General features: G+C 43.4%; 1 protein-coding gene across 2 annotated transcripts; it reads left to right on the top strand.

The window, feature by feature from the left end:
* Positions 1–29,892: 29,892 nt before the first annotated feature.
* LRATD2 (LRAT domain containing 2) lies at positions 29,893–33,436 on the top strand. 2 transcript variants are annotated; one of them, XM_045581528.1, is made up of 2 exons: positions 29,893–30,400; positions 31,052–33,436. In XM_045581528.1, exon 2 carries the CDS (start codon positions 31,056–31,058, stop codon positions 32,001–32,003), a length of 948 nt encoding a protein of 315 aa, XP_045437484.1. In that variant the 5' UTR covers positions 29,893–30,400; positions 31,052–31,055; the 3' UTR covers positions 32,004–33,436. The 2 variants fall into 2 exon arrangements, with proteins under 2 accessions (XP_045437484.1, XP_045437483.1); XM_045581527.1 differs by having other exon boundaries at positions 29,894–30,400; positions 30,952–33,436.
* The last annotated feature ends 110,743 nt before the right edge of the window (positions 33,437–144,179 follow it).

The following is a 144,179-nucleotide window of genomic DNA, read 5'->3' as shown; positions in this document are numbered from 1 at the left end:
AGCTGCCGGGTTCCGATCTGGGGTGGCCTGCTCTTTCCGCCTCTCTCAGGGTTCCGGCCCGCACACCCATCGCAGCCTGGGAACAGGCGTCCAGCCTCCCATCCGCACTGCTTTGCTGGGAGCCTGCAGGTGCTGAGGGGCCGCTGAGCCAGTCTGCACCCAGGACCCCCAGAGCCACCCACAGATGCCCAGACCAAGTCTCTGTCCCTCCAAACGCTGGACTCAGTGACAGCCCAGCTGAGGAGCTCCTGCAGATCCTGCTCATCTGTTCATATTACAAAAGTTCCTCATTTTTTACCCCTCCACCAGGTTCCCACCCCACCCTCTGTCCTTTCCCCACCCCCCATTGTCCTCATCCACAGGCGCACAGTTTATGTTCAGTCTCTTCCCACATCCACCACAACCCTTTTCCCGAGAATTGTCAGTCCACTCCCCTCCCATATCTCTGATTCTATTATAATCAACAGTTAATATTGTTCATCAGGTTTTTTAATTTCCTTGTTGTTTTTAATTAATAAACTTTTATATTTTTAAGAATAAATTTTAAAATCTAATAATTTTAAACCTTATTTTTTCTGCCCTGGGAATTGAAAAGCAAACTTGTTTACATGTTAACTTGCCCCTAGGCTATCAAAAGACATAGCCATTCAAATGTAAATGGACACATTGTTTAAAGATAGCTGCTGGCTGGAATTGGATTACCTGTTCTGGGTGGGAAGGGCATGTCCTCCCCTTTCTCCATTAAAATTAAGGTGTTAGCTTTAAAACCTCTTTTTGGCAAGAGACCTTAACTTTCAGAACTTTAAATTTTTCAGGTAGCAAATCAATTGCTTAGCATTTTCTCAAATCAATAATACCTCCACATTCCCAAGGATACACTTCAAACAAAAGACACATCCAAATAGATCAACCAACCTCTTTCAGACCCCACACAAGGCACTCACAGATCAACACCCCAGCGCTACAACAACTCAACACATCCAGATCTAAGCCTTCATCACTTGATTCAGCAGACCCTCAAGTTCCCCCAAAAGTTTCCAGCCATATCTGAGAAGCAGCCCTGGGGCATGGGCAGGCGGAGCGAGCTGTTCCAGGAGTGAGCTGTTCCAGGCCGGCTGCTTCTGGCCTGGCCTCTGTTGCTCTGGGCCACTCCACACCCAGCTGCTCCACACCCAGCTGCTCCTTTTCCGGGCCGGCTGCTGCTGCTCCAGGCCTGGATGCTGCTGCTCCAGGCCTGGTTGGTCCCGACCCGGCTGTTCCGGCCCCAGCTGCTCCGGGCCCAGCCACTCCGGGCCTGGCCGCTCCCAGCCTGGCTGCTTCAGGCCTGGCTGCTAGATCCTGCACATCTGCACGCAGCTCCGACCCTCGGCTCCTCCAAGGGGCTGCATCACCCTCACCACAGAGCTCATGTCGAGGCATGGAGCTTTGCGGCCTGGATCTGGGGAAGGGGCTTACCTACCTGGGACATGGGCTTCTGAGACTAGTGGCATGGCAACATGGTGTTGGTGCAGACCGTGTCACTACATGCTGTTGGAAGCCACCTTCTATAGCTCCTGGCTGCCCTCCCCTCTGTTTCATGCTGGCTGTCAAGATCAAGGTCCCTGAAAGGACCAGCAAGCCCAGTTCCCCTCCGTGGTCAGTACAGTTTATGGGACAAAGGCTGGTCAAGGCCCCCAGAAAAGGCTGTTCCAATGGCTTTCCTGGCCCCCACGGCCTGCTCTGTATGTGTATCTCGGACCCACCTAACACTGCTAACAGCACCATGGCTTCCAGGGCTGAGGCCTCATGGAATTTCTCCCAGATGCAGCCCTCAACCTCACTGGCTGATGCCCGGATACCCACAGTGCCCTGATGCTCGGCGGAGGTGGGCAGGGCCCTGGGCTGCTGCTGGGGGAGGAGAGGATGAGAGAGAGCACAGGATCCACACCCTGTTCTGGCTCCACTCTGCTGGGGCAGCCCTGGGAGGGCTCTGCAGGTCATGAGCACCCGAGGGACAGCTCCCTCTGTGTCCCTTCCCGCAAGGCCTGGGTCTCCCAGGAGATCCAGGAATGTCTAGTGCGGACAGTGACAGAGGCAGAGATGGGTAGAGCTGAGCCTGAGAACCAGCTCCCGGAACAGGACGTGCCCAGTACCCGCACACAGTGGCATGGCCACCTTGCTGGAACCTCTGCCACCCCATGCTGGGGCAGGAAGGCAGGACAAGGAGGGGCAGGTGGCACGAGATCATTAGCTTGTATAAACAAAAACATTTTTAATTAAAAAATTATATAACCAGAATTAAACTAGAAGATGACATTTAGTAGGAGCCTGTCCTAGGTTTAAAATAGGGAAGTTTATTGACAGCCTTCTATTCAAATAGTGGAGTCTGTCTCTTCATCTTGATCATCAGATGGACTTTAGTGACTCCTTTCAACCAACAAAGAGAGTAGGTAAAAAAATTGATAAACCCTTGTCCCTCCCCCCATCAACCACCTCCCTCTCTGTTTCCTTCTCTCTCTCCCCCATTGCTCTGACTAGGGGGAAACAGCCGCCATGCCCTGAGGCTATTCAAGCAGCCCTGCAGAGAGGCCCACAGGAGCAGAGCTGTAAACTCCCTGCAACAGCCAGCACCACAGGAGAGAGTCATGGAAGGGGGCCTCCCGTAAAGTGCATTCTCCAGCCACAGGCCAGCCTTCAGACAGCTGGAGGTGCAGTCAACACCTCACAGCAACTCCCTGAGAAACCCCACGCCAGAACAGCCCAGGCACACTGCCTCTGCATTCCTGAGCCTCAGAAACAGGGAGGGTGTAGCTGATCATTTTGCTCTAAGCCGTGACCTGCGATGGCAAATAGATGACTCATACAAAGCCTATAGGCATCAGGCTTCACATGCGTGATCTTATTTCATCCTCATCCAGTAGAACATCTTATTTGCAGATGAGCAACCTACTGCGTGGGATTGTTGAAGAATGTATTGCATGGATGTGGCGTTACCTCACAGCTGAGCTGGAATTCACACTCAGGACTCGCCACCTGGATCTCAGACTGGGTGTCAGGCACTGGGGCGCAGCCATGGAAACTGGTGAGAGGAGTGTTGATCGGAGGAGGGAGAGGCTATTAAACAGAAGCACAATCAAGTTCAGCTGGAAGGAAGGAGCGAGCTACATTAGCAATTTAGTGGAAACTCTACAGGTCAGGTCGAACTTGAGGGTAAAGACTGAAGTCGGAAATAGGCCAAAGTCGAAATGACCCAAAATGAAGAGCCCGAGTTGATTCACACTTAATATAGGGTGTGCCCCCAAGCCCCCCAAAAAAGTCAAACACAATTTGAATAATTATAAAGGCAGTGTTTATTAAAAAATATTTCATTTTCAAAATTGAACTATTAGCTATTAAAGTGTGTACACATTTTGGGGGGATACCCTGTCTGCACTCCTGTGACTGTGCTTCCTTTAGGTCCTTATGTTCTCTGCAGTAAGCACAATATCACCAGTAATCTGGATCTACCAGTAAGAGGTAAGGTGCCAGCCTATGAGTATGAAGACCTGGCTTGGTGGGATGCTGAAGCTGACTGACTTTTCCAAGTTGTCCAGGTGAGGACCTGACCTGGGGCCTTCAAATGAGTGTCCCCCAAACAGCTCCTGGGTCCCTTGAGTCAGGAGTTGATCAGCCCAGGGGACACCTACATCCTAGTTGTCTGGGCCCAGGGTGTATCTTCTGGCTCCCATCATCACATCTGCAACTCAACCTCCGGAAAGAGAATAGGCAGAAGGAGCACTTGTCCACAAACACGTAGGGGACAGTCTGGAAATGGTATGTGTCACTCCTGGTCACATCCCCTTGTCCAGAACTCAGCTACATGGCCACACTCAAAAGCCAGGGAGGCTGAGAAATGAGGTTTCTAGCTGTGTGTCCATCTGTCCAGTTAAAAATCAAGAATTATAATATAAAGGTAAAAGGGGAAAATGGATATTAGTGGGGAATAGCCTACAGGCACTAGATATGCCATGGTGACAGTATCTTTGAGTTGGAAAGGACTTTAGTTATCTTCTTGACTGCACATAAATTCTTGGAATAATATGGTTAAACATTGCTTCTTAGTCCATTGCACAGAGCAGTAGAATGAGAAACACACCCTCATCAGAGCTCGTTTTATTGTTGCATTGTTTCCAGGCTTAAAACATTCTCCAGTTGAACCCCAATCTACCTCCAGTAACCCCCACCTGTGGTTCAAGACTGCAGTCAGAAGCCTCAAAGGTAAAATTCAATCTCTTTCCCACACAGGCCGCTTAGCCCATTATGTAGCAGTTGTCCTCTGAACATGTTCTCTCAGCCCTCCTGAGCCCAGTGGCCCTCCTCAGGACATGCCCCACATCTCTCTGTTTCCCCTGGAAAAAGGGCCTTCAGAGCTAGACAGGATATTCCTCTGGGATAGAGAGATGCTGCTCTTGGTAAGCCAGTGTCAAAACCATGATGGCCGTGGGGAGGTTTAGAAGTGCTGGGAACTCAGCCACCAATCAACACATTGGGGTGACATTTCTCAAAAGTGCACGAATCTCTACACAGGCACTGGCATAAGAAAAGCCTGAGTCTTTTTTCTTTTTTCTTTTTTACCTGTTTTTGTCATTCATATCCAGGTCAAGAGCCCAGAAAGTTCTACTTTTCCAGATTACAAATATTTTTGGTAAAAATGTGGCAAGAGATATGAAGGTGGGCTTCATTGGGAGTAGATTGTAAGCTTTGGAGTAAAACAAGCATGGGGCAGACAACTAGGTCCCAAATGCATTAGGGTTGTGTGTGTGTGTGTGTGTGTGTGTGTGTGTGTGTGTGTTAGGGAAGATGTTAACCTCCCAGGATACACATGTCCTCGTCGTCCTTCCTGGCTGTTAGGGTCATGTGTGTAATTGTAGTTAACACTGATTTAGAACTTGCCATGTGTCAAGCTGAGCATGTGCACATACTTTAGCATTTCAATGCCTACTCACCTCTGTGAAGACGGTTCTATAACTACGCACATTTCCTAGAAGAGGAAATGGAGGCTCAGAGTGTTAGAGGTATTTCCCAAATGTCACAGAGCTGATAAGTGGCAGTACTGGATCATTAACCCAAGTCTTTGTAGCTCCAGACTATGAGCACCCAGAGAACATTCTAGCAATCTTGGTTCCTGAAATCTCACATTGAAAGCCAGAGGAACGGGCGATTCCTGTCACTATATGGTGACTAATGGGAGCCTCCCTGGCTCAAATAAACGCAGAGTTCACACAGTCCCTGTGCTCGGCTCTCAATGGTTAAGGCCAAGGTAAAGATCTCGGCTCAATACAATACTCCATTAATCTCTTGGGGTTTGGCAGTGGTGACCAATTTTGCTGCTGTATTGGCACACTTTCCTAGAGATATATTAGAAAGCACATTTTTTTTTTTTTGAAGAAACAAAAAGGGAAAAGAACACCTACCCCTGAAGTGTTATTTTGCTAACAGCCCTAACTTTGTCATAAATAAAGACTGCAAATGGGAAGAAAATGCATAAAATGAAAATAAGCCCAGGGAATCATGGCATGCGGCATGTACAGTATATAAATATTCATGTTAAATTACCTTTCAGCGCCAGCTCCACGGTTCTCCCGTGTGCACTTAGGGCTGAGTGGCTTCGTAGGCCTTAGTTACCCCCACAAACGAGTGTGACTTTTGGGGAGGCATGAGGAGTAACTGAGGACTGTTCACACAGCCTGCACAGTGTGGAAGCCCCCTGGAAGCCCCAGAGGCTCAAGCACCCTCTCTCCACTTGGCAGGGGAACAGTCATCCATCCTTTGGCCTTTGCTAGTCCATGGAAACTGAGCTGAGGGAGGAAAGAGGGGAGAAAATCCTTAATCTTAGCAACAGCAGGATCTGGAATGTTAGCCACAGAGCTTAAAGAAAGAAAAAGGCTTGTTGAAAAGTTCAAATCTAGGTAAGTAGTTTCTGAAAGAGTCCTTTGTGTGTGGGGGCAGGGAGGAAGGAGGGCCGTGCAGGGAGGTGCCCGTGCTTTCCTGCCTGCCAGGGAGCGGGCGCCCTCCCTGTGAAGAGAAGCACGCGGGTTGCTCCGTGAGGGCTGGTACAGGCTGTCACAGCCCGAGGTGGGAAGACCCATAGAGGGCGGTGAGTTGGCCCAGAGGCTCAGCAGGCTCGGGAGCCAACATTCCTTCTCTGCTTCTGCTCTGACCTCCCAGGAACCTTGGGGTTAAACTACAGTCACGTCCAAAGGCCACAATAACATTGACCTCACTCCTCTGTGCAGCCACGAGGCTGCCTCCACCAAAGGCAGCATTTTAAGTGTGCGTGGTTGGAAGTTCCCTACGAGGACACAGGGAGGTGTTGGAATTGGACTCCCCAAACTGCCCCTGCTCGTCCCTATGTAGGAAAGGGAAGTGCATGGCGTGCGTAGTTTGAGTGTGATTGTGTGTGTTCATACCATGTTAGGACATTGTCTGCGTGCAAAAAAAGATGCATTGTTTTATGTGTAACAAGCAGCATAATTTTAAAGTGTTAATTAAGCTTGGCTTTCTCCTATGTCTCAGGGATGCAAGTTCATTACATCAGCATATCCTTCAAATAAAAATACATTGCCCATGAACTTAAAACTTCCTAAGTATGGCTTTGAGTATTTATGCCAGTTCATTCAATAAGTACTTCCTGAAGACAAACTATCTGGGAGGTATTCTGTTTAGTGCTAGTAATGCCAACACAGCTGGTAGAGAGGGGAAGAATGTAGACTTCTGAGTCATATTGGATTCAAATTCTGGCTCTGCCACTTGGACCTTTGAGACCTTAGGTAAAAATGCTGAGGAAAAAATTTTAAATATTTTTTTATTGATTTCAGATATGAAGGGAGAGGGAGAGAGAGATAGAAACATCAATGATGAAAGAGAATGATTGGTTGGCTGCCTCCTGCATGCTCCCTGCTGGGGATTGATCCACAACTTGGGCATGTGCCCTTGACCAGAATCAAACCTGGTACCCTTCAGTCTGCAGGTCAATGCTCTATCTACTGAGCCAAAGTGGCTAGGGCAAAAATGTTGAAACTTTTGGTGCCTCATTGTCTTCATCCATAAAGTGGGGTAGCTATGCCTCATAGGGCAGGTATGAGGATTTCGTTGGTCAGCATGTAGGGAGCAGAGTAACACAGTGTCTGGGACCAAAGAGCTCTATAAAATGGCTGCTGGTATTCAACCTCAGAGGCTGCCTATGGAGAGAGCACAGCCTAACAGGGATCCCGTGGGCCAGTCAGAGCACCTCGATGTGTGAGGTCTTTGATGGTGGTGTGAACACAGTCCCAGGAAGGACAGTCACAGTGAAAGCAGATGAAGGTGGCGATAGCAACTGGGGTGGGGAGAAGGACAGTCATCCGGGTGGAAGGTCAGCAGGAGCCAGTGGAGGAGATGGGAGCCTGCGAGGTATTTTCAGAGAAGTTGTGTCACTCACTCCATGTAGGAGAGTTGGGAAATATTTCTATTTTCTGTTGGTGTTGGTTCAGTAAATTAGAGACTCTTTGGGAACTATTCCTGGTTCCCTATTATTGGTGCATTTATGGGTATTTAAAAGATAGTAGCCCTAGCCCATTTTGCTCAGTGGATAGAGCTCAGATTGCAGACTGAAGAGTCCTGGATTTGATTCTGGTCAAGGGCACATGCCCAGGTTGTGGCTCAATCCCCCAGTAGGGGGCATGCAGGAGGCAGCTGATCAATGATTCTCTTTCATCATTAATGTTTCTATTTCTCTCTCCCTCTCCTGCCCTCTCTGAAATCAATAAAAAATATTTTAAAAAATAGCATATATTTCAAGAAAGAGAATCATTTATTGAGCACCCATAAGTCTTTTGCATGATTTCATTTATTTAAAATAACCCAAGAAAAATATCATTATCCCACTTGAACAAGTGAGGAAACTGAGGCTCAGACAGGTGGCGTAGTTCATCTAAGTTTACACCATCAGTAACAGGTAGAACTGAGGTACAAACCCCACCTTGACTACTGAGTTCCAAGGCTGTGCTTGTCTCCCTGTTTTCACTGGAGTCTTTCACCTCTGTGGGCCACCTGCCTTCTTCCCTCCAGCCAACTTCCTCCATGTCCTTGACCTTGAGGATCATGGTTTATCTACCAGAAGGATCTCTCATTCTCCCATCCTGATCTTCCAAGCTCTTTCTCATTTCAAGCCAGAGAGCCACCCCACCCATAAAATACAGGCCATGAGCAGGACAAGCTACCTTCTTCATGCAAAAAGACTCACACATCTCCTATATTTTTGTTCATCAACAGCCTACTCCTTAGAGATAAGACAGAGAACTTACAGAAATGTAAGTAATTGACTTGTTTTTATTCTCACACAGAAAGTTAAGGGTGAAAGAATGACCATGTGGAAGGTCCGTTAACACCAAGACTAAGGACTGACCTATTTCTGAAAGGGCCTCTAATGGTGGGAGCTCATATCATTGTCATACACTCTACATCCCATATGTACTGCATCTTGGCAAGTTGAGTCCCCATTTTCTGTCCCTCCAACAACCCAAAGAACCCGCATTCTTTCTAGAAGCATTCCTTTAGTGATTAGTCACTTTAATCACATTTTCTTCATAATACCATGGGAACATGCTGCCAGAAATGGCAAACAGAAGATGGCAGGGTTGCAGGAAGCAGGATGGGTTGGAAGAAGGACCTGAGCAATCTTTGGGAGAGGAGAAACAAAATTTAATTTTCTTTTTATACTACAGGAAGCATAAGTTCCTTATTACCTGGGATGTAGGGTGGGAACCACATGTATCAACCACCCTCAGCTATTCCAGTTAGGCCCTACTTCATGCACTTAGCCCTAAAACACTAGCAACACTTTTGATATTGGTTCTAGAAAAGATGAATACTAACAGTCATAGCTAACGTCCATTAAATGCTTGGTGCCAGGAACTGTGCTGTGCCCTTACTGGAATTTCATCAGTTAATCAGCTCAGCCTCACTGTGAATTGGTTTGTGCTGGATACATTTTGTTCACCCTCACAGCCATCCCCAACCTCTTCTGCTTTGCTCTCTCCATCCTGGGAGACTGGTCTGTACAGGTTCTATCACCTGCTCTTACACCTTCAGCTTCTTGTTGGGTTTGGCCAATCAGTAGCCCTGGGAGAACAGGATATGGGATAAAAGGAGAAACATAAGGTCAGATTCTCTCCCTGTGATGTCATTTCTGGTAGAACAGGTCATGGCTTTTCTCAAAAGCCTTTTCTCAGCACCTCTTCCCCTTCTTGGTTCCTATCTCCTGCCTCTCCCCTCTTTCCTGCTGTTTTAGAAATAAGTCACAGCTCTGTGCTACTAACCTGGGTTACCTCATGATCTTGAGTGGTTTCCTAAACCTCTTCCACACATTTGTAATTTCTCCCTTTTTAAACAGCTTTGTTTGAATGATCCTAACCGGAGTGTAACACCTATGTCTTATGGGGATCCTGATACATAGGCACTATTATTATTATACCCATTTTACAGACAAGTCTTAGAGAAGAAAGGCCACTTGTTTAAGACCTCACAGCTAGGTAGTCACAAAACTGGGTTTCAAAACCAGATGTGGCTAAACCCAGAGCCCATGTTCTGAACTGCTCTGTTGTAACAGCATTCCGGACAGTGCAGGCAAGCTGGGAGTCCTGGGCAGTGCAGCGGTGAGCAACTCCTCGTGGCAGCATGCAGAGACAAGAAATGCACAGGGAGGGGATATGTACACCTGTCAATCTCCTTATCAGCCAGAGAACTTATGCAAATGAAAGCGGGGTGAAAGATGGACATCCTCGTTGAGCGTGCTGTCCCCTCATCCTGGAATCACCCTATGATATGGAGGCAGGTACATCTGATAGGGCAGGCAGGCTGTGAGAGGCTGTCAGGTCTCACCCACATTCAAACCCTGCTTGGGAATCACATCCCCAAGCCCCTTCAGCCTTTTTCTAATCTCCTGGCTTAACAGAGAGAGGCTCCCAATGGGACAAAGACTTATTTAAAACAGCTGAAGAGATCAGGGGAGACAATGATTGATTTTATTACTCCAAAAGGAAAATCAGGGCTATTTTTATCCCCAAACACCTAATTGATTCGCGAGAGCCCAGGAGAATTAATAGTGGGAACTAACTGAGACACTGCTTGCATCTGAGGAAGGCTGATCTCTGTGTGCTGGTGTCTGTCTGCACTTCCCCCAGAAGCCGAGTGATCTTTATTTAATGCCTCAGCACTGAGGTTCTCTCTGCAGAGTGAGGAATTTATTATCTCAGGCCTCAGATTAATTGAAGATAATTCTTTAACTCAAATATATTCCATAAATGATTTTCTATAAATTAGAAAGAAGTCTGCTTTCTCGGCCTAAAGCAAAAAGGATTTGAAGCAAGGCCTGTCCAGGGTGCCTTCTTCCAAGCAGTTCTGTTACCTCTTGTCTCCACTACACGGAACTGTGTTTTCCGGTCATGCCCTAGACTAGAAAGTGAGGTCCTTGCAGGCTGACCATGCCTCTTTGATCTCTGGGTCCCTGGCCCAGCACAGTGCCTGGCACACAGCAGGCACTCAGTACACATTACAGGATGAACAGACACACGGATGTCCCCAGAACACCCTGCAAGGGCTGCCATTGAAATGTAATACGCGATTAGGTTTGACTCATCAGACTCATTTATGAAGGCAGACGCCATGTTTCATTTAATTTATACCTCCCATGTTTGGAACACCATGACTACTAAAAATAAACATGCTTTCTTAGAAAATGGGGCAGGAGGGTATAGCAAGCAGGAAATAAAGCCTCGTTCGTTACCCATTGCCCTCCTGCGTGTCTGGGAGGTATGTGGCCAGCTCCTCAGGATGGAGTCACAGGATCACACCCACCATGTGGCCAATCATTCCAAAAAGAGCTGTGCTTCACCGGGCGGTGTGGCTCAGTGGTTGAGCACCAACCTATGAATCAGGAGGTCATGATTCAATTCTGGTCTGGGCACATGCCCAGGTTGTGGACTGAATCCCCAGTGTGGGGTGTGCAGGAGACAGCAATCGATTATTCTTTCTCATCACTGATGTTTCTGTCTGTCTCTCTCCCTCTCTCTTCCTCTCTGAAATTAATGAAAATATATTAACAAAAAAGAAAGAAAGAAAGAAAGAAAGAAAAAGAAAGAAAGAAAGAAAGAAAAAGAAAACTGTGCTTCCATCTTGGGTATGCCTTATAGAGGATGAGAGAACAGAAGAGTTTGCTAGTTGAGCTGATCACATCCAAGTTAATTTTAGTCATCCCAGGAGCTCAGGTCAAGTGCTCCCATCTTCATCCCCAGCACCACAAGTGCAGACTAAATAGTTCAAACTGGTTCCTGGCTCTGTAGCCCAATCTTGAAATGGCTTTTGGGACACATATAGTCTCTTTGTGGCTTCTCATGGACCTAAGCACAAGTTGCTCTATTCTTCTCATTTTGGCTTTTCTGTTACATTGACTGAGAAATCCCAGCTTGGGCCTCACCATCTCCTATAAATTCTCATCCGGGACCCTTGGGTATGGGAATCCACCGACGAGTGTGGGGAGGAAGGAGCATGAATTTGAACTGGATATACAGGGAGCCAGACTGTTTTCATATTCCAAAGTTACAGTCAAGCCTCCTCAGCAATCCTGCTGATTAACACACCCTACTTAGCAACAAAGAATCCAAGAAATCACTAAACAATCCCTGGAAGACAAACCAGAAGCTGTTAGCTAAAAGTGTTGACACCAGAATTGCTGGCTCTGGGCGGGCAGGAGGGGTGCCGTGAACTGCCTCAGGGCAGCAAGACAGTCAGGAGCTGGTTGCACCAATTAATGGAGTGCTTCTGAGTAGTCGCTGTATGCAGGAGACTCTCTGAAATATGCTGCAGCTGCACCTGCTAAGGCTCCTGGGAAGTGGAAGCGAAGGCACTCTCTCCAGCAGCAGGGAGGCAGGACGCATGGCATCGCCATGGCTACCCAGCAGAGTCAGCCTCAAAGCCTTTCAGGAATCTCTGCTATTTGTGCAAATGGGAGAGCACTCCTCAAAGGCCTGCATTCCTACACTCTCAGGCCGCCTCTCTTTACTTCCCTCAATCGATGAAAAAGGCAAGAGAGGACCTTTCCACTCTACCCGTGCTGGGGACCTTCAAGGACTCAGCTGGAAAGCCTCCATCTGGGGCCCCCACACAGTGAGGGATCCCAACAATTTCCATTCGCCATAAGCCCCAGGTATTCACAGATCACCATGTGGAACGGCATTAGCATGCTCTTAAATTCTTAACAGGATTGGAGGAAAAACCAGACCCTCGGTGATGTGACCGATATGCCAATTAGCATTCAGGTCTCCTTTTTCATTTTTCTGTCTCCCCAGCGTGATCTCTGGGGGAAGTGAGTGACAAGATAATTTAATCACTATGGTATGTTCTCAAGTGGTGTACCCTGACCAGAAGCTACAGCACCCCCTGAGAACTTGTTAGAAATGCAAATTCCCAGGCTCCAGCACAAACCTACCGAGTCAGAAACTCTGGGTGTGTGACTAGCAATAGGTGTTTCCAAAAGCCCTGCAGCTGGTTCCGAAGTAGCCAGTGTTTGAGAGCCTCTGTTTTAGGTTAACTTCTTGCCAGTTTCTGGTGATCAATTCAGCCCTAGCTCCTTGGCTGCCAGGCGGCGTTGGTAGGGCCTAGGGGTTGGAATTGAAGAGAACGTGGTATTATATTGTGAATCTCCATATCAGCTATGACATCTTGGGCCAGTTGACTAACCCCTAACTCCCTGGGGTCTAATTTCTTCACAGGTGAATCGGGACATTACCTGTTAGGATTGCGTAAGGGTTCAATGAAACAAGATCCACAAAATAAGATCCACAATGAAACAAGATCCAGTACAGATACCAAGTCAAGTCAGCGAGCTTTCCTGTCAAATCTGCATCTCAGCTCCGTGGCCACATGTCAGACCAGCAACGAATGTTTGGCACATGCCACCATCTTATTTTCAAAAATAAAAAAGCAGGCTCCCTGGGTCCCATTCAAATCTCCCAAAACCCTTACATGCTCCCTCTTCAGCCAGGTGTCAGGATGAAGAGTCCGGCTTATGTCCTACCTGACGCACTGGAATTACTGACGGCCATCACTCCCCAGGGTTGGATCCTGTTTTCCTGTCTGAGTGGGAAGGATGCCCCCTCCTAGGAATTTTCCATCTTCTTTACCTCCAGCATCTTCCTTAGTCAACTTCTTTCTACAGAATCATAAACAACCTCTAACCATATCATAACTCCTCTAAGAGCTCATCACCATGAGAAATGACCTTTCACTCAGAGGAACCAATTCAGAAACCAGGTACAACACAGATACTTGACCATAGTTGTTGTTTTTTTCTCTTTAGTTTACTATTTCAAATAAGGAACCCATATCCGTGATTAAAAGAGGCAAACAATATAAAAGTGGATGTTATGCAAAGTTCTGCTCTTCTCTTTCCTACCCCCAGCACTTAGATCTCTATTCAGAGGCAACCATGCTTACCAGCTTTTGGGTAAACTTCCAAAAATAGTCTATACATGGAAAAATTGAGAAGAAAGCAAGGATGGATGGATAGATAATAGATAGATAGATATAGACATGTATTATACAGGTATATGTAATATATATATATATATATATATATATATATATATATATTTATATATATATATAAATATATATATATATGATCTTTGTTTTCCACAAAATGTAATATATTATACGTATTGTTGGCACCAGAAGTATGAAGCACAGGACAGAAGAATATGAACTAATAAAAGACCTTAATAACCTGTAATGTTGTAGGTAGAGCAAAGTGAAGGGTTCTGAGGGTATTAGCTGCAATATAAAAGAATCTAATCTCTGGCTATACAAAGACACTCTCTTGACTGTATCCATGTGTGCACATATGTCTGCAATAAACACGACCATGCTCATCTTTTTTTTTTTTTTTTTAATATATTTTATTGATTTTTTTTACAGAGAGCAAGGGAGAGAAATAGAGTTAGAAACACCGATGAGATAGAGTCATTCCACGCCCCCCACTGGGGATGTGCCTGCAAGCAAGGTACATGCCCTTGACTGGAATCGAAACACAGGACCCCTCAGTCTGCAGGCCGACACTCTATCCACTGAGCCAAACTGGTTTCGGCACGACCATACTCATCTTTAGAGATCAAAGTTCTTTATCATATGAGCCCTGCTCCTCAGTCCTAGGTTGGACTTCCATGCCCTGTATTGAACTGCCTCTGGAAGGCCTGGTGCTAGAGACTGGCTTCCTGTTCACTCTTCTCATGCCCTCGTCTGTGTAGCAACATCCCAATATTTTGGAGACTCACACTTGACGTTGTCAAGCCTAAAAAGTCTAGTTCCTAGCTGCACTCCTCCTCCTCCTGCACTTCTGACTCCCACTGACAGACAGCCTGTGAGATCTTAGTTGTACAGATGGGAAAAATGGAGACCAGGCTCAGACTCAGGAAGTTCCCAGAAAAACATGGAAACAATATAGCCTGTATCCTGATCCCTAGCATTCACTAGTCTAATACAGTCATCAGTGTGAACCCTGGCTTCTGTCCATGAAAGTTATGTTTTTTAAAGCCTTAGTTTCAACAACTGGAAAGTGGGATGATAATAACTACATATAGAATAACTATAATTATAAACAATACTAGAGGTTTGGTGCATGAAATTTGTGCACGAATAGGGTCCCTAGGCCTGGCCAGTGATCAGGGCCCATCAGGTTCCCCACCTCCCACATCCCTGCCACCTCCTTTCCTCACTTCCTCAGCACTCCCTCGCCCCGCGCCCCCCCCCCCCCCCCCCCCCGCAACCATTGGTCACTCGCCCTGTTCTCACTGCCCCCTGGTGGTCAGCACACGTCATAGTGAGCAATCGAACTCCCTCTGTGGAATGATGACAACAATCTCTGGGAACACAGAATACTTACTCACCTGCTGTTGACAAAATAATGGCTGAACCAGGTCCAGGGTAGGTGAGACTTCTGGATCTGGACCAAGGCCAATCACAGGCTGAAATGCAAGCACGCATTTCCTGGCATATTTCCTCCATTGTGCCCAGGGGTCACAGTTACTCAACCCCATCCCAGATTCTTTCCAGAATTTTCCAAATACTAGAGCCAGTGCCATGGCCACTTTTAATTTCAAGCTTCCAGACCCACAAGGACACCCTAGTTCCCTCCTCTGCACCTAGGCGTGTCCTTATACCCTCCATCTTTAACACTAAGTGGCCACGTGACCTCTAGATAAAGTCTCAGAGAAATAAGCCTCAGAGGCTAATTTGTCAAGCATGCAATTCGGCAACAGGACAGGGAATCTTTCTTGACTTGTGCAGATAGGGGCTTACATCACAGCATGAAATTTGTTTACCCTTATCTTAGCACACAAGAACAAATTATCCCACCCTTGTTATAAATCCAGCAGTCAGCGGCTATGGGTGAATTTCCACATACTTGACTTGGCTGGCTGTTCACTTTCGTTTGCAGCCTTTGCCTGGAATCAAGCTCACGGAATCATCAGTTTCAATAAAGGATTCACTGGCTTTCATCTGTGGATGTAATAGAAGAAAAAAAGAGAAGCCAGAGTCATTGCTACCACAGAAACTTCATCATCCAGGGTATGTGTCCTGCGTGTCCTCTCTCCCAGCTGAATCACAGTGACTCCATCGGCCAGAAAGAGCCACCAGGCCCTGTCCTGGGCAGCCTGGGAAACCAGCACTCAGAGTTCAGGGCCTCTCTTAGACTCACCAACTTCAGGATGATTAGTGCAAACAGATAATCCCGAGTGGGGTGAGGAACAACTCCAAATGGGATTTAAACGGCCTCAGTAACCATTTAAGTAACTGAGATCAGGTAGAGGAAGGGCAAACCCTGCATACAACTAACACAATTTAACCATCAAAGTAAACATTCTTGTCCTCAATGCCTAGGCCTCAAAGAAAAGGATGAGCTAGGGAATTAAACAAACAAATAAGCAGACAAATCATTAACAGTAACAACAATAGCTATGGAGCCCTCACCTTGTAATGCTAGACTCCCTTGCAGCTATACTCCATTGACTGCTCACATGCGACCTCACCCACCATCCATATTTTCTCCTTGAAGTGCTCACAATATCCCAGAAAGGGGTGTATTATTCAGACTAGGGAATTGAAGCACTGAGAAGTTAAGTGATTTGCCCAGTGTGGTGCAGATATGAGACAGTGTGTAATTAAAAGAGGTGGCAATCACCATCAAATCAGTATGACATAAAATGTTGAAGGGTATTCTAGAAGGAGAAGGAAGAGAAGGTGGAGAAGGAGAAGAAGGCGGAGGAGGAGGAGGCGGAGGAGGAGGAGGAGAAGAAAACAATAAAATGGCAATAAATATACATCTATCAACAATTGAATCTAAAAATCAAAATAAATGAACAAGGAATCTAATGAACAAAATAAACTGATGAATAAAATAGTCATGGATCCCTTTCTCTCTGTAAAAAATCAATAAAATATATTAAAAAAAAAAAAAAAAAGCCGAAACCGGTGTGCCTCAGTGGGTAGAGTGTCGGCCTGCGGACTGAAGGGTCCTGGGTTCGATTCCGGTCAAGGGCATGTACCTTGGTTGCGGGCACATCCCCCGTAGGGGGCGTGCAAGAGGCAGCTGATCGATGACTCTCCCATCGACGTTTCTAACTCTATCTCCCTTTCTCTCTGTAAAAAATCAATAAAATATATTTTTTTAAAAATAGTCATGGAAACATGGAACAGACTGATGAATCTTAGGGGGAAGGGGGCAAGAAGAGATTAACCAAAGAATTTATGCATAACCCATGGATACAAACTATAGGGTGGTAAAGGCCTGGGATGGGGCAGGACCCGATGGAGGTGAGAAATTGGGGGGTGGGGGAGGAGGAAAGCAGGACATCTGTAATATTCTCAACAATAAGGATTAAAAAAAAAGAAGAAAAGCAAAAAAATCCTATATAATAAAAGGCTAATATGCAAATCTATTGAATGGTGGAATGACAGGTCACTATGACGTGCACTGACCACCAGTGGGCAGAGGCTCAATGCAGCAGCTGTCCCCTGGTTGTCAATGAGCTCCCACAGGGGGAGCACCAGCACCATTCAGCCAGAAGCTGGGCCCATGGCTGGCGAGCACAGTAGTGGTGGCGGGAGCCTTTCCCACCATCAGCTGGACATCCCCCAAGGGCTTCCGGACTGCAGGAAGATGCAAGCTGGACCGAGGGAAACTCCCTCCTCTCCCAATTTCATACATCGGGCTCTAGTAAGTAAATAAAAGTGGTGGTCAGACTTCAGGACCTATGTTCTAAATCAGTGCTTACTAAGCACTAACACACAGGAATCCCTGGTGACCTGGTGAGAATGCAGATTTCAATTCCACTGGTGGGAGGTGGACCTGAGGTGTCCTGAGGTGAGCCCAGCTCCCAGGGAGGCCCACTCTGCCAGTTCCAAGGCCACGCTTGGAGAAGCAAGGGTCAGTCTGACATAGCACCACAAAAAGCAAGGCGAGCACTTCTGAGGGCTTGTTCCCCAGCCACAGGGAAAGGAGAACAAACTGGGAGGGAGCCTCTAGAAAGTGCATAACTATTTGACAATGTTTGTGTCTGACAAATCCAGTAACAATAGTACAAACTGGGGCTAGTCCATCATCTTATTAATTTTTTAAAAATGTATTTTATTGATTTTTTTACAGAGAGGAAGGGAGAGAAATAGAGAGCTAGAAACGTCGATGAGAGAGAAACATTGACCAGCTGCCTCTTGCACACCCCCTACTGGGGATGTACCCGCAACCAAAGTACATGCACTTGACCAGAATCGAACCTGGGACCTTTCAGTCCACAGACCAACATTCTACCGCTGAGCCAAACCGGTTTCGGCCATTTTATTAATTTGTGGATGAAAGGGGTCACATGGTAACCTGGCAAATTCAGGGAAGACCTGCATGGCAGTCTTGCAAACTCTAAGACCTAAAAGAAACCACAAGGATGGTCTGAAATTAAAATTTCAACTAAAAGCAGTTATGGTGGGTAGTCATGTCTTAGGCTGATATCTTCCCTGACAAGGTCAACCTGTACCTTACTGAGCCTATTGTTTTTTTGTTTGTTTGTTTGTTTTGTTTTTGCATCTATGATAGCATACCCTTGAAATGTTAGGGTAACTTGTAACTTTCCTTTTTTTCCAGATCCTTCAGGGCACAACCAAATGCCCTGGGTGCCAGGACAGATACCACAAATTCTTTCATTGTTGTTGTTATCATGTTAATTGTTGACTGTTAACTATCCTATACTCACCTAAGTAAATGAGGTATCTATCATTTTACTTTTTATCCAAGCCCAGAGGTTCCTTCCCCTCAAGCCCCAACTTTGCTTTCTCCTGCCTTTCCAATCTATCACCAAATGATTTCATGTAACCCATCCACATCTCCTCCTTTGATTGTAATGTTTAGAAATAAGTGAATCACGGCCATTCTTTGGAGCATTATCCCAATCTATTGAGATTCTTCTTCTCGGCAATTCTCGACAGTTTGGCTCAAATGAACTCACAAAAATTCTTTACAGGTTTGGATGTTTTTATGTTAACAATTTTTATTTCATTCTTCCAGTGATTTATACCTATGCTACTTACAAAGCTTGCAGTCCACCAAAAATTGGAAATTATAAACAAAGCAAACAAAACAAACTGCCTGGTCCTTCCCCACAGATCATTTGAAAACCACTTCTCCAAACTTCTACACTGTACTGGCTCCCTAATAGATAGAGAGTCTAGACCCTGATGTGTGTGTGTGTGTGTGTGTGTGTGTGTGTGTGTGTGTGTCCATCCATCTCAACTCAAATCCCATTTTGTGTAGGTTCCATTTCCTTATGGTTTTCGGGTGTTCCTGCATACCTAGCCCCACATGCCGATGGGGACTGTCATCCCTAAACCTCCTCAAGTAATGTTCATTCTCATCTGTCCTTCCTATTTTTAGAACCTCTTCCTCATCACTCAACCTCCCTGAGGCTCCCTTTCCTCATTTTTGTTGTTGTGAATCCTCACCCATGGATATTTTTTTCCATTGATTTAGAGAGAATGGACAGGAGGGAGGAATGGGTGGGGTTAAGGAGAGAGAGAGAGAGAGAGAGAGAGAGAGAGAGAGAGAGAGAGAGAGATTGAGATTGGTTGCCTCCTGCACATGCTGTGCCCCCAATCAGGTCCAGGGATCTAACTTGCAAACCAGGTGTGTGCCCTTGCCAGGGAATCGAACCTGACACCCTTTGGTGCAAAGTGCTGATGCACTCAACACCTGCCAGGGCTCCCATTCCTCTTTAGAATGAACACCACCCACTGTATGGCAAAGAGGGGTGAGATGATTTATGTAAACCATGCAAAAGACACAAAGCCTGGAACAATCACTGATTGATCAATAAAGAGCAGATACAATTATTATTAGGAAAAATAACTGTAAAACTAAATTCCTGTCAGGCATTCATAGACTCTGTCTGTCAGCCATGGGGAGAACATTTTCAAGAAAAATGTTTCTGACACTCTGCTAGGCACGGGGAAGGCAAAAATCCTGTGCATCTCTCAACAAAAGCAAATTAAATTATTTTCTTCTTCAACGTCGAGCCGTTGGAGCCCAATTTCCTACCAAAGTCTACATCCACAGTGAAATTTTAATTTAAGCCGCTAAGCAGAACAGTGCCCTGAGGCACTGAGAGGTGTCTGATCATCCAGCAAAAATGTAATTATTTTCATTCTGCTCCAGAAACTCAAGCAGGTGAGTGAACTAACAGTTGAGAGAGATTTCCAGGGACAAAACAAGGCAGGTTTTACCCAACCTTCAGTTAAACAGGAATCCAGTTAACTACCAGGGACCTCCAAGGCAAGCATTCCTGGTGCACGGCTGTGAGCTTCTGCCCAGCAGCCATTTAGATAATGACTCAGGAGGCAGGAGCCCTGGGGCTATGGACAATGAAAGGGGAAGGGCCGAGGACAGTGTGAGTAAAAGTTTATCTAGTCTCTGACAATTTGGGCTGGAATTTGTAGTCTGTGGGGGACATTTGCCTGGTGGGAATGGAAATCTTGACCTTGCCAAAAGGGCAGAGGGCTTAGTGCACAGGTTGGCCTTGTAGCGATTCTGTGCAACTCACTGAAATCCAATGTATTTATCTTAGCTGGCGTGTCTCCAGAGATCCACTGACTCAGTCCCCCCCATGGTATATGCATTCATTCCTCAAATTAGTTAGGTCCCTGGCTGTTTGCTTTCTCTCTCCCTGGGTTATCCTTGTAGAGAGAGTTTAGGTTCATTTTCCCAGTGGGCCTATCTTCCTATCTGTCTGTTTCTGGAATCAGGATGGGTGTGCTAAATTCTAAGAAACATGCCGGAAAGCTTTGGGCTAGCTGCTCTAGGTAAAGTGTGTCCCCTTAGAGGAGGAAGAGGAAAAAGAAACAATTATGGCTGCTGTTTTGCCTACCAAGAAGCTCCTTCCTGTTGTTTGTGACATCAATGTGACAAACAGTGGAGCGCTAAGGTGCCATGTCCAGTTGAGTTTAGATTCAGGTCTGCTCAAGTCCATGATCAGCTGGTTGTTGACTTGCCTGTTGGGGACAAGTCACTCTTGACGTTTCACTTTCTCCAGGTATAAAAACAGGTATTGGGATAATAATAGAACCTGCCCTGAGAGGTTATGAAGAGGTCAACCAGGTAATAATTACAACTAGCTAGCACAGTACCTAGCACAGAATAAATCCTTCTACTATCTCAGAGACAAGACCTCACTTTTTACTGGTTTGCAGTGAAGAGTAGCATAATCTGCTAACCCAAAATATGCCCTTTGGCACCAGGATTGTTTAGAGCTGAAGGCAATTAAGAAGCAGAGATAAGAAGCTCTCCTCCCTCTCCTATCTACCTGAAAACAGAACATAAACTTCCTTTGTTATGATTCTCCCTTCCCCAATTCCTAAATTAGGAAGGGGAGAACAACCTTATCATCAGAGGCAAGATGGTCCTGAGCAAACCTTACTAACTAGCCCTTATCTGCCCTTCTTTCCCCTCATACCTGTGGTCTCATAATTTGCTACCACTAGAAGCTCATAGTCCTTTTCTTTTGTCTTGCCACTTCTCTACAAAATTATTGTACTTCACTAAAGTGCCATATAAACCCAAGATGCCATATAAGCCCAAATTTTAACCACTCCTTTGATCTACTCAGCCGAATGCTCCTGGGTCTATATGCAATGAACAATGAACATGGTAATCAACTTCCATTCCGCTTCCCCCCTCCCCCCTTGTTAAACTGTCCGTTCTCAGTCTAATCTGAGGCCCTCAGCCAATGCAATTCAGATAGGTAAAGCAAACACATTTTCCCCCTCTCTCCTATAATAGTGCCTCCGGTTTGCAAAAGCTTGGTAAACACAGTTTACATACTTACACTTTTGGCTCAGCCTTCAAATATTCCTTGTGTGCATCCTCAACTGATTTTAGGACTCTTAAGACAAAGGCCTAATTCTAGACGCTCATTAATCCACTACTTCAAAAATGCTTACTGTCCGTTTACTTTGTCGTTCCATAGATGCTAGATGGTGTGATGGGCTGTGAGCTTCCACAGGCTAAGAGTGGGCTTTAGTCGCTTTATATAGCAATTGAGAAAGATGCTCAATGTGCCTGGCAGTCCAGCTCGAGGAGGCCTAATTACAGTCTGGGCAAGGAAGGTGCCCACTACCAGGCTTTATCTTACATCTGAGTTTTGGCTCTGCAAATCACCAGCTGTGTGGCCATGGGTGAGACACTTACATTTACTATTCCTCTGCTTCCTCATCTGTAAAGTGAGAAAAATGATAATGCCTACTTTACTGGTGAGGATTAGATGAGTGAATATACATAAAATTCTTAGAATGATGTTGGATACACTAAGCACTCAACAAATGTTAGCTGCCAGTCTCATTTATTTGAGTTTATTACCAACTTTATGAATTCTCTGTCCTTTGAGGTGTGGTCCTTAAACTTTAAGTTTCAAAAATCCAACAATTTGAGAGTGGACAGACCAGTCCCCAGAGTCAGATGAGTAACACCAGCTCTCCAGTTTACTGACTGGCAAGAAGAAGTGTAACTCTGGGGTCTCTTTGTATTCTTTATTAGCATGTCTACATGGGCAACAAAACACCTCTCAGGAGGCTGCTCAGTTGGCGGGGAGTAGAAGGAAGAACATGCTTGATAATATTAATGGTAGGTGTCCTGGCTGTGTGAAAGTCAGCCTCATCTGCCTCCATTGTACTGGAAATTCCTTTTTCACAGTCACCACTCTCAGGCTGTGTAAGGGACTATCTTATTTACTAGAAGGTTCTAAAGAGGCATTACCCTGAAGGTCACTTCAACCTTCCATTTGCTTTTCCTGGAGAGTGACATTCAGTCTTTAGGTATTATCTTGGTCAGCTCAGGCTGCCATAACAAAATACCACAGATGGGATGGCTGGAGGGAAGAGGGAGGGAGGAAGAGGGGGAGTGTTAAACAACATAAATCTATTATCTCACAGCTCTGGAAGCTACAAGTCCAGGATCAGGGTGCCAGCACGGTCGGGTTCTGGTGAGAACCTTCCTCCTGGCTTTAGATGGCCACTTCCTCACTGTGTCCTCACAAGGCAGAGAAAGGAAACTCTGGTGTCTCTTCTTCTTTAGAAGGGCACTAATCCCATCAAGGAGATTGCACCCTCAGGACCTCATCTAAACACATGTCCCGAAGGCCCTGCCTCCAATCCTATCATATTTGGGGTTAGAGCTTCAACATATAAATTTTGAGGGAAGACACAAACATTCAGTCATTCAGTAGGTAACAAGCATGTTACTACCTTTGAGATTTGCTGATATATTCTGTATATCTTTGCTCTTATCCTTAGGAAAGATACAGTCACCGCACTCATGTTTTAATGTGTTTGTTGTTGTTGTTGTATTTTGTTTTTTTGTTTATCCTCACCTGAGGATATTTTTGGACTCATTTTTAGGGACAGTAGAAGAGAAAAAAAGACAGAGAGAAACATTGTTGAGACAAACATCAATGGTTTGTCTCCTGCATGAGCCCAAACCAGAGCCTGGATTAGGGAGAAGCCTGCAACCAAGGTACATGCTCTTGACGAGATTCAAACCCGGGACCCTTTGGTCCACAGACCAACTCTCTACCCACTGAGCCAAACCGGCTAGGGGTGTCACTGCACTCTTTACCTCAAGAGTCCAAGAGGTAATATACTTGAAATAGAGATGCAAGGTATAATGAAAACATAGCTAGAAGAGTTCAGTGCAAATCATATGCGTAATTTATGTTTTTATAATAGTCACATTTAAAAAAGTAAAAAGAAAAAGGAACTATTAAATTTAATAACATATTTTGTTTAACCCAATAGATCTAAAACATTATAATTTCAACATGCAATCAATATGAAAAAAATGAGTAAGATATTTTCCTTTTTTTGTGTTAAGTCTTGGAAGTTGGTGTACATTTTATTAATATATTTATGACACATTTCAGTTAAGATGAGCTACATTTCGGTGCTCAATAGCCAAGGGTCTATGTGGGACAGGGGCAGAGCTACAGTTGCTAGATGAACTTAGCTATGTCCCCAAGCCCACCTTCTTAACCCTTCTGAAATTAATTCAACTGCCTATACTGTGCCTGGCATACCACATGTATTCAGTACATTTTATGATTAATTTTTCCTTCTGTAAATCGAGAACAACCCTATACATACCATGAGAGCTGGTGTAAAGGATGAATAGAGATGACCCATAGAAAGCATTCCATTTTTTCATTTAACTACAGTTTATGGAGCCTACTGATTGTCAAAGCACCATTCCCGGAGGTGGGGAGAGCTCAGTGAACAAAACAAGGATCACAGAGTTTATCATCTAAACTCTGATTTCATGGAGCTTATATTTGGGAGATATGATAAACCAAAGTAAAGTAATAAATGATATCAGATATTAAAAGTGATACATGAGTCCAGTGAGTGATAGAAAAACAGAGCAGAAAGGGGATGTGTGGGAGGACACTTGGAATTTTAAGTAGGGTTGTTAGCCCACCAAGGAGCTAACCATCTGAGTCAAGATTTAAAGAGCATCCCATGGCCGAAACCAGTTTGGATCATTGGATAGAGCGTCTGCCTGCGGACTGAAGGGTCCCGGGTTCGATTCCGGTCAAGGGCATGTACCTTGGTTGCAGGCACATTCCTAGTAGGGGGGGTGCAAGAGGCAGCTGATTGATGATTCTCTCTTGTCAATGTTTCTAACTCTCTCTCTCTCTCTCTTCTTCTCTGTAAAAAATCAATAAAATATATTTAAAAATAAAAAATAAAAATAAAGAGCACCCCATGAAGATACCTGAGGGAACAGCAAATGTTAAGGCCTTGAGGGAGAGAAGCATGCCCACCGTGGGGGAGGAACAGCAAGGGCCAGTGTGTCTTGAGGTGTGAGTGAGAAGGTGTCAGGGAGGTAATGGGGGAGGCAGGCCTGCGCCTTGAAGGTTATTTTAGGGACCTCGGCCTTCTCCAAGGAAGACAGGGAGCCAGGGAGGGTATGAGCAGAGAAATGCCTTGGTGTGGCTCAGTCTCATGGGATTGCTAGGAGTGCTGTGCTGTGAATAGACTACAGTGGGGAAGTGCTCCAAGGGGAATGCCTTGGCCTCAGGCCTTAGTGGTTTGGGGAAAGCAGGCAGAAACTGACCCACCAGCCTTGAACCTTCTGCCCAGGGTTCTGAATGGGTGGTCCCACTGATCTGCCCTGTGGAAAGCAAGCTGTGCTGAACCAAGCTGTCCTCCTCCCTCACGTGGGAGCACCAGGAGTGCCCAAGGAAAGAGAGGGAGGCTGAGTTTGCTCTGCTGAAGCTTCTCTCATCATTGGCAGCCTTTGTCTCCTCTGTCTCTCTCTCCCCCTTTTTGCCCAAAACACACAAAAAAAGATTCATAGAATCTAGATTCCCCCCCCCCCCCCCTTGAAATCCCTACATTTGGATTTGCAGATGTGCCAATATTTGGATTTGCTGAGCTGTAAATCAAACTGGTCTCTGCCCTGGAACTGCCTGGTGAAATGCATCTTTCATGAGATGCTCAGATTCCCCAGCACAAATCACACTCCGGTTCAACATCAGCCATAGGAGGCAGGGGCCTCCTAAAGCAGCCAGCCTCCAGGAGGGACTGGCCTGGTGCTTACCCTCCGGTGAGCCCTCTTCCGGGACCAGTCTGAAAGCTGCCTCACAATTCAGCCACAGGATAATGAATGGGGGAGAGGGGGAATGGGACAAGGGGAGGGTCCCTTTTCCTTTCATCTCCTGGTCTTCCCTACCCACGGGGCAGACTAGCCCAGCCTTCTTGAGACAGCCTGCTGATTTGAGGGAAAAAGCCAGTAAGATACAGATGCCAAGGAAAAGGATGCCACTCGGCAGCCTCTGAGCTCTGCTCCTTAATCTGAAGTCCTAGGAGTAATCAGCCCAGGTACCTCACCTCCTGTAAAGAGAACACAAAGAAGAGGGAAGATTCCAAGGCAGCTTCCAACAGTTGAGGCCTCTTTTATGGGCTGGCCCAGGTTATGCAGCAGCTGCTCTGCATATAACTTCGCCTGGAAATCTCCTCCCCACCCCCCGCCCCCAATGTCCCCAGCTCCACGTCCATGAAGCTCTTGGTTTAGGGAAGGCAATGACCTCGATAGGGAGGCACCAGGTGGGCAGCCAGCTGTCCCAATTGGCCCAGGATATGGGTCTTTTAGTGGTAAAACCAGGATAGTCCCAAGCAAACCAGGACAAGTTGATCGCAGTGCATCTGGAAGACACGCTGGCCCAGCCAGTCCGCAGAAGGGCTGGTGTCTGGCTGAACCCGCAGGCCGGTGCCCCGGGGCAGCGTGACACAGCACAGAAAGGAGCCTTGAAATCAGGCAGATTGGAAACCAGCAAGATTCCTATCTCTGCCCTTTTGTACTCTTATCTGAGAACACAAACACCAGGATAGGTAGGATTTAGTAAGAGGATAGCCCCATCCCAAGGTGTTGCTCTCGTATTAAAACGATCATCTGGCTCTTACACGGTATGTGAATCATTTGAGGCATCTCTACACTGCCTTTAGGATTTACCAGGTGCTTCCACATACACGGTCTCATTTGAGAATTCACAGAGAGCAGAGAAGTAGCTTCAGTCCCACGTTAGAGATGGGAAAGGAGGCCGGAGTGGAGAAGAGACAGCTCCAAGGCCATGAACTTGGCAAACGGGACTTCAATCTGGGCCATCAGACTCCATCCTGCTACCTCTCAGCTCCTAAAGTCTGGGCAAAACCTCAGCAGCGGGTAACAGATGCAAGTAAGTCTGGGAGTTTCCTGGTGTAAGGGAGGTATAGAGAAACCTGATTCCCAGCAAACCCACTCAGCAACCTGCTGCTGCCATGAACCTGGGGCAAAGCTTGGGGACGGGGGCGGAGGGGTGGTGATGGCACAGGTAGAGTTCTAGATTGCATAATTACACATTTCTGCTGTTGATGCACCTATTGTGTACATTCTTTTTTAAAAACATTTTTATTGATTTCAGAGAGAAAGGGAGAGAGAGAAACATCAATGATGAGAATCATTGATTGCCTGCCTCCTGCACGCCCTTTACTGGGGATGGAGCCCACAACCTGAGCATGTGCCCTTGACCAGAATCAAACCCAGAACCCTTCAGTCCCCAGGCTGAGGCTCTATCCACTGAGCCAAACTGGCTAGGGTTGTACATTCTTAAACTACCCATTTAAAATGAGATCTCTAGCCGGGACCGGTTTGGCTCAGTGGATAGAGCGTCGGCCTGCGGACTGAAAGGTTCCGGGTTCGATTCCGGTCAAAGGCATGTACCTTGGTTGCGGGCACATCTCCAGTGGGGGGTGTGCAAGAAGCAGCTGATCGATGATTCTCTCTCATCGATGTTTCTGGCTCTCTATCCCTCTCTCTTCCTCTCTGTGAAAAATCAATAAAATATATTAAAAAAAAAATGAGATCTCTAGCACATCTGCAGGGTCCACGCCCTTGCCTCTAGGGCAGAAACTTCAATTCTTGACCATTCCCCACTGCCCTGGACAGAAATAGTGTGAGTCACCAACTGCCATTCAACACTACTTGTTTTATTGGGTGCATTCTCCGAGGAGGTGTGTGGGGTGTGACTCTGGGCTGGGTCATGGAGGAAGTGTGGGGGGATAAAGCCACAGCACAGCTGAGAATTCAAATTCAACTAACACTTCTTTCCCGAGTGGCTGCTCTTGGGAAAAGTACCTTCCGGGGCTTTGTCCTTTGTTTGCTAGGCTCCATCTGTGTGACCTTTCTCCTGCTCTCAATGGGAATTTCCTCCTCTCATTCATTCTCCACAGAGCAGCCTGCATGCCACCTCAAAACCCCAAAGCTCCCCACCTCTCATCTGCAGTTCCATGAATACAAGGAAGGAATTATTATAGGGGCAGGTAAGTTCTAAGAATGCCTTTAGCCTTCAGCCCTATAGTCATTTGCTGTGACAGGGATGAACTTTGAAAAACTGTTCCTTCAGAGAAACCAGTCACAAAAGACCACATATTGTATGATTCCATTTATATGACATGTCTTATTGTATGATTCCATTTATATAAATAGTCAAGACTATGGAGACAAAGTAGAGTAGTGGGTGTCTGGGGCAGGTGGGAGAAATGAGGAGTGACTGCTAATGGGTATGGGGTTTCTTTGGGTGATAATGAAAATATTCTAAAATTCTACTGTGATATTTGCACAATTTTGTGAATATACTAAAATTAATTGGATATCATTTAATGTATGTGAGTTGTATTTCAATAAAGTTTAAAAAGGAAAAATATAAAAACAGAAGATTTTAACTAAGTCATAAAGAAAAAGAACAACAAAAGTTATTTGGAACACAGTGTTGCTTTTAGGCCAAGTCCAAGGTTACTTTACCCAGTTTTAACCTTCCACAGATTTGAGGGATAAGACAGCAAGGCAGTTCCTCTGGGATGACAGCTCCCGCGGACTATTTTGAAGTGGTTTTGTTTATGTTATTTTTCACAGTGTTTGTCCTTATTAGATCTTTACCCCAGAGTGCTGGCTACACACTGTCATACTCCTGTGTCCTAGGGATTCTCTCACCGCCAGTCAGCCTACCCAGTGGCCAAACATAGCTGACAGTAGCAAAGGCTTCCCAGTCTAACAGACCTGGGGTCCCTGGCCATTGCCTTCCCAAGCTTCACTCCTCCCTACATGAGCTCACAGGATAGTGACAAATACCGTTCAGATAACCGCAGCCCCCAGAGCACTGTTATCTCAACAGGCGGTGGGGGGAGGGGGTCTCATCTAGTCAAGGTTTGTGGGATCTTACATAAATTTAACCTGCACAGAAGTTTCTTTTTCTTTTTTTGGAAAAAAATATTTTTATTGATTTCAGAGAGGGAGAGATAGAAACATCACTGATGAGAGAGAATCATTGATCAGCTGCCTCCTGCATGCCCCCCACTGGGAATCAAGCATGCAACCTGGGCAGGTACCCTAGACCAGAATTGAACTAGGGATCCTTCAGTCCTCTGCTCTATCCACGGAGTCAAACCAGGTAGGGCCGGTTTTCCGTGGGTCTGTTTATGCTGTGATCTTAGACTTGCTGACGGCCTCACTTCCATTCTAGCCCCGCTAATATTGATTATTCGGGCCCAACAGTACATAAGTAGATTGATCCCTGCCCCCAAACGGAAAAGGATCCCAGCAGTGTTAGTATATTGCTGTTTCCACTGGTTGGTACACACACTGAATAAATAATGGTGCTACCTGGAAAAACTTAGTCAAAAGAAGCAGTGATGGAAAACTGGGTAGAGGAGGTCGTGAGTTGCATTCTTAATTACACCAACAATTAGTTAGGGTGGTCCAGTGAATGAATACCTAAGCTTGTCTATTGTGAACCCTGCACCCCACTCAGATCCATTATTATTATTATTTTTTTTTTTCAAAAACAAAGAAAGAATCTTTTAGTGGCCTACATTTTAGGTACAAAACACCAAGGGGCAGGAAAGGGGGAGGGTGGAAGTGTCGTCTTGCTCCGGAGGTAATAGGCAATACTCCTCTCATTCTTCAAATCTCTCCCGTCACTTCCTTCTGTAAACCAGCTGGAAGGAAATATATCCACCAGGGGCCTCTGCTCATTTGTTCTTAATTTAAGAACCACTAAGGTAATCCCTACATCTTTTCTCCCCTCACCAAAGAGCTGAATACTTTCTCTCACCACCAGACCAACTAGCGGCTGGACACAAAGGAGGCTGTGAAAGGAACTTTTTGCCAACTTCTAGGGACATCTAATAAACACAGCGCTGGTCCTGGAGGCAAGCCAGGAATGAAGTCTCCCTTTCGCTTTACACTGATTCCTTTCTATGAAATGTTTTCCTCCCCGAAAGTTTCACAGCACTCACTCTGGAAATACCTCTAAACTGGCACACTTCTTGAGCTGTTCCACTAAAAAAAAAAAAAAAAGAAAAATCTTCGCTGTGATCATTGGCAGAAATATGTCCTAGGAAAGAAAATACCTCTGTTTGCTCCCTAAGGCCGGTCCCTCCCTGTCCAGGTACTCTGGCAAAGAGAAGGCCAAGGGTGAAAGCAAACAAGCAGTCAACTCTTATTCTCTCTCTCTCCTCGCTGCACTGGCAGGGGGCGTCAGCCTTCCCACCGGTTTCCAAAGCCTGCAGCTCAGAAGAATACGAAATGCGAACCAAGCCCGCAGCGCGGTGCCCACCGCAGGCCCCGCTCCAGGAGGGCACGCGGGGCTCCCCAGCGGCTGGCCAGGCACCTGCTCCCAGGGCGCCAGCCACGCGGACGGGCGCGCCGGGAGCTCCCCGGCGGGATTTAAAGCGGCCCCGCGCGGGGGCGTGGCCTGGGCGGGGCCCGCGGCCTCGGTGGGCCGGCCGGGGCGGGGGATCCCGGAGGCTCCGCGCCGTGCGGCTGGAAGCACCGGGTTCCGGGAGCGGGCGCCTGTCTCTTTAAGCGCCAGGGGCTGCGCTCCCGCCCGCCCGGGGAGCCCGGAGCCGGATCTGCAATCCCGTCCCTCCCGCTCCGGCGGCGCTTGTTGCTTGCGGGAGCTGCCACCGCCGCCCGGCCGGGTGGCCGAGCGCCTTCTTTCTCCTTCTCCTCCTCCTCCTCGCGCCACACCTCCCCCGGGAGCCGGAGGAGGGGGCACAGCCACCCCAGCAGGAGGTTCGGGGTGAACAGGCATTGCCCCCTCCCCCCCTCCACCTCCAAGTCCCGGGGCGCTAAGAAGCCGAGGGGGCAAGACATGCGGCGCTCCCCGCCGTCCAGCTCCGCCGCCGCCCGCGCCGGGAGAGGAGGGACCGGGGAGCACGCACCTGCAAACTCGCCCTAGAAGTCTCGGGGTGCAGCCACCCCACGGACTCCACCTCTTGGCGGGTGAGTGTGCGCAGGGAACCCGAGCTGGAGGGCACGCGGGGGGTGGGAGGGAGGGAGGGAGGCGGAGGAGGGAGCTCCCCAGGTGAGTCCGATCGGTCCCCGGGCTCACCTGCCTGGACTGTGCTGCGCCCTCCTCGCTCGCTTCCCCGGGGAAGGAGGCGTGAGGAGCGAGGGCGGTCTCTGGGGTTCAGTTAGAGCCCTGGGGTGCCAGCGGGGCTGTGCCAGGGGGCGCTGGGGTAAAGTTTCCCTTCCTGACCCCCGCTGCCCGGGCCTCGCAGGTTAGGGCGCAGGCGGAAGCGGGAGGAGCCGCCGAGGCCGTGGACTTTTGCCCGGGCGCGGTGCAGGGCTGGGGGCGGGGCGGCGCTGGAGGTGCCCGGCTTCCTGAAACCAGGACCCGAAACGAGGAGGAAGGAGGGGAGGAGGCTCGCTGACACCGTAGAATGGCTTCTCCAGTGCTGGATCCGAACCTTCCTCCCGCTCCCGCCCCTTAACAAACGGTCCTTTCCCCGGAGGGGCTCTCTGGGGCTTCCCTGCCTTCCTCTCCCAACAGGTGGTGCCAGCCCCTGCGCGGGCACCGGTGCCCATGAGCCCGGTGGTGGTTTCGCTTTCTCCCCCCATCCCGGCGGCGTGAACCCGTGGTGTCCGCAGCAGCGTGATGGGCAACCAGGTGGAGAAGCTGACCCACCTAAGTTACAAGGAAGTTCCCACGGCCGACCCGACCGGCGTGGACCGGGACGACGGGCCTCGCATCGGGGTCTCCTACATCTTCTCCAACGACGACGAGGAAGCCGCCGAGTCGCAGCCGCCGCCGCCCCAGGGTCCCCCGGAGGGCGGGGGCTCGCCCCAAGGCGATGTGGACGGGCCCCCGCCGCAGCCCTACGACCCCCGGCTGCACGAGGTGGAGTGCTCCGTGTTCTACCGCGACGAGTGCATCTACCAGAAGAGCTTCGCGCCGGGCTCCGCCGCGCTGAGCACCTACACGCCCGAGAACCTGCTCAACAAGTGCAAGCCCGGCGACCTGGTGGAGTTCGTGGCCCAGGCGCAGTACCCGCACTGGGCCGTGTACGTGGGCAACTTCCAGGTGGTGCACCTGCACCGGCTGGAGGTGAGCCACAGCTTCCTGACCGACGCGAGCCAGGGCCGGCGCGGCCGCGTGGTGAACGAGCTGTACCGCTACAAGCCGCTCAGCCCCGCCGCCGTGGTGCGCAACGCGCTGGCGCACGTGGGCGCCAAGGAGCGCGAGCTGAGCTGGCGCAACTCGGAGAGCTTCGCCGCCTGGTGCCGCTACGGCAAGCGCGAGTTCAAGATCGGCGGCGAGCTGCGCATCGGCAAGCAGCCCTACCGCCTGCAGATCCAGCTCGCGGCCCAGCGCAGCCACACGCTCGAGTTCCAGAGCCTGGAGGACCTGATCATGGAGAAGCGGCGCAACGACCAGATCGGGCGCGCCGCGGTGCTGCAGGAGCTCGCCATGCACCTGCACCCGGCCGAGCCGGAAGAGGGCGACGGCGACGAGGACGCTGCGCGGACTAAGCCGCCTCTCGAGCGCCCCCCTGAGCCCTGCTGGGAGGAGGAGGAGGAGGACCGAGTGGCGGTGGTGCACTGATGGGCCGGCTGGATGCAGATCTGTGAGAGGAAGCTGCTGCCAGCAGCCCGCTGCCCCTTCTCTCCATTCCTCTACCTTCACCTTCTGGGCCCCATCTGGGCTCCTGGGCCGTTTGGAAAATAGAGAGTTGGCGAAAGGCGTAGCCAGCTGTGGCTTGAGCTTGTTATTCTTGACAGAGGAGGAGGAAGAGGGTGCAGGTAGGAAGAAAACTTTGGTTGGGGGCATGGCTTGCCCACTCTTGCAATCTGTCTTCTTTCTGAGGTGGGGCACATTGTGGACATGCCTGACGCTAAGTCCCTGCTGGACCTGGCTCCAAAATCCACCCTTTTTATGCACACCGGGGTGGAGAGAAGTTCCGAGTACCAAGGCCTGCCATTGCCCCCTACCCTGGGCTTGGAGGATGCCCTGTCCTAAGGCCAGAGTGGGGTTGTGGCCAGCAGAGAGCCCCATATCCTCTGTCCCTGTGGAGCTGTGTGTGGGATCCAGGAGGCTGAGCGGTTTGTTTTACGGGACTCCTGGGATGCAAGCCTGGAGAAACCAGGACCAGCTTCTGGGAGCAACAGACCAAAAACCCAGCTGCTGCCTGTGAAGCGGAACAAAATGTCCAGTAAACTTGGGCTACAAGACAAAGAGTTTGCTACCTCCCTCCTCCCCGGCCCCACGTAATTCATCTCTGGAGCTGGCCGAGCCTCCTACCCCCGCCTGCTCCACCAGCCACTGCCCGGGTTATAAGTAAATCATTGTCATGGGCCGGCCAGGGGAAGCATTCAATTATGGCTCTGTTTGGCCGCCTTTGTTTCTAGCCTGGGATTGTAGGCATTTACAGCTGTGTTCCTCATTTACAGCTGTGTTCCTCGTTATCCACGGAGGGAATAGCCTTTTGTGTCTCTGATCTAATTAAACCTGCTCAGGCTGTGTTCACCCGCAGGCCGCACCTGGGATTGGCTGGTGCTGGCCACCCCATAAAGTGTCCACTACAGAAGCAGCCAAACAGGTTTGTCCTGGCAGGAATTAGCCAATCACTCCCACTGAACCCCGTTCCTGAACAAGGAAGGTGACCTTTTTAAAATGTAAGGCTTTCTCATTTTTGTTCTTCTGCTGTTAAAATCTTAGGCCCGAGGCAAACTTCAGCGATAAGATATTTATTTTGGCAGCGACACCTGATACACACCTAGTTCAAAAGTCTTTTAATGTGGAAGCAGTCTCCTGGGTGCTGGGAGAGGACACCCCTTCAGAATGCCTTCCCCAGAGAGCTGACGGCAGTCACAAATGCCACGTGGTGTAAGTCAGTGCCAACTCTGGCGACACTCCTAAAGCATTGGTTCCTGATTGTGGGCTCTGTTGGCAGCAGGCTGGCTAATAATACTCGTTGGATCTCCTGCTGAGCACTGGTTTGCTTTATGATGAGGCTTTAAACATTTTTTAAAAACCTGTTCCTTGTGTTCCTGTGAGCTCTTTCATGATGTGTGTCCTGGGCTTCAGAACGCGTCTCTGCCGCAAAATGACATGGCTAACGCTGTCTCAGAAGTTGAGCTGAGTTTTTCTTTCCGTTGGGAGTCATTAGAGATGACACTGAACATACACTGAACATGTCATTTTGCGACCTAATTCTCACACGGTTGGAGTAGAATCCTGTTTGAGTCTACCGTGTGGTCATCCTTGGGCCTCCTGCCTGGACATCTCTAAATCAAGGCAACAAGATTTGAAGGATGTCCTTGTATATTTTTTTCAGGCTTGGCATTTGAGGCCATAATTTTTTAAGACTTCATAGCACCTCCACATGACGTCATTTCATTGCAAGGGCATTATCTATGTTCCCTGCTTTTGCAGGCATCTCCAGACAGGTGCAATCACTCTGTTAAAGATGAACCACACTTGGCCTCAATCTGCATCTTTAGAGACCCACGCATCCCCTGTTGGGAATGTGAGTCTAGTTTCCGTGTTTAGTACCACTTAGTGTTTATGTCGTCTTGCTCATGGAGAGAAACATGGATACAGGCATTGAGGAGAGCTGCTCTACGTAAGAGATTTGGGCTTTCTTTCATGTTGAGCACAGGAGTGAAAGTTGGAAGGAATGACTAATGTGCAGGCAGCAGGAAGGAAGAACAGGCAATACTATACTGCCCAGCAGCTCTGGGCTAGCCAGCCAGCTCTCTTTCCCACTCCCCCATCGCTGTCTCCCTCCTTTGCTCTCAGCTGGAAAGTGAATGTCATTGGTCACATTGAGGTATAGCGGTGACTATCTGTTGTTGCTAACAAACTGCTTTCTGTGAGAAGGGTCAACGTGATGAAGAACGGTAAGATCTACACCAAGGTCACATTCTGCCTCTAGCAAACAGGTTTTTGGTGACAGAAGAGGAAATAGATCTACTCCATGTGCTGCTTCCCCATGTCAAGCATTTCGTACAGGGTACCAGAGGTGTGACATATGTAAGACGTAGGAATTGTGATGCCATCGGAAGTTTTTGTAGGCTCATAAAGCTTTAGTAGAGCAACAACCAACCAGCAGAGGTGCCAGGAAAGGAGAAAGGAATCTGCTCTCAGCTCTTTCTTCATCATGGCAGTGTTGTCGATGAGTTTTTGATCCTAGGCAGTGGCTATATCTGGCCCTTAAAATATACATATATATTTAACAATTTTTGTTTCTCCTTAGGATTAAGACTTTAGAACTGTTTTGTACTTTGAATTACACATGCTCTTTGAAGGAAAGGAATATCGATTCTAAGGTTCTTCAGAGGCTCTGGCAGGGATAGAGGACGCCCGAGTGGAGCGTATGCTAAGTGTAATCAAACAAATTCTATTTTCTTACCTGAGCAGCTATTTTATGGGACTGCTTATGTATGTCCGAGGAGCCCACCACTTCAGCCACACAACTTTTTGTACTGCAAGAACTCAACTTTTTGTAGCTTTTATTTCACATTTAATTTAAAATAACTAGAGCACTAAAATGCCTAGCGGAAGATTTTCCTCCAGACCTGTAAGGAAATTTTATGAAAAATGACCCGTCAGTGGTTAAACTTCTCATGTTGTTGGTGCTTCTGACCCTAATAGCACCACCAGACAACACAACAAACCACATGGAAACATATTTTTGGAAGCAAAACTTTAATTTTATACGACATATGCTATGGAGAGTGAAGAAAATTTAAGGATTACTTGTTTTCTATTTTTTTCTTAACAAAATGGAATCCACTGTGTCGAAGACTCTTGATATTATGTGATTGTCTAACCATTTTTTATATCAGTAAATTGAAATAAAATCTAGTATGATCATGGTCATTGAATGGATTAGTCTGAAAAGTTATATTTCATTTATGATTTTTGAAAATCAGGGTAACTGTAAACTTTTCGTTGTGTTTTGTTCTTCAATATACTTGTAACCATGGAGAGTTCCATTGATGAACATGATAATTTCCACATGTGTTTTATTTCTCAGTGAACTGTGTAAACTTTAATTTTGTTGAAGGTTATATGTTAACTCTGTTAATGTTCTCATACCACTTCTTGAGAAGGAAGTTCTGATTTGAAATTGTATCATTTCCTTCAAAATGAAGGGCAGTACTTAGTTAAATAAAAGATTGATAACATCTTTTAAACCATTTCCTCTTTACTATGTCTTATTAAAATAAAACCTGTCAGGTTCTTTTGAAAAATGCTTCGAGAGTTCCCAATAAACCATCTATTAGAGTTAACTGAATATATATATATATTTATATGAATATATAAATATATATACATATACTTGTATATGTATGTATACAAGTGAAATATATGTATTCCACTTGTATATATATATATATATATTCCACTTGTATACATTTTTTCCTCATATTTTTGGTCCATATCCAAGTTCATCAGCTTAACTGCAGTTTTTCTGAGAATATTGGTGTGTGTCATCTTTTCAACTGCTCCATAGACAACTGGATGAATTAATTTAGTGGCTGAAAACCCTCACTGCATTTATAGTGTGAGAATTAATGACCCTTTGTTTCTAGGCTATTAAATGTTTATGAAAAATGTCTCATGAACATAAATTTCCAATACACATTGATTTTCAGAATTAATGCAAATGTTACTGGAAACCACACACGTTTTGGAATCCACACTGGGGAGTTGAGGGATTAAGGTCAGTAACCCATGCGGCCTCATAGGTATTGTAGTTTCAGAGTCCCAAAGAGCACGGGCTCAGCGAGTAATTTCATCATGGAAGATGGGCAGGTGTGATCATGTGGCACTGTTGGCATGATAAGGAAGGGATGCATTTGCCAGGAGTTGGTAAAGGAGCAGATGTGGCATCTGGGACTGGTATGGGGAGCCCACCTGCACTTGAAAATGCTACCACAATCCTATGAAGTCCTAAAGTCTGAGTTTTATCAAAAGATCCCTGTGAGACTTTTGAATAGGGAGAAAGTTGATTGCTGAAGGTTGTAAGGAGTGAGGCCCTTTTTCCCTAGAGTGGGAGTCCTTGGTTTGAAAGGTACGCATTGCACAAGGAAGTAGGGGGAGGGAAGCCGACTGGAATGCATATTTATTCTTGGGTGATTTTGGTGGAGGCTGCTGTTCCCATTTCTCCTGAGTGGACTGAGCTTGGTTAATGTAGGAAAATGACATGTTTGAAAGCATTTAAAAAGCTCAAAATGAACAGTCTCAAAATATGTGCAGAAGGGCTTTTATTTCCTTTTACTGAATTTACTAGCAAAACTGCTGATTGAACAAATACAGCAATTTTATCTGCAGAGTAGGTGCAAGAGTGATTAGTGTCCATTTGCAATCACAGCGGGGTCCTAAGTATTGATGAAGGGTTAAAGGATGTTGAGTCATAGCCTGGGTATTAGAACATGTAGAAGTTAGACAAATGGAAACCTCCAGAGATAGTCAGTACTGCTGAGCTTGTTCGAAGGGGAAATCGATTTCACTCCTACAGAGAGGACAGAGTATGATAAAAGGTGGCTCTGTAAGTGCTCATGGTTGGTAGGATTCAAATACAGTAGATGTGTATAGATTTAGTTGGAGTATTCCTGTTGGAGAAATTAGATTAAAAAAATCCTTGAATTTGCAAATGGTGGAGAATGGGGCAATACTAATATTAATGAGGCACTTAACTGGGAGGCTCCCAAATTCTTATTGTCTAACATACAAAGATAACCTGACCTGTAGTTTCTTCTTTTTAAAAATTATTTTAATCTTTATTGAAATTATTACATATAGCCCTCTTGTGTCCATGGGTTATGCATATATATATATATATATATATATATATATATATATATATATATGATTTTTGGTTGATTATCTCCCACCATCCATACTCCCCCACCTTCCCTCTGAGACTCCACACTCTGTTCTATGTTTCTATGTCTTTGGCTCCTATATGTTCATCAGTTATTTTGTTAATTAGATTCTATTTGAGTGAGATCATGTGATACTTATCATTCTCTGTCTGACTTATTTCCCTTAGTATGATACTCTCCAGGTCCCTCCATGATGTCTCAAAGGGTAAGAGATCCTTCTTTTTTACTGTTGGATAGTATTCATGGTATAAATGTACCACAGCTTTCTTATCCACTTAGGCTGTTTCCAGATGAACATTGGGATGCATACATTCTTACTGATTGGTGCTCTGGATTTCTTAGGATATATTCCTAGAAGTGGGATCACTGGATCAAATGGCAGTTCCATATTTAATTGTTTTAGGAAACTCCATACTGTTTTCCATAGTGGCTGTACCAGTCTGCAGTGTACTAGGGTCCCCTTTTACATCCTCGAAAGCACTTGTCACTTGTTGATTTGTTGTTGGTAGCCATTCTGACAGGTGTGAAGTGACACCTCATTGTTGTTTTAATTTGCATCTCTCAGATGATCAATGACTTTGAGCATTCTTTCACATGTCTGTCAGCTGTCTATATGTCCACTCTCGAGAAGTGTCTATTTAGGTCCTTTGCCCACTTTTTAATTGGATTGTTTGTCTTTTGTTAAGTTGTATGAGTTCCCTATAAATTTTGGAGATTAGCCCCTATTGGATATATCATTGGCAAATATGTCCTCCCATGTAGTGGGCTCTCTTGTTATTTTGTTGATGGATTCTTTTGTTGTGCAGAAGCTTTTTATTTTGTGGTGTCCCATTTGTTTATTTTCCCTTCATTGTTTAAGGAGATGTATTGGTAAACATATTGCTATAAGAGATGTCTAATATTTTGCTGCCCATGGATTCTTCTAATATTTTTATGGTTTCCCACCTTACATTTAAGTCTTTTATCCATTTTGAGTTTATTTTGTGTTAGGTATAAGTTGGTGGTTTTCATTTTTTTGCATGTATCTGTCCAATTTTCCCAACACCATTTCTTGAAGAATCTGTCTTGACTCCATTGTATGCTCTTGCCTCCGTTGTCAAATATTAATTGAACATAGTGGCTTGATTTGATTTCTGGTGACCCATAGTTTCTATCCTCATGTAACTTATATCCTAATAGGTAAGGCAGGATTAGAGGATTCTAATTGTTGAGCCAAACTGAATGTAAAGTGTCTGACCTAAGCACACAAAATCGAATAGTGGTTAAGGCTTTGTAGTCAAACTCCCCTCTAATCTAGGCTCTGCCTACAATTAACCTTGGGAGAACTTTTGCATTTGCTTGAAAAAAAGTATTTTGTCTTCTGTACTGTGTGGCTTGTGTCACTGGATTCATTAAACTCTCCCCATCTAAGTTGTATTTGAAAAATAATATAATAAACTAATATGAATATATTATAATTGGACTATAATAATGGTGTCTACTTCAAATAGATGTTGTGAGCACAAAAGGAAACAATGGCCATAAAGTCCAAATCAATACCTATTATGATTAGAGAAAATCTGGGCTATTGTGTGTGTTCAGAAGCCTTATTCAAATTATATAAAGTTACTGTCTGGGAGAGAGAGGTGTTCTTCCCTTTAGACTTGGAGAGTTTCTTAGCTAGATATAAGAAATTGGTAAGACAAGAGATAGTCTAGTCAACACTTTAGTTGTTTAGCCACTGCTGTCATGTTTCGAATGTGTCTTGAGCTTTGATCTTTGGTAGATGACCCGTTTAACTATTTTTTATTATGTTTACTCATTAATTCAAATATTTTCTGAGAACTTTAAAGGTACTAGGTGGTGGAGAGCCGGGGGTGGGGGTGTGGATAGGGAGGAATATTGCAGTAAGAATATTAACAATGATGAGGTCACCTTGCCTGCACTGTCTTATTTTAATCATCACACAGCCTTCTGGACAGATGTTAATATTTTCATTTCATAGTCGAGGAGACAGGTTTAGAGAAATGAGGTGATTTGTCCATGGTCATATAGCCAATAAATGGCAGCTTCTGGCCTGGAACAGGATTGCTGGTCTCCAAAGCCCCATGCTGTGAGGGCCACCTAGAGATCATCTGATACTCCCGCTGTTTTGACCAACTCTCCCTTCTCACCAGCAAGTGGAGTGCAGCATTATCTGAATAGCACAGATATTTGCTTCAATTCTTTTAAAAAATATATATATTTTATTGATTTTTTACAAAGAGGAAGGGAGAGGGATAGAGTTAGAAACATCGATGAGAGAGAATCATGGATCAGCTGCCTCTTGCACACCCCCTACTGGGGATGTGCCAGCAACCAAGGTACATGCCCTTGACTGGAATTGAACATGGGACCTCTCAGTCCACAGGCTGATGCTCTATCCACTGAGCCGAACCGGTTTCAGCTTGCTTCAATTCTTGAGGCAGTGACTCTGGGAGGCAGGTAGAGGAAGAGAGGCAACTTTGGGCCAAGGGAAATTTTACTTCAGTATCAAGAGTAACAATGACAAGCCTGGGGCGAATGTTCACTACCCTTTAATTGTTCTTACCCTCCCAGTGGGTACTGTGCTGTTCTCTGTTCAGATTTACTTCTGTCTGCCCTTTTGTGGCTCCATTTTCCCCTTTAGGTCAAGGTCTGGTCACACAGGCCTGCTTGGAACCATGGCTCTAACTCCTGACCTGCTGTGTGACTTTGGGCACGTCAGTAACTTCTTTAAGACACTTTGATTTATTTTAAAAGTGGGGCTATGCTGGCCACTATGGCTCAGCGGTTGAGTGTTGACCTATGAACCAGGAGGTTGTGGTTCTATTCCCGGTCAGGGCACATGCCCAGGTTATGGGCTTGATCCCAGTGTGTGCAAAAGGCAGCCAATCAATGATTCTCATCATTGATGTTTCTTTCTTTTTTTAAAAAAATATATATTTTATTGATTTTTTACAGAGAGGAAGAGAGAAGGATAGAGAATTAGAAACATCAATAAGAGAGAATCATCGATCAGCTGCCTCTTGTACACCCCCTACTAGGGATATGCCTGCAACCAAGGTACATGTCCTTGACCAGAATTGAACTTGGCACCTTTCAGTCCTCAGGCTGATGCTCTATCCACTGAGCCAAACCGGTTTCAGCATCATTGATGTTTCTGTCTCTCTCTTTCTATCTCCCTTCATTTCTGAAATCAATAAAACTATATTAAAAATAAGTAAATAAATAAGTACATAATAAAAAGTGGGGTTAGTAGGAGTGTGTACTCCATAGGGCTGTTCATTGCTTCCCATGAGACAATGTAAATCCAGTGCATCGTGGGGCACTGCAGTGTAGCGTGGCAGCCATGTCGGCTCTGCCATAAATGACTCTGCTATGAATATGATAGAGGACCTTGAGCAAGTCCCTGGCCGCTCTAGGACCCTGGATCTCCCATTCTGTGAGTGGATTACCAACTCCAGCAGGAGGGGTCTATGATAAGATTCCAAGCACAACTTTCGCCTTGGAATGGTTATAGAAGTTGCTAGGTGATCTACTAAATTATAATTCATTAACACTAATAAGTATTGATTCCTTGGCTATCGTAAATGTAAGCGAGTTAATAAGGATAATAACAACAAAGACTGAATTTTAGCAAGTGTTTTTATGGTGAAAAGTAGGGACACAAGTATGTTTTTGTACTAACAAATTTTGTTATGATCTTATGTTAGGACCAAATTTGGGCCATTGATGGGAAAGAAAGGTGATGATAAGGCTAAATTAAATATTTTTTTGTTTCCTTTCTTTTAGAGAAAGTATTTAGAATTCTTTTGTTTGTTTTTAGTTTAAATTTTTGAACACTGATTCCCCCCCCCCCCCCCCCATACTAGAGTACATTTCTCTTTGTTACCTGGTTCTACTCTTGGCCAATTCATGGAGTTCTCCTGTATTTCAATGGATATGCATGACTTATTCTACTTTATTTTAATAAGAGCAAGGTTGTTCATAAACTCATCAAGCATCGAATGGTGGCAGTTCTTTGGGCCAGTAATTTCACTAATTTCTTCTCCGTTTCTCACATGGGGGTGAGGAGGGGTCCAGAGTAGATTTCCTGTGGCAAGTTGAACAGTTAGGGGAGGTCTTATCTGAGCAAGATTCTGAAAGAATCCTGCTCCCATCTCATCAACGCTTTAGGAGTACATCACACACCTCTTTGTGTGACAGGGAAAGGGTGTCTGTGAGAACAAATATTATACAATGCTTAGTAAATCCTTTTTTCTTTTCACAGTGCTGGTAGAGATTTCAGCTAACTGGGGGGCATTAGTGAAAACTCTGAAGAATATTGATTTTACCGCAGTCACGGGGTTCTCTTATCTTGAGCACCACCGTCACCCAGCCGACTTGAGGCAGTTCCAAACAGCGGCAGTCTGGTGAGGATTGGGGCTGCTCTGTGCTTTCAGGAAGCTTAGAGGCAGTGTGGAAAGCACTGGCCAGTGTTGGAGTCAGTCCCAGGACAGTCACCAGTACCTCCCCTTTCTAGGCCACCTGGGCAGATGACCTCCCCTGGCTCAGGAGGCTGTGTGATTCAGTTGTAAAGGGGGGGGGGGGGGGGGGGGCGGGAGGTAATACATCATCTACCTTGTGGGGATCTAGAGTAGGTGGAGCTATCCATACATAGGTCAGAAGTAGTCCTGGCACAAAGTTGCATGCTCAGGGATTGCTTGGTGTCATTATCCATTTCTCCCTTTTCCAGTTTCGCCTGGTGTTGATGACTCAACACCAAAATCTCACAGGTGAACTTCAGATTGGAGCAGGTGAAGCCAAACTTGACCAGAGTTTGGTCACAGATGGCAAAACATTTGGTTTTGTAATGGTTAATGCTATCTGGCCCCAGGTGTTTGGGGAAGAACCATAAGTATGTGTATAACACACCAGCAAGCCAAGGGCATCATTTCATCTGACTCTTTGGTTTGATAACCTACTAGTAAAAGGTGGACCTCAGGCACTCATATCATTATGAAGCTATAATTGATTACCTTCCTGGGTAATGCCTTTAAACCCAGGAATATCTTTTATTGTAATAATATCATTTATTACCTTTTCTTACATTTTAAACATAATATGTGCTTAATATAAAATAAGTTCAAATACCAAAGTGCATGACATAAAAGTGAAGGGCATCCTCCAGCACGCCCAGTCTCCCTGCTCCGCCTCTAACAGACTTATCAGTAGTGGGTGTGTCGTGTGTTCCTTCTAGACATTTTTTCTATGAATATTCAGATATGCTATCTGCATATATTTTCCCCAGTTTTTAAAAATTAGATTAGGCTACCCATATTATTCTGCCACTTTTTTTACTCATCAATAAATTAAGACTTTCTTTTATATTAGTACATAACATGTCTAAAACATCTCTTTTTAAACAGCTGTTTAAGTATTTCACAGTTAATAAGCTTTTATTTCTTATTTATGAGGCTCAGTGCAAGAAATGGGTGCACTGGTGTGGTCCCTAGGCCTGGCCAGTGATAGAAGCTTGAGTGTGTGGCATGGAAGGGCAGGTCCCAGCTGACCTCTGGGCCCTGGGGAACACCTGGGCCCCGGGCCCCTATGTGCTCCCCTCCACCTGAGTCATGGCGCCCAAGTCCCCATGCGGAGATGCCATGAGCATGGCCGGATTCCGTGGGCCCGGGCACAGCATGGGCCTCTGGGCCACCCAGCAGCACCGCACAGAAGCCCGGAGGGCAGCGTGCTCTATCCCAGCTGGCCTCACAGACCAGCTTCTGTGCGAAGGCCTGGCTCACCCAGAAGAGGCTGCATGGGGTAGGCTCCCCTTGGGTGCCAGTACCTGAGCATGGGGCTTACCTGGCACGCGCAAGCCTTGGCATCTCAGGGGAGGGTAGCAGGGGGAGTGGCAGCGAGCTCAACAGATACCCCATATTCTCACTGCACCTCCGTTCCTGTCACCCCCACCCCGAAGTACAATAGTTGGTGAGAGGTCCAGCCTCTGCCCAGGCTCCACATCACCTACACCTGCCATGTTTTGCTCCACCCCCTGGTGGTCAGCGCAAGTCATAGCAAGCAGCCGAACTCTCAGTTGAACATCTGCATAGCAGACTTTTATTATATAAGATTCTCTCTTCGATGTCCATTCAGTTTGAATGGACATTATTTGAAGAAACTATTCAATGTTTCCTAATTGTACTACAAATGATACCACAAACATCTTGCTATACATGTCCTTGGCATACGTGCGAGTATTTCTGAAGGATATAATTGTTGGAGTGAAATTTCTGGATTTAAGGCTATGCAAAATTTATATTTTAATAGGAACAACCATATGGCTCTCTATAAAAGATTGTGCCAATTTACAGTAATGCTAATAACATTCTCAAGTGTTTGAAAATGTTTGTTTACTCATCGGTAAAAAAAAAAAAAAGTATATTATTGGTTGATTACGTATCTATGAGAGTTTTATTTTTTACCACTTGAGCTGTTCCCATTGGTATCACCAAGAATTCTAATCAGTGGTTTACCGGTTCTATTCTATTAAAGACATTCTAATCTCTCAGCATTTGGCTATTGGATCAGCTTGGCAAATTATAGAGTCCAATCTATGAACTTAAATGAACAGTAGAAAGTAGTGGTGGAAGGTATCCAAAATCATCCTTCTTTTAAAAATGTAAATCAGAGTGTTTTCCACCCTTTAGTGGTTTCCAATAGTGCTTAGAATGAAATCAAAGTTTCTTCCTGTGGCCTGTTGGCTTGCACAATCTGGCCTCTGCTTATGTTGCCCACTTACCACTCCCCCTTACAGGGTATACTCCTCCTTCACAGGCTTAAATTTATTTTTCTAAACTCCTTACTTTAGAGCTGTATTTGTGTTTGTGTGTATGCGCACACACGCATACACATAAAAACATTATCAAACAACTCCTAAGTGTGCTATGATGACATGTAGTAAGATTATGTGGTAGGCAAACTAATGGTCCCCACCCCCAAAGGTGTCTATATCCTTATCCCCAGAACTGTGAATATGTTTTCTGACCAGTCCAAATCCAAAAATTAAGAATTCACTAGGAAGGAGAGCAAATACTCAGAGCCTCATATTTTCACCAATGTACCCCACATCACTTTGGACAAAACTTTCCTTTGAATGCCTTTCACGTCCTCAATCATTGCTTTGGAAATGCAATGTTTGCCATGTGCTTGGTGCATCCACAGCCCTGGATTAGGTGCTCTGGGGAGATTGGAATTGTGTTCAGAGGTATAACTAGTGATTCAATAGTTGTGTTCTTGTTGAGGAAATCAAAGAATCAGAAGGAACTTGGAAATAGTAGAGACAGAATGAGACATTCAGCTGTGATGCGTAGTTAGGGGTAAGATGACATTTGGATCACCTTGGTTATCTGCAGCAATGACAACTCATTTTTAACCTGATGCATTTCTAAAGCACGTTTCACAGAGTATCACATTTGACCTTTGCACCCTTTCCTTAAGTATCTGACTATTTTCCTTGAAGAGGTGTGGGAATTGAGCCTCAGAGAAGGGGAAATACAGTGTTAGTTGAGCACATGCTATATGCCAGCCACCGAGTTGGAACCCTGACATGATATTTCATTTACTCTCCAGCATAACCTGGGAGGTTGTCACTGTAAGTCTCATTTTACAGATACAGTTATGACTCGTCCAAGATCACTGAGCTGTGAAATGGACCAAGCAAGGTTCCGCTCCACAGTTACCTGACTCCTGGGCCAGTGGTCTTTCTGCTGCATTGCCATTACTCATAGCAGTTACACTGTTCTGTAAGCATTTCCCAAATCTCACAATTTTGAGGGCTTCCCTCCAGATTGCCGCAGTGCTGCTCAAAGTTGAAGCCTTAGCTCTTCTTCAGTGGTCCCTGTTCCTCTGAAAAACAAATTGATGAAGGCAAGAAACTGAACACTGAGAGATGAGAGAGCTAAGGGGAGCCGGGGGTCCCATGTACAAGGAGCTTTGGTTTTTACTGTAACGTTTTGTTCGGGCATCATTTCCAAGTCACTTGAATAAGCACCGTGTAAAAGAACCTCTGTCTTCCTGTGAATGTCCTGTGCCCCGCATGTTTCAGGGTTTGAGCTTTGGAAGAGGGGCCACGCACAAATGAAAGAATCAGACAAGAAATAATAATTTGGAAACTGGGGGGGGGGGGGCGAGGCGGGAGCCCAATGCAAGAGGAAGGACTCTGCTTGTGCTCAGGCTTTGCCATCCTTTTATTCAGTTTGGGATCCACCTATAGCCCTTAAGCAGGCAATTGCCAGAATCAGACAGACTGTCTTATCAGTAAGGATTTACATGACTGTCTGGTCGGGAAGTTGCTTCAGCTGCCATTGTCTGGACTAAACAGTCTGTGCTTAGCTCTGACCTTTGCCAGGGCTCAAGGGTCACCAGCATTCTGGGCTCCTTATCCACTCCTCTCTGCTAGTGAAGATAATAGGCAGCTTACCACATCTCCCCTTTATGCAGATTCATCTTCTGTTAACATTTTATCCCATTTGAACAGTGCAAGTAGGATTACTGTTCCTATGACCATGCTTACCCAAAGACACTGTGTGGCTAGCAGCTTCTTTGTTCCTCATTTGAATTGTCCTGCACCCAGCTCTTGTATTTATCCTTCCTGACCCATATTCTCAACTTGAATTTTGTGTTATTGCTCAGAAGTCCCTTCTCTCTCAGCGTGTGGGCATGAATCTGGCTCAACAACTGATCAGCTTGAATTTGGATCGCTGTCCCACCACTTAGTAGCCATTGTAACATTTATTTATTTATTTATTTATTTATTTTTTTTTTGAGAGCCAATTTATTTTATTTTATTTTTTAAAAATATATTTTATTGATTTTTTTGCCCCCCTCCCTCCCTCCCACACATCCCCTCCCTCCCCAGAGTTTTGTGTCCATTGGTTGTACTTATATGCATGTATAAAAGTCCCATTGTAACATTTAGAGAGGCAGTTTTCTCGTCTGAGAAAATGGCCCAAAGTAGTACCTTCTGGAACATTTGTGAAGATTCCATGGAATCAGGTAAAAAGCAGTTTCATCCCAGCACCAAGCACAAGATAAATTCCCCTAGAAATGCAAACTCACATTGTTGAAGGCCCATATTCAAAAATATTGAAACATGTTCATATCAGTAGTTAAATAGCTGCATTTCCCTGAAACCCACCCCTCACCTCCATAGCATCCCCGTCTTCCTGGCACTGTCTTGGGACCCCCACCTTATAGGTAGTAGCCTACAGAGCTGGAGCCTCCAGCACTCTGCTGCAGCTCTCCGTGGAGCATTTTGATTGGTTGATGACTATAATCAATATCAATATCACCGCAGTCTATTAGTTTAGTGCCTATAATTACTATCACATCCACTTACAAAATATGAAGGAAGCAGGGGAGGGAATGAGGAACTTTGCCCTAAGTCACACAGAAAATGATGACTTAATCTTGAGACTATTTCATTTCCAAACCATGTCCATTCTCTGTGGAGCAGAAGCCCTGCCTCCAAGCCTGGTTCAACCCTGTGACCTTGGGCAGGGGGCTGCATCTCTCAGAGGGGGAACAGTGAGAATGATTCTTCCAGCTTCTCTGCCTCTCCAGGCTTTGAAAAATGCCAAGACAGGGAAACTTTCCTTGTCTTTGTGTTCAGGGCAAATGATTAAGTTCAGCGGTCCATTTTAGGCCAGAGATCAAACTCAACTCATTCATTATTCACAAAGTTGGAAACTTTGCTCTTCTCTTGAAACTGCTTAAACCCGTTGAGATAAGCCAGAACTATGAAGCTGATAAAAACAAACTTGTTGAAAATAACTAGTCAAAGCAGAGCATACAAATGTTTTCAGAGGGGGAATGTGAGCCAAAGAAAGCAAAGGCACAATGAAAGGAGGATGGCCTTGGGAGCCAGGTAGACTCCACTTAATGAGTTGTGTTCTATTGGGCAAGTCACGTAATAAGTACCCTGCATTTCATTCTTTATAAATGAGAATAAGCACCTTGAAGAGTTATTTAGAGCCAGACACAATGGGGGCACAGCCTAGGGCTGAGTGCCTGGCATCAGGAGTGAGAGTCCAAATATTTGCTAACCTGGACTCCAGGATGCTAAAGAAACCAGAGTCACTGTGAATCAGCATTCCACAAGTTCCCAGAGGCCCCCTGCAGGCCAGGAGTTAACCCTTTCCTTGTTAGATCACTGAGGACAGGGGAAATGGCTATTTCCCAACAGAATGGAAATCTTTAGTTTTTTTCTATTCTGATGCCTTGATTGCCCAGCATCCTTGGCCGGTAGTAGAAGAAAGAAGATACCCTCAGGTGATCCTTCATTATATGAGAACTAGTGGCCCACTGCACAAATTTGTGCACATTGAAAGGACATAAATTAGAATAAATATTTTAATATTGCTATTCACCCTTTCTTTATAATAGTGTCAACCAAATTCACAATCAACAATGACAGATTGAAACACACATGTGCAATTGGTGCTAGTGAGAGCTTTATATCTATAGATAAATTTGCTTAATTAGACCTGCTTTCTGATTTAGCTAAACTTTTTCCAGCCCAGTGAAGTACCCCAACTTCTCTTTCAGGTAATTGTCAGCAACACAACAGTAAATACCAACATGAAGCAGATTGTTATTGTAGATCACTCAGGGAGAAGAAAGGGTAAAATATCTAACTGCAGCAATGTTTGACTATATTTTGTGCAGTGAGAAAACCTAAAGTAATTTCTTTTTTAACATATTTTAAATAGTATTTTATTGATTTTTTACAGAGAGGAAGAGTGAGGGAGAGTTAGAAACATCGATTAGCTGCCTCCTGCACACCCTCTATTGGAGATGTGCCCGCAACCAAGGTACATGCCCTTGACTGGAATCGAACCCGGGACCCTTCAGTCCCAAGGCTGATGCTCTATCTGCTGAGCCAAACTGGTTTTGGCTTTTTAACATATTTTTATTGATTTAAGAGAGGAAGGGAAAGGAGAAAGAGAAAAACATCAATGATGAGAGAGGGTCATTGATTGGCTACCTCCTGCATGCCCCCTACTGGGGATCAAGCCTACAACCTGGGCTTGTGCCCTTGACTGGAATCAAACTTGGGACCCTTCAGTCCGTAGGCCTACATCATATACACTGAGCCAAACCAGTTAGGGCTGAAGTCATTTTCAAGGTCCACCATTTTTTCTTTTCAGTCAGATCAAGTTTCTAAGCTTTTTCAATCTCCATTTTCTGGCTAATGAAAAGAAAACAGGATTCTAACAAGTCTTCTAATTATCTACTCCAGGACTTCTGTGAGGATCAAATAAGATTAGGCACAGGAAAATGCTTCACAGACATTTGGTTACAGTGTGAAATGTTTCCACCTGGCTATAAAGCAAGTCCTGTTCCTGGGCTGAAGAAACTTCAAGGAGGCTAGTTAATAGGGAGAGTGAGCTAGGCATTACTACATGATGTTATTACCTGGCATCCACTGCCACTGTTTCTGGGTGGGGCTAGGTTGTGGGCTGCATTTTATGCTATGGAGTCTTGGCAGCATCGGCTATGATTTGGTGGGCTGTCGCTCTGAGATGGTGGCAGGGTCTGTGTCCCACTCAGGGGAAGCCAAAGGTTGCTTTGTTGGCTCCAGGTGCTTGATGCCATTTCTCTGTAAATGGCCAGTGTTTGTCATGGCAGCTCCTGGGTTGAGTGTCTGCCCCCTGGTGGTCAGTGTGCATCATAGCGACCGATCAGAAGGTCAGACCCTTAGTATATTAGCCATATATATATATATATATATATGAGAAAATGACAAGAGTCAGCTCATAATTTAGGGGTTGGTTGTTTCTAATGGTACAGAAGGGGTAAAGGAAAGTTGAAACCCTTTTCCTTCCTACTTCTTGTCCTTGCTCCCCAGATAATAACAATTAGTAGCAGATTTTTGTATCTCCTTCTAGAAATAGTCAATGAGCCTTTCTTCCTTTGATGCAGATGGAATCATAACATAATGATAGCTAATATTTATCATGTGTTTGCCATATGCATGGGAATAGATTAAACATCTTGTATGGACTGTATGTTATGATTGCCCTCATGATAATGCTGTGAAATAGGTATTACTTTTATCTTCATTTTTTCAGATGGGGAAACTGGGGCTAAATCACTTGCCTAAAAGTCACACAGTAGGTAAAGATAGGAAAAGAACACAGAAAGTCAATATATTTATTTATCTAATTATTCTGTTTTATATATTTACACCAGAGGCCTGGTGCCCAGATTCATGCACCAGTGGGGTCCGTCAGCCTGATCTGCACCTTCTTGCAATCTGGGACCCCTCGGGGGATGTCAGAGGCCCAGTGCATGGATTCAGCCTGATCCCCACAGGCCAGGCTGAGGGACCCCACGAGTACATGAATTTATGCACCAGGCCTCTAGTATGCATATAAGATCTTTGGTTAATATCTTCCTGCCCTCCAACCTCCCCTCTTCTCTCTAAGATTCATCAGTCTTTTCCATGTTTTCATGCCTGTGCATTGAGCATCTGACCCCTGGTGGTCAGTGCACGTCATAGCTACCATAGGTTGAACAATCAAATGGTGGAATGGTCAAAGGGCAACTGAGGCTTTTATATGTATAGATGTAATATTTATCTGTAATTTTCTCTTATTATAATATCTTTTTTTTTTTTTTTACTATTAGGATAAAGTAAACATCATAGAATGGTGCCACACATGTCTCTGAGGTTCTGTTTATTTTCTTTTATTATTTTTAGTTCTTTATACTTAGTAATCTCAATTTACCTGCCTTTTAGTTTATTAATTCTTCTGCTTGCTCAAAAATTCAGTTGAGTCCCTGTAGTTAAATTTTCATTTCTCTTGTGCTTTGCAACTCCAGAGTTTACTGATTTAAAAAAATAATTTCTATCTTTTTTATTTATATTTTTGATTTGGTAACACATTTTTCTCATACTTCAATTCTTTAGACAGTTTATTTTAGTTCTTTGAATATATTTATGATAATTAAGTCTTTGCCTATTTATTCCAATGTCTGGCCTTTTTCAGGAAAAGTTTCTGTAAATTATTGTTTCCTTTGTATGGACCATATTTTTCTATTTCTTTGAATGTCTTCCCTCCCTCCCCCCTCCCTCCCCTGCCCCCACTGCTATTGGGAACTGTCCATCTACAATAATACAGTGTTTCAACTATGGCAACCTGTTCTTTCTTCTCCAGGCTTTGTTGTTGTTGCTGCTGTTTTTAATAACTTAGTGGAATAATCCAGGAAAACCTGCATTTTTGTCATGTGTCACCACTATAGTCTCTATTCAGTTAGCTTAGTTAATTAATGACTAGACAGATAATTAAAAGATAATTCTTGAAGTAATAATCTCTCAGCATTTTCAGGGCTTTGAATGTGGTGGTAGTGGTAGTGGTGGTGGTGGTGTGTGTGTTGTGTTTCCAGTGATCTGCAGGCAGTCTCCAACTCCGTCTTATCCTTACCTTTCTGCCCATGAAAATGCTGAGGATACTCACAGGAGAGAGTGGGTTTTTCCTGGGCATATGTACAGTCTTGAAATTGCGGATGGGCTCCTAACCCCACAGGAATAGGTATTAGCTTTCCAAAGGTTCCCATTACCTAGTTTTTCTTTTTAGAAATCTTTGGTTAGCTTCATGTGAGCTCCAACTGCTAACACCTCCTCAGGCAGCTGTGATTTTAAACAATTGCCACTGATTTTATTTGACAAATACTCTGTGAGCAGGGCTCTTTACAAAGTGTAAGCTGTAATTAGGTCAAATAGAGAAAACCCTTGAAAGTGGAGCTTCTTGAAAACTGCCAGATGGGTCAAATAGTGCAAATTCTCTGGGAATGGGACTTCTGGGGAGCTCCAAGCCATCTTGTTTCTTTCAGTAGCTACTAAGTTGATGGTCTCACAGCTACTATGGTTGAGACACTGTTGGCTCTCAGTACTACTGAATTGCTAGGGAGAATGTGATGGGCATAAGGCAGGTTAAAATGCCACAAGACTCACTGTCCCTGCTGAGACTTAACCATTGCTCATGAGTAAATACTGCTTGGATTGTTGCAAGCCATTGGTGATTTTCCATAGTTCTGAAAAAGTTAATAGGATTTTGATAGTTTTCAAAAGTGTTCTCATGAGTTTTTATGAAGAAGTGAGTTTCAGAGCTCCTCAATTGATCATTCCAGAATAGTCAATTGCATTCACTTTCTATAGTTATGCAACAAAATTACCAAAAATTTAGCAGCTAAAATAACACCCATGTATCATGGCATAGTTGTTGTAGGTTGAAAGTCTTGGCATAGAGGAATAGTGTTTTCTTTTTTTTTCTTCTTTCTTTTTTTAAAATATATTTTATTGATTTTTCACAGAGAGGAAGAGAGTGGGGTAAAGAGTTAGAAATATCGATGAGAGAGAATCATCGATCAGCTGCCTCCTGCACACCCCATATTGGGGATGTGCCAGCAACCGAGGTACATGCCCTTGACCGGAATCGAACCTGGGACCTTTCAGTCCGCAGGCCGATGCTCTATCCACTGAGCCAAACCGGTTCCGGCAGGAATAGTGTTTTCTGCTCAGGATCTTGAAAGATTGAAATTAGTGTGTTGGTGGGGCTGTGTTCTCTTCTGGGGCCTGAAGTCTTCTCATTCAGGCTGTTGGCAGACTGTAGGCTGTGGTTGTAGGAGTGAGTCTCTGGTTTTATTTTCTGTGTGCTTTTTGCTGGCTGGTGGCCATCTCAGCTCCTAGAGGCCTCCTTTAGGTCCTGACTGACAACCTGGAAGGGAATTGTTCAAAGCCAGCAAGAAAAATCTCTCTGTAGTCTGTGACAAGGGTGTCTTATGGGACCTAACATAATTGTGGGAGTGATAGGACTTGCTCACACTCAAGCAGTAGGGATTATATAGGGTGGCTATACTTGGGGATAAGGTTCTTGGGACCCTTCATAGAACTCTGCCTACCATAGGCTTAATTGTGGGTCTTCAAGCATTTGGCTACAAGGGGAACCATTGCCATCTGTATTTCACTTGTGTGGCTCTATTTCATAGAGCACTTTAATATAAATTAATCAAATGTAATCCTAAGCCCATTTTAGAGATTTGAACCAAAGGCTCAAAGACATTATATAACTTACTCATGAGAACACCGCTAGTGAAAGGCAAATTTATTCCTGAGTCTAAGTAGGGAGCTCTCAGCTCTACCACACACCTGCGTAGTATATGTTAAGGGTCAGGCCTTTGCGAATTTGGTTTCTATATGGAAATGAGGCCTCTTTTAGGGACTTCGTCTGTGGAACAGATTTCCTGGGCTCCTGCATCTCCTACATGCCTATTTGGGGAAAATACCTGAGCGTGGAAAATAGTATTAACCAGGAGTTTTGATAAAATGGAGTCTGCAGGGGCAAATTGCAATTTAAATAGCTCAAAAATTCCATTTGCTTCCAGCAATATATTCCGAATGTTCCCTCTGGCCCAGCTCAAAGGGAGCAGGCAGTCATCTCCTGCAGAAAGTAAATGGAATTTTTATTTTTGTCTCCGCAGTGCCTTGAAATCAGCAATCTCAAGGCTGGCAAATGGGCCTCGGTGAAGACACCATTGAAAGAACAGCAGAGGTTTAGAAGGTAGTCATACATATAGCCATCGGCCAAACTTATTCTCACTTCAGTGTGATGGCTTTGTGGGTGGTAGAAGTATTGGCCATTGCAGACCAGCCTTCTTACCTCCCTATACTTACCCTCTTGGTTCAATGTGTCCAATCATCTGAAAGGTAGTGGCTTTTCTTTAGCTCCAATTCCAACCTTTTAATTCGTCTGGGTCTTTCTATGGTGGTGCAAATGGCTGCTTATGGTCCTTATTGATCAATCCCTCAAAGGGCTGAGGACAGTGGAGCTGGGATCTTGGCTCCCTTTCCAGGTTCCTTTTGCCTAGACCCTGCACAACTCCCCCAGCTGCCTTGAGAAGGCATTTCTCACCTTCTACCAAGGCCATGCCCTTGCCTTACCATGGAAATAACTCAGTGGGTGACTTTCATGCTCCCCAGCTCCCTGTGCATCAGGCTGAGGCTGGATCCTGCCAAGACCACACCTTGCTTTGCCTCCTCCCTGCCCATCCTGCTTCCTGTGTTTTCTCTCTCCTGAGAGCCCTCCCCATCAGTGAATCACATTCACCCCATCACTGTCTCAGCGGCTGCTTCCATGCACTGACCTAAGACAGAGTGAAGAAGCTCTGTGTGCCTTTCCTCTGCCTCTGTTAAAACTGCCGATGTTAAAAGCATTGCATCCAGGAATTGAAGGCCTTGCTATGAAGAAGCATCCATTCAAATAAGGCAGTCCTACTTGTTCTCACTAATGTAGAAGTCATTTACCTCAGTCTCATTATGTGGGACATAGTCATACATACAGAAGGGCCTGCGAGTAACTGATCTGGATATTATAAAATAACAGGCAATCTGTACCTTCATTGTTAAAAACAAACCCATGACCAGTGTGGTTCAGTGGTTGAGCATCGACCTAAGAACCTGGAGGTCACAGTTCAATTCCCAGTCAGGGCCCATGCCTGGGTTGCAGCCTCAATCCCCAATAAGGGCGTAATAGGAGACAGCCAATTGATGATTCTCTCTCACCATTGATGTTTCTATCTCTCTTTCCCTGAAATCAATAAAAACATATATATATTTTTAAAAAATCATGCAGATTTCATCACAGGACAGATACAAATATATACAATATACCTGGGTAAAATGATGTCTCTTTATCATCTTACCCAGATGTTTACTATCTGGGCTGTTTACTGTCTGGATTACAGAGCTCACTGCATGCACCTCGCAGTGTTGCTGGGAAGACAAATGCTACAATACATCAACTGGGTTAGTACACATCAGGGCTTCCGACACTGGAGCTATTATTATGAAGGTCTTCCTGTGACAGGGAGCATGCTCTTTCAGTCTGGTTATAGAGCAATTCTGTCTCAAAGCTGAGCCTGAGCACAGATCCTTTTCCCTGCCCCCCAAACCCAAAACTCATGAACCTCAAATGCTGCAAAAATGAGTGTTGATGTTGTCTCTCACTACACTGAGTCCCATTTGGAGAGAAAGGGGATTGACTGCTGAACTGGTTGAGGGGGAGTGAGGAGGAAAGGGGAAAAGAGGGGAGGGCATGGTTTTCCAGGCATGGGGAGACGTTGGACAAAAAGATGGGAGAAGCATTTTCCTGAGCTCCTGGAGGTCTGTGGAGCACAAGGAGCCAGTCAGCCTCATCCCCATGGAGGAGGGGTGGCCATTACTGGTTGAATCTGGGGAGTACTGTTCATACATGTCTGTCCTCTTTTATGAAAATTTTATGAAAGTTTGAAATATTTAAAAATAAGAGTAAGGGTAGAAAAAAGTTAAATGAGAATGATTCCACATTGTGTAATGGAGTAGACATGATGTAATTTATACTACGCTTACCTCACTCAAATTAATGTGTAAATACTGTGTCTATGTGTGTATGAATTCATATATGTAAGTATATGTGTATGGATCTAAGATACATATGTTCACATAACATGTAATCCTTCTTATGTGTGGTTCTGTTGATTATGGAATGAGAGATCTGTGTATTCATCAATTCCTACCTTTGCTGAGAAGTCATTCACATCTACACACACTTGACACACATGCACTAACACACCATATTCATGTATATATTCTGCATATGTGTGTAGACATACACTCAACACTTTTGCATCTAGCAAGGTAACCAGGATGGTATGATGACAGGACCCGGATAATCTTTTTGCCACCTCCATTATTTGAGAAAGTTTATCACCAGATAGCTCCTTCTAAGCAGCACACAGGTCTTGAGCTTTCCACTTAAGAAAAGACTAGATGAGCCAAAATCAGTTTGGCTCAGTGGATAGAGCATTGGCCTGAGGACTGAAAGGTCCCGGGTTCAGTTCCAGTCAAGAGCATGTACCTTGGTTGCCAGCCAAGTGGGGGGTGTGCAGGAGGCAGCTGATGGATGTTTCTCTCTCATCGATGTTTCTAACTCTATACCTCTCTCTTCCTCTCTGTAAAAAATCAATAAAATATATTTTTTAAAAAGAAAAGAAAAGAACAGACTAGCTGAGAAAGCTGCACAGATAGCAAGGTGACCTCTGCTCGGCAAACCAGGCAGCCTCACAGGCCCGTAACAGCTGTTACAAAGGAAGGTGTAAAAGCCACCCCCTGTCCTCTCAGGGGAAGCTGTCCCTGCAGGGGCTGGCTGAGCCTTCCTAAGCCAGGTTGACCCTGGGCCCTGAGCTAGGTGCGCCAATAGTTTATCTCTAGGTTAGCTGTGATTTTTTTCTTCTACTTATTTTTCCTTGTTCTGTCAACGTTTCCGTCTGTAAAAGTTGGAATCTTTTTGTCTTTATTCTTACCATCAGAGGTCCATACTTTTTGCCCTCATCTCCATACCTCCCACCCGTCATTCCATCAAAATCTGTCTGTTCAGGGGGACAACCAGGTAAGATGACACTTAACAGAAAGTGGCACCTATGATCTGACAAGGAGGCTGCAGGCAGGGACTATAACTTGTGCTTACTGTGTCCCCAATGTGTGTTCATCCTCCTCCCACGCAACTTGGATGGTGGAGAAGGAGAGAGGAGTTTGGAACCAGGGGCCGTGAAATAGAAGGCATATCGCAGCTTTCCTTCAAGGAGTGAGCTGAACAGTTACAAATTGTTTTTATGAAATGTATGAACAGACAAGGTAGTAGACATTGCCACCTCCATTATTTGAGTGAGTTTATCACCAGACAGCTCCTTCTAAACAGCCCCCAAGTCTTGAGCTTCCCACTTAAGAAAAGACTAGATGAGAAAGCCACAGTGACCTCTGTTCAGCCCACCAGACATTCTGATGATCCATAGTGATGTGAAGCTCAGTCAAGAATCTAAGTTGGACTTCAAGCAAACTTACCCGAAATGCTCAGCCCTGGGATTTCTCAGGAAGTTGGGGGTTTCCCAGACAGAGTGTCAGCAGCATTCACACAGCTGGCCCCATCCCCTCTCCTCCTGCACTCTGGGGAAGAGAAACCCCTTTGGTTTCCTTGATCCTCTGGTTCTTACGGATGTTCTGAGAGTGCCCATAAAAGAGGTACTCTTTCACTTCCATGAGTGCAGGAATCCCAGCCTGGAGTTCCTGTGTCTCTGCAAAGTTCTGTGGAGCGTGTCCACGCATCTTCTGATATTTCTGCCAAGTTTGTATGTAGCTGTCCTGTGGGCTCTGTCTAAGAAAAGTTTTCCTACCTTTCAGGAGATTCCTGTGGTTGTACACATCCTTCGAAATGTTAAGAGGCAGTAGCCTGAGGGGTTTGTTGAAGCATTTTGTAAACCATACAGTGTATTTAGGCAAAAATCGGGGGGAAAATAAAACACTCATTTTCTCCTCTTACAGGACTCTCACTCTTTATGCAGAAATCAATGAGAGAGCTGTGTGTGGAGGCGGATGGCACAATCAAGGAGTAATGGTAAGTGAGGCTGATTGTAGCTAAGGTTCTGACACAAGTTGGCTTCCCGAATCTGTGTAGTCTCCACAGTGCTGGCCATGAGATGTTTAAAGAAGAATCCTCCACTGTCACAGACACAGCTAGAAAAGGACAGGTTGATTACAAAAAGTTTGATGGCTTTCATGTGCTCCCACAGACATACTCTCCCAAATACACCCACAAAACCAGAGAGTGAGTCTTCCTAGAGAATGATGCATTAGTAAGGTTCTCTCTGTCTTGCATGTAAATTTTGACAAGTCCCTTAATGCGCTAGCCTGTGTTTCCTTGCCTGTTATATCCAGGTGAGCTGCCTCATCTAACACTCCTTTAAAGGATGTAATAGTTAAATGGTAGAGCTGCTGGATCACTAAGGAAAAAAAAAAAAGCCTAAAAGAAAGTGGGAGGGGTTTGTGGTAAGAGATCAACTAAAGACTTGTATGCATGCATATAAACATAACCAATGGACACAGTAGATGAGTGAGGGCATGTGCGAGGGTGGGAGCGGCTGGGGAGAGGTCAATGGGGAAAAGGAGACATACATAATACTTTCAACAATAAAGAATTTAAATAAAAAAAGAATATAGAAACCTAGGCAGTCTAGTCTTAATGAAAAGACTCTGATTGTTCTGAACTGGCAACTATGACCAAAACAGCAGGTAGGCTGCTTCCAGGAAGAAGACAGTAACAGGCGAGGTGAGACCTGTTGAAGGTGGGTCTGGAAACCTGTCAGAATATTTTGTGTGCTGCTTTCAGCAAACTCCTGTGGTTGTATACATCCTTCGAAATGTTAAGAGGCACTAACCTGAAGGGTTTGTATGAGTTTGAAGTTTATTAAGTGGGTCTGACATGCAAGGGGCCAACGAGTGGTATGGATTTGGACCGGAAATCAGTTCATCAATCATTGGGAAAAACCCTGTGGACCTTTTCTATTTTGCTCATAGCTTTCTGGACACCTATTTGGACACTCAAGGGGCCTGAGGTCCCCAGGCCCCAATCTTACTGGGAATAAGCATTCTTCCTTGTTAACCATGTCGGAATGTGATGACTGCATGTGTTACCTTGCATGTGTAGACATTGCCACCTCCTAAACAGCCCCCAAGTCTTGAGCTTCCCACTTAAGAAAAGACTAGATGAGAAAGCCACAGTGACCTCTGTTCAGCCCACCAGACATTCTGATGATCCATAGTGATGTGAAGCTCAGTCAAGAATCTAAGTTGGACTTCAAGCAAACTTACCCGAAATGCTCAGCCCTGGGAAACCATTAATAAGGATAACAAGGATGTACTATCTTAGGCACTGCTTCATGCTATTTCTGTTATTCTTCACAAATATTCTGCAAAGTCAATATCATAGGTTTGTTGGAAATATGTTGGATCTGGTCGATACAATTGGGAATGAGCTTTACTTTTTCTCCCTATCCTTGTCAAATGCAGTTGTATTTGTTTTCTCCTTTCCTGACGGCATATCAGGAATCTCTAGAGTTTCCTGGTCACTTCCAAGTATTAAAATGTCTAGTCCAATCTAACTCAAAATTTAATCTCACATCCAGTGTAAAACTCCTCCCCTCTGCTCAGCTCAAGCATGTCCTGATGCTTAGGTAAAGGCATAGGGTGCCTGGTCTGTTCTCCAACTCTTCTTACTCCTCCTCCTACCTGACTCACCTAATTGCTGATGTATTTGCCTAGGTTGGGCATTGAAACCAGGTCTGCCAACCGCAAACTCTGTGCCTCTTCCCTTGTTTCGTTAAGTGGCTAGGACACTTTGCATTGTAAACACTCTTAGGGTGGGGGCTTTTTCTTACTGTCTTGATAAATACTGCCACCCCAGCACACATGGACATTCAGTAAAAGTATGTTGACCAAATGAATTAATGGGTACAGGGATGAGCTACAGATAAGCTTGAAACACACAGGGCCGGTGTGAGCAAAGAGAGAGAAATGGTATGCAATGCAGTAACATACCATCGATGTCTACAAAATTTTAATTTTATATTGCATATTTTGTGTACATTATCTCATTTAAACCTTAAATCAGCACTTGAGTTATCACTCCTTGGTGTGTCACCCAAGTTTACTGGTGGTGACAGTGGCTGAAATAGAATATGAGCTCAGGTCATGCGGCTCAAAGCCAGAGCCCTTTCAAGTATCTTTCAATTGGGTATAATAGGGTGAGATAATAGGGTAATCACAGTTTGTTCTCAATCTTTCTCTCTCTCTCTCTGAGTTTAATTTAACTTGTTCCTCCATCATCTGCTCTATTTGCTATAAGTGAGCTCTTGAGGATTGGTTCCATTCAGATTCAGATAATTTTTTGTTTTTGTTTTTGGCAAGAACACTTTAAAAGTAGTGGTGTGTGTTGCATATTATAGCTCATGAGGTTAGACACAACGCTCTACTATCCCACCTTTCATGTGGCTAAGACTGATTGGTGCGTTCAGGTGACTCACAACAAGTTTAATTATCATTATGAATAGCTGGTATTATAAAGTTAAGCATCAGCAATGTCTCAGGCACTGTACTTGGCGTCACACTCATATTATCTTATTGAGTCCACACAACACTGCACAAAAAGATATTAGCATCGGCATGTGTTGAATGAGAAAACAGAGGCTCAGAGAAGTTAGGCAGGTTGTCTGAATCATACAGCTAGTAAGTGACAGAGGCAGGATGTCAATGCATATCCGATGGACTCTGAGGTCTCCATTCTGAACAACTACGTGACAATAATGCCTGACTTCACGTCTTTTCAGAGCATGCTCACAGCCCCACTTCTAGAGCCTTTGATTCTTCCTCCTTTAATAGATGGTCTGTTTCAGTGATCTATACATTTAACTTTAGAGCCAGTGTTGGGAAAAGGGCCAAGGAGAGAGGGCACTGTGGTGCCACCCATGTCATAGGAGAAGGGAGGAAAGGATAACAGGTTGTGGAGCAAGATAAATAGAGCAGGCCAAAGCAGGCAGCAACATCCAGAAAGGCAATCGATTGAGACCATTTAATTGTACTTTATAAAATCACAAACCAAAGTCACCTCAAGAAAAAGGGTAATTGATTTGCTCACATCACCTAACTATGGAAAGGCCAGAGGTGGATTGGCTTCAGGGATCGCTGGACTCAAGCACTAGAATTCCATGGAATACCCCTCTATCTCTTCGGGCATGCTGGCTTCCTGCTCTCAGGCTAGCTGTGTCCTCATGGCAGTGAGCATGACCCTGAGCAGCTCATCCTTACAACTGCCTAAGCAGAGAGCAAAATGACTTTTTCTTCTTAACTCCAGTGGGAAAAATCCCAGGGAGAACTCTGATTCTCTGGGCTTGGACCAATCACTATAGCCAGGAAGAAGGGCCTTATAATTGGTCCACTTGGATCACATGTCCCTCCTATGTCCATGAAAGCAGGGTCCTTAACTATAAGAAAGAAATGAATCACATAGATTAGGCTACTGGGTGGATTGAAAGCTGGATAAACACCCCAGTATGTTTTCCATATATTCTTGTTATGAACAAGATACTCACAGGCAGGTTCTGGGTGGGGATGGGGGCACTAAAGAACAAATGTAGGAAAAGAAAATTGATATTTGTTAACCACTCACATGTGCTGTGTAATATTCTAAGTACTGCATACACAGCTCATTTAATCTTTAAAACATACCATGAACTCAGCATTTTATCCTTATTTTTACAAAAGAGTAAACTGAGGCTCATAGAAATTAAATGATCAAAGTTAGTATATATGAAGTCAAGATCTGGATCCAGTGTTTGTTGCTCTAATGTTCATGCTCTTTCCTCTGGACCAGACCCTCTTCACGCTGGAGGCACTAAGCTACAGAAATTCTGCACATAAAGTAGGTGTATCTTCACAACAAGGCAGGGTCCAATCAACGTTATGGGTCTGGTCAGAGCAGAACCAAAATCCTGGCTGATGTATTGTTAAATGAAAACTGTTTTTCATCAGACAGAATCAAGTTCATTCTACGAAATATCTGACCCATATTCTTCAAAGTTGTCAAGGTTATCAAAACATAAGGAAAGGCTCAGATATACAATCACAGACCAGAGGACACTAAAGAGACATGACAATTAAATACCACATGGCATCCTAGATTGAAACAGGAAAGAATTTCACCTGAATTTCTGGTGAATCAGTGGAACAAATCTCTCATGTTTAGCCTAGGGGAGGCCTTATTTTCGGGGGATGCCTTATATTTAACTCAGAAGGAAATCTGTAAGTAGCTCTTATTTTTGGAGGATGTCTTATTTTTGGGGAAACACGGTAGTATCTTCACTTAGTGGCTTTTCCTTTTTTTTTTTTTTTAAAGTGATTTTCTTGAAAGGCTGGGAATAGGTTCTGGAGGCAGTTACTCAAAAGAAGTTGCAGTCATGTTTTAACAAAAGGAATCATCCTTGGAGGAAGCATATAATCTCTTTAATTATTCATTGTATAACCCACATTCTATAGCCATGATTCAGCACCTGATTCTTGGCCTACTTGGTAATTTAACTGATCAGTTCTAGTCCCTTTCCAAATATATTCACACATGCACAGTCATTGCCAAACAATGTAGTACATTGAAGATTCTTTGTTTTAGGGATAGTGGAAGCTCTATAACACTATTCACCATAAACTCCTTCAAGTTCTCCTTTGTTGTTCCCTTTCTTTTCCCTTCATCCCTTTCCCCGTTCTCCACTTCTGTCTTGCCAGTGCTTTTTCTCATTTTTGACATTCCTCATCTTTTAGCCCTTGCGGTAGACTGCTGTGTGCCTTGAAAGTGGTTTTGTGGCCTAAACCAGTTTGGCTCAGTGGATAGAGCGTCGACCTGCAGACTGAAGGGTCCCAGGTTTGATTCTGGTCAAGGGCATGTACCTTGGTTGTGGGCACATACCCAGTAGGGAGTGTGCAACAGGCAGCTGATCGATGTTTCTCTCTCATCGATGTTTCTAACTCTCTATTCCTCTTCCTTCCTCTCTGTAAAAAAATAAAAAATATATATATTGAAGAAAAAAAAAAGAAAAAAAAGAAAGAAAGTGGTTTTCTATTGTTCTTGGACACATAGTTAGACTACATTTCTCAGGCTCCTTTGATGTTAGATGTAGTCATGTAACCAAGTTTATCCAATAGAATAAGGGTCGAAGGGATGTGTACCATTTTATGATGGTATAGTAACCTATAAAAACCTCCCAACATACCATAGATAATCCTTTCTCTCTATCTCTCCGTGCTGGCTCAATGTTGAAGTCCAGGGACTATTGCTGGTATTGAAGCCTCCATCAACCTGGCTCTGTATGGGGAAAGAATTAATCCAAACATTAACCCACCCCTGCCATTAGGATCACCTTTTGGGGCCTTACATGAGTGAGAATATTTATATATGTGAGAATTAAACATTGTATAAGTGAGAAATAAACTTTATTGTATTGAATCAAATATATTTCAAGGTTTATCTGTTATAGCAGCTGGCTCTACGTAAACTAATATAGTCGTATTCCTGAGGAGTCTTCTTCCACATTTTTTAATTTTGTGTTCTTCTAAATCTCTTTCCTCTTGATTGTGCTGACCAACATAGATCTCAGGCTGCTGTTTTCATTCCTGCACACTCACAAGCAATATAAAGCTCAACAAGAAAACACACAACCATTCAATTATAAAGAGCCACCCCCTTAAAAGAAGAGGTATGTTAAATAATATTTATTTTCTGTGACATGCCATTCTGTAATTCAACAGATAATCATAAAGCACCTACTATGTTCTCTGCCCTTTTGTAGAAATTAGTGGGATAGCAATGAAAGTTCAGATAATCATAAAGCACCTACTATGTTCTCTGCCCTTTTGTAGAAACTAGTGGGATAGCAATGAAATCTTCAATCCCTCTTAGTCTAGAGGTAAAAGAGAGAACCAACAAAAGTTTAGTTTGGAAGTCATAGGATTTCATGGAATTCAAAGGAGGGTTATATAATTCAACTTGGACATGAATCAAGCAAGACTTCCTAAGGAAGGAACTGACTTGAATCTGAAAGAATGAGTAAGAACCACATAAAGGGTGGAGAAAGTGTGTTCTTGCAGGAGATTTGGGAGTGAGAAGGCAGTGAGATGGCATGGCTTGGCTGGAAACTGCATTTTGGGTCAGGTCAGAGTGAAAGGTCTATCACTAGGGTATGGGTATGGTGGGAGATAAAGTTGGAGATTTAGCTTGGTACAAGGTTCTGAAGGACACCATATTGAAGGCTCATATCCATCTGATACCAGCTGTTTTTATCTCCTTATTAACATGCCATGTCTCAATTTCCCAGTCACCATATCATCAATAATCCCTACTTCCCTTGCTTGGCTCTCTCTGTGTGCTAAGCATAGTCTCTGAGGTGGAGGTGACTTCAGTGTGATGACGGAACTCCTCTATGACCACTCTGAGATGTCATTGTAATTATGTTTAGAGTCAGCCTCACTATATGTGAATTTTCTCAGTTGCTTCCATGAAGAAAAAAATCATGGGATTTAGAAGAACTCAGTATAGTACACTAAAAATCTCCTTCTCTGAGGACAAGCCAAGAGCCTTTTTATCTTTAACCTTATTGTCATCATCATTGTTGGTGCATTTTGTCCTTTTCACTTGTATGGTCCTTTACTGTTGAGCATGATTTTACTTAAACAAATGACTTTATTTGATCTTCCCAATTGTCCTCTACAGTTTGAGGAATGAACTGTATGATCTCATCTTATAGGTAAAGGGCCTGATGTCTAGAGACTTGAGATGATTTGTAAGTGGTTGAGCCAGGACCAGAATTGAAATTCAACAAATATATTCTAGGTCTTATCTCCCTGAGACTGAGCATCACCTATTTTAAAGATTGTTACTTTATCAGTGCTTTGTGTAGGCACTCAGCCTGTATTAGATAATTTAGCTTAAAGTGTGATTTAAAACAAGGGCTTTGGAATCAAAACAAACCTGGATTTAGAACCTGCTTCTTGGGAAGTCATTTAACCTATTAGGAAACCATGTTTCTTATTGAGAACTGGAACTTTGAATGTTTTCCTTAAAGGGCTGTTGTGAGAATCAAATGAGATGATGGAACTGAGGCATTAAGCATATTACCTGGTATATAGAATTGCTTGATTTATGCTAAGATCTCATTGTTTCTTGGTCTCTTTTTTTAGTTATTGTTTTTTATTGTGCAAAATTTCACATTTGTTCAGAAGTAGGCAGAACAGCATAGTACACTAGTACATACCAAACACATATTTTCAATAATTACCAGCTCATGGCAAATTTTGTTTCATCTATATATCTTTCTTCCTTTTGTATTATTTTTGAAGGATTTTTCAACCATTGTATCCTTTCATCTGTAAATTATGCAACATGTATTTCTGAAAGATAAGTGTTTAAAACAATATTAACTGTAAGTATTACTCCCCACTCACCAAAAGATTACCAGTTGTAGCAGGCAGAATAATGCTAGTAATTCCCCAATGATGTCCAAATCCTGATCCCCTGAACCTTTGGATGGGTTGGAGGAAAATTTAATGATGCATATGGAATTATGATTGCTAATTGGCTGAATTTAAAATAGGATCATAATCCTAGATTATCCAGGTGGATCCATAGGGTCCTTAAAGGGGGAAGAAGGAAAAGAGAGAGAACCTAGGGATGGCAGTACAGAATAAATCGTCCCAATGCTGCTGTCCTTGAAGACAGAGGAGGGTCCATTATATATACAAGGGGTAACTAATTATTACCCCTTGTATATATAATCTCTTCCTCTGTAGTGTGGGCAGAACCTGTGACTTGTTCTAGCCAACAGAATATAGCAAAGGTAAAGAGATGTCATTCCCTTGATTAGATCATGATTTATAACAAAGAGTGTCTCTTCTCTCCAAGGCCTAAGGATAGAAGCATTCTTTAGGACACTTCTCATTTAGCTGGAAAGTCTTCGTTTGCTCTTACTCTCACAGTGTTTTTCTGGCACTCCCTACCTCTTTAATGAAGAACTTCCAGTATTTTTACAGTTTGCTGGATTTGACTGGTGCACTGATCAAGAAGATAAGTACCAGTTTCATTCAATATTTTGGCAAAGAATTCCTCTTGGATGACTTTTACCCTGGGTGGATGTGGGTGAGGATGTCAGTCACAGTAGAGGGACTTTCAACCTGGAGTGCTATAGAGAAGGTCCAAGTACTAAATAAAATAGTACCAACCAGTACTCTCACCCTTAGAGTGAAGAAAAGGAGTCTTCACACACCTGATTTTCAAGGCTTAATTGCCCCCAAAGGGAGACTAAGCACTGCTTGGGATACTAGGACAACTGAGACACGAGCCATGTGACGTAGGTGCCCACACACAGAGTCAGGCCTACCCAATTACAGAAGCTTCAATAACTAATTCCAGATTTTGGAGTAAAAATATTTTATTTTTAACATGTAAGTTTTCTGTTTTATCGTTTACAAACAAGAATAGGAAAGGCTTTTCTTTGTTTAGGATCTCGAAAGGTCTGTAGAGAGCTTGCTCAGGAACACATCTGTCAACATTCAGTGATGCTTGCTTTCTATGGTTCTCAGTACCCCGCTCTGTGCTGATGATCCACAGGTTCAGCTAAAGACTCAATCCCTGCAGAGCCATCTGTTGCTGATCTCTGGGTGACTTCCTGTAGTCTCCAGAGATACACAGACTCACAGAGACTTGGAGCTGGAGGAACCTTAAAGACCACCAACGTCATCTCCATCATTTGACAGAAGAGGAGGGGAGTGTGTTAAAGGTCACATGGCCATTCCGGTGCTGGATTGAGGACCAGTAACCATAGCCCAGACCTCTTCTCTCCACTCCTCCGTATATGGCCCGTCTCTATGAACATTCTGCATATGCTGGAGGAGGAGAGAGGTGAGTGGTTGTTCAGAAAATGCAAACTCATGCTAATGTTTGAATATTAAGTTTTAATTTTATAATTATAGCCTAAAACAAAAATAAATTTAAAAGGTACATCTGCTAGATCAATGATGACTCCCTAAAGAAAATAAAAAAGGTACATCTGCTGTAAAAATTTAAATATGCAGTTCTGGCTCCAATACAGATGATTCTGAATAACTGGCCTTGTAGATTTATTCTTGGTGGCAGGGCTGGTGTGGGTTGTCTAGGTAGGAAGCCAGAGGGGCTTCATGGGCCCTCTCTCCTTCTAAGCATTTCTTCCATCTCCCCATTTCCACTCCTCAAAGACTTCTGCTTCCATATAGTGGCCCCAAGCAATCCTGCGTTCTTCAAGGCAAACTTTCTGCCATCCAGAGTGACATTTCATGTGTTCACCAGGTGACCAGCTGTATTAGTTTGCTAGGGCTGCTGAAACAAAGCATTACAGACTATGTGGTTCAAATAACAGACATTAATTATCTCACAGTTTTGGAGGCTGGATGTTCAAAATCAAGGTGTTGACAGGATTAATGAAGGAACTATTCCAGGCCTCTTTTTGGCTTGTAGCTGGCCATGTTCATGTTCATATCACATTTTCCCTGTGATATGACATGGTCATATATTCTACCTGTGACAATATATGTGATAATATATTGTCCTATGATATGACATGATCTCCCCTCTGTAATTATCCGTGTCCAAATCCCTCTTCTTATGGGGACACCAGTAGTATTATCTAGATGAGTGCCCACTAGAATCACCTCACTTATCTTGAATGCCTCTATAAAGACCTTATCTCCAAATAAGATTACAAAAAAAGAGAATAATTCTGAGATTCCCTAAATTAAACTACAACAGGCCAGGGAAAGAAAGAGATGAGAGTACTTAACCAGTTAATGGCTGTGGGTCAACTAACAATAGATTGCTCACATTCCTGAATGTACATTGGAGCCCTGAGTCAAACTCTGTAGTGACTACTAGATTGCCACCGCATCCTGCTTATGCCTGACCTTTCAGAACTTTCCCACAACCAATCAAAAGTTGTAAATAGTTCTTCCTCACAGACTCTGGATCTATCCTAGAACTGCCCTCTCTTCACCTTTGCCTGCCCACTTCATCTGTAGCCAATTGCAAACCCTTTCAAAACAACTTATACCTTTCTTCCCCCAAAATCTACACTAATAAAAGAGTAAGTGCAAATTGAGCATACCTTTGCATCACCCACTAGCCAATCAGGTGTGAGTATGCAAATTAACCCAACAAAAATGTTGGGTTAATTTGCATATGAAGGCATAGAGCAGCCAGAGGTGGAGCAAGATGCAGGCATTCCACACTGCTCCAGCTGCTCAGGGCCTCTGGGCAGTGTGGGAAAGCACAAAGGTGGCTCTGGCCAGCGTGAAGGCGGTGCCAGCAGCCAGGGTAAGGAAGGCCCATTCTTGCACAAACCTTTGTGCATTGGGCCTCTAGTAATGTATAAAAGAGCACATCAGCTCCAGAAGGGGGACGTGTTGCCTTCTCCATCCAGCCTGTTGCTGGTGGCTCAAACGTCATGCCAGGACTTGGTCCTTTGCTGGCTAGCATGTGGCTCAATAAACCCTTTAAAAAAAAAAAAAAAAAAGCTTTCCACTGTGAAAGTTTTTTAACTGTGACATTCTGAGGTACTAAGAAGTTAAAACTTCAACATATGAATTTGTCAGGGGACAAAATTCAACATATAACACCAGCCAGACAGGTGGACCACTGCTGGGAGCTGGCTGGAAGGTAGGCTTGGTTTTTCCGGCTTTCAGCTCTTTTCTCAGTCCCTCCATGGCTGTCTGGGAAAATGTGGACCTGTTACTGCCTCTACGCCTGTGTTTTACAATGAGCAGACATCACACCTGCTTCTCAGATATGATGACAAACAAACAGCATAGCATTTGTAAAATGTCCTAGGACAAGATCTGATATGTCAAACCCTTTCAATAATTGCTTATGTGCCTACTTTTGTCCACACCAAGAAAAATATTCTCAGATAAAGACTTATTCTATTCATTACCAAAGGACACCGAGCAAAACATATGTATGGATATGCTTTTGGGAGCTTTTATTCAAATAGAACCTCATATATGAGAACAAACAAAACCAATATATATGTAAAATAGAATGGAGGAAGCAAGGATGGAACCACCCAGGCCTTCCCCCCAAATGTCATATATTCACTGAGAACACTCGGATATATTTCTTGTATTGTCTTTCTAATTGTGCGGGGGAACTACTTGGGTAGTTGTACTTTATATTAAAAACATTAACATAAATAACAATAAAATGTATAAATTATTTATATATAATATACTTATAGAACATATAGAATAATTAATAAATAATAATAAAATTATTTTTATATCAAAAGAATATGTGTACTATATTATAATGCAATACAAAAGTGACATATAGAGAGAGATCTCAGATGGCAGCTTAGGTAAACACACCTAAACTGCTGTCGCACACAACAATTTCAAAACTACAACTAAAAACAAGAGGTCTATCACCCAGAACCATAGGAAAACTGGCTGAAAGGAAGCTCTACAACTAGATTGAAAGAGAAAAGAGCATTTAGGGCACAGCACCCCATTGGAGATCCAGAAACTAGTGTATCTAGTGGTCGGTGTGAGATGACACCAGATTTCAACTACTCTCATAAGGGACACATTCAAGAGACAGACTCAGTGAGCACCAAAGCCCTACGGGAACAAGTCCTCCCCCATAAACATGTCTCCAGTACAGCAATTCTTCCATTATAGACACAGCAGATCCTCACAGCCAATTGTCCTGGAGGTCAATTCTTCCCAGTGACACCAACAACAATCAAGACTTAACTACAACAAGGGTGCACACACAGTCCACAAAGGGGTTCACCAAGAGTGTGCACATCAGGTAACCGGGAGGCTGATCCATTGAACCATATAGGACACCCAGGCCTACAAACCTACCCTACCAACTCAGGATAATTCTCAGGGGGAATGGGGTGTCTGTGTTGGGGGTATGGGAAGAGACTGGACAAAAATCATATACCTATGGATGAGGACATCAGGGGAGAGGGGAGTAAAGGCAGAGGGTGGAGTGGGGACTAGGTGGAAGGGAGCTATTGGGAAGGGGGGAGGAGAAACAATTGTAATAATCTGGACAATGATTTATTAAAAAACAAATAAAATAAAAAAGAAACTTTAAAAAAGTGACATATATATTATACGCACATAAATATATCTTAGAAAGTTTGAAATATTATTGTATGCTTTTCTTTTTTAAAATATATTTTATTCATTTTTTATAGAGAGGAAGGGAGAGGGATAGAGAGCCAGAAACATCAGTCAGCTGCCTCCTGCACCTTCCTAGTGGGGATGAGCCCACAACCAAGGTACATGCTCTTGACTGGAATCAAACCTTGGACCCTTCAGTCCTCAGGCCAATGCTCCATTCACTGGGCCAAACTGGTCAGGGCTTTTTCTTTTTCTCTTCAATAACAATCTGTTGTTTGTTTTTGTGGTAAAAAGTGTGATTGCATAATAAGTGTCATTTGATAGGTGTTCACATTCTTCACTTTAACCTTGCACCTTGAACATCTTTCTATGTTAAAATATATTTCTCTATATATCATTATAAGTGGCTAAATAGTTTTTTGCTGTATGAATGAGCCATCATTTATTTAACTATTCATTAGTGATGGGCCTTTAACTTAAAGTCAGCTTTTGAATTATTAAGTTATTATTAGAAACCAATGCTTTGATGAGATCCTTAATCTCTCTCTATCTCCCTGCTCTTTCCATGAAGACAATTATTAATGTCTGGATATATAGATAGACCCAAACCAAGTAGCTGGGGTGCCACGGGGTAGGGGAGAGGAAAGGAACAAGCTCTTCACAGAGCTCTATTCGGAGTATTTTAAAAAGTCCTATGCAAGGTTCAGTTGGTTACACATTGTCCTGTGCACCAAAAGGTCACCGGTTTGATTCCCGGTCAGGGCACATGTCCAGGTCCCAAGTTTGATCCCTGGTTGGGATGTGTGAGGGAATGATACGTCTCTCTCTTTCTCCCTCTCCCTTCCTCTCTCTCTAAAATCAATTAACCAGTTAACTAAACAAATATACCCATAAATATATCTTAGAAAGTTTGAAATATTATTGTATGCTTTTCTTTTTTTAAAATATATTTTATTGATATTTTAAATTTAATATTTTGAATTTATTTAAAAAAGGTCCACTGCTTGCAACTATAGATGCTTATAGCATATTTTAAAAATATATTTTAAAAATCCTATACACGGATTCGCAAATATTTCTGGAGAAACTAACTCTGCTTATGCCTCAAATGAATTAGTTACTAAATTTGCTGAAAAAATTCTTTGAGCAGGACATCCCCAAATAATGGGGAGAGAACAGATAGTCATTAGAACTCAGAATAAAGGCTGCTACGTTCTAGAGCACATGTGTTAAACACAAGGCCCGCGGGCCAAATCCGTCCCGCCAGGCCTTGCAATGTGGCCCGCACCACGCTGTCATCACTGCACTCCGCTGCATTTCCATCACAATGACAGTTTATGACTGTTCAGTTAAACCATTCGGCCCGCGATTTAGGCTGGATTTTAGGTTTTGGCCCCTTCTATGATTGAGTTCGACACCCCTATTCTAGAGGACTCTTGGGAGAGTTTTTGAATAGAAAGAGAAAGGTCTAAGGAAGCCCCCAGAGAGTGGTAACTGGAAAGGAAGGGGGCCGTCTCCACACGGGGATTCTACCAGAAAGTGCTGCAAGCCAAGGGTGGTCTTAGGGAAGGGGCCACGCAGGCCTGTTGGCCCATTTGTCCTATTGAGCTTTGTGTTCAAGTGCAGAGGCACGTGGCCAGCAACCAGGTCCTGTAGTTTCAGCTGATTTTGTTGGGCAAACTTTTTTTTTCTTTCTGAAGGGACATATATTTGTCTCATTTCTTCTTCTTCTTCTTCTTCTTCTTCTTCTTCTTCTTCTTCTTCTTCTTCTTCTTCTTCTTCTTCTATCATTGACACTATTGCAGTTGTCCCCACCTCTCCACCCCCCTAATGCATTTTCCAGCTCCAGACTCCATAGTATTGTATGTGTCCATGGGCTATGCATATACACTGAGTGGCCAGATTATTATGATCTTTGAACACATAATAATCTGGCCACTCAGTATATATATATTAAAAGCCCAGTGCATGAATTAGTGCATAGGTAGGGTCCAGCCAGCCTGGCCAGGGGGAGGGGACATGGGTGGTTGGCCAGCCTGCCTGTTGGTTGAACTCCTGGTCGAGGGGACAATTTGCATATTAGCCTTTTATTATATAAGATATACACTGAGTGGCCAGATTATTATGATCTTTGAACACATAATAATCTGGCCACTCAGTATATATATATTAAAAGCCCAGTGCATGAATTAGTGCATAGGTAGGGTCCGGCCAGCCTGGCCAGGGGGAGGGGACATGGGTGGTTGGCCGGCCTGCCTGTTGGTTGAACTCCCGGTCGAGGGGACAATTTGCATATTAGCCTTTTATTATATAGGATATACACTGAGTGGCCAGATGATTATAATTTCTGAACTCATAATAATCTGGCCACTCAGTGTACGTTCTTTGGCTATTCCTTTCACCTTTTTTGACCCAGTCTCCTTGTCCTCCTACCCTCTGTCCTATGTGTCCATGCCTCTGGTTCTACTTTATTTGTCAGGTTATTTTGTCCACTAGAGAGGCCACATCAAAGGGAGATCATATAGTATTTGTCTTTCTCTGTCTGGCTTATTTTGCTTAATATGAAAATCTCTAGGTCCATCCATGCTCTTGAAAAAGGTAAGAGTTGGGCAAACCTAAGCAAGTCAGTTACAGTCAGTGGACTGAACTTTTAAAATCTGTAAAATAAGGATGCTGAGTTATAACATGAATTAGTTCTAGTTTTTAAAAAATCTCGGGTTCTCTGTGATTTCAGAGATAGAAAACAAACAAGTTAATGAATCAAGCATCACAGGGAGGTTGGGAGGTGAGGAGTACGGGGAGACCCGGCTTCACCGAAACATCATTAAGCCCCCGCTCTCACCTCTAATCCCATCTCTCCTGCTCTCGCTTCTGGGCCCCGCCAATTTACTATTCAGATCAAGTGGCTAATTGTGTCTAAAAAGGGAATGGAAAAATCTCCCGTGTCATTGGATACACTTTCGCTTTGATGGATGAGGCTTAAGTTCCAAAGAGGCAGGAAAATCCGGCTCTTTCAGACTAATTACTGCATATCTGATTTATTTCTCTCTTTAATGCTGTTTATTTTGTTTTTATTCGGAATATGAAATTGCTCCCTGAGTTGGGAGATTAATGGCTTTCTTCTCCTTTAGCCGCAGATCATCAGTGGGCCCAGGTTATAAATAGAATGTTAGAATCCATGACTCATTGTGTTTTCCTTTTTCATACAGGATGTTCCCTGAGATTAACCATGGTATGGAGCTGTTTTTTTTTTTGTTGTTGTTGTTGTTGTTGTTTTTGTTTTTGCTTTTAAGTTAAAAACATTAATGTCTAATTATTTGCAGGCTGCTATGTCAGAGGTTTTTATTTTTAGAGAAGTGTAATGTAATGTTCTTTTGCACTGTGCTACTGGAAAATTTTATGTTTTGATTAACTAGAATTTTAGACTTCATCGAGGCCTGGCTTGATGGATCACAGTTTGCTTGCTTGCTTGATTAGTTCATCTAACAAGCGTGCATGGTGTCAAATGCTGACTGCATAAGAAGGTGAAAGTTCAACATCTTGGATGCAGCAGGCTCTGATACTGAGGCTGGAAGGATTACAAGGTAGAGAATTTTCTCAGGTTCATTTGTTTGTTATGTATTCCCTCACTGATACATCAAACAGCCACTGCAGCCGCAGATCCTGCTGGGGTTTTACACAAGGGTGTAATTCACTTAGCAGCAAAACAACAAAACAGTGTCCCCCAGATGCCATCCTCCAGCTAGAAGGTGAGATGTAGATGGAGAAAGGAAAACAATTACGAGAGGCTTTGTATAATGTGCTTATGGAGCTTGGATTTAATTTAGTATCTTTTCCCTTTGTCTTTGCTTTCTGAGATATGTCTTAGCTGTTTAGCTTGAAGCAAGTTACTTAACTTCTCTGTGCCTCAGTTTCCTTAGTGTCAGATGGTGTATCCATCAGTATCCAGTCAAGGATATAAAATGCACTGTGGGTATTTCCAGCAGAGAAGAGTTAACACAGGTGATTTGTTTGGGAAGAGGTAGAGGAGTAATGGGGAAAGAGGGTGACTCAAGGTGAGAATGAACTCGTTACCAAATGGTTGCTGAAAAATTCTTTGAACAGGACATTCCAAAATAATGAGGAAACATAATGATTAGAACTCAAGATAAGATGCAGGAGCCCAGCCTGCATGGGCTGCTGATCTGTTGGAGCCACTATTGCCACTCCTGCTCTCAGGGAGTCCCTGCAGCTGGGCTGAGAGAAACTGCATCCCCACTAGCACTGCTACCATTGGGGAAGGCACCAGCGTAAGCAGGGGGGAAGCAAAGCAATGAAAACATGCAAAAGCAAACTCTCCCAATGGCAGAGCCCAACCTGAAGGCAGCCAACCAGGGAGCCTGGAAAGTGTAGTCTGCAGTATAAAGGAGAACGTAGGAGGGCAGGAATGAAGCTGCCAGCTCACAGACAAGTAGCCAGCAATAATGGAACCCATCTTCTATGGCTGCTGTGAATTAATAAGTTAATGCAAAGCCTTTGGAACCACACTTAGTACATAGTAAGCAATTGCTGTTAGCAATTATTGCTAGTAGTTAGTGCTCAAGGGAATCAGAGCAGACACAGAATCAGATTTCCATTTGAGAAAGCTCAGTTGGCGGCTGTGGAAGAGGATGAACACCAATGGGTCACACAAGAGGTGTAAACCACTAGGAGGGGATTGGAATAATTGCAATGACAAGAATGAAGAAGAGCGAATTGATTATACGGTTGTTTAGGCAATAGAATTATCTAGACTTTGTGATTGACAGGAAGCAGGATAAGAGGGCAGTTCCAAGATGCTTGTAAAGCTTGAACATGGGAATTACACGGAGAGTGGGTGGCCTCATCATTCATTATGTCATCAGGACAGGGGTGGAGTGCGTCTCACTGAAGGTTGACTTCCTGCCACTAGAATAGTATGTGGTAGACTATGTGTATGTGCTTGAGTATTATTTACTGAAGGACTGAGCAAATAAATACATTGCCTAAATCCCTCACTTGATTAAAAATGAAATTGAAATATAGAGAGTGGACACTTTCCAAGGAATCTATAACCAATAAGTAGCAAAGTCGCACACCTGAGTTTTCCATTGTACATTTCCATTGTACTTGGTGGTGACCAAGCAGACCCCAACCCGGGCAATGTAACACCACAAATACACGCACTCATTGGTCCCTGTTCTAGCTGTGATCTTAGAATCACTAGTGACCAGATTCCTATTTTTTAAGGGAGAAATTATGAGAGGGGATCACCCAGGCAGATAATATCCCTACAAATAAGCACTCTTCAGGAAAGAAAGGGAGATGAATTCCATTAACTAAACAAGCATGTGTAATCTACCTGGACAGTCTCTGTACCAAGAGCTGGGATACACCTTCAAATAAAATATGTCCCTTCCCTTAAAGAATTTGCTATTCAGGATAAAATCATTGGACATATACATTTCAGGAGCTTTTCTGGATTCAAGAAGATAAGCAAAGCTCTGAGTGGCACCGGGCCCATCTTTCAGCGGCAGCTGCCACTTCTGGGATGTCTTTGAAAACAGAACAGGCCAAAGTAAGAGTACATGGGAGGCCAGCCTGGGCCCAGGACCTCTCTCCATACCTCCCAAAGTAGGAGTCACCTGGGATGCTTGCTAGAAGTGTAGGTTCTTGGGCTCTAACCCAGACCTTCTGAATCAGGATCATGTGGGGTAGGAGCTTTTTGCAAGAAATGTCTGAGGAATGCTTCCTCTGGCCTCCTCAAGCCAGGACCTTCGCCTGTTATTCTGTCACTGACTTGATCCTTCTCTAAAAGACAAAACTAATCTCTTCTCTTCTTTAATCCTTTTACTTCACCTGGGTCCTTCTCATGTAGTGTCCATGTCTGGACATTTGTGTGTCTCCCCACTAGTCCTCTTCGCTTTAGGATGTGTCACTGTCTAGTGGCAATTCCCCCACCTGCAAGATGCATGGAACTGTGTTCAAGTCCCTGAATGGACTTGGCTTTCTCTAGACTCAAAGCATCTTCACATCTAAGTCCTCATGTGACCAGTCTCTCCACATCTTCATTTACTCATCTCTTAATCATCATCTCAAACAGTCTTCTCTCTGGAACTCTTTCTGCACAGCTCAGAACTACCACAGCTTCTCTGTGTTGCTCTTATCTGAGTGATTCTCTTTGATGCAGTGTAGATTTCTTTGTGGTTATCAGTCTCTTCTGTCTCTTATGCTGGACTCTGCACCCCTGTGAAGTGAGGAAGCTGGGGGCTCTTGTTACCTTCAAATTTTGGTCTGTAAAGTAAGTCTTTTAGTTAAAGGGCAGTAGAGTTGAACAGCTAACTATATGCCCTGTTCTCTGGCACATAGCTTGTCTTCTCAGGGAACAGAGGGATAGATTTTTACCTCCAGACCATGGTGCCATCTGCCATTTCTGGGCAGTGTGTCCTAGGGTAGGGTGAGTACTGTTGTAACTTGGTGTCCTTGGCCATTATTCCTACTTGGAGAGGGTCTTGAGGATGGAGGGTAAGTCCCTACCAGAGCTCAGTGCCCTCTTCCAATTCTGGTTAACTTGATCCTAAGAAGTGGTAATGCAGCTTTTCTACCCCCTTCCCCCTCCAGTAATTGTAGAGACCACATTCTCTACCTTCCATCAAAGAACAGAGGCCTGTCTCCAACACACCCAGTCATTTGTTTTCCAGGATTTGGAGTGGAGCTAATTAGCTTGGAAGACCATGGGGACAATGCTAAGTATTATTAATGACACACATGACAGTTCCTTCCTGCAGAGGATGGGTGGTTCCTGGCTCCCTTGGCAGCGCTTAAAGGTAGATCCTGTTCTTCCCATTTTCACTCTAACAAGCTTTGCTCAGTGCCTGGGACTCTGATTCCAGCCATTTCCTGGCTGGGTAGTTGCCAGGGAATGAGGCTGGGTTCCAGGCCCCTGCCAGCTCTGTGACAGAGAAAGTGGGTGGACCCAGGCATGTCTCCTCTTTAAGGAAGGGAAAGCCAAATGGTTGCAAAAGGGAAGCAGAAGTAATATGGATTCAGCACATGTGGTGTCCTAGGAACTCTGTTTGGTGGCTTTACACTTACTCTCACTTATTTGAATCCTCCTCACAGCCCCGTAAGATAGACATTGCTTTCCCCAGTGTACAGACACAGAAATAGAGACTCACAGAAGATAACTGTGCTGTGCAAAGACACACTTCTACTATCCTTCAGAGATAGGAACTTTACTCAGCTTGATTTGAGTTTACAATGACTAGTAATCAACCAACAAACAGCATTGGTATAAAGTCTCTATAAGGACTCAGTAGTGGAGACCTGCTTTATTGCAGGTTCTGTACATCACGGTTTGTTCCCATCCCCACCCTGACCCCAGCCCCTTTGTACTCCTCTCTGGGTTTAGTAATTGGCTTCATTAGGGATCTACAGCCCATGTCTGTCCATTCAGTTCCTTCCTCCTATTTGTCAAGTCTCCACTGGGGTCCCTCCTTGTCTGAATTTCTACAGCAAATGAGTGGAGATTCTAGTTAATGATTAAGAGACCTGCCTTGGAGTAAGTGTACTTTGAGATCAAATGATCAGCTCTGTTAATTGATAACTTTGTACCTTGGGAAATATATTTAACCAGTCCATGCCTTAGTTTCTTCATCTCAAAATTGTCAAGCATCAATTGCTTGACATAGCTCTGTATGTTTGCTTGAATGGTCACAATCACCACTTATAAGTGCCTATTGTACTTGACTTGATTATAAACTTTGTAAGAACAGGGGCCATGTATTGTTCACGAGTATGAGTCTTGGCATATGGTGAGTATTCCATTTATAGTTGGTTGCAAAAGTGAGTGAGAGAATGGATGAATGAAATGATTGTTAAATTGAGTTTGAAAAGATGAGTAGGTGTTTGCCAAACAGATAGGGAGGCGAGAGGGTGGAAGGAAGGGCAGTGCAAACAGAACGGGCTGCATGAGCAGAGGCTAGGAGGGAAGAAGCATTTGGGGACATTTGGGGGGAACTGTGAGCCGCTAGAGACACCATAGGGTGCAAGTCAGAGAGACAGAGCAGCATGGAGCCAGGGCCCTTCTGCTTCTAGGATCAATGCTTCATAAGCTTTCATCCTCAACCACTGAAGCTTGGAGGAAACAAAATATTGGTTTAGCTCGAAGAGACTTTGGTTTGTTCCAGTTGAGTCACTTCAGACGACGCACTGATTTAATCACACTTTGAAACCATCCAGTCAGCATATTTGTAGGAAAAAAATAAATAAATAAAAGATACTTTCGATTCAAGAAAACAAAAACAGATTTATTTAATTAAAAGAAGCACATAAAACCATTTTGGTATTTCTATAATTGTCATCCATCATTCAAACTAATGTGTCTGTGTTGCCAGGAGCAGGATCTTATTATCTTTTTCTCCCCACATATTTGGGGGTCCTAGAGGGTGAATTTTTTCCCCTTTGAAATTTCAGGAAGGAGATGTCTGCTTTTCCTTCCCTAAGCAGGAAATAATTATTTGTCTGATTGATGGGCTAGGAATTTGTCATGTGTTAGTTGTGGTACATTTACACAATGGAATACTACTTGGCTGTAAAAAGAAGTAAATCTTACCCTTTGCAACAGCGTGGATGGACTTGGAGAGCATTAGGCTAAATGAAATAAGCCAGTCAAAGAAAGATTAGTATCATATGGTCTCACTTACATGTGGAATCTAATGAACAAAATAGACTAACAAAATACTTTCAAATTTTTCAAACTGGGTTGTTACTAAGTAGAGGTCAAGAATGCAATAAAGGTTGAGATTTACATTACATAAGTATAAAAAAACATTGTAAAATATAGTTTCTGAAAACTTTTATTTCAGGGTATGTTTGTGCACGTGCTCCTGTATGTATGTTGGGCCACAATATAGAACATATTTCTTGTTGTGGGTTCTGGTCAATATTTTTTAAACCTCTGTGTTAGTTGGTGTCCCTCGACTGTGATGGACTGTTTTGGGCCACCACTCCTGCACGGTCTGCCTGTCTTCACTTTCTCAGGCCATCTGCCTGTTTAATCAGTGTGATGTTTACTCTTTGTGTTTCATATTCAACATGGTAGAAACAAGTGGATCCAGGGCATCTTCTTGAAGCTGGCCCAGAGCCCCTGGTTTCCCTGGCCAGATTTAGGGTCAGTGATTGGGGTCAGGCTGAGGTTCTCCATGCTGCAGATCCTGGAGTGAGTCTTTACTTGAGGTGCCAGAAACTGAGTGGTTAGTGCACTGACAAAAGCACCCAGCCAGCCACGCGGACCAGTGTGGGCTGGGATGCAGCCCTCCCTGTATGTACCAAACTGTGCACCCACAGGACTGCTCTGACCACAGAGGACACCTTTTTCTGTTGCATACAAAGCTTCCCCTATGGGCAGAGTCCCCCAAGTTAGGGTGGTGGTCTAGACTTGGGGTACCATGTACCACAGTTCCTTTTGGACAGCAGATCCAAGCTATAGTCCTCCTATCCAGCTTCCACGATGAAGGTGACATTTCATTTTCTAGCTGACACTGATATTTACTCTCAATGGGTTCCAAACTCAGACAATGAAGTCTTATAATTATAATTATAATCTCTGAGAAACCACACCTGTGTGCACACTTAATGAGGGGTTAGCGCCCAACTCCCCCACCCACTTCCGGAAGTCTATTCTTAAAGCCATTGTCTCTTACAGTCAGAAAGGTAAGGCATGCTATTTGGGCCTGGTTCAGTCTCATACATTTCCATAGATTTTTCCAGTTTGGACTTGCTTTTTCCTACTATTCTCAACTGCTGCCTCAACTCAGAGCTGGAGGCTCTGATTTTATGAGTTTATTCTTTCCTTGAAACCTGTTCTTTCCTTTCTGTTCCTTCCTCAAACCTCTCAGTCTCCCCCTCCCCCATTCCTTCCTTTAGTATTTATTGAGCACCAACATTGTTTAATCCGTGTCATTATTCTATTAGGGTCACACCGTTCCCTAAACAAAAATTGAATGCAAAAAAGAGCATGTAAGTGACCGCTGTCTTTTGATTCTAGCCAATGCCTCTTCTATTTTACATGGAGAGTTTATTATGATATGGAAAAGGGACACACTTCAAATTAGATACACATGCATTAAAATTTATTTTGTACTTGTATGCTTTGGGTTATTTTTATGAGCCTCAGCACCTTCATATTTAAATCGGGAATAAGTTGGAAGAACTCACTAGAGGTTGTTTTTGTCCTCTTTTTAATGAAGCTGCCAAAAATGTTACCTGGTACTTTCAGAAGAGGTGGAGGTAAAATGTCACCATCCTGCTGAAGGATGGGCCAGTTTGCTCAAGGAACCCAGGTGACCTTTTGAGTAAGAAAGGATTGGTACCTCCTCCAGTCTCTTCTCCAAAGATTTCCAAGGTAGAAAGAACTACTTGGTGGGTAAGGAGAACATGACCTGCTCCAACACAGGCAAATGGGGTGTGTGATATAAAGTTAGGTTTTGAATTTGTTTCTTAGGGATGCTCTTAGAAATGTCCACAAGCTTTGTGGCTTACGGTAACAGGAACTTACTTTCCCACAGCTCAGGAGCTGGACATTGGAAATCACTGTGTCAGGAGGCCCAGCTTTCTGTCAATGTTCTAGGGAAAAATCCTTCCCTGCCTCTTCCCAGCTTCTGGTGGTTGTTGGAAATCCTTGGAGTTCCTTGGTTTGTAGACATATCACTTCAATTTCTGCTTCTTTCATCACATGGTTTCTGCTGTGTATCTCTTTGCAACTGAGCCCCATTCCCCTCTTCTTATAAAGACACAGCCACTGGATTAGGGTCTAACTAATCTACCTAATCCAGGATGTATTCATTTAACTTCATTATATCCACAAAAATTCTGTTTCTAACTAGCATCAGATGAGAATGGGTGTGATGCCTGCAGACCTGTAAGGTGGTAGATGCTGGAACCAGTTCCTTCTGAGTCTGCCTTGTACCTGAGAATATTTTTTGGGGGGGCCTGAGCTGAAAGTGGTAGTGAAGATATCATACTGAAGGCTCCAGCTTGTGTTTGGATGTGAGATCTGTGTCACAGGAGTGAACCCCTTCACCTTCAGAGAACCATTGTTCTTGGTCTACTACCGTGTTTCCCCAAATATAATATATCCTCCGAAAATAAGACCTACTTACAGGTTTCTTCTGAGTGAAATATAAGGCATCCCTCCAAAAAAATAAGGCCCCCCTAGGCTCTGTCTCAGAATGAAAATTAATTTATCGTAAACTGGTCGCTAGGGCTGCCCGACTGGCGTCTAGCAACCAGTGACTTTACATGGAGTCCTGATGTCACTGCTGTGTGGAGGCGGAGTGGAGGTCGGAGTGAGCGGGTGAGCGCGGGGCGGGAGAGAGGAGGAGACTTTCACAGATACGTGTAGAAGAACAGGAGGATTAGAGGGGACAGGACAGGACACGGCGAAGGTGGTGAGTGCTGGTCTGTTTCTGGTGATACTACCTGATGCTAGCGGCCACCCTCATGATGAATGAAGGTTCTCAGTCAGTGGCAGACCCTGCTCCAGCCCAGATCCAGGCCCAGCAAGCCCAGTGACAGTCCCTAGGCAGGCCCCAGGGGGTAAATGTCTGAGAAAGGGGTAGGGGGGATGTCTGGTGAAGGTGTTCAGGGATCAAAAGGGGTTACTAAAATGGTAATCTCCCCTCTGATTCTCCTGTGCCATTTTGATTCCCCCCTCTGATTCCCCCTGTGTCATTTTAAGTGATCCCTTTCTCCCCACCTTCATACCCCAATTCATTTTTTTTTACCCCTAGAAATGAGCGCAAAAAGAAAAAGCTACTCCATGGAGTACAAAAAAGGAATTGTGAAGACTCTTGGGGCCAAAATCTTACTGCTTTCTGCAAAGAGAAGATGTTGAGTATCCGATTAGTCCAAAAATGGCAAGCAGAGTATGGTAACCTCATTGAACAAGTGGACAAGGAAAATGCTAAAAAGCGCAAGTGTGGATTAGGTCAGCAACCATTATTTTCTGAGCTGGAAGACTTGATCTGTGAATGGGTGGTTGACAGGAGAACAGAGGCTTTGGTTGTGAATAGGGCTCAGATTCAAGAATTTGCCTTGCAATGGCACCACAGTTTGACATAGCCCCCAAAGACTTCAAAGCATCACAACACTGGCTGGATAATTTCCTTCAGCGAAGTGAACTGTCTTTAAGAAGATCTACAACATTGTTTAGGTTGGAAGATACTCAAGTTATTAAGGGAGCACTTGCATTCAAGTCCTTTATTGATGATGCTGACTTCTCTAAATACAATCTTTCCAACATGATTGCTATGGATGAAACTGCAGTGTTTATGGGCCAATCATCTCAAACAACAATTGAACAGAGGGGTGCCTCCTTAATGTACATCCCCTCCACTGCTTACAAAAGTGCATGTGTTTCCTGTAGTTTGGCAATTTGTCTGGATGGCACTAAAATCCCACCTTTAATCATTTCTAAGGGCAAGAAGGAAAAGATTGAACGTGTTTTGGGCATTTTTATTCTTGAAACTGAAAAAGCATGGGCCACACAGCAGTTATAAGGAAGTGGGTTGATTTAATGCTGCTGCTTGTTATGCGAGGGAGCCAAAGAGGTATGCTAGTCTGGGATGCAGCCAGCACTCACCACGCTAAAGACATGAAGACATTTTTTCACAAAAGAAAAATAGATCAGATAATGATTCCCACAGGAATGACGGCCTATCTCCACACTCTTGATATTGCAATAAACAAGCTATTCAAAGACAATTTGCGCATGGAAATTAATTACTACATTGAAAATAGAATGGAGAGAAATCAGCGTGGAAACTTTGTGAAACCTAAACTGCAAGAAGTTGTGACTTGGGTGAAGAATTCATGGGAGAAAATCACTGACAGTTGCATTGCAAATGCACTGTGATCAGGCTACCTTGACAAGAAGTACCCATTTAAAGACAGTGCTATTGCTAAACATGAGAGATTTGGTCCACTGATTCTGAAAGAAATGGAGTCACAAGAAATTCACTAGGAAATTCAGGAATTGGATTGTTATGATGATGTTCCAGAAGATGATGATGTGATTGTCATTGAATAAATGAGTAAATTCTTGATACTGTAGTATTCACATTTTGTCTGGTTTGTGTTGACAACTACCATACTACCATACCGTATACAGGTAATAAATTTCCTTTATTTTCATTTAACAATAAATGTGTACCGTATTCTTCTTCATGGAAAAATAAGACATCCCCTGAAAATAAGACCTAGCACATCTTTGGGAACAAAAATTAATATAAGACACTGTCTTATTTTCAGGGAAATAGGATAACTATGGCTTCTCCAATAGCCAAGGACTCTGACTCAGCTCCACATTTTGGACTTGGCCTGCTGCCCTGAAACTGTCTTCTATTTAGTAACCAACACACTCTTTGCCATCACAGACAACATGCCCAGATGGACACCGAAGTGCTGAATTGGATTCTACTCTAATTCTGCCCATACACTTATAAAAGAGTAGGGTATGTGCACCAGCCAATCATAGTGAGTATGCAAATTAACCCAACTAAGATGGCAGCCGCCACAGAGCTGGAAGAAGCAGGAGGCTTGGGTTTCCCCCAGCGATGGAGGAAGTCAAGCTTCTAGCCTGCCCTGGCCTCTGCTCAAGGCTATAAAGTTTCAATTATGCAAGATAAACAAATCCCAGATACCTGGTTCCAGCCGACCCTGTCTTATGCATGGGGTCGAGGGGTTGTTGGGGGGGTAGTGGGGGTAGGTGGCCTGCAAACCACCTCAGGCACCTGGCTCAGGCCACCCCATGCCTCAAGGGAAACCCCACCCTGATCCGGGATACCCTTCAGGGCAAACCAGCCAGGCCCCACCTGTGCACTGGGCCTCTATCCTATCTAATAAAAGAGTAATATACAAATTGACTGTCACTCCTACACACGAGATGGCTGCTCCCATGTGGACACAAGATGGCTGCCACAAGATGGCCAGCATGGGTGGACTGTTGGGAGGGTCCAGGCCTGCAAGGGAGGGCAGTTGGGGGTGATCAAGTCTGCAGGGGAGGGCAGTTAGGGGTGACCAGGCCAGCAGAGGAAGGAAGTTAGGGGCAACTGGGCCTACAGGCAAGGGCAGTTGTGAGGGATCCAGACCTGCAGTGGAGGGCAGTTGAGGGTGACCAGGCCTGTAGGGGAGAGCAGTTATTGGGGACCAGTTATTGGGGACCCAACCCACAGGGGAGGGCAGTTGGGGAGGACCAGGCCTGCAAGGGAGGATAGTTGAGGGTGACTGGATTAGCAAGGGAAGGCTGTTGGGGGACAGGGGGTGTTACCAGACTGGCAGGGGAGCACAGTTAGTGGCAATCGGGCTGGCAGGAGAGCGTTTAGGCATCAATCAGGCTGGCAGGGAAGTGGTTAGGGGGTGATCTGGCTGGTAGGCAGAATCGGTTAGGAGCAATCAGGAAGGCAGGCAGGTGAGCAGTTGGGAGCCAGCTGTCCTAGATTATGAGAGGGATGTCCAACTGTTCTTTTAGGTCCGATCCCAGTAGGACATCCCTCGAGGGGTCCCAGATTGGAGAGGGTGCAGACTGGGCTGAAGGAGACACATTCCTATGCATGAATTTGGTCCACCAGGCTCTAATTAGATAATAATACAATAATAATACTCTGATAACTACAATAGAAAATACATTAAGAAAACTTGCTATGTGCCCAGCATTGTTCAAAGGGCTTTTTGTGTATGAATCCATTTAATCCTCATGAAACACCTTTGTGATAGGTGCTAGTAACATCCTCACCTTTCAGTTCAGGGGATTTGAGATGAAAGGATGTGGATCTGGATTCTGATGGGCCTATCCAGCCATTCAGATGATGAAGAGAGGTACAACCAGTCCAGCCTTAGTCCTGACCATCCCCTGCCCTGGGCTTCTGCTTTTCAGTGCAAAGTCCCCTGACAGCAGGTTGGCCTGTGGTGTGGCCAGCAAGCACTGTGGGTACACAAATATTTAGCTTAGTCTTTACACTGACTAGCCAAGTTATCAGAGGGCACCATGGGCAGCAATATCCCAGATCTTCCTCTTTGGTACCTCTGTTCCAAACCCAATTCTTTCACTATCAAATTTCCACCCAGGCCTCTTCCCCCCCCCCCCCCCCCCCTATTCCCACCCCTGGATCATGCTGGGTTATATGTACATGTGTTTTTGTTTCTTCTTATTCTTCTTATTATAATAACATTGTCACCTTGAAGAAGGGGTTACCAAGGTAACTAGGAATGGTGCATGCACAATATTTATAGAGATTTAAGCTCTACTTAATTGGATTATGTGTTCTTGGCTTACTCCATTCTTATGATGACAAGAACACATTTCCTTGTGTAGTTTTCTTCTCCCTACTTTGTATTTATCTCACAATGTCTTATTGACCTTAAAACTTCTTCCAGATTTACTAATTTAGTTTTTTTGTTGTTATCTAAACATGAAAGCATCCCAACCTTCAAGATAACACTTTTAAGCCTAGCTGCCCTTCAAAATTGATCACCTGGGGCTTCTTGCAGGTGTGAAAGGGGGAAGAGTTAGTGCCTTAGAAAAAGGTAGACTAGATATTTGGGCTCCCTTCTATACCACTGTATGCTCTGAGAAGTGACCTGGGGACAGAAACTACAACCCATACAGCAAAGACGACCATTTCTTCCATTTTCCCAGTGGTTAAGTGACCATGTTTTAATGTCCCTGACTTTTGCCATCTATCATGTCATGCTTTTCTTTTCTTTCCTTTTTTGAATATATATTTTTTATTGATTTCAGAGAGGAAGGAAGAGGGAGAGAGGGGGATAGAAACATCAATGATCAGAGAGAATCATTGATGGGTTGCCTCCTGCACACCCCCTATTGGGGATCAAGCCTGCAACCTGGGCATCTGTCCTTGATTGGAATCAGACCTGGAACCTTTCAGTCCACAGGCTGATGCTCTATTCACTGAGCCAAACCAGCTAGGGCTCATGCTTTTCTTAAATATCAATAAACTAACTCAAGTCCCCATTCTATATACCTGAGAGTACTCCAACAATCTCCCCAAGATTTCTGAAGATTCTTACCCTTCTCCAAAGTACTCCATTATAAAGTTGTTCTTGCCTTTCACGACTTTGTTTTCTAAAAGAATGACAGGTGATTGTCACAAAGAATCAGACACATCTGTTAAAGTGAGTGCTGTATCTGATATCACTTTTCCTAATTTCTTTAGCCATCCCAAAGGATAGAGTACTTCTAACTCAGTTCTCCTAGGTCCCTTCCTAGCACTGTGTCTGGGAACTGGTCCCTCCCTACAGAGGTTCTCCCCTATGTATTCTTTTTCCCACTTCCGAGGACTCACCCTAAAACCTCCCATGCTGTGGAGTGAAGGCTTGAGTGGGACAAAAACTCTCCTCACTTATTTTTCAGAGCACTTTATTCCCCTTTGCTTCAACCTCCTCCTTCTGGCTCAGAGCTGAGGCTTAACATTCCTAACCTATAAGGACATTGCAGTGTTTTTCTAAATTAACGAGTCATGCATCAGGTATACTCACTTTAAGCAAGGGGGTAACTTAGAAAAAATTATTTTACATTCCCCATTTTTTTAACATATAATTTTTTATTGATCTCAGAGAGGAAGGAAGAGGGAGGGAGAGATAGAAATGTCAATCATGAAAGAAGATAATTGATTGACTGCCTCCTGCATGCCTCTTACTGGGGGTTGAGCCCACAATCTGGGCATGTGCCCTGACCAGGAATGGAATCATAACCTTCTGGTTCATAGGTTGACTCTCAACCACTGAACCACACTAGCTGGGTTACATTCCTCATTCTTGTTTTATCCCTCCCTATTACCCACATCTGCTAGTAGAGGGGGGAGAAAGGTGACGAAAAAGAGTATATCCTCTTCTGTCTAGAGCAAACCCTAGAACCTGTGGGCTTTTAGCTTTTCTTTTCTTTTCTTTTCTTTTCTTTTCTTTTCTTTTCTTTTCTTTTCTTTTCTTTTCTTTTCTTTTTCTTTTCCTTTTTGCAGTAAGCTGCATGGTGGTTGGTTGCAGTGAGTCAATAAATGTTGGGCCTCTCAGTGTCTTTCTTGCCCTCTCATTCTTTGGCAGCAAAAACAAGGGGAAAGCAGTCAGAGGCCCCTGAGGATCTGGCTCTGTCCAATCATGACAGTTACCAAAACCAGTGCACTCCTAAGGATGGAGCTCAACTGTCCTTCCAGAAAGTTTCAAGAGAAATGTGGACAGTTTTTGCAACTGTCTGTGGTATCTGGCATCACGATGACACTTACTGCAAAGATCTTACCATTAGTGTCAGCATTTCTGGAGGATAATTTATACTTCTTCCTGGCTACCCCGTGCCCCCCTGTGCATCCTCTCCATTTTTGGAGACCATCATTTTGCTGGCTGAGTTTGGGCCATCTGTCACCATCTTCACTATTCAGCACTTTTTGGAGCTCAGTGCCTGGCCCCGGATCTGGGGACATGGGAAAAGACAAGACTAATTCACCTCAATGTGGGTGGTCCCAGACAGAGAAGGCTGCTTGACTCTGCTCTTTTCTAAAATTTAGTTTTTATTTTTTTTTAAACTGGTCCATGAATGTAGTTTCAATGATCAATAGTTCTACAAGGCTTAATAAGACAAACCAGAAAGCTGTGTTCAATTCCTCCCCCTTTTCCCAAGTTTGCACTTAAAACATTTTAGCCCCGTCTCTTGGGTATGTTTGTCTGTGTCTCTAAATACTGCTGTTTGGTTTTTCAATGTTAGGTTTTATTTACCTCTTAGGAAATCTATAGGATTCCCCCCCGCCCCCTTTTTTCCCCCTGATTTGGGCGGTTTGAGTCTTTAAAAAAATCCAGTTGCTAAGTATATTAATTAACTGGCCCTTTTACTCTGGAAACTCATGTCCTCCTTTGTGGGAAAATGTCTTAAACTATTTATTTGGTATTATTTTTATTTTCTGTATACTCTCTTTCTCGAGCTACTGCCCTTTGGATGTTGTCTCTCTTGGACTCAGAGTCAAGATTTTTGGATTGTTTGGTTTATCTTTCTCATTTTCATCTCCTTTCCCTTTCTTTCTCTGGATCCTGGGAAATTGTCTCAACTTGAACCATTAAATGCTTTGGTGGAAGGTTTTGGTAATAACTGTTACTGGTATCATCATTTTCATTTCCAAGAGCTTTTTATGTTTCTGATATTTTTAAACTTCTTTTGATTCATGGGTATAATGTCTTATCTTGACAAGAATAATATTTTGTGCAGCCTCTTTATTTTGGATCCTACTTCTCATGCTAACAGCTTCCCTAAGACATTTGAGCAATACTTGGGAGTCTCATATTTAAGTGTGTAGCTCTCAAGCCTAAGAGTGTATCTCACTCTTTGTCTATTTCGTTGGGAAACCACTGTGTTACATTTAGGTTTTTATTCCTTGGGGCATGCTACTTCCCTGGCAGAAGACATTGCGATAACATTGGGATGAAAGATGTTTACCCAGGACCCACCTTGTGACAGGAAAGAGGATGGGGCAAAAGGAAGAAGTCAGACTTGGACATGGGAACCCTGGCCAGGTGCTCTGGAGAGAGAATTGCTCCATTAGTGTCCATATTGGGTTGAAATGGCCAACTCTATGACTCCATCTCCATTAGTCATTGGATACGGGCTGCCCCAGGAAGGGCATGACCTAGGGCCAGGGGACTCGCTGCAGCTAAGCCAAACACCTAAAAGAGTTGACAGGACTCCCCCCAGCTGCAGAGTTAGTCTTTCTTGAAAGGGGTTTTGGCAATGCATCTCTGTATTTACCACCAGGCCAGTCAGCTTCTCTGCAAAGACTCCTCCATCTCCTGTCTCTGCTGGATAGAAGCTGGTCCAGAGTTGAATAGGGAGTGGGTGGCAAGAGGGAGTCTCAAATCAGTCTGTAAGCTTTCTCATCATGTATATCATATTTTGCAGCATGGATGCTCCATCTTAATCAACATCTGGTATTCCACAAGCCAAAAATCCTTTGCCTTATTCCTTCTAAAGAATGAACTTCCGGGCTTTTGCTGAAGTGGGAAAGGGACTGACTGGGTAGTGATTCAGAGCAAAAGAAATGTGGGGTTTCACTGCTTTTTAAATCAAACATCCTCTGACACTAAATACATGGCTTTTAGAAATCAATGTGTCTCCATAACATGTATTTTTAAATTCTAGAGTAACAAAACAAATAGCAAACCCTCCTGGTGTCAGCCCCCTGTCTTCCAGTGTTTGGAGGTACATAGTAGCACTGATGTGTGGCTCAAAGCTGCTCGGACAACTGACTGCTACTGCAGGCTTCGGATTATCACTCTGCAGTTACTGCCACATCAATCATCCTTCTGCTTTGCAGCTTCTAAGATTCGCTGCCATTGTGTCCTATCCTGTTCTCTTTGTCCTTGAGAATTTATACTTAAAATAATCCCTGTACTCCCTTCTGACTGCATTGGGGTAGTTGAAGAGATAAATGAATGTATGTTGCTATATTTCACTAGATTTTTTGTTTAAAGAAACACAGTATGTAATTTTTCTCCTCAACTAACTGTGGAGATTCCCCAGCGCCCAGTAGAGAAGCATGAAATTGTAAAACCAGCAAGGGTTTGTAGAGCTGGTAGCACTTCTGCCTGCTAAACATGATCTTTACCCACCTGAGCCTTATTTTGTTATTAGATGGGATCAGAATAGTTCCCTGAAAGTTATGTAAGATCAGGCATATAAATTAGCTGTCTTGCGGTAAGTATATGCTAAATTAATTCTTAGCTCCCTTTGACCCACAAGTGAATGTAGTTTAGAGTTAAAATATGAAGAGGTAAAATAAAACATTTGAAATTAGATGGTGGGTGGGCTTGCTTATCATCTCTGGCAGCCTCTTCTTTCTCTTGATACAGTGGAGTAGTAGGTTAGCCTTCCAGAATGATCTTGAAGCAAAGGATGGTGGGACCACGGTTCCCTGGTTCTCCAGCTGGGGTTGACCATAGAGCTCTGGTTTCTTGGCATTTCCTGTTTCTTTTTGTCTCACAGCTCATTTGTTTTAATTCCCATTCTTGGCTTGGGTTTCAGGCTAATGAGCGACATGGTATGTACATAAATCCAGTATTGTCAGAAACACTGATCGCTTCTCTTCTGTGGTTCAACAGTGACTGTAAGAAGTGGAGAATAAATTACAGTTGGGTGACTAAGTGGTATGCATTCCTCGTTTATGACTTCACATTTAGTTCAAGAGTGTGACATTCTTTGCACTGTGCTTAACAAACTGTTTGGAGGAAGATTTGAAATCTAGGCCTATGTGACTTGACAGTCTCAATTTCAAGCAATGTTTGCTCTCCAACATTCCATCTCATCCCCAATTCCTCTGCATTAGAACCCTGCACACAAGCACTCAGACACAAACATGCACAAATAATCAAACACTTACACTAACATACACATGAATATACATACATAAACATATAACCCTTACCAGGATCTTCCAAAGTATAGTCCCTTGGTGGACTCAGGGTCTCTGATTCTCCCTGAATAGAATTTGTCAGTCAAGGCTATTGGGAAGCCATTCTCCTCTTTAATTTCTTGTCTCTTGCAGTGTAGGGCCACTATCCCAGACACATCAGGTTTGCATACTAAAAGCAAGATTCCTGGTATTTACTCTATAAGCAGTAATTACACTTTTTTTGTGTGTCACAGACCCCTTGTCCTTTGAACTTCTCACACTTTTTTAAGTGCATGCAGATAAATATGTAAAATCACAAAGAAAACTGAATTTGCAGTTTTCCATTTCTATAACTGTATATAAATTTCCTGATATAGTAATATATTTGCATATGTATTAACACATAAAGTAACAAAAATTTTCAGCGTCAACATTATTGTTGAGATATGAGCCCCAATGGTAATACAACACCAACCAAACTGTGATTTCTGTTGGCGACATACCTTTCCAAAGGCTAGTATAGACTCTTCTGGTAGCTCAAGTCTCCCCAAACCTCCCCCGATAATATTCTTTATCTTCTCCATTTTATCCTCTGGTGATTTAGTTACTCTTTTATCTGGGCTCCATAGCGTTTCTGGAAAATACTTAAAGATCTGCTCTCTGTTCCATCCCATCTTGGGAGAGAAGGAGTGGAACAGTGTGTTATAAAATGCTGATATCAAATGCAGAGACAGAGAAGCATCTATCAGACTGTTAAACCTCAGAGGGAAGGTAGAGGAGGGTGGGGGTAAGGGGAAGAGATCAATCAAAGGACTCATATGCATACATATAAGCCTAACCAATGGACACAGACAATATGGTGGTGAGGACAAGAGTGAGGGAGATGGGGGATGGGTAATGGGGGGATAAGGACACATATATAATACCTTAATCAATAAAGAAATTTAAAAATAAAATAAAATAAATAAAATAAAATAAAACAAAACAAAACACTGATACCAGCAGGGAGAACCCAAGGAGCACAAGAAGTCCTGGACAATATAGTTCCCATTTCTGTTGACATAACCCAACCAATGGAGAATCCACAAATGATGGGCATTTCCAAGTGGCTGTTTTAGGTCATTCATCTTGTCCCTGAGCTCCAATTAATGAATTTGCAGGTTTTGCCCTAGGATTTCCAAGCACATTCTTTTGCCATCTTCATCATCTGCAGGTAATCTCATGGGCCTTTCCAACTTTTTCTTTTCTCCAAAATCAGTACCCTTAGCCTTTTAACCCCATCACTCCCCTGTCCTACCCTGAAACAATGTCCACCCTTCATTGTTAGTTATTTTCTTATCTGTTTGCTTCTGTACCTGGTAGAGGCCTAGCAGGGGCTACAGGTTTGGAGGGACAGAGGTCAGAAGGAAAAGCACTGAACTTCACAGAGCTCTAGTCTCTAAGTGGATTATATTTTTTATTTTTATATAATAAAACAATATATTTTATTTTCATTTCAGAGAAGAAGGGAGAAGGAGAGAGAGACAGAAACATCAGTGAGAGAGAATCACTCATCAGCTGCCTCCTACATGCCCCCCACTGGGCATGTACCCTGACCAGGAATCAAACCGTGACCTCCTGGTTCACATGTCCAAGCTCAACCACCGAGCCACCTCAGTCAAGCATCCAAGTGATTATATTTTCTAAAAATTCAGATCTTTATTCCACAAAGAGCAGCTCTATAGACATAGCTGTACCTTGGTATGCTAAAGAGAGTCAGTTTCCTCTCCTCTCCAGTTAGTTATGTTATCAAGGTCACAGCTCCAGGAAAGGTAGGGAGGAGGAAGGATGGGGGGAGGAGAAACCCCATCAAATCAGGTCCATTACATTATTTCATCATTGCTTATCTTATCTCTCCTGTTAGACAGAATTCTTTGATGGAAGGGCCTGCTGTTTAAAAACAAGTGATTTTTCCTGTCTGACAAGTTAACCTTTTTAAGTTGAAATTCACTGATTTGGTGATAATAATATTTATGTTATGGGGGTATATTATATAAAGCGTTTCCCTCAGTGCCATATCCATCGGAAGTATTCAATAAAGAGCTTTACTGTTATTTGTCTTTTATTTCCAATATTCAGCAGAGTGCTGGCATACTATAGATACTGTGTAGACTTTTAAGGACTTGATCTGCAAGAAAGAAATAAAAACAAAAAACAAAAACAACAACAACAACAACAACAAAACCCTGAAAATCAGGAAACCTAGGTCCAAGGTCTATCCCTGACACTAACTTGCAATGTGACCTTTCCAGTCTTAGTGACCTCAGTCATCAGTTGAAGGGATTGGGTGATCTGATTTCCAAATCAGGTCTTTCAGTGTTTCAGAATTTACTGGGGATCTTAAAAATTCTTTATAATAAAAGGCTAATAACCAAATCTACTGAACAGTAAAACGACCGATTGCTATGACGTGCACAGACTACCAGGGAACAGATGCTCAATGCAGGAGCTGCCCCTGGTGGTCAATGTGCTTCCACAGGGGAAGCTCCACTTAGCCAGAAGTCAACCTTCATGGCAGTGCTAAGGATATCCAACTGATCCCAGGCCTAAGGGCTCCCAGACTGTGAGAGAGCACAGGCCAGGCTGAGGGACTTCCCCCTCCCCTTCCTCAGAGTGCACACATTTTGGGGACCAAGCTTCTAGTTAGTAATAATAATAAAATAATAAAAATGTAACAATAGTAATATAATAATAATACAAAGCAAAAGTATTACAAATCCCCCTCTATTCTAGAATTTTGCAAGAAAATCTAGATTTTAATGTTTAAGTGTAGTTTATTTATTTTTTTATCATTAATCAGATTGAAAATGACATTCCAAGGTCCTCTTATCTCCATTCCTCAATGATTGCATTTTAGTAGAGTTTAAAGATTATGCAAATAGTCTTAACAGGAAAAGAGAACATGGAATCTTCCCAATGCATGGAATTTTTATACCCCCTCATTTATTTAATAAATATCTATTTTGAGTCCACTTTAGGACAGAGGCTGAGGAAGAACCAGGAATCCCACAGGGAACAGCATGTAGTCTTTTCCTTGAAGTTGCTCCAGAGCTCAGGGAAGAGGGAGGACAAAAAACCCGTGATGTTAAGACAGTTGTCCTTGTTGGGATATGGGGGGAGATATGAGGGGAAGATAAGACCAATGGCCCAGGAGGAGCTCAGACTCAGTTTTGGGTATTCAGAAGTGACTCCTGAAGGAAGTCACAGCTAGCTGCCTTCTGCTTTCTTTTTCCAAACTTAAGGGGAAGGATCAGGGCGTCCATACAGCAAACACACTAAGCTACACCACAAGGCGTAAGTTGATTAAACCCAAAGCAGTCCTTTGTGAAATGGCAAAACATAATTAAAAGTTCGATGCTATTAAATTAGAAAAATACCACTTCTTTTTTTCTCCCCTAAACAGCAGCTGAACTGAACTCGTAAGCACTCACCAAGTGCTCATTATATGCTCAAGCCAAGCTGCGTTTGGCTTCCAGAGAAGTGCCTTGGCTCTGGAGTTGCCAGTTTCAGCAACAGCAGTTTGGGGCCAGGGTGGGGGGCCTTTTCCCAACTGCACCATTAAAATGTTCCTAGTGTGGACAGAAAAGTTATTAACTCGCCACTCAAAAATATTTAAATGCCATTAAAAAGTTTCCACTCTCATAATAATTCTCCTTAATCGTGCAAAACTCAGCAGTGGACTCCAGTTCTGAGGTTGCATTTTCAAAGAACCCCAGAGAGGAAAGTCTCCAATTACCTAATTACCATATTTATTGCCAGACTCTGTTTTCTAATCCCTGATGACTGAGTCAGATATATTTATGGGCTGCTGCTTTGCTTCTTTGGCTCTGGGTACCGCGTTGGGCTTGTTGCAGCCTGAATGGCGAGCCCTTTGGTTTACAGACAAAAGAAAGGAAGCCTGGGCACCAATGGTTCTGAAAGCGACTCCCTGCCAGAACCAGGGCCAGAGCCAGAGCCAGAGCCAAAGCCAGAGCCAGAGCCAGAGCCAGAGCCAGAGGGGAAACCGTGGATGGCTGCCAAGTGATCCTTAGAGCATCAGACCCACCGTATTGCAATTGTAATAGATATAAAATTGAGCTGCACAGATAATCTGGCTTCTCTCCTAAGAGGACCCCAGCCAGGAGCCCTCTTGAATTCTGCACCTTTCAAAGAGGGACACACGAGAGCAGAACTCTTTATTCTTTGATTGAAGCCTGGCCACACAAACAGGTTTGTCATCACTGAGGAGAGAATACATTCCACGGTGACTATACTGAGGGGCCCCTGGTTCCATCCCCGGGAAACAGTGGCTAGGAATCTGAAGATTGTTAAGTGGCTTGGTTTGTGGATGTTCAGTTTCAGTTTTATACAGCCCAGGGCAGAGCCGGCCTGTGTTTGTTACTGTTTTGTGAGGAGGTTAGCCATGACTAAGAAAAACAAAACCCCACCTTAACTATTTCAAACACTGTCTAGGTTACTTGATTCTTGGAGGAAAACAAAACAAACTCTGGTGGACTAAAATGAACCTAACTTGACTTAGCATTGTCTTATTTTCTTTTGCTTTTCCTCATTACGTAAAGATTAAAGAAAGCACAAATACACACATAAACAGTAAAATAGAAAACCAATTCTTGAAAATGCTTTCTTTTCCTAGTCAAGTGTAAAATCTAGAAAGGCATTGTGTTCACATACCAGTTATGGCTTTATAGTTTTAGTATCTGCTTTTGATTGGAATATTTATAGCAACTTTTTCTCTAAATGACTGCAATATTTTCATATGTTCCTTTTCCTCCCTTTTGGGAAAGATGGTCTTCCTTTAATGGTGGGTAGTTTGCATATATTACTTTAAATTAAGATATTCCTAGCCACTTTCTTCCTAAATCCTTCTAATATGGTGATCCATTCCCCCACCCCCCCTTGCATCTAGATGAAAGACAATCTTCTGTATATCCTTTTATTTTCCCAAGAGACCCAGGTGTTATCATCACAAATAGATGCCGCACATAGTGTTGAATCATTCTTAGCAGAAAAGCTCTTTGCTTACAAAATGCAAATAGAGATTTGCTCCTGGAATACCCTGTGATAGTGTTACAATAGCATGCCTAATAGCGGAACATGGGGACAGAAACTGAGCTGAGGCCCTTATGTGTGTCCAATTACAACAGTAAAACAGCACATACGTGATAACGATGTCATAAAACCATAGAATTGAAATGGGAACTTTGTATTTGGAAAATGAAGGGAGGAAATGTAACATTTACTGAGCACAGGCAAAGGCTAGGGAGTATGCTTGCGTTTTCCCAAAGTTTTCTGACTTATTCCTGATCCGGCTCCTGCAAGGTGGGCCTCGTTACCCCAATGAGCCATGTAGTCATTTAGTTCATGAGTTCCTAATTTGCAAACACAGACACACACAAATGTGCTCACTGATTCACTGGACGCCGGTGAAGGCTGGGCACGCCGGAAGGCTCTGCTGTGCAAAGTGAGCCAACCCTGTCTTTGAGGTGCACACAGTTTGGTGGGGAGGGTGCAAAGGAGCAGAAAGATGAATCCTGAAATGCTGAGCGCCACTGCAGAGACTTGAAGAAAATGTTGATGAAGCTAAGAGCAGAACCTGGGGTCATTGAGAGATCAAGGATCTTCCTCTCCTCCCTTCCCTAGACAGAAGTGTGGAGAACAGGGGCCTTTGGCTACATATTTAAATGAATCCCTGCAAGGGATTCATTCTTCAGTAATGAAAGCAGCCCTGTTCTTTCCCCCTGCAAGCTCCAAGAGGCCTAGCTTGGGAGGGGAGGTTGAATAAATGGGCGAAATTCTACTCTGCAGGATAATGTGACTTACAGATGCCATGGGTGGAGACAAGCTTTCCAAATTATGAAGAGCTTCCAGAATTAGTTTCTGTCTACTGTGTTTGAGGCTATCATTTCCCCAAAGGAGTGCTGGGTGGTTGTATCCTGGGAGTATTTAGCCTGATAAGTGTGTCTGCACCCTCGCTGTGGGCACTTGCGAAAGGGTGGGGTTTGAAGGGTGTGGACCACGCTGGGGAAATCTCTCCCCCTCTTCTGTGAACTATCAATGGCACTCGGTGACGGTCGTTAGGTAGTGTCTCCTGAGACCAAACATATGTGTGTGTGTGTTTTTCATACCAATTCTCTAATAAGTCAATTCAATTCTGACACTAGCTACTTAGAGTTAGTGCTGACCCCACAGACTCACTTCAGACACCAAATGCAAATGGAATTCCCAGGCCACCCGCATGTTGGCCCAGCTGACTACCAATGCACACCACCTCCCCAACGAGTTCTCTGGCCCACAAGCTCTCTGACTCTCATTGTCCAAGAATTTGTATAACCCAATACTCAGCCCTCCTTCCCTCCATTGAGGTCAGGGTGGGGTGGGAGGGGGTAAGAGCTGGAAGGTCTCACCCTCTAATCACAGGTTTGGTTTTTCTGATGACCAGCTCTCGTTTTGAAGCCGTCCAGGGAACCCCACCTTGTAGTAGCCCATTAGCATAAATGCTATGTGGTCAAAAAGGGCTTGTTGTGAATAATAAAAGACACTCCTAGCCCTCAGGAAATCCCAAGGGTTTCAGGAGCTCTGTGACAGAAACTGAGGCCAAATACACTGTGGGACAGTCAGCAGAAGAGAGGGATTTTAACGGAGGCATTTGACTCCCGAGGCCTGCCCGTGATCCACCTGATTTCCCTGCCTATCCTTGGCATCGCTACAACTATCACACCTTTAAAGCAGATCCAGACGCACTTGGTGTAAGAAGACAGGTGAAGGGTCAGCCCTGAGGGCCCACAGCTGATGTCTTGTGATGCATAGTCAAGGGCTCCAAGATGGAGATGTGGAGAGAAGTGCATGTGGCCAGAACCACCAGGCGCAGTGCTTTAGGTTGTTCACTGCACAAGGCCACTCAGCCAAGGACCAGAGGAGCTCAGGGGAGACTGAAATCTAGTCTCGCCCCGCATTGTGCTGTGTGTGGTGTGGGACTGCATTGACAGGTATCTTTCTGTCTTTCCCTCAGAGTTGCCATTTGGGTTAGCTGTGTCCTGCTTATGACTAAATATTGGTCATAAAGATGATAACTAATATAAAAAATGCTCTCACCAACTTGGTGAAAATTGTAGTGTCTGAAATTGTTGAATAATATGAATAGAACTATGTAAGCATTACAACTCTAAAAAGGCATGTGCTCAGGAAAAATAAGATCTGGGGTGAGATATTGGTTCTCCCCTTTATCCCCCCCTTCCACACATTTTCAGTGACATGGTTCTATGGCATTTACAATGCAAATAAATATTTAAAAAGAAAGACTGCAATGCTATTTTTGCATCTTTGGCTTTCTCCAAGACAGATTAAAGTGCATGTGTATGTAATGTAAGTGCCGTTTGGAGGAAGCAGAGGCACGGAGACTGAATGATCCCGAATGGGACTATCAGAAGTATGTGAGTTGGAAATGGCAAGGACTAAGGGAAGGCTGCTCCAGGTGCAAATAGATTAGATGTGTATTCTTTTTTAACCACCATCGAGCAATCTCCCTCCTCCATATATACTCATTTCAATAAGTGAAGATTTATTTGGCACAGTAACTCTGTTAATAGGAAAACGCCTCCTCTGTGAAGATTTAACCTCATAGACGCCACACTGTGCCTAAACTTATTTAGATCAGCATCTCATCGAGAGTCCCTCCTGCAGTTTCTCTGTTATCACAACTTCTTCAGATCAAGGAGCCTAAAAAGGGGTGTTGCATGCTTTCCTGTCATCAGCCTTCTCCTGATAACCACCATTTCTGAAGAGGATCCACTTTCCAGAGATTTGGGGTCTCAGTACTGAGCTTCTGAAGAACTTCTCTCCTAACAGTGGCAAGGATGACAGGGATGATGCTGAAGACACTGACAATCACTGGCACTCTCTGGGTGCTTTATATGCCAGGCATATCCTGAAGTGCCTTACACGCGTCATTTCACTTCATCCTGACAGCGTTATCATAGAGCAGGTGCCATGTTTCCCATGTAATCATTGAGTAAACTTGTGAGGGGTCATGTGCTCAAAGGCAGCTGGGAATTTCATACAAGTCTGCTTGATTCTAAACCTGAGCTTTTAACCAGAGCATCATAGTTTTTTTCTTTATAATGAGAGGAAGCCAATAATATATATATATATATATATATATATATATATATATATATATATATTATTGGCTTCCTCTCATTATAAATATAATTATATATATGTGTATATATATATATATATATATATATATATATATAGAGAGAGAGAGAGAGAGAGAGAGAGAGAGAGAGAGAGGCAGATAGCAAATAGTATTTCAAGCATTGTTGACCAGAGGCAAAATTGGGATAATTATGTAGGTCCTTAAATGTAAAGAGAGAAAACTGGCTTCTGCAAATTGTAATTGATGAAACTCAAAACTTTATTTGTGGACATTAAAAGTTACTTTCATGTTCTGTTCAAATTTCAAAAACTCTTATAATCCTCATGACAGACTTTCAATCATTTAAGAACGCAAAAATCATTCTTAGCTTGGAGGCCATGCAAAAGAAAGCAGAGTAGGGGAGTGTAGTACAATAATTTGATGACCACTGTCCTAGCTGGGATGTCCTTGGGCAAGTAGTTGTGGATGGCAGTGGATAGGACAATTAACCAACAATTATTAAAGGGCAATCAGTGACCTGAGACTTTGGGAGAGAAAACAAAAAGATGTAGAGTGCCAACTCCACCAGTGTTGCCATTCTTCTGAAACTTCCCTTTGCCATGAGTGGTGACATCCCTGATTTTAACTTAGCCGGTGACAAATTCTTCAGGGAGAGTGAACAGAATACTTGAAATTGGAACTTGTCTAGAAAATCCAGCATATGTCTATTTAGCTGTAGGTTATATTTAGATGTTAAAATTAGTTTGGAACTCTGCCCACTTCTCTCTCTCTCTCTCTCTCTCTCTCTCTCTCTCTCTCTCTCTCTCTCTCTCATCCCTTCTCTCTCTTATTGTATCATACTTGTTCAAGTAGAGGGAAGAGAAGGAAAAGTGAAAAATAAAAGGAGGATAAAGAAGAGCTGTCCGAATGGCCCAGGATTTCATCATATTCCATGGGGAATTTATGTATACATTTAGTATTCTGGAATTCAGCCAACTATTGTGGAGGCAGAGTGATGGAGATAAAGGACACTGAGAGCAACCTATAGTTACTAAAGGATTTACACACATTGCCAGGTAGCAGACGTGGCTTCATCCCCATCTGGCTAAACAATCTTCATGTGTCATCCTCTAAAACAAGGAAGAGCTCAAAATTTGATATTTATGAACTGGGATCCTTGAGTATATCTAAATTTGAACTAGCAATTTTCTAGAAAAAATATCATGAACAAGAGTGCAAATAATGTAACTTTACATTATGTAAAATCACATTTGGTCTTCTAACACGAGGCACACTCTGAAAATAAAACTTCATTTGACAGAGACAAGTGTTTGGAATCCCCAGGGTATTCTGTATCAGATTTTAAGAGAGAATATGGGGTTCTTACAATTGGTATTGGACTGAAGTACATTACACTAAATTAGAACCCTGTAGTCAAGGCCCAAATGACAACAGCTGAACCTAGAGGAAGAAAGATACAACCTAAAAAAAAAGAAAAAAAAAAGAAAAAAAAATTGGCTCAGTGGATAGAGTGTTGGCCTGTGGACTGAACGGCCCCGGGTTCGATTCCGGTCAAGGACATGTACCTTGGTTGTGGGCACATCCCCAGTGGGAGGTGTGCAGGAGGCAGCTCGTCGATGTTTCTTTCTCATCGACGTTTCTAACTCTCTGTCCCTCTCAATTCCTCTCTGTGTAAAATCAATAAAACATATTAAAAAAAAGAAAAAAAAGAAAAATACAACCTAATGCCAACCTACAGTTACTAAAGGATTTACGCACATTGCCAGGTAGCAGACAGAACTTGGAGTTTCATATTCATAGAATATCAGCATTCGTGTTGACAAGAAGGACACAGTCAAAGGACCTGGGCTTGAGTCCTGGCTCTGTCCTTACCAGCTGTATGACCTTAAGGAAGTTATCTAGTTTCCCCATGCCTCAGTTTCCCATTTTAAAGTGGAGATGCTATCTATTAATCAGTGTTATGAGGCTCAGATTTATTCATTTATTCATCTATTCAATGAGCAATTCTTAAGTTTCTTCTATATACTAGAGCCTAAGGATAAAAATATATAATAAGTGCATGGTCATTTTTCTTAAGGGGCTCAATTGGGAAAGCAGTAAGCACACAGAAAACAGCGTGACAGTGGTATGCAGAGGGTGCTGTGGGAGCAAAGAAGGGGGATCCTTATCCTTCCTAATAGGGAGTGAAGGTTCTAGAAGAAGTAATGTAAGTAAAGTCAAAACTGAATGGGGATTAGCCAAGGCAAAGGAGAAGGTGGATTCTTGGACAAGATAGCAGCATAAACAAAGGGCTAGAGCACATGTGTCAAACACAAGGCCCGCGGGCCAAATCCGTCCCGCCAGGCCTTGCACTGTGGCCTGCACCGCGCTGTCATCACTGCACTCCGCTGCGTTTCCATCACAATGACAGTTTATGACTGTTCAGTAAACCATTCGGCCCGCGATTTAGGCTGGATTTTAGATTTTGGCCCCTTCTCTGATTGAGTTCGACACCCTTAGGCTAGAGGGTAAAAGGTGGTATGTTTTGAAAACTGCCTGTAGAGTGTAGTGAGAGGAGTATTGGTAAATAAGTTGATTTCTGCCATGTGGTTAAAAAGTTGTGTCATTTTTCCCTAGCCAGTTTTGCTCAGTGGTTAGAATGTTGGCCCGTGGACCAATGGTGACAGGTTCAATTCCGGGTGAAGGGCTCATATCTAGGTTGCAGGCTCATTCCATGGCCCAGATCAGGGTTCATGCCAGAGGCAACCAAACAATATGTCTGTCTTCTCTCTCTCTCTCTCTCTCTCTCTCTCTCTCTCTCTCTCTTTCTCTCTCTCTCCTCCTTCCTTTCTACTCTCTCTCAAAATGAAAAAGATATCCTTGGGTGAGGATTTTTTTAAAAAGTATTATTTTATCTAGTCCATGTCTCAGCGAGGTAATTAAGGTTCCCATCAGTGACAAGTCATGTTGATTCCATGCACTCTTGATATGATGTGTTGAAAATGGCACCACAGGTCTGTGGTCTTCCTTCACCAAACCTAAAAACCCACTGTAACTCTGAAAAAGATATAAGACAAACTCAAATTGAAGGACAGTGTGTGGAGTCTTTGACCAGCAATCCCCAAAACTGTCAAGGTCAACAAAAATGAAGCCTGAGGAAACTGATAGAAATCAGAGAAGGCTAAGGAGACTAGATGACTAAATGTATTATGGTTTCCTGCCTGGGAAACTAGAACAGAAAAAAAGGAAATTAGGGGGAAACTAGTGAAATCCAGATAAAGTATACAGATTAGTTAATACTGGTTACCAATCTTGGTTCCTTAGTTGTGACCATTATATTGTACCATGGTAATGTAAGATGCTAGTAATAGGGGAAATGGGGTGAGAAAAATAAGGGAACTTCCTGTATTATCTCTACCCCCCCCCCCAAAAAAAAAAAAAACCCTTAATATTATTTTAAAATTAAAAGTTTATATAAAAATATACAATATTCTAATTCTTCCACTCTTGGGTAAGAAATAGAAAAACCTCCAAGTCATATTATTGTCCCTGAGCACATTTCACAACCTTATCATTGTCTGGGAGAAATCTCCAAATTTCCTCCCAATATAAGCGGTGCTGAGAAAAATGGATATTTCTGAGATCAGCTGGCATTAAGCCTTATTTAAAGTGTGAGAGTTCAAAGAAAAACAGAGCGAGATAAGAAAGGGTCCTTGGATTTAAGATTCCCTGGGGCCTTTTTCATCTGACACTTAATTTGATGAGAGAACATCATTCTCTGACATTTTGGAATCTGGGAGGAGGCCAACAGAGTTCAGCACTTTTCAATTATGTTAATAAACCCCAATCCTATAATTGGGAGGACTCTTCTCTCACCAAGTTGAAGAAAGAAAATACGTAGTCTGCTACAGGCAAGCTAGAGCCAGTACAGTGGGACCCAAGAACCCCAAAAGAGAGGAAATAGACCTGGGTTCTGGGCAAATGGGGCTTCCCTATACTATGAAATGGGGACTTTGGAGTTATTTTCTCCCTCTAGCTCAAATACTCTAGGATTCATTTTATAGATGGTTGAAAACATGTTTAGGGTCATAGCATCTCTTTTTACAAGACTGAATATTTGCAGAGCTAAGAGGAATTTCTAAACATTGATTTAACACAACTATGTTTTGAAAGGCAGCTTACTTTCCAAACTAATGAGTTTGGATGGGTTCAGCTTAATGCAGAATATTTTTCACAGAATTAACCAGACTATTTGCTTATATCTGTTGGGTTGGTTCTAGGGAATTTTTTTTTTTTTCTTTCCAGAGTTTTCCTTTCAAAGTGTTCATTTCTCAGAGTCTTCCTGAATGCTGACTGACCATAGGTAGTCACACCTCCCCTGTTTCTCTTTTCATTTCTGGATGCAGTCCAGGACTAATGGAAAGACTACTTGTCTAACCCTGGATTTCACCATGGCCAGTGTGGCTCAATTGGTTGGGCATCGTCACATTCACTTAAGGTTGCTGGTTTGATTCCTTGTCAGGGTATATGCCTAGGTTGCAGCTCAATCCTCAGCAGGGGGCATGCAGGAGGCAGGTGATCAATGTTTCCCTCTTATCTTTCTCTCTCTCTCTCTCCCCCACTTCTTTCCTCTCTCTCTAAAAATTAATAAAAATTTTATTTTAAAATAAAAATAAACCTGCATCTTTCAAGAGACCTGGAACTAAGTCCTGACTCTCCCACTAATTTCCAGGGAGGCCTTTGACAGTGACTTTTCTTCTCTAAGTACCAATTTCCTTGTCTATATAGTCGAAGGTGAATTATAACCTTACCATTGCTCCTCTGGATACAAATACCAGCCTCATTCTGGAAGATTCTAAGAAGGGAGGTGGAAAAGCTTTTCTTATTTATTCATTCTGTCAGTCATTTTCTGAATCACTTATTGATTCCATTCTTCACATACTCAAATATGTAGAGGGGACTATATTTGATTAGTCCTAAATGTCATCAAGAAGTTTATATTGAAGTGGGGGGGGGAAAGCACTATAATTTGATGTGATAAAATTGTACAGAAGGTGCTAAGGAGCCTGGAAGGAAGAAAAACCAGCTCTTGGTCAACCAGAGAACAGCAAACTTGTTCCTGCTTCTTGTTCTTTGCACTCGCTATTCCTTTTCTGGGCACTGTTCCTGCAGACAAACTCATGGCTTGCTCTGCAGCCTAACTCAATTTTCTGCTCAAAATTCCCCCTTCAGTGAATCCTTTCTCTATTACACATTCTCTCCCTTACTGTGCTTCATTTGTCATCAATGACAATGTATTACATATTTAGATGTTTGTTTATCATCTATTCACTGGATGTAAACCCTAGGAAGGCAGGTGCTTCTGTCTTGTTGACCATAATATCTCCAGTATCTAGGTCTGTGTTTTGTGAATATTTGTTAAATGCTGAATGAATGAATGCTGAGTTATTCAAGAAAGCTTCCAGGAGGGGGTAGGTGGCAATTTGGCTAAGCAATTGAAAGCATGAGTAGGAGCTACTATGGCAAAGAACAGTGAGAACAGGAATTCTAGGTAGAAGAAATATGAATAGAAGCCAGTAGGAATAGGGAATCTTGGATTGTTACCTAAACTGCAAATAGCTGAAGCCTAAGATGAGAGGGTGATATAAGTGGCCAGCCATGAGGTGAAATCACATGTGGCTGTGGAGACCAGACAAGGATGGGGGTTGCTAGGGAGTGAAAGTGAAGAGCCATCAAAAGAACCCAGTCAGAGAAGTAGAATTTACTCATGTTCTCAAATCTTATTATGGATTTTCATTGAAACCCTCATTTCCAACCTCTTTTGTTGGCATTCTATTAGACTGGGTCTTTCAGACATTTTTGCCTATGACCCACAAGAAGAAATAAATTAAACATGATGTTCCAGTTAATAGATAGATTAATAGATGATAGATAGATACATAATCATTACTATATGCAATGCACTCTCTATTAATTTCTCTTCTGTTCTGTTCTATTTTGTTCTGTTTCATTTCATTCTGTGCCATTCAGTTCCATTCCATTCCAATTAATTATTAAAAATGTGTGTTCTCACTAAACTACTACACTGATTTTTCTACCCATTATTTTCAAATATTCCTGTAACTGGATCATGATGTAAATATCTTTTTTTTTTTTTTACAGACAATTGTTTAGTTTTTATTTCATAATCATAAACTTAACTCTGCAATCTAGCTAGACTGGGAAGGGGTAAGGAAACTAGGGAACCCAATGAACTGTGGAAAGAGCACAAAGATTATAGAACACTCCAAGCAAATTGGGGTGAAGAGGTGCTCTCCTGAGCTAAGGAAGAAATGGTCTGGTGGTTAAGATAAAACACAAATAAAATTTATTAGAGTTGTCCACAGTTCGCAATGGCAATCTTCCTGATGGTCTTGCCATTTCTGGACGCAAAGCAGTCCATGGCTGCCACAATATCCAGGCCTTCTTTCACCTGCCTGAAGGCCAAAGGCTTGCCACCCACCCACTCAGGCTTGGCGGTGCAGAGGAAAAACAGCACTGTTTATATTATATCCAGCATTTGCCATGGACAAGATGTCAGTACCTGTATGTTTCAGGACGAAGTTCTCATCCTCAAATTTTTCCCCGTAGATGGACTTGCTGCCTGTGTCATATAAAATGTGAAGTCACCAACTGGTACATAAATCCCGAATTCTGTGAAAGCAGGATCCCTTATAACCAAATCCTTTCTCCCTAGTGTTCAGAGCTCAGAAGTTTTCTGCTGTCTTCTGCAAACAGCTCAAAGGAGATGCAGCCCAAGGGCTCTCCATGGATGGGATGTTGAAGAACACGATGGGGTTCATCATGGCAGCTCCAGAGGCAGTGGCATCTGCTTTTTATTTTATTTTACTGAGCATTGCATTCAAGAAAGTCTCAGCAATACTTACAACCCAAGGTGCAGCCCAGAGATATCTGCTTCAGAGAGCACCCCCCCGCAAATGGCCTTTGACCCTGGGCTCACTCAGGGTCACCCTGGTAGAATTCTGTGATGAACTGGAAGGTTAGTTAATGGCCCTTGCCTTCAACAGCCAAAGCTCAGGGAATGGGATGCCTTCTGATAATGTGCTCTGAGCACACCAACAGCAGTTGCCTTTCAATGCACAGTTATATGAAATAACTCCTTAAAATGACCTGATTCCAGGCAGGGAGCCTCAAGGGAGGTGGATGAATTTCTTGTGAAGATCATCATTGTTGCTAGTGGTCATTCTAGTAACAGGCATATAATAGAGTAGTATTTGTCTGGTGTAGTTGGAGTCTGCCTGCTTTATAGGTTGTTGATTTTAACTTTCAGGAGGGAAGACAGCTTTTGAAATAAATCATTGCCTAAAGCAACCACGGGCCTTCACATCACTTTTAATAAAGGAGAAAGTAGTGTACCAATGGAAAAGAGCAGACCATTATGAGTTCCAAGGCCTGGACCAGAGTCCAAAACTGCCTCCCTGTGTGGCCATGGGCAAACCTTCTCACCTCACCTGTTTAGACCCAGCTACACACACACACACACACACACACACACACACACACACACACACACATTGATTTCAGAGAGGAAGGAAGAGAGAGAAAGAGAAAGAAACATTAATGATGAGAGAGAATCATTGACCAGCTGCCTCCTGCACACCCCCTACTGGGGATCTAGCCCACAATCCAGGTATGTGCCCTGACACCTGACCAGGAATTGAACCTTGACCTCCTGGTTAATGGGTTGATGCTCAATCACTGAGCTACACCAGCCAGGCTAGATTCAATTTTCTTACAAATAGGACAAGTATAGCAATACCTTTCCTTGATTCACAGAGGCACTTAAGTGAGAAAAAGAATAGCATATCTTAAAGTGCATTGCTGTGTCCCAAATTCTCATATAAGTGGTAATGGTTTCTATTGAGCACGAATGAGGACAATTAATGAATGTCTTCTAGCAATAATATAACTATCATCTTACAGGTGAGGAAACTGAGGCCCCAGAGAGATGAAAAACTTGACAAATAAATGGAGCAATTAGTGATGAATCAAGAATTCAGATACAGGCCGTTCTGGTTTTCAAATCATTGTAGCCACTATGCTGTGAAGTCGACATTTCAGAGAAGACATGAACTCCAAGGCCACATTTGCCTTGACCAGGAGGCATTTTGCTCGTTTCTTTGTACTCACAATGGCTGGTCCAGAGTACACCCTCAGCCTGTATCAGCTAAAAACAAATATCCTCACTCGTCCTCTTTTTACTCTTTTTTTTGGGGGGGACACTTACATTATTGTTATGATTTTTGGGGGGTGGGATACAAAATTACTGTCACCCAGCATAGCTCACTGTCGCATCTGAATTAGCAATAAACAAGGACAAGGATGAGCTGGATTCAGGAATAAAATTTGTTCAGGTGAAAAATATATAACAAACCAAATGCCTGTTTAGTTCATTTTCAAATATGGGCACCAGAAAGGCACAATGCCATCAGGATGTGACACAGAAAGGGCTCACGCTGCAATTGTATATTAGCGATTGTGAAATAAGCATCCAGCTCGGTTGAGTTATATCTGGCTCAATGTGGGACCCGCTCATTTGCAGTTTCTTGAGTTTTCTGTGAAGGCCCTGGCTTGGGTCCAGCAGGGTAGAGATCACAGCTTCCTAATCCAGGGTTTTAACTGCATTTGATATGCACGCAGGACAGAGAAAGGCACTATTGAATCTCTCAGGGCTGACACAGAGAACCAGAGAGTGGCTTAACCAACAACAATTTATTTTCTCATGAGTCTAGACCTGGATCAAGGTATCTGCAGGGTTGTCATTTTTAGTGCTTTTCTGAATGCCTTTTCCCAGGATTGCAGATGGTCATTTTCTCTCTGTCTTCCCATAGCCTTCTTCTCTCTTTATTCTAATCTGTAATAATAAAAGCAAAATATGTTAATTGGACCGGACAGCCGAATGATCTTCCAGGCATCCTTCTGGAGGAAGCTGCTGCCGCAGCTGTGAGGGCCAAGCCCCTTGCACAAATTTCATGCATCGGGCCTCTAGTCTCCTTATAAGGATGCCAGCCAAATGGAATTAAGGCCCACACTGGTGACCTCATTTAGCCATACTTATCTCTTTAAAGACCCGGTCTCCAAATATAGTTACATTTTAAGGTACTAGGGGTTAGGTTGGAGGATGGAGACACAATTCAGCCCATACCAGTCACAATGTGGAACAAAATAAAACAAAAATGATGGGAATTGGATGTAGAAGTGACACTTTCAATCTTTAATAAAATCTTGGGACCTGGGAGTGAAAGGAACACAAACAGAATTCTCTAGGTTTGTGTATTTCTTTTCTTTTAGCCAAGAAATAGATTTCAATCACTTTTTTCGTGTGTCTGTTGTTAAACTCAAGAAGTCTCTTTCACATTGGGGAATAGCAGATTAGTATTTCCCAGGGGGAAGGGCTTGTTTGGCGACATCTGGGCTCTCTCTTCATTCTGCAAGAACCCTGCTAGCACATTTATGAGCAATTTCTCCCAGGAACCAGGGAGGAGGAAGAAAAATATTTGACCATCTAAGAGAAATCCCCCAGAGGTCAGATGGCTTTGTGTTCTTGCAGAGCCTGTGAGGGATAGAGTTGAAGATGGGACCTTGTGGAGGCTTCATGTGGAGCTTGTGCTTGTGGATAAGTCCTCCACCCAAGCTGGTGTGGTACCCACCATTCTGTCTAGACTTTCTTGCCTGAGAAAACTCTTCAGAGCACTCTGTATGCTGGATTTTGCTATTTCAGACTCTGCCTGGATTATTGGCACCCAAATAGTTACCCCTTTTACATTCTTTTTCTTATTCAGGTTTATTGAGGTATAATATACATGCAGTAAAATTCACTCCTTTTTAGGTGTAGTTTGAAGAATTTTGAAAACTCTGTACATTCTGTAACTCATACCACAATTGAGATACAGATTATTTTTCTCTATCCACACACCCCCTCCCCCAAGATCTACTATGCCTTTGTATTTTTAAAAACATTTAGTAGAATTCAAAAGTGAAATTATCTGGAGCAATTGGTAAGGATATAACTTAGAATAGCTAGAAAACTATTTGAGCTATCTAATTCTTCTTTAGTAAGCTTTGGTAGTGTCTTTCAGGAAATTTGTTCATTTGTCATCACATTTATTGCTATAAAGTTGTTGAAAATATTCCATCCTTTTCATATCTATTGGTGCTGTGATGATGTTCCCTCATTCATTTCTGCTATTGGGTCATTTGTTTCTCCTTCTTCTTCTTCTTCTTCTTCTTCTTCTTCTTCTTCTTCTTCTTCTTCTTCTTCTTCTTCTTCTTCTTCTTCTTCTTCTTCTTCTTCTCCTTCTCCTCCTCCTCCTCCTCCTCCTCCTCCTCCTCCTCCTCCTCCTCCTCCTCCTCCTCCTCCTCCTCCTCCTCCTCCTCCTCCTCCTCCTCCTCCTCCTCCTCCTCCTCCTCCTCCTTCTTCTTCTCCTTCTCCTCCTCCTCCTCCTCCTCCTCCTCCTCCTCCTCCTCCTCCTCCTCCTCCTCCTCCTTCTCCTCCTCTTTCTTCTCTCTCTCTCTCTCTCTCTCTCTCTCTCTCTCTCTCTCTCTCTCATTAATCCTCACCCAAGAATATTTTCCTATTGATTTTTAGAGAGAGTGGAAGGGAGTGGGAGAAATATATAGAGAGAAACATCAATGTAAGAGAGACAGATTGATTGGTTGCCTTCCGCATGTACCCTGACCATGGCCAGAGATTGAGCCTGCAAACGAGGAACGTGCCCTTGACCAGAATCCAACTCGGGACCCTTCAGTCTGCAGGCCAATACTCTATCCACTGAGCCAACCAGCTAGGTCTCTTTTTTACTTGATCCATCTGCTTAGGGTTATCAATTTTATTGATAAGACTGCAGTTGGTATATTCAGTCCTTATGGTTGGTGGATTATATCACAACTATTTTAATCTGATACTATGAGTATAGAAATGAGACAATAAGTACTCCAAACTTATATGAAGCACAAAATCCACCTAAGCTTCATATGCTTCTCAGCCACAGTTACTGTCCTGACAGGAGGGCTATAGGCAGGGAGCATTATTGAGTAGATGTGTAACAGAGGTGTTTCCTGTAGGTAACTTCTTACTTGAGCATCAGGGCAAAAGCAGCAAGTGAGCTGAAAATCAGTTATTATCCACAATTCCTATTCTGCAACTGTGGGGTCAAATGTCCTTTGAAAGTCAGAATTTTCATATTTTATAAGGGGAATAAGCTATGCATGTTCTCCCTTGGTTAATACCTTCTGGGGTGTCTGGCAGCTTCTGATAATCAAACACAATGGGAAGACAATGACTATAAATAACATCATTGACTTTGCTGCCACAATGAGTTCGTCTACAATGCTGTGTTTTCCAATACTTTTTGGATTTTGAGACTGTAGATAAGAAAGAACTATAAACAAACATGGTAAAAAATTGCCCATGAAAAAGATACTAAATCTCCTATATAATATGTCTAGCTGGTGTGGCTCAGTGGTTGAGCCTTGACCCATGAACCAGGAGATCACTGTTTGATTCCTGGTCAGGGCACATGTCTCCCAGTAGGAGATGTGCAGGAGGCAGCCAATCAATGATTCTCTCATTAATGTTTCTATCTCCCTCTCTCTCTCCCTTCCTCTCTCTGAAATCAATAGAAATATATTTTAAAAAAATAAAGAAAGAAATACAATATGACATATAGTTTTATATGTAGTGTTTCATCTTTCCACTAAGTCTAATGCTGCCAGTTGCTTCTCCAGGGCGGAACAGATTGCTGTTGCTTTGGACGAGCACCAGATAAAGTAATTGGCTTGCCTTAAGGAGCTCATGTTGAGTGAATATTATGCTTTCTTCTCTCTCTTTTTTTGGCCAAGCTTGTATTGTTGCATTTGGGCAGATTAAATCAATGTATGTTTAATACAACTCTACCATAGATTCCTTGCTTGAACAGTTTTACATGAGCCGAAAGGAACAGGCAGGAATAAAAATAAACACTAGTGCCAAACTACAGCCTTCAAAATCAGTGGCACATTTAGGAGAAGTTAAAATGTATGCACAGAGATGGCAGAAGATGTATTCTGAGGTCTGCACAAAAACCAGTTAACGAGTTGGTATCCAATTCATTAACACTTCTAAGTGTGAGGGTTTTTTTTTTTTTTTTTAAACTGCAGTTTTTAAAATAATTCAAATATATTTGAAAAATGAAATCTATGTCAAATTCTATGGCTCAACATAATAGTTTTTATGTTTCCATAGTTTATTCTAAACATAGACAACAACACAGCAACAACAATAAAAACAGCACATTCATCATAATTAACATTACCCGAGTATGTATTTACTATGTGTCAAACACTGTCCTTTGTGCTCACAACATTATCTCATTTAACATCCATTTATTCTTCCAAAAAATGCTTTCTGAACATCATTCGTGTTGTGTTTGGCATTGCTTTAAATCGGTGAGACTCTACTGAGGGAAATTTTGCCTCCCAGGGGACAGTTGGCAGTAGTTGGAGATATTCTGCTTGTTATAACTGGGGAAGTGTTGTTGGCTTCTGGTGGGCAGAGACCAGAGACCCCGATAAACATCCTACAATGCCCAGGACAGCCCCACAATAAAGAATCATTTTGCCTAAAATGTTAATAATGTCAATAGTGCCCAGGTTGACTAACCCGTTGTGTGTGTGTGTGTGTGTGTGTTAGTCTGGAAGATTGGTGAGGGAGCTAGTATGTGGTAGGGGAGGAGTTACTTCCAGGCGGAGGAGACAGCAAGAGGAAGGGTTCAAGGCAAGAGCAGGCAGGGCTTTTTCAATGAACAAGGAAGAGATCATTGTGACCTGCAGAGAGTGTAGTGTGGGAGGGGGATATCCGAGGGATAGGGAGGGATAGAGTTTATTTTGAGTGAGAGGGCAGTCATTGCAGGTTTTGAGCAAGAGTGTCATGAGCTGATTTAGGTTTTGAAAAGATCCTGTTGGCCAGGGCACTGAGAATTGACCATTGAGATCATTAAGTAGTCATGGCAACAATCCAGTGAGAGGTTGGAGTGACTTAAATAGGGTTCCAGAAGATAAAGGGTTTTGGATTCTGGACATATTATTCAAGGTTGAGGTGACAGACTTTGTGAATGCATTCGGGGTGTAGCGGGAGGGAATTAAGAAAGTTTCCTTTTTTGTTTACTTGTTTTGGGACTGAGCCCCTTAAAGACTGTAATTGCCATTCACTGAAATGAAGAAAGGTTGGGTAGGAGTAGCTTGGAGTCGAAAATTAGAATTATTGTGTTTAATGTGGATGTAATTATATATGTTTAATTTGAGCTGTCATTCAAACAGCCAAGTGGAGATGTCGGAACACAATAAACTATTCTGTGAAACGGGTGTTACTACTCCCACCTTGCAAATGAAGAATCAAGAATAAAGAGTTTGCGTATCTTGTCTGAGATCACCAGGCATTAAGCAAGACAGCCTGGAGCCTGATGTCACAAACTGGCATCTTACTAAAAGATGACATCAGCCCCTCTCTCCTGAATGGCACCTCTGTTTTGTTTGTTTGCTTGTTAATCCTCATCAGATGATATTTTTCCATTAGTTTTTAGGGAGAGTGGGAGAGCGAGGGAAAGACAGAGAGAAACATTGATGTGAGAAAAACACATCGATTGCTTGTCTCTTGCACGAACCCCTCGACCCTGGTGGAATAGAGGAACCGAACTTGGTACCCTTTGGTCCCCAGGCTGGTGCTCTAACCACTGGAACAAACCGGCTAGCATGATATGACACATCTTAGTCTCCATTTCCGTGGATGATCTTGACCAGCTCTGAGAATGAGAAGCTCTCTTGGGATAGAGTCTTTTATGCAGTTGGCACCTGAAAGTGAAGCTGCTGTCTCTGGCAACTTTTCTGTTGACTGATTGTGGTAATCCCGGCCACAGTGTACACCTTAAGGAAGAGAATTCCTCAGGTGCAGGCAGCTTGAAAAGAACCATGCACTGAGCACTTACACTGGAAGGACCATTGATTTTGGAATTCTGCAGACAGACCCCTATTAAAACACTTCATTACTCACTAGACTTTGTATCCTGGGGCCAAAACCTGACTTTGCCAAGTCTCTGGTGAGCAAATGGGTAATGCACATGAGAGCATTGTTGCTATGATGGGTCCAAGTGGCCCAGTGGCATTACAGCCCAAGACTTAGGCTAAAACCAGATCAGCCCCATGAAGAGTCCACTCTTCACTGCTTTGGTGGCTGAAGAAACTGGATCGTGTTGCTATGTTTTTGTTTATTGACTTTCTGCACTTTCTTTATTTTTTTATATTTTTATATATTTTTATTGATTCCAGAGAGGAAGAGATAGGAAAGAGAGAGGCAGAAACATCAATGATGAGAGAGAATCATTGACTGGCTGCCTCCTGTACACCCCATACTAGAGATTGAGCGCACAACTTCGGCATGTGCCCTTGACTGGAATCGAACCCAGGACCTTTTGGTCCACAGGCAGACACTCTACCCATTGAGCTAAACCAGCTAGGGCCCGTGCTTTATTTATTGTCATTTCCTTGCTCTAGAAAGTACGCTTCCTGTCTCTTCTCTTTACTGTTCCAGATGGTGCCTGGCAGAGAGTAGGGGCTCAATGAATATCATTTAAATGAAGACATGAATAATCCTCATTGTAATTAGCCTTAGGAGCTTGGCTCTTTTCTTATCCTGATTTCACAGATATGAAGGCCGAGGCTTAGAAAAATGGAGCAATGACCAAAGAGGTGAAGGAATTAGGAAGTACAAATTGATAGTTGCAAAAAGTCCTGGGATATGAAGTACAGCCTAGGGAATGTAGTCAGTAATATTGTAATAGATGGGTACTGGAACTTTTGGTGAGAACACTTTGTAACGTGAATGATTGTCTAAACACGATGCTGTATGCCTGAAACTAATCTATTATAATAAAAGTGAAATATGCTAATTAGACTGGATAGCTGAATGATCTCCGGACGTCCTTCTGGACGTCCTTCCAGTCGTCCTTCCAAAGCTGGGGATGCAGGGCTGAGGCAGCCACATGGCTGCGAGGGCTGAGCCCCTGGCACAATTTTTGTGCATTGGGCCTCTAAGTACAAAATAATATTGAATGTAAACTGTAATTTAAAAAACATATATTTAATTTTTAATAAAAGAAAGAAAAAATGGAGTGAGGTGCCTGAAGTCACCACCTAGCAGGAGGCATCGCCTGGTCCGGGATAGTGGATCGCTGTGGAGTTTGGAAGGCCCTCACTGAGGATCTGAGAACAGCAGGTCTCATCATTAAAGCTTCTGGAGTCCATTGCCCAGCTCTGCCCTTTACCCTCTCAGCCTCCTAACTCCGTCCCTAAGCGGGAGGTGAAAATAGCAGTATACCACAGAGATTCTGTAAGCATTCAATGAGTTAATATAAATACAGTGCATAGAACAAGGTAGCAAGTGCTATTACAAATATTAGATGATATGAACATACTTGGCTCTTTACCTTGTAACACATAAGCTCCTTGCTCCCCTCTTCTACCTCCACCGTGTCTAACCTTTAGCAAGGTATTTGTTTATGCATATATTTACCTAACATGTGTGTGTGTGTGTGTGTGTGTGTGTGTGTGTGTGTGTGTGTGTCTTAAATTGCCCATTATGTAAATGGCTTTGGTTTAGTAAGCAGAAAATGCAAGGGTATGGTTCATGGGAAATTGTTCGGTGCAACTCGGAAAACTGAAGAATCATAAAAGAATCCTCCCGAGAGACAGTCTGATGAAGGTGTAACCAGCCCATTTGCAGGTTTTTATTTTTAAATAATAACCAGCCACTAATGCAGCAATGGCCCTGAGCAGAACATGGATTGATCCCCAGCGAGGTGGGTGTGTTTCCCTGCTACACTGCCAGCTGTCGTCTTTGATATGAGGCTGCCTCTCATCAAGCCAGTGTCTGTCAATCAGCTTTCAAGGACAAGAGGCTTTGCCATTTCCTGGGTGGGTGACGGAAGGTGTGGTGTGTGTGTGTGTGTGTGTGTGTGTGTGTGTGTGTTTGTTTGGTTGGAGCCATTTACTTTTTGCTGAGCTAGAATCCAGCCTGTTAGGATGCACTGTGCAGTCAAACTTCTTAGTAGATTGAAGCAGCTCTTCAGCTCCTTCAAAGAGAAGGCTCTTGGCATTGTCCTCCAAAGCTGGAGGCAGAATTCTCCTTTGATCTGGGTAAATCTCCCTCCAGTCCTGAAGTCAGGTCCCTGTCTGCCAAGAAGGAACACCATTTCTCAATGCAAGTAGATCGTAATGGAACAAATCTCTCTGGAAACTTAAAAAAAAAAAATTAGCCTGGTATGCAGATGTCAAATGAGATTATTAGTTAGACTAAGTGAAAAATTCTTCTAATTCATTCATTTATTCATTCAACGTTATTTATCGTGGGCCTACTATGTGTCAGGTAGTTTGCTAGGTGGCAGCAGGTTGGAGTGGATATACGATTATTGACAAAATGAAAAACACTTTCTGTTTTGATTTTCTTTATGAAAGCTGAGATTTCAAAACAGATGTCCCCAAAGAAGCCTGGTGTCTCTAGTTAACAGCCACTTTAAACACCTGCTGTGTGTCAGGAATTGTGTTAGCAGCCACCATGAGAAAATGAATGTGACCCTCAGATCTTAATTGTGGGACATGGTGCCCATATCCAAAGCTATATTGCAGAGGGTTCATACTCTCTGGTTGGCAGAATTCAAAGATGCCCTGTTGCCCAATGTCCAGCCCTAATCCCCAGGAATGTGAATGTAATGGATACCGCACTTATGATTATGTTACAAAGGGAATGTTGCAGGTGCAGTGAAGATTAATCAGTTGGCTTTGGTTAATCCAGAGAGCAAGTGGCCTGGTGGAACTAATCTAATAACTTTAAAAGCAGCGTTGTTGTGGTCTCCAGCTGACAGGGGAGGAAGTCAGAGGGGGAGAACTTGATGTAAAGGAGGTTGCTGAGGTGGAGGGGCCTTGGGACTAGAATCTAAGAGCAGCCTCGAGCTACCGGGAGTGGCAGCTGGCCAATCGCCAGCCAGGGAATATAGACCTCAGTCCTACAACCCAAGGAATTGAATTCAACCAGCAACATGCATCTTTGAAGCAAATTATTCCCAGAGTCACCAGATAAGTTCAGTTGACAAGTTGATTCCAACCATGTGAGACCCTAAGCAAAGAACCCAGTAAAAACTGCCAGGACTTCTATGGTGTTATAAATAAGTGTTGTTTTAAGCAGCCAAGTTTGTGGTCACTTGTTATACAGCAATTTTAAAAAGAATGTTTCTCATTGGTTATTCTGCATTTTTATAGTTTGTAGTTAAGATATCTTAACACTTGACTATGTAGTTCTTTTTGATTGATAATAAAATTACCTCCCTACATTGGTGCAAACTCATTTGCAAAGTGCTTTCACATACAATTTTTTTTTTCATTTAATGTTCACAGCTTGTAAGAAATCATTATGTCCGTGTTACAGATGATGAAACGGAGGGCGAGACATGGTGTGACTTGCCAAATAACCTCCTAAGTGGTAGCAATGGGATTTGAATGCAGGCTCTGGCACTTCATCAAACTCATCAGAAAATTGGCAGATCATCTTCTAAGCTATTATTAATCCTGATTTCTCTTTATTACCCTTAACATCATCATCATCAATATCATCAGCATAGAGGGCATTCTCTTCCTGGATGTTCAGCAAATTCAAATTAAGTAAATAGTGACAGTTAAAAAAAATTTTTTTTTTAAGTCAAAACATTTGTTCAGTACTTATCAGGTACCATGGCACTTGCTGCCAACATGGCAAGCAAAATGACAAGTGTCTTCTTGGATGTATACATGGCATTGAGGCTGGAAAAGAGTCACGGAGAGGACATGCTTCTGATGCATGTGAAATATGTAAAAAATAAAAGTGGACATCTTTCTGTGGCTAGCTTTTAAATAAGACAATTCAGCAATCTTTTCTTGCCCCTCTGTGAACTGTTTTCCAGTTTTATTGAGATATAATTGACATAAGCATTGGTTTAGCTTAAGGTGTACAAAATGATGATTTGATAGATGTATATATTTGGAAATGATCACCACAATAAGTGTAGTAAATAGATATAACAACAATTTTAACATGTTACATTTTTCTTGTGATAAGAACTTGTAACATAGTTAAATTTTTTCTTGAGATGAGAACTTTTAAGATCTACCTTGTTAGCAATTTTTAAATATACAATGCAGTATTGTTAACTACAGTCACCACGGCGTACATCACAGCCCCAGAATTTATTTATCTTACAACTAGAAGTATGTTGCCGGGCTGACCAGCAGCCCTTGAATGATGGATGAACAGATTACTCAGACACAGCCTCACTGTGGGGGAGAGGGCCAAGGGGCTGCCTGGCTCAAGGGTCCAAGCAGCCTCGATTGTCTGCCTTTTATTGGAGTTTTTGTCTTTAGATACAATCAGTAGGTGAGTAATCTTGGGAGGACACATGTGTTTACATTGTCCTCTAGACAAGGGCATCCGGGGAGTAAGCGTAGGGTTCCGGTAAACACCCAGGGGTGTTGGGAAAGACTGTTTGGAAAGGACAGGGAACAGTTAGGGGCACCGCCTTTGGCACTCCTCTAAGTCTCCCTGAAGTCGGAATTCTGATAAACAGACTTCCCTTTTACCTTACAACTTTCCAACCAAGTTTCGTGTGCTCCCCAACAGTGTATGCCTTTTGATCATCTTCTCCCACCTCTGGCAGCCATCAATATGTTCTCTGTTTCCATGATTTGGGTTGTGTAGATTCCACATATAAGTGAGATCACACAGTATTTGTCTTTCTTTGTCAGACTTATTTTACCTAGCATAATGCCCTCAAGGTCCATCCATGTCGTCACAAAAGGCAGGATTTCCTTCTTTATGGCTGAGTAATATTCCTTTTTGTATCTATCTCTCTCTATATATAGGGTGAGGCAAAAGTAGGTTTATAGTTCTGAGTATATGAAACATCTTATTCTTGTATTGTATTTATTAATCATTGCATTATTTTCCATATAAACAATTGTAAACCTACTTTTGTCCCTCTCTGTATATATTTATATCTTTATCTACATAACTATATCTATATTGATATACAGACAGTCCTCGGGTTATGTCGGACTTGTCATATGTCGTTTCGTGGTTACATTGCCATCTCCCATTTATTTATATATAAAAAAGTTCCATCATTTTGACGTATGTACATATGTGCTTTATGTTTTTTATTATTTATTTACCACAAGTAAAGGTTAGAAATTGTTATCTTTCTTTAATTTTTTTGTTTTGTTTTGTTTTGTTTCTCTTCATTACTGCTGTGTATGTGCTCCATGTGAGTGACGGAGGTGCTTATGGAGGTGGATTCCAACTTATGGTGAAAATTGCATTGCATCGCCATAGGAATGGATCTCTGATGTAACCAAAGGACCTACTGTATATCACTTAGGTTGTTTGCATGTCTCGGCTATTTTGAATAATGCTGCAATGAACATATGGACGTGGGGGTGCAGATATCTTCTCAAGTTGGTAATTTTGTTTCCTTTGCATATATAAAAACATTTTTTTCCCCTGTATGACCTTGTATGTTTCTCTGCAAAAAAAAAAAAAAATATTTTGGGGGGGAGTATTCTTATTTCCAGATTTTTCTTTCAGAAAAATGGGTTGGCAATTTAACTTGAGCAACAAGAATCTGTGAAAACAGCCGAAACCGGTTTGGCTCAGTGGTAGAGCGTCGGTCTGCGGACTGAAAGGTCCCAGGTTCGATTCCAGTCAAGGGCATGTACATTGGTTGCGGGCACATCCCCGGTGTGGGGTGTGCAAGAGGCATCTGGTCGATGTTTCTCTCTCATCGACGTTTCTAGCTCTCTATCCCTCTCTCCTCCTCTCTGTAAAAAAATCAATAAAATATATATTAAAAATAAGAAACTGTAAAAACAATATTAGAGTGGAGATTATAATCCTACCAGTTTTATAAACCAGTAAACTGTCTACAACCCTCCCCTCCCCCCCAGCCGAGAATTATATGATGGGACAAGGAACAGATTTAGGAAGGCCAAGAAAACCTACACTCACTCTCCCGAGTAAGGCTGCCTTTTGTCTCTTTGAATCAATCCAGCTGCCGGCAGAGCCTGCCTAATGGAGCCCAGAGCCCAAACCCTTCTCAACAAAGGGCAGAACCCCACTCTCCTAAGCCATAGTCTCTTGTGTGTTTTTATTTCGCTTTTTAAATTTTTTGTCCTTGAAGGTAATTTTGGGGAGGAGGAAATAAAATGTAAGAGTACATGAAATTTGAAATTCAGCTATATCCCTCATCATTTAATTATTCAATCAAACAATTTGGGGTTAATATAGTAGGCAAACTCATCTCACAGTGTCTGCTGCAATCTGCCCCTTTAACAACAGTTGTCATGGGAATGGAATTCTGTGAGCGTGGACATCCCCTTTCCAAAGAACATTCCATGCACAGACCATGCTCAGAGGATCTGGGTAGGCAATGACCAGGAGGGCAGGGAAGGGCATTCTGTCACCAGGTCATCTGTGGGAGGCCTATTTAGGAAGGGCTTCTGGGTTGCAATCCGTTGGGACTTGTCTGGAAGCCAATTTTGGATAGCATGCCACTGCTTTGATTTAGATCACAGCAATAGCGGCGGTAGGTGAGGAAAAGTGCCCCACGAGTCCTCAGTCCAGCTGTCACTTTGAGGATCATTGTTGACCAGCCACACTATCACATTGTCTAAAATCTGAGGACAGTCTTTTGGGCTTGCAGCTCCCACAGCTGTTCTGAACCAGTTGGAAGGGACACAGAGGATAGTAACCTTCATCCTACCTGGTTGGTACTTAAAGCAAGACCTCATTCATGAGAGACTCCCAGTTACAGAAGGAATCGATGAAACACAGGAGAAAGAACAAAAAGCACTCTCAGTGTTAGGTACACATGTGATTACGATGAAAAAAAGCCAAAATTTTTTTTTTTAAAAAAAGTTCATTATGTCTATTTCTCTTCTATCAAGAATCTATTTAAAAAGATCAAAGTCCTGTCTGTTGTGTGTCAACATTAGAGATCATGCAGTGTCTCATCACAGGCAGGTTTGCCACAGTGGTGGGGTTTGTATTTTTGGAATGTGCTAGAAAACCCAGAGTAACTGAAAACAGGCCTTAGAGCCCAGGCTCCTCTCCTGCTGTCTGTGCGTGTGTTCCTCCAACCACTGGTGATTTTCATTGATTTTTTTGACCAAGAAGGACCTGGGGAAAAGATTAGCGGGGAGGGGCAGCTGCTGGACCTCTGGAACAAACACAGTTGAGGCTCAGGGCCCTCGCACCACAGGGGAGTTTTCTTGCCTGAATGTATGTTCACAGCAGCTGCCTCACTCAGCCTGCAACCTTGAAGGTTCACATTGGAGCACTACTAGTTAAAACTGGTCACTCCTGAGTCATGCTGGGGTAGAAATTCAGCCCCAGACTCTCTCTCCCTTCAATTTCATCTCCAACCTGAGATCATCCTCCACTATTCAACTGGTGAGCATAGATAGGCTTGCTCCTAATTGCTTGGCTTCCAGACCAGAAGAGACAAAGGTAGACATCTATCACTCTACTATTGCCACTGTCCCTCAACATTGACCATGTTGTCCAATGTCAATTCCATGACACCCTATTTACTTCGAGGGTCTCTTTCCAAAGGAGAGTCATTAAGTGACTCATCGGTAGAGTAGATTTAGCATGAACAAGCATCCATGAGGAGTAGTGTTGATTTTCCTCCCACTCCATTCATCAGTTTATTTTGTTACTTAGATCCCAAATGTGATACTTGTCTTTCTCTGACTGAATTATTTCACTTAGCATGATTGAGTGAGTAATTTTTTTCAATCTTGTTTTCTAATTCATTGATTTGATCCTCAGCTTCCTCTAATCTGCTGTGTATTTCTTCCAATGTGCCCTTTGGGTTCAGGAGTAGTGTTTATTGAAAAGGGTTCAGCCTTGGTCAAGATGTCCATTACTGAGACACCTGGATTTCTGATCTATCCTTGAGAGGGAAAGGAAGACCAGTTTGCATTAATAGTCTAAGGACAAAAAGACGCCAGGAAAATTTGAAACTGGGAATATGGGCCAGGGTGCACCACGGTGGTCCAGCTGAAGCCCAATGATGGAGAAGATAAAAAAGATCCTCCAAAGAGGTAGCCTAGTTTGGTGGCTCAGGCTCATGGCAGCACTCTATGTGGCAGGTGATAGGGGAGAACCGCTTTTTGGCCAAGTAGTAGCTGAAGCTGGACCCAGGACACTGGTTACATTTTGGGGCCAAATAGCCAAATTCATTGTCCAGCATGGGAATTCTCTGTACTCTGGCTGATGACCTAGATTTTCAACCTTCTTCATCTCATGGCACACTCAGGCTAATTACCAATCTGACAAAACATAGATATAATTTTGATTCATTCACACCAGACTGCTATTGTATTGACTATTGCCATTAAATTTTTTTTTTTTTTTTTTTTTTTTTTTTTTTACTATCTATAGAAAAAGAGGTCAGTACCCCTGACTAAATAGTCAGGTTTTGCATGTTTAACAATTCTTGCAGTGCACTGTGAGAAGTTGCTGACCTAGATCACCTAGGTAGCAGTAGATGTGTATCGAGTTTCAGCCTATGCAGGGCCAGGCTGATCATGGCACGATATGACAGTGAGAAGAAATGGTTGTTAACAAAGTAGATACGAGTTTTCTGTCCTCTTGCTATTCAGACAGAGAATCAACCCCCTCCCCTCCCCTTAGATGAAGTAAATATGGTGATACACTTCTAGAGCAATTGTTGGGGAGGTCTCCAACCTTAGTCTTTCTATTACTAGGTTAAGAGGGCATTCTGGTGATTATTTGAAAAAATCAAAGAACTCTAACCTTATTTGGATGTCATGTTGTTGAAGCAGGCATATTTTATAGTTTCACATCATCTGCTCTGCACTTCATAGTGAAATTTATAGCTACATTTTTAAAAAGCTATTTTAGGAATAAAACTTCATCTTTTCCTCTTTTCTTCTGATTGCAATCTTATCTGCTTGCCCTCAAAACATTGGGCCAGGTGCATTCTGTGGTATTCCTCACCGAAAGGGAGTAGGTGTGGAAAGTCTGACCATGCCTTTCAAAGACATTTTTGTGAGGGTTGGTTCAGCAGCTCTAGCTGTCATCCGAAGAATGCACTGCCTTTGCTGCATTCCTGGGAATCCAAGGGATTTAGGCTGCAAGACCCCCCATCAGAGAGCATAGTCTCACGGCCTAGGCTGCACCTCGCTTATTGAAAAGAAATCTCTGTGGAGATTAAAGGGGACGTAATTAAGTGTGCATTAGTGAAAGCGAGTGAGCTTGAGTTTATATTAAATCAGGCCACCGTTGCTAATGCCTGTGCAATAGAATGTTTCCTGGTGACTCTTCATAGCAGTGGTGGGGGGATGGGGTAGAGCTGGATGGTCCCCAGTTCAGTTTATGATAAAGTCTCAGTGTGTTCATGTCGAAACAGAGACTGCAGTCTTGAAGTAATTTGGAAACATTTTCCTTGCACTATAATTACTGGTTCTTAAGAAGAACAATGTCTTTATAATTACTACCACTTCAGTCTCTAGCACTTGGTATTAAGTGTTTATTGAATGAAAGAAAAATGAATATTGATTATACAGTCAGGAGGCCTGGGGTTTAACCTAATCTCCACTATGTTGACTTTAGTCACTCTTGAGTTATTGCTCTAATCTCAAATCTTACATTTTTTTATCTTTCTGAATTTTGATGATATGATTTATATATCAATTTCTCCAAACTCCTCTGAGCTCCTTCAGGAGAAGGGTGTGTGTGTGCCTTATTCAGCTCAAAAGTTAGTTATGGGTGTGAGGTGAAGGGGGTCCATGGGGAAAAAAGGAGGGACATTTGTAATACCTTCAACAACAAAGAGATATTTAAAAAAGAGGTTATGCTTGTTGTGGGCTCTGGAGCCAGACTGCTTGGGCCCACAACTCTATTCCCAGCTCTGGATCTAGGCAAGTTGCTTAACTTCTCTGTGACTTAGAATAAAACTGGGTAGCTGGGTAGCACCACCAGCCTCGCAGAGTTGTGTGATAAACAAATGACAAATACATTCAAAGTGCTCAGAACAGTAATACATGCTCATCAAATATTAATAACTATTACATTTCTTATTTTCACTGTGATCATGTACATATGCTGATAAAAATAATACCAGGAAACAGCTGAACTTTCTCTCTCTCTCTCTCTCTCTCTCTCTCTCTCTCTCTCTCTCTCTCTCTCCTCCTTTCTCTCTCTTTAATAATCAAAAATATTTTTTAAAAATAATAATGCTCTAAAAGCAGTCTGTTCTCTTATCTATAATACTAGTGGCCCAGTGCACAGAATTTGTGCACAGGTGTGTGGTGGGGTGCACCCTCTCCAATCTGGGACCCCTCCAAGGATGTCCTACTGCCAGTTTACAGGGATCAGGTGTAAACTGGCAGTCGGACATCCCTCTTGCAATCCGGGACTGCCAGCTCCTAACCACTCACCTGCCTGCCTGCCTGCCTAATTGCCCCTAACCACTCTGTTTGCTGGCCTGCTTGCCCCCAACTACCCCCTGCCACTGGCCTGCTCACTCCAAACTGCCCCCTCCACCCCATCCTGATCACCTCCAACTGACCCTCACTGATAGCCTGCTCACCCCCAACTGGCCCCCCTGCTGCTCTGCTTACCTCCAATGGCCCTGCCCCTCAACAGCCTGATCACCCACAATTGCCCTCCTTTCTTGGCCTCTAACTGCCTCTACCTCTGCCCCACCACCATGGCTTTGTGGGTGTATGAAGGTCTCATGAAAGGTCTCCCAGTCTAATTAGCATATTACCCTTTTATTAGTATAGATAGAGGCCTGGTGCACAGGTGGGGGCCAGCTGGTTTGCCCTGAATGGTGTCCCGGATCAGGGTGGAGGTCCTGCTGGGGTGCCTGTCCTGCCTGGATGAGGGGCTGATGGCTGTTTGCAGACTGGCCACAGCCCCCATTGACACAAGCTCCCAGCCCCTCCTTTTTCACTTTTTTTTTCTCCCAGCACCTCCTTGAGTGGAGGCTAGGGCCTGCTAAAAGTATGAATCTGGGATTTATTTATCTTCTATAATTGAAACTTTGTAGCCTTGAGCAGAGGCCAGGGCCTGCCAGGGCAGGTGGGCAGCTTGGCTTCCTCCATCGCTGGGGGAAACCCAAGTCTCCTGCTCACTACAGCTTCATGGCTGCAACCATCTTGGTTGGGCTAATTTGCATTTTAGCTCCTGATTGGCTGGTGGGCGTGTCTTGTGGGTGTATGGGAGGTGTGGTCAATTTGCATGTTTCTCTTTTATTAGATAGGATAAGGACTATCTATAGCAACAATAATACCCAGAAGGGTTGTTATGAGAATCAAATGAGACAGTGCCTAAAAGACATTTTCAGAAATGTCTTTTTGAAAACCATAATGTATTTTCATATTAACTGCAACACAGGAGAAGTGATTTGTTCAACATTCTGTGGGGCAGACGAGGATGGAGTGGAATTTTCTTGGAGCTTCCCTGATGCCCAAAGTATTCCTTAGCTGTGGTGCACGCTGTCAAAGCCTCGGGGATTACTGTGCTTTTTTCAGTATTTGCGTTGAGATACACCCACAGGTCTTTCAGCAAAGCTCTGTGTTTTCATCAAAGCTGCCTCTGTTTAAGTGTCCTCACCCCACAGCCCTTGCCCAAAGGTCTGACAACTCACAGAGCTGCCCTACTTTTTTTTCTTTTTCTTTTATTTGTTATTTTATTAAAATATATATTTTATTGATTTTTTTTTTTACAGAGAGGAAGGGAGAGGGATAGAGAGTTATAAACATCAATGAGAGAGAAACATCGACCAGCTGCCTCCTGCACACACCCCACTGGGGATGTGCCCGCAACCAATGTACATGCCCTTGACTGGAATCAAACCTGGGACCCTTTTATCCACTGAGCCAAGCTGGTTTCGACTGCCCTGGTTTCTGAAACTCTAGATTTCACCAGCCAACTCTTGCCATGAAGACTGGATGCTCTCTGGATAGATTTTACTAGCTGCTTTTGAGAATCTAGACGAGGTGGACAAAAGTCTGGACAGGGACTTGGCACACAGGAGAGGGAGGTCTAATATTTATCGCTAACAAATCATGATGTCAAGCCCCAATGGTTATTTGGGATTCATTTTCCATATCTACAAAGGAAAAGCAGTTTGATTATTCCTGAGATTCCTGAAAAGTAAATGCCCTATGAATCACCAGTCCTGTGTTTCACCAATACTTCTGCCATTGTCTTGCACCAATGTAACCTTGGTCAGATCACAATCTCTCCTCAGTGCATGGTGTCCTCATCTATATAGGATTTCTCTTCCCCTCAAATAGTCATTGTTTTGTGCTCCTGATGTGTTAGTCACTGCACTGGACAATGAAAACACACACCTATGCTCACACAGATATACGTGCACACTAACAGTCCCAGCGCTTATTATGTGCAGAGAAATATGGCTAAGCTTTTTGCATGCATTATTTAATATAACCTTTAGAAAAGCTTTATGTGGAAAGTATTTGTCTATAATTTACAATTTGGGGAAGTGAGTTTTAGAGAGAGTAACCAGCTGCCCAGTGGCACACCATTAGTAAGTGGTATAATACCTTCGGTTTGGAGCCCAGTAAACCTGACTCCACCTAACCATCATGATACCTGTAATCACTTATCAAAGATAAGGAAGGTATCGTATCTGCCCCAGACTAACCTCATTTCTTGCTATTAAGGCTATGCAACCAGTGAACATGCAGGGAATGCTGAGTCATAAGGCGCCTAGATTTTAGCCCGAGATGTAGCATATGAGTTAGCCCATTCATGGCCAACTGGAAGACTATCCATGTTCAATGAGGATGTTGCTGCTGAGTCCAGCAGCACCTGCTGGAGTCACTCTTTTTCTTTGTTAACATTTTCATCAATGGCATGGGTGAGGGCACGGGCTGGGCAAATTCACTGTGACTGGACTTTGGAAGGGTGGGCAAATCCACCAAGGGACAGAATCAAAATGAGAAAAGATGTGACCTGCTAAGTATTTTATATGGCATTTTAATCACAACACCTAGTAGGATTATTATAATCTCCAATTTATGGATGAAACCACCCAAGCTTAGCGGGAGGACTACCGAAAGTGACACAGCCCAGGAGTTGACTCCCCCTTCCCCACTCAACTAAATATTTTATTTTGGAATTGTTTTATATTCATAAAAATCTTGCATATCGATAGATAGCACATAGCATCCCAGAGTATCTCTCACTCAGTTTACCCCATTTTTAACATCTTACCATGGTGGTCCATTTGTCAAAGTAAGAAACCAACATGAATATATTATTATTAACTAAACTCCAGCCTTTATGTTGATATCATAATTTCCCCCCATTAATGTCCATATATTAGTTTTCTGGCACTTCCATAACAGAAAACCATAAACCAGGTGGCTTACCACCATGGACATTTATTCTTTCACATTACTGGAGACAAGAAGTCTGAAATCAATGTGTCAGTGGGGTCATGCTCTCTCCAAAGGCTCTCAGCGAGAATACTTTGCCCCGTCTAGCTTCGGGGGGGGGGGGGGGGGGGTAGGTAGGGTGCTGGCAACCCTCGGAGTTCCTTGGTGCTATGGTTGCAATGTGGGTCCTCCTAGATTCATGTCAAAATCCTAATGTGCAATATGTTGATATTAGGGGTTGGGAGCTTTGGGAAGGTCATGAGGACTCCGCCTTATAAGAAGCCTGAGATCTGGAAGAGCGCCCTCACCTGGCCATGCTGGCATCTTCATCTTGGACTTCCAGCCTCTGAAACTGAGAAATAAATTTCTATTGTTTACAAGACACCTGGTCTAGTGTTTGTTGTAACAGCCTGAACGGACTAAGACACTTGGCTTGTCACGCAGCACCCCAGTCTCTGCCTCCATCCTCACATGGCTTCTTCCCTTGGTCTGTGTCTCTCAGTACACATCTCCTTCTTGAAAGGACACCAGTCATACTAGTTTCATGGCCAACACTAAAAAAGTATAACCTCCTTTAAACTTGATTACATTTGCAAGGAACTAATTTCCAAGTAAGGTCATGTTCGAGGGTACTGGATGAATATACATTTTAGGGAGGGAACACTATTCAGTACCGTACAGCTCTTTTCTGTCTCAGTATTCAATCAGGATAACACATTGCATTTAATTGTTATGTTGCCTTAGTCTCCTCTGGTCTATTATAGTTTCTTAGGCTTTCCTTTTTTTTTTCCTCTTTTTTTTTCTTTTTTCTTTTTTCATGACCTTGGCAGTATTCTTGAGGAGTGCTAGCCAGTTATTCTGTAGAATGTCTGGGTTTATCTGATGTTTTTTCTCATAATTAGTAGGTGCTTATAGGTTTTGGGGAAGAATACCATAGAAGTGATGTGCCTTTGTGAATTGGCCTTTAACCCAAGTCTCTAGAGCTTAGGATTTAGTTAAGATTATAAAGATTTCTGAGAGTCAGCTGTGATCTTACTCTTCTAGCTCTCTTGTGGGGTTTGCATAGCCTGGACATACAATTGGAGACAGTAAATATGCAGGATATCTTGCTTGTCCCCACCCCATCTCAATCACCTTTTCCATAAGTGGGGATCTGCAGCCTTCCCTCCCTTATATACAAGTCAAACCTACCACATTGCAAATGCTAATTTACATTTGGGGGTGGGGTGGGGAGGTCCACCAATATTTCAAATGCTATTGCAAACACTGGCAGCCTTAAAATTCAAAAGGCAGCCCTAACTGGTTTGACTCCGTGGATAGAGCGTCGGCCTGCGGACTGAAAGATCCCAGGTTCAATTCCAATCCCAGTAGGAGATGTGCAGGAGGCAGCTGATCCATGTTTCTCTCTCATCGATGTTTCTGACTCTCTGTCCCTCTCTCTTCCTCTCTCTTAAAAAATCAAATATATATATATATATATATATATCCAAAAGGCAGGAAAACGGAGGTCACCTGCAGAAGGGTGAGCTGCACATACAGACTGCTCAGCTCATCAGGGCCCAGTTGAACTGACAGAGGAAAGGCTGGAGCTTGCTCTTCTCTTGCAGAGGGTGGATTATGTGGATTCCAGTCCTCCCTTGAATATTAATGATAAGCAAACAAAGAAAGCTGTCTTATTCAACACACCTGAGCCTTCCCTTTAATCTAGTAGTGAAGGGAGAGTCTATGTAAATTAGTGTATTAACAAATCTCACCTTACTAGTCTTATCAGGTATTGTTTGCCTTTCTTGTTTATTTATGTATTTACTCAGGTATTAATTTATTCACTCTGGGAGGGGGCAGGCTGATGCTCCATGGGATAGCTAGGAAGAGGACATCGTTTGGAATTTGCAGAACTTCTCAGAAGTCCCAGGTCTCTTTGGTTATGAGCTATACCTAAAGCTAAGCCTCAGTTTCCCCAGATATATTAGGATGGCACATCCATTGTAGTTTTATGAGGATAGCCTTTTGACCTCTCTTCAGGGCACTACCTACCCCTCTAGATGCAGTCTACAGAGGTCAGATTTTAGCTACAAAACGTATAGCTGTAAAGATGAATTGTTTCTGGGAATCAGCTGTTTGCTTACTCTTTTAGCTCTCAATTGGGGGCCTTGCATAGCATTGGACATGTAATTCCATGCACCCTGGACTCCACAAGCCATGGAGTGGACACATGTTGGAAGCCTACCCCATCGGACTCCCTGTGCTGGGAATCTGAGGTGCTGCAGAGCTGTGACTGAGTGAATTCATTCTATAGGAGCCATTCAGGGGAGGCTCACCATTGGTTCTTGCTGCCAAGAATGACTTTTGGACTTTTTTTTTTGTTTGTTTGTCAGTTTGTTTTATACAAGCCAGATTTTCCATTCTTCCCTTGAATTCTGAGAGTCTCCTCCTGTCCTTCCCATGATATATGAAAATGAACTGCTTTGAGAAGCCAGTGGTGGTCTCTGTTGCCCATGGCCAAAACCCTAACAGCATTCCTTTGCTTCCTCACAGCCCTGCTCCATTCTAGGAGCTCGGAGAACCTCTTCTGCCCTTTAGCTCCCACACTAATTTGCTTATCCATTCCTGAGAGCATATGTAGCTCCTTCTCTTACATTCTTATCCTTTTTGTACCAACCGTGGTTGTGGAAGAGACAACCTAGTGGTGGTTGTGGGCTGACTTGTGTCCCCTAAATTCCTCTCTTAAAGTCCTAACTCCCGGAACCTCAGAATATGACTGTATTTGAACATAGTATCTCTAAAGAGGAAACTACATTTAAATGAGGTCATTGTGGCAGACCCTAATCTGACGTGTGTCCTTGTAAGAAGAGAAGATCAGGACACAGACACACCCAGAGAAGACCATGTGAAGATGGCTATCTAGACGTCAAGAGAGGGGCCTTCGAATGAAACCACACCTGCTGACACTTTGATCTTGGACCTTCAGCCTCCAGAACTCTGAGGAAATAAATGTCTATTGTTTAAGCCACCTAGTCTGTGGTGCTTTGTTATAGCAGCCTTAGCAAACTAGCAGTGATTAAGGATAGAGACCCTAGGATGAGCCTCCCTGGCTTACCTCTATGGGAAACCATAGACAGGTTACTTAACCATGCAGTGCCATTATTTTTGGCAGTGAGGGGGACATGAAGCAAGACAGCAGACGATGTGCTTTGAGACTTGGTCATGTCCCAAGAAGAAGTGAGAAAAGAGGGTAAGGTGTACAAATTGCTGGTCACCTCAAGTCACTCCTCCTCATATGGAAGAGGAGTGGAAGTGGGGAGAGGGGCAGCGTCATGTTTTGTTGGTGGAATTCCCTCCACCCAGATGGAGGAATCAGGGATGGGAAGGAGGTTCCCCTCCAAACAAGGTAATGGATAAGAATTACCAAAAATAAAAAAATAAATAGCTAAGAACAAAAAACAAAATTTCATTTGAGTGCTTTAGGCAAGTCATCTGACCCCCCTAAGTGTGTTTCCTAATCTCTGAGATGGGGGTGATGATCCCTGCACCTTACAGAATGATTGGGAGCAGCGCGGGGGAGAAAATGCATCTACTCTGCAAATGCCTTAAAAGTAGGCAATCTGATTTTATCATTCACCTTGATATACACACCTTATCATTTAGGGCCTGCTATGCAGTGGGCATTCTGCTTATATTTGTGGATGCCTAAGGGGTGGCTGTTATTAAGAGAAAGGGCAGACGGATGGACAGATGCTCAGAGCTGGGGCTGCTGTCTGTGGCGTTTATGTGCCTGTCCCAGGCAGGTGCAGGGAATGGCAGAGTATGCTTGAAGTATCAGGATGGAGCATACACCCAAGATGACGATGCAGGTAAAATATATGTAGTTCTGTAAGCCCAGACTGCCTGCTTGGATATTCGCCTCCAGAGCTGGTGAGAATTTATAAACTCATTACAATGATTTAGTTGTCAATGGTGGAACATGTCTATAGGACTGGAGTTGGGAGAGCACTAAGGAAGTCACCTCTCCTGGTCTCCGTCACCAATCCCCTACCTCGCACACAGAGCAGCCCATCTATCACATCTCAGCAGATGTGGAGGCATGACTGTGTAAAATCTCTCTGCTGAAAGGTTCTCACTGTAAGTTTTCCTATGGGGCAAAATTCAGAGTCCTTATCCCCATACACAAAACCTTGTGCCAGGCTCCCTGCCCCCTTGTTGATGCCATTCCCTCCCTCCTGCCTCCCTTCCCCGGAATTAGATCACTATTTGCTCAGCCTCCACATATTTGCACATGCTTCGCCTTCTGCCTAGATTTTTAGTTTCCATGTGTCTGCCTGGCAAATGCCTGCTCCCCTTGCACACTCAGCCCAGGAGCACTTCCTAGGCATAGAGAAGGGCTTTCCAGACCATGATGGTCCCCTCCATTCAACCTGTTTGCACCAGAGTATAATCTGTTGTTGTTACACTGGCCTCCTGCCTTGAGCTCCTCTGGAGTGGGGTCTGCTGTCATCATTTTTGCATCTAGAGATCCCACCAAGTTGGATGAAAGAGAGAATAACTGTTTTTCAACTTCTGTAAATTGAAGGCTCACTATGTGCGAAAACTTTACATTCCCATCCCACTTGGACTCCTGATATGAGGAAACTGAGGCTGAGAGAGGCTGAGTGTGTTGCCTGAAAGCTTGTGGGGATGAGGAGTGCTGGTACTGAGGACTCTGCCACCGACTCAGTCCATTGCAAGCATTTGGTGAGCATCTCCTGTGCTCAGGATTAGTCATTGTTGGGTTTGCTGGTTCAAACACAAATTGTTTTAAAACATCCTCTTTAAAGCATCCTCTTGTTAACTGGCCAGATGTGATATGTCTATTCAGAGAAGTCTGAAACACTAGTCAAGGGCAGCCAAGAGGAAGGAGAGGGGGGGCAGACTGATAATCACACCTGATAAGAAAGGGCTTTCGCATTCCTTCCCATAGATGGGAAAGAAGGGGGTTTAACATTCCAAGAGGAAGGGCTCAGGGCAATAAAAGGAAGCACTTTGACTCTGGAGGTCTGGAATGTGTCAGGGAGGTGAGCAGTTGTTTTGTCTCTGATGTTGTTCAGGTCCACTTTCTCATGACCCAGGGCCTAGATTGTGTAAGTCAGTGGGAAATTTTGCTCTAAATACTATTCCACCTACAAAGGCACTCTTGATCAGAGCAGCCAATGCATAGAGTAGCCACAGCTATCCCCAAATCATACCCAGCTCCTTTCCGTTTGCACATCCTGCTACGCATGTCTGAAGCCTCTTGCCTTCCCATCCCTCTAGCTAACTGTTCACATCTAAGAATGGTGCTATTTTGCAGCCAATGTTGTTTTATAGCCTAAGAAGCACTGGTGCATCTTTGGCATCCAGCATCGTTTCTTTCCAGTGGGAATAATGAAGGATGTGCCCAAGTCCAAGGACTCTGAGGTTTGCCAAGTTCAATGTGCACACAGCCCCATGTGGATCCAGGTACTCGGGGGAAGTGGAGGAGAAATGTTGAATCCCCACTTCTCTGCAAGCCATGCTTTGTGCATATAACACAGCTATGGGAGTGGAAGCTGGTGAGAAGCAAGGCACCATGCCAGCACCTGGTCACTTCATTTGTCAGACGTGAGCCATCCCCGAGACCCTCTTAGGGAAACAGCACTTCGGTGCCCTTAGATGATTACCAACAGCAAAGTCTGAATCTGAGTTTTCAAGAAAAGAGTTGTTTTGTCTTCTGGGTTTAAAATCAAAGGGAAGTGTATTTTCTGTTTTTGAAAAATTTTAAATTACTATTTCCCAAAAAATAGGTCTGTCAGGAACCTTGGCAAGTTCTCATTCACTTGCGGAGATTGTCCTATATTTCAAAACATGCTGACCTGGAACTAATCATGTGTGGCGTGTGCCCTGGCTCTCTCTTTCAAGGAATTTCTTAAATCTTTTCAGGAAAACATGCTGGTCAGTCTCCTTTTCTCTGAGGCTTCTGATTCCTAACAGACCCTGAGGAACTGATCACCCCTGGGAGGAGTAACACATGTGTGCATATGCACGTGTGTGTGTGTACAAACTTTATATATATAAAAATTATATACTAGGTAATGTAATTATAAATATAATACATTTAAATATATACACATATTTGAATTATATATTATATGTAAATATATGTATTTAAAAAGGCCTGTGTAGGTTAAATATATAAGGGAGTCTCAAAAAATGTATGTGCATTTAATAACTGATAGCTCAATTTGAAAATGAAAGGTATTTTAATAAACACTGCCTTTATAATTATTCAACGTGTGTGCATACATGTTTGGGGACAATATATATATATATAATTTTGATTCTGTTTCTCTGCAGAATCCAGGCTAATACAACCTGGCATATATCATAGATTCCTCCAGAGTATTCCCTATTTCCACCTGGATTATACCAGTGACAGCAGGAAAACCCCATGTGTTAGTCACATAGGTTGGCTCTGCTGTGGCAACAGATAAGGCCTAAATCTCAGTGGTTTACACTGTCCCGAATTCTTTTCTCTCTCACGTCACAGCCCACAGGAGACACAGACTGAAATGACTGCCAGGCCCAGACGGATGAAGTACATGCTTGTGAAGTCTGTGGGGACTGTAGTGATCCAGAGAACAAATACCTTATTCCAAATTAGGAATCTTCCATGAGCTTGCAGGAAAAGAAGCTCATCTGTCCAAATTTCCCAGCCTTTCAATAGAAAAGGTAAATTGGGATTTTAAAATACGAAACATCTAGCTTTGATATCTCGATAACACATTCCAAAGATAAAAAAATAAAATAAAATAAAGGCCCCTGTAGGCCAAACCAAATGTTCTTGCTGGTTGCAGTAGCCCTGAGGTCTCTAGCTGGCTGTTTCCATTTAAAAGTGACTGCCCAACAATATGCCTTCTTATTTGTCTTATGCCTTCTTGTTTATCTTGAGCTCAGGCTCAGCTTTGACTAAAGCCACAAGGAAGAGGCAGCGAGGTCCTGCTGATGAAGCACAGAAGATGTCATCCGTCAGCACCCAATGGGAAACCAGGGAACTCCAACGATCAGAACAGAAGAGCAACCTGTACAGATAGTCCCAAGCACGCAGGCCAGGAGGGGACAGACCGGGGGATCAGCAGGACCTTTGAAAGATCACTTTACTGTTTGTGAGGATTCCAACCCTCCTTTGTTCACAAGTCCTTGCCAGAGACTTTTGAATTGGAGTCAGTTATCAGCACAGTATTTTCTATTTGTTTTAATGAGATTATCTTCACTATCTTCCCATAAGGGTTACTGAGTTCCAGAAAGACGGGTTGTGGAACTGAACCCTGAGGCAGGGGAATGAGGGAAAGTGGTGTAGCGCATGTTAAGGCAACAGGAGTGAATTAAGCAGCATCTTGCATGCTTCGTGCGATGCCAAAGTCATACTCTGTTCCTTAAAAATCACCTTGGAACGTGGATTTGATTATGTAGGCCTGGCCGGGCAACAGAAAACACTTCAAAGGATTTTCAACAGAGGAGATTCATGGCCTAGAAAAGGTTACACAAGGAATGAAAGAGTCAGATAAACCAAATCAAGGTAAAGGAACTCAGAAATTAGTTACCCAGAAAGAGAATGAAGCCACTACTGCCATTGGGTGAGGGAAGCTAAAGGCCAGGGTCCCTGTGGGGGTCAGAACCACGGCCGGTGGTGTGTCAACGTGACTCTGGATCCATGTAGTTGGGATGTAGTTGCTGCTAGAGAGGCACCAGAGGCAGGGAGAGGAGGAAGAACACCCTGCTGTCTCTCTTCCTTCCACCCTAGAACCCAGTCTAGCACTTTCTGTTGGTCATGGCCTGAAGCCAACAGGTATGAAAATTGGGAAATACAACTTGAGGGGAGAGGTGGGAGTACACAAGGCCAGGATCAGCACAGTCCCATTTAACACCCAAATTGTAACCTTCACAATGTCTCCCCCCTAGTTCATAACCAAGGTAGATTATGAGAGACACCTATGTATCACAGTCACCCAAGGACTGAAGCTGAGGGGAAAGCTCTATGCCCAGCCCCCTCCCATGGTCACATCCACAATGGGCAAAGTGATTGTGGTGACTCAGGTCCTGGTTCTGCTTCTTCTTCTTCTTCTTCTTCTTCTTCTTCTTCTTCTTCTTCTTCTTCTTCCTCTAATATTTTTAAATTTATTTTGAGAGAGAGAGAGAGAGAGAGAGAGAGAGAGAGAGAGAGAGAGAGAGAGAGGGAGAGAGGAAGGGAGAGGGAGAAAGAAACATCGATGTAAGAGTGGTGTTTGAGAGCGATGGATCAATCAGCTGCCTCTTACACTCCTAACAGAGACTGAGCCCACAACCCAGATATGTGCTCTGACTGGAAATAGAGCCATTGAACAGGCAGCCTTTTGGTGCATGGGACAATGTCCAACCACCTGAGCCACACCAACCAGGCCAGGGCCAGGCACTGGGTTTTAATGCTTCTTCTGAAAATTTGCTCACATTTTTCATTACAAGTTACCCAGCTATGCTTAACTTCAGAGGAGACAGGGAAGCACAAGCCTACATTGCTCTCAGAAGATCAGGAGCCAGAAATAGCTGGAAAATAGAACTAATATTTACCATAGAGGCCAAATAAGAATGTAAAAAATGGGCTTTTTTACATACATTTTTTACATACATTCACAATGATGGCTTGTGAGGTTTTTGGAGGGCTGAGGAGAGGCAGAGATAAAAGCCTTGGGGCCAGGCAAAACTGGGGTCAAATCCCTACTTGTCTTCCTTAGATTTGTGATCAGGGATGTTTTATGCAACATTTCTGAACATCAATTTTTTTTTTTTTTCAGTGTGTGTCTTATAGTGTTACCATCTCTTCTGGTTAAGAGATTCGTTCATTCATTCATTCATTCATTCATTCAATGAGATAATTGGGCTTAGTAGGGTGGTTGGCAGAGAAGTTTGAATGAGGTTAGCTATGATTACTTTGTTAATCGTTTATATTTTCTTCTTAGTAACGGACATGTGGTAGTGTTTGCTGAATGAATCTGGCATGGAGCTTGCCCACACTGTGTTTATGATAGAGTAGGGAAGACAAGACACATATACCTATAGAGCAAAGTAAAAGTTATTAAAAGGATTAAGAAAGGAGGTGATGAATGTTGTGAGAATTCAGGGGTAGGTGACGACTTTTACATGAGGGGAATCAATTTGAACAAACCCACAATAACTGTGGCACTCAACACAGAACTCAGATTCCGTAGTTCCATTCAGTCTTGAGGCTCCCAGTCAGCCAGTCAGTCACTCAGACCCCTGGGCACTGGGAGGAGCGGTGGGCCAGCACTAAGACATACAAGTGTCCTCACCAATTTGGTTCTCACCGAAGCTTTGTCAACCTCTCATTCTGAAACAGGGACCATCCTTGCACAATTAGGGTAAGCCTACCCAGGCATTTTTGAGGTACATTTCACCATATTTACTTAGAGCCAATTACGTTCAAGTCATTTTTCATGACATACCATGTTTTACCCCTGCAGTATAATCCAAAGTTAGATATTAGTTACTTGTTAAAAAGGAGAAACGGAGGTTCAGAGAGGCTGAGCAACTTGCCAAAGCTCACACAGCAAGGGAGTCACAAAGGCAACATTTAACTTAATCTTTGCTCATTCCAAAGCCAATTTATTTTATTCATTCTTTGTTCATTTACTTCTTTCCAATTATCTGTTAGGCAAATTTATTGAAACACTAAAAGTATACCCAGGCATCATGGGGAAATATTAAAAGTAGTTTAAAGTGGAATCATGTATTAGTAAATCCGCCTTTGCCCTCAAATAGTTTAGGGAGAGTGATACTTTTAAAACATATGTCAGTCTATATCACTGCACTGCTCAAAACCCTGCAGTGGGTCTCAGAATTTCACAGAAACAAATGCAAAGTTTTATTACAGCCCTCAAATCCCTACAGCATCTGATATCTCATTGCCTTGTTAACCTAATCTCTTCTCTGTTTCCTTCTCTTGCTGTGATTTTTCCTTCCTGCTAATTGAGCTGTGGTATTTATGTGTTTGTTTATTGTCTGCCTCACCAGCACGGGAGCTCTGGGAGTGTGGAAACCTCATCTGTTTGCTCCCTGCCCGCTCAGTCATGCCTGGAATAGCGTGCCTGTCTGCATTCGTCTGTGAGGGCTGCCATAATAAAGTAGTGCAGACTGGGTGACTTAAAACAACAGAAGTTTATTTTTTCATAGTTCTGGAGGCTAGCAGCCCAAGATCCTGGCAGCCCAAGATCCTGGTGCCATCAGGGTTTATGTCTGGTGAGGCCACCCTTCCTGGTTGTTAGACAGCCCCATGCACGTTGTGTCCTCACATGGCCTTTCCGGCCTTTCCTCTGTTCTTGGGGGGAGTGGAGGGAAAGAGAGAGAGAGAGAGAGAGAGAGAGAGAGAGAGAGAGAGAGAGAGAGAGAGAGAGAGAGAAAAGAAGAACAAGAAGGAGGAGGAGGAGGAGGGGAAGGAGAAGGAGAAGGAGAAGGAGAAGGAGAAGGAGAAGGAGAAGGAGAAGGAGAAGGAGAAGGAGAAGGAGAAGGAGAAGGAGAAGGAGAAGGAGAGAGAAGAGAGAACAAACTAGTATCTCTTTCTCTTCTTATAAGGACATCAGCCTATCAGATTAAGGGCCCATACTTATGGCCTCACTTAGGTTTTATTGTCTCCTTATAGGACCCGTTTCCAAATAAAGTCACATTTCAGGTTAGATCTTCAATATACAAATTCAGGAAAACACAGTTCAGTTCATATCACTGGCACGTAGTGAGTTCTCGGTATTTGTGGCACCGCATTGCATCCCTTTGATCCCAGGCCATGCCGTACCTTCTGCACTGGTTTCAGATGCTTTGCTTGCATGCCAGCACCTCTGCACACTGCTTCTGAGTTCATTCTACTTGATGGCGAGATGGGCTGATTGCAATGCCCAGGGGACTTTGTTCCAGGTGTCCTTTCATTAACTGCCCTAGGCTTCTGGGGCCTTGGGAAAGCAAGGCACCCCTTTCCAAAGCGTATGCTGAGGCAGATTCATGTCCGGCCCACTACCAGAAATGTGGAGTGTGAGGGAGGTGGGGATACCATGCAACCAATCCACATAAGTCTTAGTCAAAGGGAATTCGTGTTGAGCAAAAGAGAATGTGCCTTGGGAATGGGTATGTGTCAACAGGTAGAAGTGGGAGAATACATAGATTGAAAATACATGATATAAAACAACTTTCATCGATAAAAATGTCCAATATTGGCAATTTTCTATGGTTCAATCTAATATGTATGGGTGGGCATATGTGTAGGGGACATAAGTGGGGCTGTGTGGATTTCTGTATAGCTCTGTGTATGTGTGCAGGCACATGTGTGTGTGGTGGATGTTGAATGACGGGATGTATATTATATGTGTGTTCAGGGAAGAGGGCATGCACGTGGATGGCAGGGCATAGGTATATGAGGGTTGGGGAACCAAGGAAGGCTTCCTGGAAGAGTTAACATTGAATAATGAAGCTTAAAGTGAAAAGACAAATAAGATTAGCCAGGTGCACTGGCAAAAAGGTGAAGAGTACTCTCTCCAAAAGAGGGCTTTGGGCAAAGGCCAGGGATCGATGCATACAGATATTGTGACTGATCACAGGTATAAGATGTCCCCACTACAGAGCCCCACACTCCCTCGGGGTTCTATGTTCTCCACCGACCCACCGTCTGAAGCTGTAGCGAGTGGAATGAGAGCTTCCTGTGCAGTTTCTGATCATTGCCATGAATAAGCTCCTTGTTCAAAGCGTAAAAATCCATTTGAACAGAGTCAAAGCCATTGGAGCACATCAAAATGACAGGGAGGCAGAATGAGATCAGGAAGGCAGAGGAAGAAGCAGGGGTAAGAGGAGATCAAAAATGAAGGGAAGAGCAGCAGAGTAAGAGAGAGAAGTTGAGGGTCAGAGGGAGAGGGAGAGCAAAAGGGAAAGGGAGGCTAAGGAGAAAAATTAAATGCCCCATACAATCAGAGAGTTGTTTGAGACCGGGGAGGAAAGTAGGAGGGAGGATCCACCTGAGAAAAGTAATGTTGCTTGAGTTTGTCTACCCAGATCTGTCAGGACAGGCTGAGATATTTAGAACCAGACACCAATCTGAAGGGGTGAGTGTCCCTGGATCACCTCGCTAATTTTCCTTTTTTTTAATCTTGAGTTAGGTCCCTAGGACACCCCCACCCCCTGGAGGCAGCCTGATTCCACAGCCCCTGGGCCCACACATGGCTGCTCTGGCATTGTTCTGTGGGTTTTCCATCTGCTCCGACCATCGAAAATCCAATTTCATACTTGGCATGAAATAAGTCAGTTTCAAGAAATATCTTGTCATAATCCCAGTCACATCATCACATACAAAATACTGCGTGCCAGCTACAAACTGTCAGAAGGGGCTGCAGAAAGAGGAAAAGACTTTTGCTCCAGACAGAAGGGGTGAGAAACACGTCTCCTGTGGTGTCTAAACCATTCAAATGAAGTGGGGAAAATTTTTGTGTTAAAGCTTGGCCAATCTGTTCCGCTATTAACATCGTCTATCCCCAGTACCCCATCTCCCTCTGTTCTGGAATCTTCTAACAGCAAGAATCACTTCTGAGTGTGTGAGCAAGCCCATTTCTTCTGAATCTCTGAAAGAGTGAAACCTACTTACATGCGTTTACTTCCAGAAGCTCTACTAGGATCTAGGGAAACAAGCTGCCCCTCTACAGTCCTGTAGCTTTCAGTCATCCGGGTTCTATAGCGTGACTCCACAGCTCTCTGCAGAGGTGGCCTTATCACTAATTAAAGAAGGTCTATATGTGAGAACTGGGGATCAGCACACATTTATGCCTCCCACTGGGCTATCTTTAATGCCCTTCATTTCATTTGTGGTATTCTTTAATGCCTTAGGGTTGTGGTCTTTGAATGAAAAGTTTGTCATTGTTTCCTATGACATACCACAGGAAGCGACTGGCAGATATTGCAAAAAAATGAAAGGGTTAAAATAAAAGGAAGAGAGATACTGTAAAGAGCCCATCAAGGTTTCCCTCCTTTACAGGAGTCATTACCATTGCCAAGGACTCCTTTCCTCTTGATCCCTTAGTGAACTCATTCAAGCTCTCAAACGTTCAAGGTCATGTTCCCGGAAAGTCTAGACAGTGCTTGGCATTTGGTGGGTGTTCGATAAATGTCTGCTGAAGGAATGAATGCATGAAACAAACATCTCTCATTTGTATTACCTTGGACAACCCCCCCCCCCCCCCCCCCCCCCCCGCCCCAGCCCCGCACCTCACCCCATCAATCCTTTATTCTTGGGTTTCTGACCTGATCAGATGTCCTTACCTTGGATACATAAGCCTTATCCTTTATCACCAGCATGGGAAAGTCCCTAGCCACCATCATCAGGCTTTAGAGTATGTAATTTCTTAGAAACACAACTTAAAAAAAAAATCATAGTGAATTTTATTCATCTTAGATCTGGCCTCTCTCCCAATGCTGTTTCCTGAGAGCCTATCTCAATAGGTTTGACATCCATCACAGTGGTTTCCCAGCACCCTGGCCTGTATTTTTCTTTTTCATTTTTAAAATATATTTTTATTTATTTCAGAGAGAAAGGAAGAGGGAGGAAGAGATAGAAATATCCATATCGAGAGAGAATCATTGACTAGCTGACTCCTGTATGCCTCCACCTGGGGATTGAGCCTGCAACTCAAGCATATGCCCTGACAAGGAATTGAACTGTGACCTCCTTATTCATAGGTTGAACCTCAATCACTGAGCTACACCGGGCAGGCTAAAAGGATGTATTTTTAAAAGAACTTTTAAAATATAGGTAAATTATTTCATGTAATGGAAACCAAGGTTAAAAAGTATATTTGTTATGTAATCTGAATTATATTAAGTCAAGTCTGAAGGGAAATAAGCCCAAGTATTAATAGGATTTATCTCTGACGATGGAATTATAAATTATTTTTTTTTCTTTTCTTCTCTATTTTCCCCAATAATCCTATTATGAACATACATTACTATTTTAATAAAAATATAAGTGGTGTATCCCCTGGACCTAGATGTCTAGAGTCCCCAAGGCAATCAAGTGTACTAGACATAGAATAAGTAGCCCTGCAATCTATGCATTAACAAAAGGAATAGTAAAATCAATCATATCACCATTCAAGTAAGCCCAGGTACAGGGCTGGCTTAGAGACATGGATTGGCTGGAAGGAGGGGAGAATGAAATGAATAGTTTGGGGCTTGGGGATATTGCTACTGAATGAGGAGGAGGTGGGATGAGGAGATCCTAGCCAAAGGGGGAGAGAGAGCAAGTCACATCCAGCAGGAAAATGAGCACAATTCAAGAAACTGAAACTTACCCAATTAGTTCAGGAAAAGAAATAAGAGAATATTTCCCTGGAGGTGAGGTAGGGAGGAAGCCAGGCTTAGTGGGAAATGGAGCTAGGAGTTGAGGAACCTTCAGATTAGGCAGCTCCTATGCTGTTCTGACCCTCTAGGGACTAGGGCCTTTCACCTCTGTTTTTCTCCACACAACTTTCTTCTGTCTTTTCTTTGCATGTGACATTTATGGTTTCCACTCCCTCATGATGTCACCTTGCTTTTAGCTATGGTTTGCTTTGGTCCTACATAGTTCTTCAGCTCAGATTCTCCATATGACTCACTTTCTTCTTGTTTGAGATTCTTAGGAGAGGGACTTGACTGGTCCAGATTAGTTCAAGTGCCCAATCTTACTTCAGTTACCTGTGACTGGGGGTGAGGATAAGGTGGGACAAACATACTGAGAGGATTAACCCTTTAACAAAGAAAGTGGGTGGGTGGCCACTATGAGCTCCCCTGAACTTTTCTAGATTCAGGTAAGAGGATGCTTAGGAATATTGGTTCAAAATGATGAGCCAGAGTGGAATCTGGGACTCTAGTGTCAACTACTGACTGGTGATTGCAAAGCAGGGTTGACAAATTACACCAAAGTTCACAATGATCTCTCTGTACATTGCAATTCCTATTTCCTTTTTTCTGCTTTCAAGATAACATTCAACAGTAGGCTACTTATCTTTGGCTCACCTCAGTTGCTGGTAACTCCTAGTCTTCCAAGTATAACTTTCTCTGCAGCCCCTCATTCCTACATCCTATCCCCCACCACACACGATCCTTTCTCTCTTACTTGAGTGGCATTATTTTATTGAAACAACATTGAATCAGCACTAATTCATTTTCTCCCAAATATAAATTTTGAGGTTCCAAACCTATAGGAAAGTTAAAAGAGTAAGACAATGAACACCCATGTTTATTTCATCTAGATTCTCAAATTCTTAACATTTTGTCACATCTGACTTATCTTGCTCCTCTCTTTTTTCTGAATCATGTAAGAGGAAGGTTTTAATATAAATGACTCATCAATCCTAAACCCTTCAGTATCATGTCCTAAAAACAAGAACTTTATTCTGTAAATCACAATACAATGGTCACAGTCAATTTAATACCAATACAATTCTTTAATAAAGCTTGAGTCCATATTCAGATATCCCAAATCATCATAATAATTACTTTTATAGTTGGCTCTACCACTGTTCACCCCATTCAGGATTCAATCAAAGGTTATATAGTATATTGGCTTGGCATGCTATTTAGTCTCCTTTATCTGTAACAGTTTCCCTGCCTTTTAGTTTTCTTTTTATAAATTTGACATTGTTAAGGAATACAGGTGAGTGGTTTTGAAAAAGCCTCCTCCATTTGGCTTTGTCAGTCTTCTGATTTGACCAAGGTTAAATAAACATCACCTGCCAAGTGTGTACCACAAGTGAGGTTGTGTCTGTGTCAGTGTAACATAGCTGGAGGGAAATCATGTCCCATTATTACTGACACTGCTTGATCACTGTGTTTAATTTACTTTTTAATTCATCTATATACTGTCATTTAATTACTATTAAATTACCTTCTGCAGACTGATGGGCGTGTGCATTAGTGTATAGTGAGGCTACCGTTGAAGACTGTAGCTCTGGCTAACTTCCTTGAAGCACAATGCTCTATTGAACTCTGCTGGATGTTTTCTTGTTTGGGCTGAGAGAGACAACTCAGAGTGTAAGCCCCGGTATCACACTACCTGGGTTCACATACCAGAGCCACCACTTGCGAGCTAAGTGACTTTGACTGTGTTCATTGATCTCTATAAATGTCAGTTTCTTTTCTACAAAATGAGGACCATGCTTGGCTAATTTTTAGAATTGTCATATGAATTCAATAAAATAATAAATATAAAGTGCTCTGTACAATGCATGAGATAGAGAGTTAGTGTTCAATTCATGTTCTCATACAATTATGCACCATGTTTCTTTTAAAGGCAAATGTTTTTAAACTCATTATAAATCACAGAAATTCACAAGCCTAGATTTTGGGGTGTCCATAGTTTTATAAACAATCTATATTAGTCTTACTTTGGTGCCCTACATCAGAATTTCTCAAACTTGTAATATAGGTAAAGATCACTGCTGGACATTATTAAAAGGCAGAATCCAGTCCAGTAGCTCCAGGGCAAAACTTGAAATTCTTACAAGCTCCCAAGTGATAGCAATGCCACTGGTCCATGAACCAAAATTTGAGAAGCAAAACCCTAAAGGATTCCTGGTAGGAAATGCTCTGACCAACTTCTCACCTAATAGTCTAGGCATAGTGCTATCTTGTGTTATATTGAATCATCACAGGAAATTGCCACCACGTTTTCTTTTCTTTGGGGGGATTTTGCTAGCAACCATTAAACAGACACTATACTGATTAAGCCACTGTGAATATAACTGTTTATCACTTTACGTTTCTGCAAATATACCTATATCTAATGATTCCCCATAAATGATGAAATGGTAGAAAATTATTTGGAGTTGGACTGATCAGGGTTTAAATGCCAACTCTCCCATCTGTTAGCTGGTTAGCAAGGTCAACTTAACCTCTTTGAACCTCAATGACCTCATCTAAAAAAGGGTTATTATATGCTAATAATTGACCTTTTGTGTAAAATTACATTTCTATCTCGAGAGAGAGGTAGGAAGAACAGAGAGAGAAAAAGAAAGAGAGCTCCAATTAACATTCCCTGGCACATGGTAGGTGCTTAATAATGAGTAGCTTGGCCCTGATCAGAGTGGCTCAGTGGGTTGGGCATTATCCTGTGCACCGAATAGTTGCTGGCCCAATTCCCAGCAGGCTCGATCTCTGGTAGGGGACATGCAAGAGGCAGCCAAATAGATGTTTTGCTCTCGTATAGATGTTTCTTACTCTCCCTTCCTCCCTCTCTCTAAAAATCAATAAAAAATATTTTAATTTAAAATATAAGAAATAGCTTGGGTAACTTCTATTACAATTATTTGTGAACCTGTCAGGGTGTATTTCTGTTTCCATCAAGCAATTTTTTTTACAGGTCACAGGGTCACTGGCCTACAGTCACATCATTCTAAAGCTGGAAGCAAGCTCTCAGAGTTTCTTGAGGACCCCTCCTGCCATGAAGATAAAAGCATCACCCCTCTCTCCCTGGTGCTCAGCAATAGGATCACTAGGGTCCCCAGACGCTCCCATGCATTCATTTGCCAGCATACAGTCTTCAGATTAGATTAGCCTTCTTCATTTTCTGTGGTCAAGATCCCAATTTATTTCACACACAGAAAGCACAGATGTGCACTTAAAATTCCTCCTACATGACCTTACTCATTTGTGGATAATAAAGAGCATTATAAACTGATGAACCAAAAGATAGATATAGAGACAGTATATCAACAAGTAGACTGTCAAATTACAGCGGGGAGGGGAGGAAGATCTGGGGGAGATAAGAGATCAACCGAAGGCCTTTTATACATGCTTATAAGTACAACCAATGGACACAAAACTCTGGGGAGGGAGGGGATGTGTGGGAGGGACGGAGGGAGGAAGGCAAAAAAAAAAATCAATAAAATATTAAAAAAAAACACAAAAAACAAAACAAAACAAAACAAAAAATTCCTCCTACACACCCGCTCCAAGGAAAAGTCTCTAAAGTTTCTGCGAAGTGGAGTTGTTTTCACTTTTATTTCTCACAGGACTAACTGGAGCCTTTGGTGAGCCATTCAAGTCCATGTCCTAGAGCCGGAGAACTGCCTCATTGTAGGAAGAAAAGCGTGTATATGTCATTTTTTGTTTAAAATTGTGTTTCTCCAGGATACCCCCCCTCCCCCCCCTTTGGGAAGATCTTTAGATTAGCACTTAGTTGAGAAGACGGAGGGTGCCGGGTTACTTGACAGAATGAAGTGATGTATTGAGTGCACTGGGCTAATGTGGGCTAATGGCTAGGTTTAGTGTGGGGAGTTTTCCCTCCATGCCAGAGGTATGCTGACTGCAGGAAGGGCAGCTATTCCCTGTCCACTCAGGTACATGGAGGGAATCTCAGACCCTGGTTCCCAGGGCCTCAGCAGAATCGCTACCAAATTCAACAGCGTGATCTTACAGCTGAGGAGTCTATAACAAGTTAACCACTGATTTTTATGGCTGAGAATCAAATCCACAAAGTCTCGTTCAGCACCACAGCCTCATATGTAGGGCAGAGCTGGTCTAGGAAGCAGACTCCTGACTCCCAGGAAGGCTCTTTGAGAGGCATTGCCTTTCCCACAAACCTAATATCGCCTTGTTTCCCATTAGTTGCAAGGATGGGCAGTTTGTAAATCCCTTGTATTCCCTGGCACCTTAGTTGGAAATATCAAAGGGTGACATTAGACAAGCAATGGTTTCTGACTTGATCCCAAATTACAAGAATCTCTGGAACCTCACCCTCCCTAATCCTCCCTTCTGGTCCAGGGGCCTCTTGGACTGCCTTTGAGCTCTCAGAAGGCCGTGGTTCTCCTCCAGAGTATGCAAGCATTGCTGACACCTCTGCCACTTTGCCTCTGATCCTTTGTGCCTGGGAGCAGCTGTGTCTCAAGGTCATGTCCTCCATCTAGTGCTCCCTCCAGCATTACACAGTGTAGCCACTCCCTTGATAGAAGAAGGAAAGACTCCTTCCTCATTGATATTGAACTCTTTGCTGGGCAAAACAGTTGCCTTGGCCTCAGCATCTTACAACCTCTAGTTTTGTTTTTGTTTTAAATATAT

This window comes from Pipistrellus kuhlii, unplaced genomic scaffold, assembly GCF_014108245.1.
Source record: "Pipistrellus kuhlii isolate mPipKuh1 unplaced genomic scaffold, mPipKuh1.p scaffold_m20_p_14, whole genome shotgun sequence".
NCBI classification, from domain to species: Eukaryota; Metazoa; Chordata; class Mammalia; order Chiroptera; family Vespertilionidae; genus Pipistrellus; species Pipistrellus kuhlii.
Note: the sequence above shows the minus strand (reverse complement) of the source record. Positions and strands in the feature narration are given on the sequence as shown.

Coding starts and splice junctions, on each gene's coding strand:
- LRATD2 (XM_045581528.1), top strand. CDS start 31,056: ATGGGCAACCAGGTGGAGAAGCTGACCCACCTAAGTTACAAGGAAGTT.